This window comes from Ictalurus punctatus, chromosome 26 (genome assembly GCF_001660625.3).
Source record: "Ictalurus punctatus breed USDA103 chromosome 26, Coco_2.0, whole genome shotgun sequence".
NCBI lineage: Eukaryota > Metazoa > Chordata > Actinopteri > Siluriformes > Ictaluridae > Ictalurus > Ictalurus punctatus.
This window is the reverse complement of record NC_030441.2, coordinates 8,127,688-8,271,866: the sequence shown is the minus strand read 5'-3', so window position 1 is coordinate 8,271,866 and position 144,179 is coordinate 8,127,688. Positions and strand designations below refer to the sequence as shown.

General features: G+C 39.8%; 11 protein-coding genes across 18 annotated transcripts in view; 8 read left to right on the top strand and 3 right to left on the bottom strand.

The window, feature by feature from the left end:
* The first annotated feature begins 2,378 nt into the window (after positions 1-2,378).
* On the top strand, positions 2,379-39,705 carry LOC108258596 (prolactin receptor). 2 transcript variants are annotated; one of them, XM_047151171.2, is made up of 10 exons: positions 2,379-2,685; positions 21,557-21,667; positions 26,607-26,736; positions 29,565-29,734; positions 29,827-30,005; positions 30,264-30,417; positions 31,938-32,025; positions 32,588-32,657; positions 34,819-35,450; positions 37,725-39,705. In XM_047151171.2, the coding sequence occupies exons 2-10, from the start codon at positions 21,580-21,582 to the stop codon at positions 37,819-37,821; spliced, it is 1,608 nt and encodes a 535-aa protein (XP_047007127.1). In that variant the 5' UTR covers positions 2,379-2,685; positions 21,557-21,579; the 3' UTR covers positions 37,822-39,705. The 2 variants fall into 2 exon arrangements, with proteins under 2 accessions (XP_047007127.1, XP_047007128.1); XM_047151172.2 differs by lacking the exon at positions 2,379-2,685 and adding an exon at positions 19,532-19,684.
* A 3,916-nt stretch (positions 39,706-43,621) lies between these two features.
* On the top strand, positions 43,622-55,231 carry dusp27 (dual specificity phosphatase 27). 2 transcript variants are annotated; one of them, XM_017457311.3, is made up of 6 exons: positions 43,622-43,780; positions 48,236-48,363; positions 48,816-48,937; positions 49,116-49,347; positions 51,321-51,538; positions 52,016-55,231. In XM_017457311.3, the coding sequence occupies exons 2-6, from the start codon at positions 48,251-48,253 to the stop codon at positions 54,706-54,708; spliced, it is 3,378 nt and encodes a 1,125-aa protein (XP_017312800.1). In that variant the 5' UTR covers positions 43,622-43,780; positions 48,236-48,250; the 3' UTR covers positions 54,709-55,231. The 2 variants fall into 2 exon arrangements, with proteins under 2 accessions (XP_017312800.1, XP_047007126.1); XM_047151170.2 differs by having other exon boundaries at positions 43,629-43,780; positions 48,199-48,363.
* A 1,530-nt stretch (positions 55,232-56,761) lies between these two features.
* pou2f1 (POU class 2 homeobox 1) lies at positions 56,762-78,116 on the top strand. 5 transcript variants are annotated; one of them, XM_017456781.3, is made up of 14 exons: positions 56,762-56,864; positions 68,377-68,442; positions 68,563-68,657; positions 70,380-70,565; positions 70,773-70,875; positions 73,745-73,845; positions 74,014-74,175; positions 74,268-74,409; positions 74,594-74,733; positions 74,982-75,164; positions 75,484-75,565; positions 76,528-76,837; positions 76,947-77,038; positions 77,139-78,116. In XM_017456781.3, exons 1-14 carry the CDS (start codon positions 56,819-56,821, stop codon positions 77,375-77,377), a joined length of 1,947 nt encoding a protein of 648 aa, XP_017312270.1. In that variant the 5' UTR covers positions 56,762-56,818; the 3' UTR covers positions 77,378-78,116.
* Positions 78,117-82,398: 4,282 nt separating this feature from the next.
* On the bottom strand, positions 82,399-99,975 carry cd247 (CD247 molecule). Its single transcript, NM_001200262.1, is given in 8 exon segments — positions 82,399-82,713; positions 84,056-84,082; positions 84,310-84,363; positions 86,021-86,053; positions 86,180-86,251; positions 86,343-86,393; positions 87,290-87,387; positions 99,918-99,975. Coding segments are annotated over 8 exon segments (462 nt in total). The 3' UTR covers positions 82,399-82,644.
* Positions 99,976-100,592: 617 nt separating this feature from the next.
* Positions 100,593-108,103, bottom strand: creg1 (cellular repressor of E1A-stimulated genes 1). The gene is given in 4 exon segments (NM_001200948.1): positions 100,593-101,064; positions 101,944-102,139; positions 105,148-105,267; positions 107,790-108,103. Coding segments are annotated over 3 exon segments (585 nt in total). The 5' UTR covers positions 108,066-108,103; the 3' UTR covers positions 100,593-101,064; positions 101,944-101,950.
* Positions 108,104-109,483: 1,380 nt separating this feature from the next.
* LOC108258592 (late histone H2A.2.2) lies at positions 109,484-110,372 on the top strand. Its single transcript, XM_017457310.3, has 2 exons — positions 109,484-109,738; positions 109,868-110,372. The coding sequence occupies exon 2, from the start codon at positions 109,879-109,881 to the stop codon at positions 110,299-110,301; it is 423 nt and encodes a 140-aa protein (XP_017312799.1). The 5' UTR covers positions 109,484-109,738; positions 109,868-109,878; the 3' UTR covers positions 110,302-110,372.
* A 3,317-nt stretch (positions 110,373-113,689) lies between these two features.
* setdb2 (SET domain bifurcated histone lysine methyltransferase 2) lies at positions 113,690-125,374 on the bottom strand. Of its 2 annotated transcripts, none has more exons than XM_017457301.3 (12): positions 125,213-125,374; positions 124,933-125,001; positions 124,707-124,820; positions 123,285-123,398; positions 122,467-122,563; positions 121,560-122,348; positions 118,417-118,586; positions 118,086-118,327; positions 116,375-116,426; positions 116,107-116,276; positions 115,370-115,458; positions 113,690-114,095 (listed from the first exon to the last, which is right to left on the bottom strand). In XM_017457301.3, the coding sequence occupies exons 2-12, from the start codon at positions 124,949-124,951 to the stop codon at positions 113,978-113,980; spliced, it is 1,974 nt and encodes a 657-aa protein (XP_017312790.1). In that variant the 5' UTR covers positions 124,952-125,001; positions 125,213-125,374; the 3' UTR covers positions 113,690-113,977. The 2 variants fall into 2 exon arrangements, with proteins under 2 accessions (XP_017312790.1, XP_017312792.1); XM_017457303.3 differs by having other exon boundaries at positions 125,309-125,367.
* Positions 125,375-130,208: 4,834 nt separating this feature from the next.
* Positions 130,209-134,187, top strand: f7l (coagulation factor VII, like). The gene is made up of 8 exons (XM_017457307.3): positions 130,209-130,363; positions 131,946-132,115; positions 132,337-132,361; positions 132,463-132,576; positions 132,661-132,807; positions 132,981-133,072; positions 133,169-133,289; positions 133,416-134,187. Exons 1-8 carry the CDS (start codon positions 130,282-130,284, stop codon positions 133,961-133,963), a joined length of 1,299 nt encoding a protein of 432 aa, XP_017312796.1. The 5' UTR covers positions 130,209-130,281; the 3' UTR covers positions 133,964-134,187.
* Positions 134,188-134,252: 65 nt separating this feature from the next.
* f7 (coagulation factor VII) lies at positions 134,253-138,725 on the top strand. The gene is made up of 8 exons (XM_017457306.3): positions 134,253-134,406; positions 134,596-134,759; positions 134,964-134,988; positions 135,100-135,213; positions 135,866-136,006; positions 136,127-136,251; positions 137,641-137,761; positions 137,838-138,725. Exons 1-8 carry the CDS (start codon positions 134,346-134,348, stop codon positions 138,395-138,397), a joined length of 1,311 nt encoding a protein of 436 aa, XP_017312795.1. The 5' UTR covers positions 134,253-134,345; the 3' UTR covers positions 138,398-138,725.
* Positions 138,726-139,090: 365 nt separating this feature from the next.
* f10 (coagulation factor X) overlaps positions 139,091-144,179 on the top strand; it is a 14,825-nt gene continuing 9,736 nt past the window's right edge. The window contains exon 1 of the mRNA XM_017457305.2: positions 139,091-139,149. The gene's annotated coding sequence lies outside the window, so the exon portion shown is untranslated. The remainder of the gene's footprint in view (positions 139,150-144,179) is intronic.
* Positions 140,079-144,179, top strand: part of f7i (coagulation factor VIIi) — a 6,801-nt gene continuing 2,700 nt past the window's right edge. Inside the window, 5 exon segments of the mRNA NM_001200747.1 lie at positions 140,079-140,142; positions 140,241-140,404; positions 142,445-142,469; positions 143,506-143,619; positions 143,751-143,888. Of these exon segments, the coding sequence (NP_001187676.1) occupies positions 140,085-140,142; positions 140,241-140,404; positions 142,445-142,469; positions 143,506-143,619; positions 143,751-143,888 (499 nt within the window). The 5' untranslated portion in view covers positions 140,079-140,084.

Here is a 144,179-nt window from a genome sequence, read left to right as displayed (position 1 = left end):
ACACCTGACCATCACACCTATATGTGACTGTTGTCGCAAACTTGGAAACTGGAACTAAAAGTCCCAAACCTGTTCCAACATGACAATGCCACTGTGCACAAAGCAAGGTCCATAAAGACATAGTTTGCCAAGGTTGGAGTGGAAGAACTTGCACAGAGACCTGACCTCAACCCCAATGAACACCTTTGAGATCATTTGGTGAGCTGACTGCACCCCAGTCCTCCTCACTCTAGGTCAGTACCTGACCTCACTAACTCATCGATTTTTGTGGAGGAATGGGCAGAAATCCCTACAACCTCACTCCAAAATCAAGTGGAAAGCCTTCCCAGAAGATTTGATTTTATTATAGCATCAAACGGGAGGACCAGATCCATATTAATACCTATGGCACATTCAACAAGCACATCTGGTTGTGATGATCATTTTTTCACATACTTTTGGCCATATAGCGTACGTTTGATTGGAGCTTGTGTGTTTTGAGAAAATGAAATGATGTCATTTTAGAACATTTGTTTTCACAGTAATAAAAAAAAAACCTGTAAGAACTAAACAACACACCTGTGTTTACAGCACAGAGACATACACCATGAAATACACCATACTTTCAATGCAAGTAAAATTAATTGATACTGTTTAAACAAATCCAGTGGGAAAGTCTAGTGCCATTCAAATAAAACATACAGCTGCAAACAGAAGCAAAAAAAGTAGTATCTATTTTTAGGCTTTAAAAAAAAACAAAACGATGAATGTCTGAAAATAAGTGTTGCTTATCATGTTAGGTTATGGTGTGGTGCAGTGCAGTGTAGTGCAGTGTAGTGTAGTGCAGTGTAGTATAGTGTAGTGTAGTGTAGTGTAGTGCAGTGCAGTGTAGTGTAGTGCAGTGTAGTGTAGTGCAGTGTAGTGTAGTGTAGTGTAGTGCAGTGTAGTATAGTGTAGTGTAGTGTAGTGTAGTGCAGTGTAGTGTAGTGTAGTGTAGTGCAGTGTAGTGTAGTGTAGTGTAGTGCAGTGTAGTGCAGTGTAGTGTAGTGCAGTGTAGTGCAGTGTAGTGTAGTGCAGTGTAGTGCAGTGTAGTGCAGTGTAGTGTAGTATAGTGTAGTGTAGTGCAGTATAGTGTAATGTATTGTTGTGTAGTGCAGTGTAGTATAGTGTAGTGTAGTATAGTGTAGTGCAGTGTAGTATAGTGTAATGTAGTATAGTGTAGTGCAGTGCAGTGTAGTGTAGTATAGTGTAATGTAGTGTAGTGTAGTGTAGTATAGTGTAGTGCAGTGTAGTATAGTGTAATGTGTAGTGTAGTGCAGTGTAGTATAGTGTAATGTAGTGTAGTGTAGTATAGTGTAGTGTAGTGCAGTGTAGTATAGTGTAATGTAGTGTAGTGCAGTGTAGTATAGTGTAGTGTAGTGTAGTGTAATGTAGTATAGTGTAGTGTAGTGCAGTGTAGTATAGTGTAATGTAGTGTAGTGTAGTGTAGTGTAGTATAGTGTAGTGTAGTGCAGTGTAGTATAGTGTAGTGCAGTGTAATGTAGTGTAGTGTAGTGTAGTATAGTGTAGTGTAGTGCAGTGTAGTATAGTGTAGTGTAGTGTAGTGTAGTGCAGTGTAGAATAGTTTAATGTAGTATAGTGTAGTGTAGTATAGTGTAATGTAGTATAGTGTAGTGCAGTGTAATGTAGTGTAGTGTAGTATAGTGTAGTGTAGTGTAGTGTAATGTAGTATAGTGTAGTGCAGTGTAGAATAGTTTAATGTAGTATAGTGTAGTGCAGTGTAATGTAGTGTAGTGTAGTGTAGTGTAGTGCAGTGTAATGTAGTATAGTGTACTGCAGTGTAGAATAGTTTAATGTAGTATAGTGTAGTGCAGTGTAATGTAGTGTAGTGTAGTGTAGTGTAGTATAGTGTAGTGTAGTATAGTGTAATGTAGTATAGTGTAGTGCAGTGTAGAATAGTTTAATGTAGTATAGTGTAGTGTAGTATAGTGTAATGTAGTATAGTGTAGTGCAGTGTAGAATAGTTTAATGTAGTATAGTGTAGTGTAGTATAGTGTAATGTAGTATAGTGTAGTGCAGTGTAATGTAGTATAGTGTAGTGCAGTGTAGAATAGTTTAATGTAGTATAGTGTAGTGTAGTGTAGTGTAGTGCAGTGTAATGTAGTATAGTGTAGTGCAGTGTAGAATAGTTTAATGTAGTATAGTGTAGTGTAGTATAGTGTAATGTAGTATAGTGAAGTGTAAGCAAGCCCTGTTTGTCGCGCGAGGTCACTACCAAATGGATCCCTACTCCCTATACAAGTGCACTACACAGACTGTACAGTGGTGGCCTCGGTATACCCTACGTAGTGCGCTCTGGGACCAATTAGGGAGCCGTTTGGGATTCGGCTTGAGAGCGCTTTAAAACACATATGACGTGCAGTCAGGTGGAGAGAAAATCCTTCAGACCGAGGGAGCGATGTCGCGGAGCTTTGGCGGACCTTCGTGCTGAGAAAGTAATCCGGTTTTTAAACGGAAACAGTATCCAAAATGACATTATAATAGTCATTTACTACATTAGAGCGCGCGCGACAGTCAGTAGGTAATATCTGTGAGGTGAGGGGGGTGTGTGTTTATTTTTGCTTTTAGAGAGCTTGACATGACCGAGGAGCGTCTTTTGGATAAATGAAGACGTTTTGTGGTTTCCGGAGGCTCAGATTCTGACAGGTGAGGTCCACTTCCGGTCATTTTCACCGGCGTTTTAGTTCAAGTGGCTATTTGTTTGGTGGTGGGAGAAGTTCCTGTGTTTCTGTACAACACGCCATTCATTTTGTGCTTTGAGAAGAACTGTTGGGTTTTATTTAGTTCTATATTTCACTCTTAAAAAACAAAAAGTTTTTTTATTTGTTTTTATTTAACTATTAATGAAATCCTATAGGGTTGCACGTGCAGTTGTGTTTTAGTAGGCTAATCTTTCCCATATGCTGGTGTGTAATTTGCCCTGAGTCGCTCTCTCACACTGAAGGACTGGGGCAGATATTGACCTGATAGGACAAGTTTCCACGCTTGGCCTGTTTGTTAGATTAAAAAACAAATGTTAAACCCAGTAAAGTGATGTGGAGATGCAGTTTCATTAGTGTGTGTGTGTGTGTGTGTGTGTGTGTGTGTGTGTGTGTGTGTGAGTGAGTGAGAGAGAGAGAGAGAGAAAGAGAGAAAGAAAGAAAGAAAATGTATTCTCCTCAGTTCCACTACAAAACATGAAAGGTAGTTTGTATAAAAGTGTATGGGGGTACATACTGATCTCTTGTACGTGTCTAACCCTAACCGTGTATTAGTGTAAGCTTCTGAATAGGTCAGTCAAAACAACACAACACCAGAGGTGAGGGGAAGATGGTGTATAAGTAGCTTCTCAAGAAAACTGTACTTAGTTTGTTACCTTGTATCTCATGTCATACCATAAATATGTATCTGTATTTCACCTGGATATTTAGAAATAAAATACCTTAAAAAAAAAAAAAAGATTTAAGGTAACCTAGGTAATTTGACCTTAATGACCTGACAGAAGACATGAGTATAACACCTCAGGAAGTCATTCCTCCTAATGGAACATATGCCGCAGTTAGTCGACGGATTTGAACCTGGTTTGAGTTACCTTTTGTACCGTGTTAGAAATTTCTAGAAGGGAACAGTGACGTGAAACTTAAGAGGCCCGTTGGTAAAAGTGGAGGTGTGTGTGTGTGTGTGTGTGTGTGTTAAAGAAAGAAGAAGAAGAAGAAGAAGAAGAAGAAAAAACCCCCACAAACGGTTGTTCACCCGAAAATGGCCTGTCATTCTCGTGATAATTATTATCAGTCTGGAAATCCGGCTCGGGCGTTACTCGACTGTAGACACACACAGAAATCACACACTCCTTGATTGTGTTGGAATAGCGTGCATGTGTACTGCACATGTATGTACAGTATACTACTATTCTATTCCCTGTAGTAGTTTACAGGATATGTGAGGATGATCAATAGCTGCAGTATGTTTCCATCCATGTATTTTTATGCAAAGTTTGGGATATCAAATAAATTAAATTTAAAAGCCACTGGATGGGAAACACCATCTGCGAATAAAATCTCCAGAATGCACCTAAAAAAACCTTGTGTGTTCAGTTGAGCTGGATAAAAAAAATATATATATTCGATAAGAAGACCTGCACATAAACTATGATGGAAACACATTTAATGAATAAATTCATCCACGCTTGTCAAAAAAAAAGGTTTGGTGACACACAGTCGTGTGACTGGATAATGGGCTCTGAAAAGTCCTGGACAAATTGGCAGAGAGTGAGAGGTAGAGAGTCCTGGACAAATTGGCAGTCGTTTGAAATCTGCTCCGTTTGTAGATGATTTTCCTTACAGTCTAACGATGTATTTCAAATAATTTGGCAATCTTTTTAAATCCCTTGCCAGACTCATAGGTATCCACAACCTTTTTTTTTTTCTGAAGGCCTTACAGAACTCTTTAGATCTTGGCATGATGACACCACACACCTCGATAACAAAGGGAACACCACACACTAGATATGAGAGGGGTATAAATAAGACCGGTTCCACCTGCACTCCCTGAACAGGTTCTAATCACTGACACCAAATCCTTTATTTTTTTGTTCATTTTAATTGTGAAAATTACTATAAAATGTCAGTTGTGCGTGTCATTTGATAATGTGTCATGTTTATTAATAGGTACTGTTTCAAAGAGGATCAAATGTTCACTTGTCCAAAGAAAACCACAACTATTTCCATGGGGTGTACTTATTTTTTTCACTTGACTGTAAATGAAACCTTATAAGGTTCTAGATTTTCTAAAAGTGCATGAGTTTGACCAGATATCCAGTCCTGCAAATCTGGAGTGGAAAGATGGATGATGTATGATAAATGTATCAAACTCACATTTAACACATCACAGTGTTGTACTAGACCAAATAAGGCTTTATGCATTAGGAGGATTAGCCAAGATGTATCTTGAAGGTGAACTACCAGAGATCTAACAGAACAAACAGAGGATTTAGTTCCTAGGAACATTAAAAAAAAAAAATCACTGTCATCCAATGGGGTGGCGTGGTGGCACAGTGGGTGGCATTGCCACCTGTCAGCTCCATTGTCCTGTTTTTGATCCTGAGCTCGGGTTACTGTCTTTGTGGAGTTTCACATGTTCTCACTGTGTTCGTGCGGCTTTCTTACGGGTTCTCCGGTGTCCTCTCACCATCCAAAACACCTGTGAATGAGTGCGAGTGTGTATGGATGGTGTCCTGGAATGGACTGGCATCCCATTCGGGGTGGATTCCCCACCTCATGGCCATTGTTGTGATTGGCTTTATATCCACCACAGGCACAGTGACCGTAATCATAACCCATTTGCATTCTGGGATAACAAATATTAACTACAAAACACTAACATTCAATTGTACACTTGTATTGTATGTATTTCAGGGGTGTGAGGTAAAAGTTACAGTATAGCATTCTGAGTTAAGCTAATAAGAGAACATCCACATAAAACTAGTGACAAGCTGCCTGGTACAAATACCAGTGACGAGGTAAATTTTATATGTTGGGTGTGACCTAATGTTTGTTCACCTAATGTTCCATTACCATACATAAGCTGTTAATGTGCTTAACTCTGTTTTGAATTTTCTTGTACTTCAGGAAAGCTGTTGCTGTTCAGAAGCTGTTACTCTGACACTTGCAGCATTATGCTCACTTAAATCAGTTGCCAGAGAATTTTTTATTGTGCAAGAGCTATCTTTTTTTTTTTTTCCCACTCCCCCTTTCTTTCTCAGGGTGAAATCTACCCACCTAAAGATTTAATAGAATATGTAAACTTGCTTAGTGGCTTAACACATCTTATTATAGCAGCCAACCGCAAAACACATCATGAGCCCACATTTGTACTATATAGCAGCTGTGAACAAAACTAATGACAGACGTCCACAAAATATGAACCATTAGTGCCCAGTGTTTTAATTAAACACAAAAACTAGTTCGTTCTACAGAAATATCCTATGAGTCACAGTAACAAATTGTGATCATCATAAAAGTCATCATAAAGATGTTTTAGATGATTGCAAAAGAAGTTGTGTTTAGTCAAAATCTGTTTTTAATCCAAAGTATTTTACTTGTCTATCAGCCGGTGTTCGCTATATTGTTGGATGTGCCTTCAGCCCTGCCAGTTGTACCAGAGTGCTTTAAGAAAACCATAGGAAACACTGCCCAGAAAGACCCATGTAACTAGTGTAAAGGAAAAAGGTACTCGCTTAGTCCATACCTTCTGCTTGGGTTAAAATGAGTCAGAAGAATAAAATGATTGGGTGTTTTTCCCCCCAACATGAGACGTTGTATGATTGCCTTAATTTCATAGCAAACATATTTATAATGTGTCCTTTTTGTCCTTTGAAGCAGACTATCAACAGAGTTTGAAACGGTGGAGGAAGTCGTACGTTTATAGGTCAACCCAACATTTTGTCTGTGCTGTATGACTTGTTTTTGTTTCACAATGCACAAACGGAAATCTGTCAGTGGCTGGGAGCTAAGACTCCGGTGCTCTCCGGGTGAGAGGGATGGTATTACTCTATCTAACCTGTCAATCAGAGCGACACTAGCCAATCACAGGTGTCTAGGACGGCTAGCACATTCGTCCCAGTGTGTTATGCTGCCCTGTGATGCTGCATGAGCAGCAGTTGGAAAGGTTGACCTCCTGTATCTCAGAGGAAGCACATGTTTGCCCCTCCTGGTAGATGTCATGTGATAAGGGAGAGTTAGCTAGTGGGTGAGAACTGACAAGACCAAATTGGAGAGGAAAATGGGGAAAATTCCTAAAAGAAAAGAGATCATGAAAATTAACTGAGCATAGAGAACACATTACCAGTGTTTATAACGTATTTAAATAATTTTATAAATGACTACTTTAACTATTTTGTTTACTGTAGCCAGCATTTTCTTTTGTCTAGATCTCCTGAGTTGTATTTTGCTTATTTATTTTCACTTTCGGTCTGTTTGTTGGTAGATTGCATCTCGGAGGTCTGTTTAGCTTCTTGCATCAAAAATGTGACCTGCAACCCAAAAATACAGAGCGCTTTAATTCAGTCGCTGCAGTTGGGTCAGTTTAAAGTCCCACTACTTTCTCTTTATAATCACACCTCATGAACTGAATGAATTTGGTCTGCACGTGAACGTGATTCCTGTGTTCTCACATGCACCACACCAGGGTCGAGTTCCAACGGACTAAATATTGCATATTTTAAAGCACGCAGTACAGAAGAAACAGGGGGGAAATGGAAAATAAAGCAGTAGTAGTGTAATCTTTTAGTGGTGGTCTACTGATCATCCACTTGTGTTTTGTTTGGAAGTCTGCTGCCCCAAGTGCCGAAGCAACCAATTTGTTCACCCCTTCTAGAACTAGGGATGCACCGAAATGAAAATTCTTGTCCGAAGCTGAATATAATGAAAGACGAGGCCGAATACCGAACACGTTTTTTCACGTTTTTTTTTTTCCATTTATTTTGCCTTTTTTTTTTCTCACCACTGCATAAATTAAATAGTCAAAAAGTGCTTTTTACTATTTTGTCTTGCTTTTCAAAGAAAAAAATCAATTACAAAAACTACAATTTTTCAAAATATTTATTTAACACTGAACATTTTTTTTTCATTCCAGCAGGTATAGGCTACCAACAAGGCACAATATAACTTTAAATAAATAAATGAGTAAAATAAAATTATTTTTATGTGGTCATCTTTGAGCCCCCCTCGAATAGCCGATGTTAGGCCTGTAACTGACTGCTGAAAGAATGGAACACTCTGTAGCCTACAACAAAAAAGTGCATTGACGAGTGCAAAAAAGGTGGATGGACCCACAACAAATGAATAATTGTCCTAGACATATGCCTACTTCTTTAACGGCCATTCTTACATCTTTCTCTGACACTTTAAAATGCTTCCACCCTGCCGACACGTTCGCTGCAGTTAAAGGTTCGCGCGTCTCACTCTGGTTGCTAGGCTATTCGGTCGTGTCATCAAACACATCATTATTCGGTCAAATTTGTCCGGCTTTTTCACTTATTTATATAATTTCAGTTGCCGAACATTCGGTGCATCCCTATCTACAACCGAATATTAGATTTTCTCACGGTTAGGCCTAAAAACTGCCAGGTAAAAACTGGCAACAATTTCTGCTCCACATTTATCTACAAAAAAAAAAACACCCCAAGGTTACAGTCTTGGTTCAAGGCTGTAGTGCCTGTACACAGATGATTGTACAGGCAGTCACATCAACAACCAGATCTGAACATTTTGTATTTCATTGACAACAACGAGTGCATTCAGGGGAGAGGTGAAGAATCTTACAAAATTGATACCGTGATAATGGTCTGGAATTAAACGTTAACACGAATAACAACCTCTCTCTGGGCTCGTTTCCAGGAAGTGAATTTGAAAAAACTTAAATTCCGTCTCGAATCCCAGGCTGAATGAGACACGTTCCAGTCCTGCAGATTTGTTGGCTCCAGCTACAGTAATGGATTGCGGATGTTCATGGTGAACTTTAAAAGCACTCTTCAGTCAAGCCCTGAAAATGTGATCAATTATGGCTTGCAGCAAAGAAAAGTCACATGTAGCATTTTGTTTTTCCATCAGGAGAACAAGAGGTTTTGTGACTTTAGTAAGGATACAACCAACACCGTTTTTAAGTAAACAAACAAGTAATTAAATAAATATCACTGCAGTAACATTTTTATTTGTGACTTGCAGTCACAGGTTTTTTAGGATTACAGCGTTCTGGCATATCTAGCACACAATTTGTATTTCTTTTATACAATTTCCAATGGGATGTAACTCCACCTGGGTATGAAACACATAATTTAAACAAATATGCTTCTCATATTGGTCTGTGTTTTCTGCTCAAAAAAGGTTATGACCCCCACATAATAGGGCCCTATTTCCATTTCATTCTACGGTAAGAAATATGAGGTCCCGAAAATATGACAGTGGCTCACCACTACCTGTCACCACTACCAATCACTGATAAAAACGTTATGGCCCAGCCATAAACTGTATGCTATATATCCTATGGATTGTCTATGGGACTGGCCTAAACTGTAAAAACAATACTGTAAGAATACAGTAGCAGCAAAGTTTGCCAGTCAAAAACAAATAGCAGTATAAATGACATTTTGTGTACTTCTGTAAATAACAAATAGTTAAATGATTCTAAAGCCAGCAGTTGTGAATTTCACCTGTAGCTTAAGGACATTTGAAAATTACAAAACTAAGAAATCATGTTAAATTTGAGAACAGGGAGAATCCTGACTCCTTATCCAATTAATCCAGGTAATGTAGGTTCAGCAGTGAACAGAGCCAAGAGTTTCATGGGTCCACTCAACCATGCTAGCAGAGTTTATCCCAGGGGTGTCCAATCTTATCCGCAAAGCACCGGCGTGGGCGCAGGGTTTTTTTTCCCAACCAAGCAAGAGCCACATCTGGTTCCACCTGTTTAATCAGTTGAGCTTGGCTTTCAGTAGACTCAGGTGTGGCGTCAGCTTTGGTGGAATGAAAACTTGCACCTACTCAGGCCCTTTAAAGATAAGACTGGAAACCCCTGGCTTAACCACAAGTCGTCTGGCCGGTTAGACAGCGGATCTAGCTAACTCGGCCGAATCAGCAGTGAAAACCACTCAAACAAGCTAGCGGTATTCAGTGACAAGCCTGCTAGTGGACGAGATGGAATGGGATGTTGAATGCTAGTTGCATACAGAACTGTAGTTCTGTAAGCACCTTATAACTGCCAGGGGATGTGAGAATCACATGGATAACTTTTTGTGGGAATTTGCACACATGCCGAGACAAAGTGACTGTATGACAGAAATCAGATATAAAATTTATATCAAATACTGATTGGTAGGTGTGGTGTTTTATTGGTTGGTGCCTGGTGTCCAGCCTGTCTGTAGTCCAATGTGATGATGTCTACTACGCAATAGTCCACTCCATGTGTCTTTCCCCTGTGACAAATGAACAGCTGTTCTGGTGATCGAATTACCACAGTCTGGTTCAATTGGTACCAAAGGGTGCGTACTGGACATAAGGTCCCCCCTCAGGAACACTGCCAAGTCAATAGATTGGTTAACAAAAGTGTTATATGACTTTGGGCAGAAACCCAGGGTTCAAGGTCACTCTGAAAACGTAGTCTTTAGAGATGCATGTGCTTATAAGAGGAAGCTTTAAGGAACTCCACTACAGGAGTGAGATCCCATGCCATGCTCTTGGAGGAGTATGGTGCACCTAGGCACCTCGCTCCTTTCAGAAAGGCTGTGACAAGTTTATGAGTCTCCGAGTAGTTGTTTACATGCAGTCTAATCTGTCAATAATCTGACTGATCGATCAATTGGTATGAAAAACATTAATGTAAGCAACCCCCAATCAGAATAGAGCAAATGGTCTGAGGCTGATCTGAATGAAATTTCTGTCTGATTGGACAAAATAGAATGATAGCCATCTAAACCTTTGTGCCAGATTACATCCAAAATCACACTCTTTGCAAGACCTGTGCAAGTGCGTTTGTCGTGAAATGTGCTCTGAGCAAGATGAACAATGTAGTCATTAAACGTTGGTCCACAGAGGAAACAAAGTTGAAAAAAGTTCTGAACAGAGATCCGTTCAAAGAAGTATTCGGAGTAATGAACACTAGTTCAGGTCCTCGATATCTGTGGAACAAATTGAAAGCAGTTTCTCAAACTCCTCTATTAAAAGGGAAAAACCCAACTGGGAAAAGTTGTTGTAATCCATCTACTTTTCCATTTTAAGAAAGTATTGATGAATCCATGGGAGAATGACCTCTTGCCAACATGGACAAAAACAGCATGGATGGGGTTTTTTGTTTTGTTTTTTTTGAGAACTTGCCCAGAGATAACATTGTGATGGATAACATTAACGAGGATTAATTAAGCTTTGGTGATTTGGCTAAATAAATAGTTAAGTTGGCGAACATCAATTATTGATTACTTTGTGCTAGTGTCGTTGTGTGTTCTCAGACAGCAAACCGTGAAATACATGGTTTGAAATCATGTGATAGGTGTGTTTAGCATTTAATAAATTACATTTTTTTTTTTTTTTTTTTAGGAAAGTAGTCATGTTTGCACAGTGTTGCGAAATGTGTTTGGGCAAATACGGTTGACTACAATACTGTTGTTTTGGTGGGGCATACGGTGGCTTAGTGGTTAGCATGTTTGCCTCACACCTCCAAGGTTGGGAGTTCGATTCCCGCCGTAGCCCTGTGTGTGCGGAGTTTGCATATTCTCCCCGTGCTGCGGGGGTTTCCTCCCCCAGTCCAAAGACATGCAATTCCACCTTCAAATTGAAAAAAATTGAGGCTGATTGGCATGTCCAAAGTGTCCATAGTGTATGAATGAGTGTGTATGTGATTGTGCCCTGTGATGGATTGGCACCCTGTCCAGGGTGTACCCCACCTTGTGCCCCATGCTCCCTGGGATAGGCTCCAGGTTCCCCGTGACCCTGAAAAGGATTAAGTGATATAGAAGATAAATAGATGGACTGTTGTTTTGGGGGGGTTCTGTTCTGCTGTGTTGTGTTGTGTTCTGTTTTCTTTCAGTGTTCAGCAGCATTATTCACAGTGATTAGATACTTAAGAAGGCTAAGGGTGAACGTGACCCTGAACGAAAGTACAGTGCAAGGTTACGTTCACCTATTTAGACGAGCAGCCAGTGTACAGCTGAAAGAAGAAGGAAATGAACTGGAACATTAGGTTGAACAGAGAAAACATCTATTATATTGAAAAGATAAACAGCTAGTACAAATGACAGTTCAAACCGCAATGCTCAGGTAGGAATACAGCAATCAGCATGAATCATAATGGTAGACCCCCACCCCTCACTTTTTTTATTTTGTGATGATCAACCTATCGCTTTCTTGCTTTATGTCCATATACTTCAGCAACTGTCCTTCAAAGTCAGACCATATTCGAGCACCCATCAACATGCCTAGCCTCCAGCACAAATCTATATACTATTCTCTCACACTTAGCAGTGCTCCTCTTTTCTGTTCTGCTGTATGACTGTACCACATGTTAGCTCTGACCTTTTTCTGACTGCCTGTGGTGTACCAAAGACAACGAGTTCATGGCTACCCCCACTCATTCTCAACTTGTACCATATGCCCTGTGCCTCAATACTCTTCTTGTCAAGTCGCCCTCAGACTTCTTGTCAAGTCGCCCTCTTCAAATCTCCAGGGACTCAACATGACTGTAGACTTCTGGAAAAGAATAAACCCTAAACATCTGCAATCTGGTGTTATTTCCTTTTCAAAACAGTAAAAAAAACAACCCAAAACAATTCTATATCTTACACTGAAACTGGCTTTCATCTAATCTATCTTTTCATGATGGAGGTCATTTCAGTCTTACTGTGACAGTTACTGGTTATGGCTCATTAGATTTAGATTACACTTTAGAAGGAAAATGACTGCACAAACTGCCACAGAAATCACTTCATCTACAGTACAAAGAGCTTGTCATAGTTCATTGAGGTGTGCTCTGATCAAAAATTCCCATTTTCCACTTATCATTTGTGCTGCATGAAGCCATACATGTGATGTTAAACAATAACGGAACACAGAAATATTGTTTCTAGCATAGCATGCATTTTCTTTGTTGATGTTTATGTGCCATCATAAACAATTAAGCAAAACTACAGTTGCTTTCTTTTGCTTGTGATGATAAATGGATTTCGCTTGTGATGGACTGGATTCCCATCCAAGCTTTATTCCTGCCTCATGCCCAGGGGTTCCCGAGATAGGCCCTGGATCCACTGCGAACCTAACGAGGAAAAAGCATTTACAGAAGATGAATGACTGAAATAAATAAATAAACAAATGTGTGGCTTTTAACATGTCAGAAGACCATTTTGAAGAATATTTAGTTGCTAAAAAACCTTTAATCATTTTCACAGGCCAGCTTGACCGCTTGGTACTTAAGTAAGACAGACCTCATTAATCCAGACTGATCATGTCTGTTGGCAGTATTCCATTTTTGTGGCAACGAATTAGAAAGCAAATGCCATACGATCTCCTTACTAGAGACCGTATGGCATTTGCTTTAATTAGTTAGCTGATTAGAGCTCTCGTCCGGTCGACATTTCTGTATTATAAATTCTTTATTCTAATATTGTGAGATACTGGATTGAGATACTGGACATATTTCACTTTATGTGTAATGAATCTAGAACGTATGATAGTTGCACTTTTTGAATAAAATAACTTTTCCGACGATATTAAAATTTTTGGAGATGCACCTGTATATTTGTATAAAATTATATATGGTGTTGCAATTAAAATGAGATGTGCCATAGTATATTGAGAGATTGTGTTTGAGATTTTCTATAATACTGAAATAAATTCATCAAGGATATTATCTGTGCGTGATAATAGAAACAGAACAACCTCTTAATAATATGCAAGCTCACTTATGGCATGTATGTTGTGGGGAAAAATAAAAAAAGTGGGGGGGGGGGGGGGAGTGTTTACACTGTTTTGATCGTTTCCTTGGTAACAAACTATCTCTGATGATGACAGTGGAATACCGTGATTATTATCATATGGCTCTTTCTGGTCCTGTAGCCGGAAAGACTTTTTTTTGGGGCCATTTTCTTGTCATTTTTTTTTCATTTATTTTCGTACATTTCTAGTACATTAAAACTCCAAAAGCATTTTTTTTTTCCTTTGAGATCGTTACACTTCTGGCCCCCATTTTAAAGGCAATTAAGCACAAAGTGGATCAGCGTTTAGATTTGACATTTGGCTTCATGGAGCCTTTATGTGCCTGTCAAGCTTATTTAAAACGAGGAACATTTTAACAGCTGCTGTTCTAAGAGCTACTTTGACATGGTGATTGCATATATGACTGAAAAAAGGATTATGCTCCACCGATTCAACCAATCAGATGCTCTGTGTCTTTGCTGTAACGCATATAAAAAGTGTTGATCTTCAAGTTGGATTCCCATCTCTTTCCATTTTCTCATCTCTTGTTTATCTGGTTCACATAAACAAGAAGAAGAAGCAGGAGAGGAGATGAACGATAACAAGGTGCAAACAGAGATATTGTTTACATTCTTGTCATTTCCATGTGTTCGCTCATCCGTGTAAGTCTGTCTGTAGAGTTTCATTCCGGCTCCTGCATTAGGCTGTTTTTAATGTGGGGTTTTTTTCCATTCATAGGAAATGTGAAAAAAAAAATTGTAATTATTTATTTATTTATTTACTTATTTATTTATTTATTTATTTATTTATTTGTTTATTTAAAGTGAGGGCATATAGAGCCAAGAGTCATCCTCGAATCAACTTCCCTGAACCACAGCTGAATCTACATGGCCACAGAGAAGTCTTCTGTAACTTTGCAGACTTGTTGATGATGCATCATTAGAGGTTTTATAAAGGAGTTACAAAAACATAATCCAGAGATGACTTTTAAAGAAACCATATATTCAGTATTCAAAAAGTGGTCATCCAAATGCAAAAGACAATCTGCTGGTTATTCAAAACACCAAACAGTAGGTCAGTCAGTCCTAGGTCAGAGGAAGGCACGAACACGCACAGATCATTTGGAAGCCGAGAGGACGGATTGGTAAGACTTTACAAGGATTCACTGCGAGCATAAATAGGCTGTTCAAGAACAAGCAACCTCTGAGACTAAATTAGTGGTTACAACCAGACAGAACAGATGAAAACACTGTGTGACAAGATTCCAGTACGGTATACGTCAGCACTGCTGAAGGTTTGAACAGCAGTTTTGACATCATTTCAGTTTGTCAGGCAAATCACAGGTTTGTTATTGACGTACTAGTTCGAATATATTATTGTTCCTATAGTAACTACCCATGTACTTGTGCAGCGCTGACGTTCCACATCATTTCAGTCTAATAATGAATAGATTAAAACAGTGTTATCAAAGAAACAATGAAAAACATGCAGTGTAATTGTTGATATAATGAATCATGAAATCTGTGGAGCGACTCCAGTGTCAGTGCTTTGTAACGGTCAGTAATTTTTCCATCTTCTAGACAGCTTTCCAGGTTCTTTGTAACATGACAAGCTGTAGAATTGTTGTTGTTGTTGTTGTTGTTGTTGTTGTTGTTTTATCTTATTAACTATGTGAGAGAGAAGAAATAGAGGCTGGTGAGGGAACAACATTCCACAGCATTAAATACGATTATACATAGATTTTTTTAGTTTTAAGTGCAACATCTTGTTTTATAATTAATTAAAAAAGGAATCATTGGCAAACTGCTGTGGTGTAAGTGACCACCCTTTCATTGATTGTTTTTCTGTAACAGCACTGCCATGTTTTAGTCTTTACTTATAGTTGTACCCAAAAGTTTGCATACCCCTTAAAATTCTGAGTATTTTGTTTAAAGATCTTTTTTTTTTTTTTTTTTCATGTAGTACTGCGCTTAAGACACTAAATAACATAATTACACGTCTCCCAGAAGACAAAATACTAACAATTTACACCGATCATCCTGTTCAAAAGTTTACATCCCCCTGGCTCTTAATGTATCGGGTTGCCTTCTGGAGCAACAGTGAACGTTTGCACCTTTTGTAATAGTCGTGTACGAGTCACTCAGTCGTCCTCAGTGTGAAAAGATGGATCTGAACATCATATAGCCGCTGTTGGATAGGGCTCAAATATGCAGAAGATGCTGGAAAAGTAAAGAATGTGCAGGACCTGGAGGATTTTTCTGAAGAACAGTGGGCAGTTTAACGGCTCAGGACAAACAAGGGACTCGTGAAGAACTCTCACAAAACTTTAAAACAATCGTGGATCATTCAGCTAACGACACACAGGATTAATAATCAATCGTGTGTAAACTTTTGAACGGGGATTTTTATAAATTCCACTATTATCTTGTCTTGTGGACTATATGTGAACATCCGCTAAGTGAAATATTTTATTCAGGACAGAACTAAATAAATAACAACATGGGATTTTTATCATCCGTCTTATTTTGTTAACAGTATTAAGATTTAGCTGATTCTACAAGGGGTATACAAACTTTTGGGCACAACTGTACATTTTCAAATCTAAGCTAACATTTTCAGTTTTTTTTTTTTTTTTTTTTGGTGTGTATATTATAGGTAGCTAAACTAGCTTGAAAAATGAATGTGTGATGTCTTGTATGTCATGGGGTCCCTCAAGGGTATACCCTTGGGCCCCTACTTTTTTTTTACTGCTATTTTGTTAGCAGTATTAGGATTTTGCAGATTCTGCAAGGGGTATGCAAACTTTTGGGCACAATTTGTTGGCTAGCAGCGTGAAGGTATTTCCAAAGCCTGATTTGTGCCCTGATTAGTATAATGTAGTAATGCATTACTGGTCTTATTCCCCAATATATGGCGGTCCTTAAGATGATTTCCTGAACAGCCCATTCAGGTTGTTAAAATGACTGGGTTGTATTTAATGATTCCTAAGAGGTTAGTAGTGTCTAGACAACCACCTTTGGTGATAGGATTGATCAAACTCTAATCTGGTCTTCCTGTTTTTACAGTTTACCAATGGACTACATCTTGTGGTAATGATTCTTGACTTTGACACACAAAAACACCTGTCTCCTGGAGGGTGTTCTTGGTCAAGCCAGCTTTTGTTAAGAGATTTTTCTGCACCAGGGAAAGAATTTTTCTGTCAACCACCACAGTTGTTTTCTGTGTTCTTGCAGGCTTTTTCAGTGTTACCGAGTTCATTCTTTTTTTTTAAAAAAAAATGTATCAAATTGTTGATTTGGCCACACCTGATGTGTTTGTGATCTCTCTGATGGGTTTGTTTTGATTTCTCAGCCTAATGATCAACTCCATTACTTATAAATGCATTGTTTTAATAAATATCAGGAAACATTTAACATAAGTAACATTTTCTCTTGATCTCCAAGCAATAATGCATGATCCCATGATTATTAGTCCATTATTTGATTTAGGAGAAGATTGGATGCTGATGAAATATAAATGAGTGAATTGCTGATGGAATATCAGGCTATTGATTGGAATTTTTCAACATGGACATAGAGCAGCTTGATTTTTTTTTTATATATAGTGCTTGTTTTTTTAAGTAGTCTACCTGGTACAAGTTATATAAGAATAAGTTCCTTTAAGAAGAGTTGTTCTGGTCCAACTTTCAACCATGTTTGCATTTGCAAAAGCATCCGGTTGTGTCTGGTTTCAGTGAAAGCAAGTATACTAGGTATGTATTTTGGTTTATTTGGCCTTAGAAATATGTCTGCTTCTAAGATGGTCTCATCTTTAGCTGTGCTTAACCCTGTTTTTGCACAGATTAAAAAATATCTTATGAAATATTTGTAATCTTACAAAGAATAAAGGCCTTTTATGATGAACTCAGTGTTCGACTCAAAAGCAATCAAATCCATGTTGATTACAAATTCTCATTTTGAAAATTCCTAGATCTTTACCCATCAGTAGGCCAAAATGAATGCATAATTTACATGTGATGGGTACAGCGTTCAGCAAACAAACACAGCTTCAGTGTATGACAAATCTATGTAATATTTCAGTTCGTTACTAAGCACTGTAAGATCCTGTGGAAATCTTTACTGTAGAAATGTGTATATGCGACTATCTGGGTTGCTCTCTAGGATGCTCAGTGCTGGTGTTTTTAAAGATAGGCTGGCCCTTTGACCAAGTCTAAGTAGCAACTAAATATTTTTGTGTCTTATGCTGACCTTTATTTCCCACCGATGTGGGATACAGAGTGAATAAAAGCTAAACAAACGACATGGTTTAGGAGTTTGTGAAAAATGGAGAGAGGCCTAGGTTGGAAGTCATGTGATGCTAACCCAATTCTGAGTTCACTTCGCTAGGATTAGAAGGACTTCCATTATTGCTTGACGTGTTAGACAAAAAAAAGATTGTCACTCATGTTAGTACAATTTGATGATTATGGCATGGAGCAGAGAAGTGTTAGGGGGCAAAATCTCTTGTTGGTTTTATTATAATTGATCAGCTTTTAAGCCTTACCGCACAATTGATTGGTGGGGTCTTGCAAAGTGGCAACAGTCAGCAGCTTAAATATATATGTGTGTGTGTGTGTGTGTGTGTGTGTGCGCACTGTTTCAGATTGCTGTGAAAAAGTATCTGCCCCATCCTGATTTTCTTCAGTTTTTTGTGTATATCTAATACTAGTAATACAATTTAAAACAAAGGCAACCCGAATAATCACACAATACAGTATTGATTTATTTACCAATGTGGAAAACTAATTGACCGCTTAAACTTATAATCTGGTTGTACCACCTTTAGCAGCAATAACTGTAACGCTTCCGATAACTGAAGATTCATGTTTCCCTCAATTATTGCAAGTTGCTGAGGCCCTGAAGTAGCAAAGCATCCCCACACCATCATACTTCCTCCACCATGCTTGACCGTAGCTATGATGTTCTTTTTGTGGAATTCTGTGTTTGGTTTACGGCAGATGTAACGGGACTCCTGTCTTCCAAACAGTTCCACTTTTGACTCATCAGTCCACAGAACATTCTCCCAAAAGCTTTGAGGATCATCAAGGTGTGTTTTGATAAAATTCAGACGAGTCTTAATGTTCTTCTGGGTTAGCAGTGGTTTTCACCTCACCACTCTTCCATGGATGCCATTTTTTGCCCAGTGTCTTTCTGATAGTGGAGTCATGAAGTTGAACTGAAAGTGGACCTTTCAACAGGATCCTAAGCACACTAGCAAATCCACTAGCAAGGAATGGCTCAAAAAGAAGAAATGGAGGGTTATGGAATGGTGTAGTGTAAGCCCAGATCTGAATCCCATTGAAATGTTGTTGGGGGGGGGGGGTGGATTTGAACCAGGCAGTACATGCAAGAAAACCCTCCAATATCTTGAATATTGCATGGAAGAGTGGTTAAAAAAAAAAAAAATTGAGACAAATACAGCCTGGTGGACAATTACGCAAAACGCCTACAAGAAGTTATTTCTGCCGAAGGGGGTGATACTATCTATTGATATTTCTATTGAATAAACGATTGAAAAAGCTATTTTTCCTTGTGGTATTGTATTAATAGGTACAGTTTCAAAGATGATCAAATGTTTGCTTTTCCAAATATGTCAAACAAAGCCAACAATTTCCATGGGGTGTACTTATTTTTTCATATATACACACACACACATAATATAATATTTGCGAATGCATTAGCCATTTATGAATGCATTAGTATTTTGCTGTGGTTGGATTATCTGGTGCATAAAGTTTTCTCACAGTTTATAAATTCCAGATGTTCTGGAAGACTTTAGAACTCGTCAAATCGAGTACATTAGGCCAATTTTTCACTCAGAATCTTGAACTGCTGTTTACAATAAAAATGGCCTTCAGTATTTCAATGTGGTTCATCTCTCAGTGCTAGCAAATAACTTTCAGGGATCAGGTAATTATAAAGGTTAATCATTACCCTGTGGAGACTTTGTACATGTATGTGCCAAAGGTCAGTGTGAGGCTATAGTGATCAAATGAATATTTGTTGGTGCTGATTAACAGGATAAAATGTCTTTTCCTTGCTGAGACTGCTGCACACGCAGGATTCTATTAATATTTTATAGACCTTCTATAGAGTCTAACCTTTTCTGTACATCATGAAACTGCCCAATACTGCGTTGAGTCACCTTGAGTCGTTTATTAAGTCTCCGGAGTAAGTGGCGAATGTTGATGGTTGTGTATGCTAAAACTCAAACCTGATCTTGGCCGAAGCTTGATTTACTTTCTTTATCCTTGTTCTCTGAATCATTTTGTAAACGCTGAATCATTGTATTCGCGCTATGGCATAATTAACTGTGCGTCCATGTTTGTTAGACTATGTGAATTCAAATCCAGTCAGATTTGTACCATCATACCTACTCATAAACGTGACCCTTCACCTTTATTTATTTATTTATTTATTTATTTATAAGCTCTGCACTTTTGGTCTTGTATCTTTTGCCATAGGCTCAAATGGTTTGAAACAATAAAATGGCAGAATGGTTGTGGCATTATAACTTAGGAATGAGACTGCTTAGGATGCTTAGGGTGTGTCACTTTAGAGCAATTCTTTCTTTTCTTTCTTTCAATCCTCTCTCTCCACTCCTCCGGGCAATCAGTAAAGGTATAGATAAACTCAATGGCCAACATTAAATTTCCACACCACGATGTCCACCTAACAGTTAAGCATAATACTGACCTAATGCTTTATTTAAAATACTACATGTTTACCTCTACAGGAAAACTACTATATATATATATATATATATATATAACACGTTACAGTAAATCAGTGTTACCTTTAAATCAGTTTCATGGTTTCATAAATGTTCAAGAATGTTCTCGTGTGACATTAACTGCCGTGGACATATTTGGACATTAACAGTTCTTTTTAATGTGTGTATATTGGTGTATAAATTAAATACAGTGCTCAAAGGGCAGACTTTCAGCTAGCGCCCCTACCTTTTTATTTTTTTATATATTTGATATTTTTTTAAAAAGGTCCAAAAGTATCTGGAAAGGGCAGGTGTGGGTGCAGGTTTTCATTCCAACCAAGCAGAAGCCACACCTGAGTTTATTGAAAGCTAAGATCAACTGCTTGTTTGGAATGAAAACCTGAACCCACACCAGCCCTTTCCGGATGATAAGATTTAACACCCCTGGACAATTGGCTACTCAGCTGTTCCATGGCCAGTTGTGTGTAATTACCTCATTATTTCTCTTAATAGTAAGCAGATCAAAGGTTTAGAGTTGATTTTCAAGTGTGGCATTTGCATTTGGACTCTCTTGCTGTTAACTCTCAATAGAACTGTCGCTGCCAGTGAAGCAAACCATCATTAGGTTGAAAAAATCGAAACAAACCCATCAGAGAGATAACAAATCAAATATTTGGTACATTCTTAAAATGAATGATTTCCCTGTTGAAGAAACACCCCTTCACGACCGTTGCCTAGATCAAGATAACCCTCCAGGATGTAGGCGTAGCTGTACCAAAGTCAACAATCCAGGGCAGACTTCACCAGAGTAAATACAGAGGGTTTACCACAAGATGTTAACCACTAGTAAGCGTCAAAACCCGAAAGACTAGATTACAGTTTGCCAAAAAAAAAACATCTTTATAAAAAGCTTAACTTGTACCGGAATGATGAGCATGGAGAAGGGAAGGAACTGCTCATGATCTGAAGCGTACCACCTCAACTTATGATGGCTGCTAATGGAACTGTTACCCTTGTAGTTCTTGACAATGGGACTGCTGACAAAAGCGCAAGGATGAATTCTGAGGTGTATATGGCTATATTATCTGCTCAGATTCAGCCAAAAATCTTCAAAGATTATTGGAGTTCTCGTGGACAATAACCTGAAGTATACTTTGAAAGCAACCCAAGCCTTTTTTTATTTTTTTATTTTTATTTTTTTAAGGCAAGTGAGTGAAATGCTCTGCAATAGCCAGGACGGTCACCTGACCAGAATACAATTGAGCATGCATTTCATAGCATAGCAAAGCTAAGCTGTAATTGCTTTTTTTCTTTGTTTCTTTTCCCCCCAGGACTTAGTGCTGTTTGAGGAGTGATGCTGCGGCTCTTGCTCCTTTTACTTTACTGGTGGAGCCATGCTGGAGCTTCCCCAGAGTCCTCACACTCTGCAGCCCATACAGGAGGTGAGTCAGGCCAACGTCAGAGCACAGCTTTTTATAGCGCTCATGCCACACATTGCATACGTTTCGAAGTTAATGAGTTCGACATGTCATGGAGTTGCTTCATATTTATAAGAGAATGAGACTTGCAGATCAGTAAGTACAGATATAATCAGTGGTCATTGAACCAACGTTAAATTTCCACATCACAGTCACTATCGACAAGTTACTCATGATTATGATGATGTGCGTTGATCGTGATATAGTATACTGATTGTTGAGACCTTTCAGCCTACTTCACATTGCTGGAAAGGTTCTATTGAAGTGATGTTCAGATTCAACAGGGCTGGCAGTAATCACGCCTGGGTATTTCTAAGGCAACGTAAACCTAATTCGTAATTTCATTTGGTTAATTGGTCGATTTAGTAACTAAGGCCAGTTGGTGTTGGATAACTTTTTTTTTTTTTTTTCCTTCAATAAATGAAATGATAAAAACTTTAAAAAGTTACGTTTTTAAGATTAAAAACGATATTTTGTGTTTACTGTGGTTGTCTTTGTCATATATAAAATTTTGTTTGAAAATGTCCCCCATAAACACAAATAGCAGAAATCCGCACAGTACTTTGCCATTTGTTTCTGGAACATATTCTCAGATGACCATATCAACATCAAAGAAGCTGTTTAAAATGAAAACTATGAGAAATATACTTTTCCCATTTAATAATAATTTTTTTCAAAATACCATAATTATTACAAATACGAGCTACTCAGTCGATAGTTCACATTACTCTCTGCAGTTCCGGCATCAGTCTTAATACTCAATACTATTATAATTGTGTGTGACTGACTACGTTTACATGGACAGCGGTAATCTAATTACTGGCCTTATTCTGAATAAGACAATATTGTGATTAAGGTGTTTACACGAGTCGCTTTTAGAATACTCCTGTCATGTTCCAGTTTTTACACGTTATAGAAAATAGATCACGTCATTACGTCCCCACGCTACACCGTGCGACGTTCCCGCTACAATTTCACGTATCTGCATACAGTTCGTCTTCGTTTTGGTACCGTATACAGTTTTGGGTGTTTCTTTTTGAATTTTACGGACGCTTCAAGTGCAGTTAATTATTAGTCATGCTATACGTGCAATTAGACGACTGCCTGAAGCCAAGGGCTGCGTCCGAAATCTCATACTTACCTACATGTATTTCAGCTACTATATAGCAGCTACTATATACTATATTCGACTACTATATCCGACTAGTATGATTTTAGTCGGATTAAGTTCATCAATAATCACTGTTTATATGCTAGTTTCTTAATCAGAGTATCGTCTTAATAGGGTTAATATCAGATTATCGTCGTCCATGTAAACGTACTGATTGTGTATTATTTTAGTCCTAAGGTATAAAGTTTTTCTTATTGTCTTTACACAATGTTCCACAGATGGTTTGTTTTATAAATCAATTTTTTATTTAATCTTCTTACTGTCGGTCCAAAATTACTTGAGCCTAAACTATATGACACACATTTATTTTTATGCTTTTAGAATCTGCATAGAAGTAGTGTACGAAGCTTTTATTTATTTATTTATTTATTTATTTTTACATTTCTTGATATTTATTGGTCATTTTGACCTGAACTGAACATAGTGCTCAGAACATAGCTGGATATTTATGGCTCACAATCACACTCACACGGTGACTCTAATTCAATTTCCTGCAGCTGCCATCAGTCTTTAGACATAATCTTATAAGAATGTGTGTCTGCAGTCCTTCAGCCCAGGGAGAATTCTTCCCTTATTCGTGTACATCTGTGTGAGTGTGTGCGTGTGTTCTCTTAAATCAGTTTAATGTCATCATATTTTCCAAGCCAAACCTTTAACTGTGCTTAGGTTAGTAATAACGTGAAGTTACTAAATATATACAGAATTACACTAAAACAAAATTGAAGGAGTCAGTCGTTTTTCGTTAACAATAGCGCTGTTGCTGCCTGTTGGTTCATAGCAATTGGACTGAATACAACACGGGCAATCAATTGGATTAGGTTCTTGAATTAACTTGTTGCAGATGTTGTGACTTTCTTAGAGTTCATGTAATAGCTCTAGACTGATTTTGTAACTAATAGCTCTAGACTGATTTTGAGCTTGGCTAGCACATAAACCACTCAAAGGCGGCCATACAGACATCCTGAATGTATAAATAAGTTGCATAGCTATTATTTTAAATATTTGAAGATATTTTTAATACCACCTTAAACATACAACAATCAGGGTATTGGCTAGTACTAATACAGCTGCAAGTCATCAGTATCGTGGTACACTTAAACAAAGCTGCCATGCAAGTATGTAAGTATTCCATTTTTTAATTCAAATATACACAAAATAATGGATTTTTTAAAAGAAGAGTATTAGTATAGCTCATAGTTGCAATTTTCAACATTTTTGATCAAATAATTGTATAGGTCTGTACTTGCCATCGGGAGCAACTTGGGTTTCAGTGTCTTGCCCAAGGACACTTCGGCATGTGGAGTCATGTGGGCCGGGAATTGAACCGCCAACCCTACAATTAGTGTACAACCCGCTCTACCAGCTGAGCCACAGCCGCCCCATGATTATGGTTGGTGAGGAATTTTTTAATAAAGAAGTTTGAATTAAACCCAACTTGTGGCGTTAGCAGTATTATTAATTTACTCCGCGCAAAGCCGCTGTGTCTACACGAGCAGGTGCAAGTTCAGGTCATTTTGCGGGATCAATAAAAGATGGCGGTTGTGAGATCGGGAAGTTGAGAGAAGCAGATTATGTACAGAGTTACTTGTCATCATAATGGCTTCTCTGCAGTATTTCCACACTTGTTCGGGTGTCTGAGGAGATGAAAAGCAGTGTGAAAGTAACTGTTGCGCGGTCTAGATGCATTTTGGACTTCCTGTAGTTTTTATCCCGATTGTATTATACAACTTCAAACAGGTCACTCGCACCGGTGCAAATAAATATTTATTCAGTCGCACAAAATACTTTTCAGCCACAAATGCAACTGTAATGGTCGCACTGTAGAGCCCTGAGTTTATCTGCAAAGTTTTTTCCCGTTCGGCGTGATGACATTTAATGTTCCCGACAACCTCTGTAGTGCCATTTAGCGTCATGGTGTCATGATTTCTCCTCGCGCAAAGCACTGGAGCTTAATTATTGAGCTAACATGCTAACTCTGTTTCCGGGTTTTGGCACTACAAAATGACGTCATCCCTGTGCCGCTCTATGGTGATTGGCTGTAAGTTTAGGAAGCGCTTCATGTGATCTGCAGCTGAGTTTTATATTACCGGAGGACGAACTTTAAACGTTAATATCGCAGTCGATCATGTTCATTTAATCGTGGGCAGTCGCGATCGATATTCGATTAATTGTGCAGCCCTATGTGATGTGCAGCAAAAGGTTGTTGAGCTTCACAAAATGGGAAGTGGCTATAAGAAAATAGCACAAGCATTGAAAACGCCCATTTCCACCATCAGGGCAATAATTAAGTATGAATCAACCTGGAATTGTGTGTCTATTTCGTCTCAACGCACAGTGAAGAGGATGGTTCGAGTGGCCAAAAAATCTCAGAGGATCACAGCTGGAGAATTGCAGAAGTTAGTTGCATCTTGGGGTCAGAAAGTCTCCAAAACTACAATCTGAAGTCACCTACATCACCACAAGCTGTTCGGAAGGATTTCAAGAAAAAAAAGCCTCTTCTCTCATCCAAAAACATGTTCAGCATGTCAAGCATGTTCAGTTTGCCAGACACTACTGGAACTTCAAATGGGATCGGGTTCTACGGTCAGATGAAACCGAAATAGAGCTTTTTGGTAATAAACACCAGAGGTGGTTTGGTGCACACAGAGAGGTAGCCATATAGAAAAGTACTTCATGCCCACGGTTAAATATGGTGGTGACTCTAATGTTTTGGGGCTGTTTTTCAGCCAGAGGACCTGGACATTTTGTGGCATACATGGCATCATGGACTCATACCAACAGACATGTATTCTCCAACCTCATCAGGCATTATAGGAGAAGACTCAGAGCTGTTATCTTGGTAAAGGGAGGTAGCACAAAGTATTGACTAAAAGGATGCCAATAATTGTTGCACACCTATATTTAACAAAGTTTTTGTTCTTGTTGTTGTTGATAAACCAGTGTTGTGTTTGCAATTGTTTGATATCCATGGGAGCAGAATGTTTTTCTGAATTTTTTCAAACAAAAGATCATAATGTTGAACAAATAAATACAATTTTTCACAGCCTTCTGTGCTCATATTTACCGAGGGTGCCAATATTAATGGAGGCCACTGTGTGTATAAATAGAGTTTTCCATGTATATGTAAGTCACCATCATTATTATTGATGTAGACCCAATATCACATGATCCTAAATGTTGCGTATACAGACATTTTGTTTCTTGTAATAATGGGTTACTATACACCAAACTCGATCATGTTTACTTTGAAGTTTTTATATTTGATAGCACTGGGCTACAAAATGAGGTTAAAACTGTTTTGATGAATTGTTCCAACAGATTAACACTAATGCTAAGATTAACTAGCAAGTCTTAAACAGTAGATTAAGGATATTGGCTTGACAACTCGTGCATTCAGAAACCGACCTAATGATTGGCCATATGCTGAAATCTTACTTTGATTACTTGGATTACAGATGCGCTTTCATATTTTAGGATAATGAGGAGGATAACCAATGAGATCCTGAACGAGTCTACAGATGTCAGTAATGTCATTTATATTCAGCAGTTTCTAAAAATGATCAAATGTTAGTAATAGCACACCCTTTTATCATTTTAATCAGGTTAGATTAGGCTGTCCTGAATGAAATGAAACCGGCTTAAACTCTGTTCCACACTTCAGATCATAGCTTGCATCTGACCTTTTCAGCAGTTCCCATGTCTACAGGCTCACGTGTGTCATCATTTCTGCAGATAACCCAAGGCCATACATATATTACTGCCGTTCTCCGAACATGGAAACCTTTACTTGCTGGTGGCATCCCCTTGACAACAGTCTCCAGGGAGATGACAACATCACCTACAGGCTCATCTACACCCTTGGGTAAGGCTGGGTAAAATGTTTAAACTGGTCATGGCAGCAGTACAGTCTGCTCATTAATCTTGCAGTCACATGACCACATGTAGAGCCGGGTCCGTAAATCGTTGGATATTTGACGGTTTTATTGTTGATATTTTAGCTGTCCGCCACAATGTAAATTAATAATGTATAAGCGCTCAAAGAGCAGACTTTAATTCGAGGGTCTGTACATCCAAATCAGGTGAACGGTGTAGGAAATACAGCGCTTTTTATGGGACAGCACGGTTGACCCCTTTTTAAGGGAGCAAAAGTAGTAGGACACGCTAGGCTAGTAGGCTGCTCAGCTGTTCCATGGCCAGGTGTGTGTTATTCCCTAATTATTTCACTTACAAGTACGCAGATTAAAGGTCTAGCGTTGATTTCAAGTGTGGCATTTGAATTTGGATTCTGTCGCTTTTAACTCTCGATACGAAGTCCAAAGAGCTGTCGCTGCCAGAGAATCATTAGGCTGAAAAATCAATTGTCCAAATGTTCACTGAAACTGCTCTTAACAGGCCTCACATTCAAAGCGCCCCAGAATTCTATGTCATTTTATGTTTTGGCTTCATCAGCTGTGCAGTGAACAGTCCATGACTGCCCGAGAATTGGCTATAAAGATCAATCTGTAGTCCCTGGGCAGGAAGTATATAAATGGGGAAAGAAAACACATTAATGCTTTAATGACACGGTGTGTAATTCAAGTTAATCAGTAAATAACAAACCTGAAAGATAAAACATGAAGCATGAGCCTAAAGTTGAGAGTACATTGCAGGAGAGTTGTACTGTGATATATATACCATTACATTTCTCAAATACATGGTATAAGAAAGACTACTGAATTAAAAAGTGCTCAGTAGTATAATAGAGTACTAGATTGAACAAGGTGTTCAGTGATCACGTATTTGGCTTGTCTTGTTTATTTTCATTTTGTAACTTAAATTGTGCAAAAGTGGGGGTGTTGTTTAATGTTAGTTGGTAGCTTGTTCCAGGTATCGGTTGCTCTTATAGCGAAAGCTGAACAGCCAAACTCTGTAGCTCTATATTTTTTAAATATTTATTAGGTTTTTGTTTTGTTTTGTTTTTTTTGTTGTTGTTTTTTTTCTTCTTCTCAATGAAATATTTGGTAAAGGGAAGGGAGGAGAGAAGAGAAAAGGTCAATGTATCACATGAAAATGAATCACATGAAAATGAATCACATGTGAATGAATCACATGAATATGAATCACATGTAGATGAATCACAGGTAAATGAATCATATGAAAATGAATAAATAAATTAAAACAAACTCTGTAGCTCTATATTGCAGTTCACAATCACCTCTCGAGACTCTTGTTTGTCTTATATTCTCTGAACACAATGTCACAAATGCTTTCAAGGGTGGTGGTGCAAGGTTGTACATTAGACGAGAAGATAAAAATGACCAAAAGTAAAAGAATTGTACTTTTGAATTATATGACAGTGTTGATATCTAGTTTTTGTTTTTTTTTGTCAAATATTTTTAATGCATGTTTATATAAACTATGCAAAGCCCTAAGGTTTTCCTGCTTGTGATGCAGTATGAAAAATGGGAAAGGATCATCGAATGTAAAAACACTGTTGAAACATCTGTTGAAAGTTGATTCCTTATCGATTTAAAAAAAAAAAAAAATTCTGATGTTAAATATAACTGCACCAGATAAAATGATTCCAAGATATTTAGAATCTGCCACGATTTGTAATTTTTCACCATTGAACTAAAATATCAGGTTGGACTTCTTCCTTTTTTTTCTTTTTTTTTTTTTTTGACTGTAAAGAACATGCATGCAGTTTTCTGGACATGTACCGTAAGACAGCACCGAGTAAGATTTTAGTCATTGCAAAAGATCACTTGAACGCCACTTGTTCTCTAGTTTTGGCATGTACATAGATCACCGTGTCATCTGCGTACATTTGGGTATTTTCTGGAAGATTGTTCAAGTACAAACTGAAAAGTAGGGGCCCAAGGGTATACCCTTGTGGGACCCCATGACATACATAAAGACATCACACATTCATATTTCAAGCTAGTTTAGCTACCTATAATATACACACCAAAAAAAAAAAAAAAAAAAACTGAAAATGTTAGCTTAGATTTGAAAATGTACAGTTGTGCCCAAAAGTTTGTATACCCCTTGTAGAATCTGCTAAATCTTAATACTGTTAACAAAATAAGATGGATGATAAAAATCCCATGTTGTTATTTATTTAGTTCTGTCCTGAATAAACTATTTCACTTAGCGGATGTTCACATATAGTCCACAAGACAATATTTTAGCTGAATTTATAAAAATTACCCTGCTCAAAAGTTTACATACCCTTGATTCTTAATACTGTGTGTGTTTACCTGAATGATCAGAGACTGTGTTTATATTTTGTGAGAGTTCTTCACGAGTCCCTTGTTTGTCCTGCGCAGTTAAACTGCCCACTGTTCTTCAGAAAAACCCTCCAGGTCCTGCACATTCTTTGTTTTTCTAGCATATTCTGCATATTTGACCCCTTTCCAACAGCGACTATATGATGTTCAGATCCATCTTTTCACACTGAGGACGACTGAGGGACTCGTACACGACTATTACAAAAGGTGCAAACGTTCACTGATGCTCAAGAAGGCAAGAGCCAGGGGGGTGTAAACTTTTGAACAGGATGATCGGTGTAAATTGTTAGTATTTTGTCTTCAGGGAGATGTGTAACTATCTTATTTAGCGTCTTAAGCGCAGTACTACATGGGGGAGGGAGATCTTTAAACAAAATACTAACAATGACCTGCTGATACGGAATACTATCTTGCGTTTCAGTAACGGGCCTCCCACAGAGTGTCCGGACTATGTGAGTGGCGGGCCGAACAGCTGTTACTTTGACACGGAGCACACAGTGATTTGGGAGGTGTACTGTATGAACGTTACAGCACACACCAGCAGCGGTTCCTTCACCTCTAAGGAGCACTGTTTGGACGTGGCTGAAATTGGTAAGGCCTGAAGGACTTTTATTTTAAGGACAGATTTTTATTTTATTGATTTTTGAATCGTGAACACATGATTTCTTTCTCTCTCTTTACAGTCAAGATTGATCCACCTTTTAACCTCACGTACACTTTAATGAACATGACCAAGTATGAAGCGGGTCAAACCGTACTGGTGTCCTGGCAGTACCCCATCGCCCAACATGTCCAAATCGGTTGGATTACACTCATCTACGAGCTCCGTTACACACTTGCAACTGAGCCCAATAACTGGAAGGTACTGAGATACATGTGGGGGAAAAGATGACTGATTAAAAGAAAACCAGAGGCTCTGTTATGTGGTGGGGGAATTTATTTGTGCATACTCATCCCCTTACAAGAACAAACTAATGAAAAGTTATTCTGATTGATCCGCTGTATCTTATGATGAAACGTTTCTATCCTGGATGGGAGTGGCATCTTTTTATTAATTAAAAATGGCATGAAATTGCAGTGATTTTAACCTTGACGTGTGCGTGTGTGTCTCCCCCTATAGGTCAAGGAGCGGCTGCGTGAACCTCATCTGGAGCTTCTAGGTTTGCCAGTGGGGAGGTATGAGGTCCAAGTGCGCTGCCGCTCAAAAAACAACCACCTGTGGAGCAAGTGGAGCTCCCCAATTACCATCGTCATTCCTTCTGGACACCTGCCTGGTATATATATATATACACACCCACACATACACACACACACAGAGTTTATTTTTAATAAAAGCTGCCGTTTTTAAAAGTCACATAAGCTTTGTATGAACTTCTTATATTTGTTTTGTTTTGTTTTTTTTACTGTTTTTTTTTTATTTATTTTTATATGTGAACACAATAGCAATTAAATCCCAGCACGTTTCTCATGTGCCATTCAATTCAAACATAAATCCAGCACAAACCTCTCAGGATAAACTCCTGGCATCGAATAAGTGACAGCTTGTATTTATGTAGCCGCGATGACTTGCTTTATAACGTTGTTTGGAGAGCTTGTTGTTGCGAGCGTTCCCGAGCCCTCAGGTTTCTCCCACTCATCATCTGTGTCGTGTCATGATGTCACTCCTGCTTGTGCATGTACATGTGATTTTTGCTGCTGTGAAGGCTTGTGTGTTGCCATGGCGATTGTTAGCTATATTTATTCTGGTGCTGCTTCTTTCTCTTTCAAGCGTTTAGGGTTTTAACCTCTGGTCAAGAACACACGATTATAGCGTTGATTAGGCATAGTAATAAATATATTAATGTAGTACAGTGGATATAAAAAGTCTTCACACCCCCCCATTAAAATTTAAATGAAGTAGATAAAATTGACTGATGCTTTGTTACGCACCTTTTTGCTTTTAATATTGCAGCCAGCCTTTTTGGCCATTTTATTTCATTCTTCTTTGCAAAAATGCTTCAGATCTATTAGTGTGAGGGGATCTCCTGTGTGCAGCCCTCTTCAAAAACATATAATGGTATATGGAGCTATCCACGATTCCCCGTATCTTGACTAGAGCCCTAGTTCCTGTTGAAGAGAAGCAGCCCCAAAGCATGATGCTACCACCACCATGATTCACGTGTCAAAACAAATCCTGCAGAAACTGCTGATCTTTATTTGGGGTTAATCAGATTCACGTCGTTGATGACAAGTGGGTGATCATTACTTCTGAACTCGCGTTTGAATGTAATCGGTTAATTCTGAGCGCAGTCACATGCCCCATTATAAAGAGGTATGTACACTTACGCAACCAGGCTAATGCAAGTTTTTACTTTTTTCTTCTTTTTTTTTTCTTTTAATCCTAAAATGTTTTTATTTGTATTTCTCTTGAATTGTCTTGGTTGTTATATGACATCAAAGGTGGGAAAAGCTCCGACATGATTTATCTTGGGGGGGTGGGTTTTGTTGTTCTTTTTTTACATCACAAAAACCTGCAATTTTCTCAGGGGTGTGAAGACGCCCTCTCTAACTGGTTGCTTGTGTATTTGTGACCAGTATCCTATAAAATGTATGAATTATCATGCAGGGGCATTTTAGCTCATGTCATGTGCTACCGCCTTGAAGCTTACACACACATTTAGCTAAATGTGACGTTTATTCAGGATTCAGTCGTACTTGCACTGAACAATAAAAGAACTTTTAGAATTAAAAGCTTCAGTCATGTGTTAGAGTATCCATGGTAACCCCCCCCCCTCTCTCTCTCTCTCTCTTTCAGATCACATGTTGTATGTTCTTATACTAATGGCTATCACTGTAGTCATAATGCTCATAATTGGACTTGGGGTCATTCCACAAAGCAAGAGGTAAGGAGCACACATCTGTCTCTCAGCACTTAGACTAATGGGGGGGAAAAGAGAACTAAAATACAAAGCTATAGTGTGCAATTATATTCAAGGGTTAAAGGTCTCCCATTACCACAACAGCTATACATTTGAAATGAATTCCGACCAGGCATAATTTCAACACAGCCGATCGAAGTACGAGTGTTGTGATCATTTCTTCGGCAATGCTTATACACACGTGAGACACCCCATCCGATAATCCCTCTTGAATCTCATACAGATGACGCAGATCATTAACAGAGGGAAATTTTCTGCGAGCACCCACCAATTAATAAAAAGATTGAATACATTTAATAGTAATGGATCAAGACTCATGCGCTCACACTTGTTAATCTAGAGTGTTTAAACCTACCTCGAAACACAGCCGCTCTGTGCATACGTCTTTGACATTTGCTTGATTGTGCAGCAAGTTCAATTATAGAGCTTGCTATGAAGATAAAGACCCAACAATACCTAAAAGATCTAAATGCCAAATAAGTGTGGGTTCTTCTGAAGGTGCTCTTTGATTCTGTCATCTCTGTAGGATAAAAGCTTTTCTCCTGCCACCTGTCCCCAAACCCTGCATCAGAGGAATCGATCCCATGTTTCTGAAGGTATTTTCCTCCAGCAAGACCACACAATCCTCGCCACAATCACATATAGGAAGTGTTATTAGCATTATAGTACACACACACACACTATACACTACCAGTCAAAAGTTTAGACACACTCATTCTTTATTTTATTTTTTCCACATTTTAGAATAATAATAAAGTCATCAAAACTCTGGAATAACACAAATGGAGCTATGGGAATTATGTTGTGATAAAAAAAATAGATCAAAATAATTTTTATATATTCAATTCAGTTTTTATTTGTACAGCGCTTTTAACAATGGACGTTGTCCCAAAGCAGCTTTACAGAAATATATCAATTTAGGATATAGATTTTTAAGTATATGAATTTGTCCCTAATGAGCGAGCCAGAGGCGACGGTGGTGAGGGGAAAAACTCCCTGAGACGATGAGAGGAAGAAACCTTGAGAGGAACCAGACTCAAAAGGGAAATCCGTCCTCATCCGGGTGACACCGAGTGCGATTATAAATAACTCCCTTCTGTAAACATGCTAATACTACATGCTCAAATAGTGCAGATGTGTGACCAGGAAATTCATTACAGTTTTTACATGAAGTCTGTTTTGTTGGACTTCTCCACTGTTCACTGATGGAGACTTGAGAGCAAAACTGTGGGTAAATGGTCTGCACTTATATACTGCTTTTTTTTTTTTTTTTTTTTAACCTTAGCACTTCTACAACATGCTTTAGAGTGATTCTTAATCACCCATTCACACACTTTCATACACCAATGGTAGCAGAACTGTTTGTGGTAATTGCCGTGCTAAAGCTTTAATAGCAATTGTAGCAGAACTGTTCATATGAGTTGAGGTCCAAAGCCATCTTATGGTTAAGTGGCACCATCATCAGTAATCTCGATGGTCTTTAGGCTGCACCATGTGGGGCCATCCTCAGCAGCATGTGACTTCTAATTGATGAGAACTCCAACCAGAAGTAGGGCAACAGGATGGATCAGGCAGGTCCGGAGAGCAGAAGGGTATCTCAGGCGCATCATGTGTAGCTCGACACTTTAGCATCTTCAAAGTAGACCCCTTTTTGCCTAGAATTTCCAGAACACTTATCGACTGCTTTTCGGAATATTTCGCTCCAAGTCATGCGTTTAATAAAATATATTTTTTGTAAATAAAATGTTACTCGGTATCTAATGAAAGAAATTAATACGTCGGCACGATTATATCTTTGTGAACAATGCCGATTTCAAACATTTAATCGTACACCTTCAGATCAAAAGCTTTTTAAGATCATGAGAAACATTTCAGTCGAGTGTCTCTAAACTTTTGACCGGTAGTGGATATATCCACTCAATGGACAATCTGTATCAAATGAGATTAAAGTCTGTTTCTAAAAAAAAAAAAAGGGGGATTGGTTGAAATTGACCAATCATAGCAGTGGGAAAGGGCATTCTATTTTTGCCCCCCAAAGTCTAAAAATTCAACTCGATTCACTGGGAGTCAAGTGTAGCCGAAAAAAAGACACTCTGCACTCTCGATTCATTGCTGCGCACTTGCAAATAGTTCTAGGAAGCATTCCCCACCCCACCACACCACACCACACCACACCACACCACCACCACCACTACCAGACTGAACTGTTGACGCAAGGTAGGTTGGGTCCATGGTTTCAAGCTGTTGATACCAAATTCCAGTCCCATCATCTGCATGTCACAGCCGCAATAGAGAGTCATTAGCCCAGGTTACATTTTTCCAATCTTCAACTGACTGAATAACAGCCCGAGGGGTTAAAAAGAGCTTGTTTTCATCTCTTGTTTTCCAACTGCCAGTTTGCCCACACAGCTGCTTGCTAGGGCATAGGTCTTCCACAGAGGAGACAGAAAAGACTGATGTTCCACACAATGAAATAAATTAAAACTACTGAGAAGAGAGTTCTCTCTCACTCTCTATCTATCTATCTCTATCTATCTCTCACTCTATCTCTCTCTATCTATCTATCTCTCTCCATCTCTCCCTGTCTCTCTTTATCTATCTATCTCTCTCTATCTATCACTATCTATCTCTCGCTATCTATCTCTCTCTTCATCTATCTATCTAGCTTATTATTATTATTATTATTATTATTATTATTATTATTATTATTATTTGTCCCCATACTGTATATTTCTCTCTCTCTTTGTTTTCCTTTAGAAAGGCAAGATGGATGAAATAAATCGTCACTTTTCCTCCCTGCAAGGCTACAAGGCACCACACTACTGCGGGGAGTCGGTGTACCAGGTCAGCTTGGATGAAGGTGTCTCATTATCTGAGATGAGCTCTATGTCTAGCATCCAGGAGGATCAGGAGCCACAAGGCATACAGAGCCCTGACTGCACTGAAGACCAACAGCTGCTTCACACCCCAGATAGCCCTAATTCTTTCTGCCCGAACCCCTCCTACTGTAGCAACAAGTCTACGGGGGCGACCATGACCCCTGAGAACCCTTTGTGGGCTTGGCCGGCGAAAAGCAACATGCAGCCGGAGCTGGTCTCATTCGTAGGTACCGAGTACAACATGATCGTAAAGCCCACCGTTACAAGTACCAGTGCTCTGCCCACCGCTCAGGAATTCTACACCTGTGTGCATAGAGTAACCACCAATGAGATGGTGCAGCTGGTGCCCTGCATGTCACATTCACACAAAGGCTCCCCCTATTTTGAGCTAAATGTTAAGTCAGAGGAGGACAAAAAGAAGCTCAGACAATTAGCAGCATACTTGGAGAAACGGGTGGAGGTTCAAGCCAATGATGTTGGGTTTTGCCCAGGAGTGGAGGAGCAGATTGAGTATGTTGTGTCTTTATTATCCCAACCGACAGACTAGGCATTGTGTAAAGTAAATACGTGTATGGCGGTCCATGAAAACCCATCAAATGTCGCTGTGGGGGGTTTAGACCAAAATCGAGTTGTTCTGCCATTTATAACATTAATATCTCTAATTTAAGAAAACATAAATATATATTTGACCAAGGTAAACAAATTTTTACTTTCATTTAGGCTACTTTCTAACCCTGCATTGGCTGCCTTCCTACAGCCTTCAGCTGTACAGTAGGTTTTTGCCACTAGGTGGCAGAGACATTCTGTTTTCAGTTGTCCATCCAAGATTCTTGTTAGCGCGATATCTCAAGAACAAGTGCTTGAATGTTTGGAGCTATATGGAATTATCATTGTAACCTACAGATCTCAAGGTCACAGCAAGGGCCAAGGTCTGAAATAATGATAATGAGACTTTATTAGTCACATAGTGAAATTCTAAGCCAGCACTGCCCCCTAGTTTTTCTTCAATAGCTTCTTTCCTGTTTGAAGTACATTTTAAGGGCGTTTCATGCATGCAAATTATCAACCAGAAGGACTAGACTTGTTGGCGGCGGAGGCATCCCAATCGACGCCATTGGCACCGAGTTCCACTTGTTAATGTCTTTTTCTTAGGCCATTGCATCATTGTAAAACGTTGTTCGCCGTCATCGAACAGTGTATAAGTGCTCTGCTCTGTTTTCATCAGGATGTAATGTATTTTGGCACTCAATATCTGATTACAAACTTAAGTAATTATCCTTCTATCTGTTTAGCTTTGGTAAATATCTATTTAAAAACTTGGCCAAAGCATGAGGAAAAACTCACTTCAGATTGACTGCATTTACTGGGGCATTAGTTAAACCAGCTCTTTGCCCACTGTGATCTTTGCAACCCCAAAGCATGGTTAGAAAGTAACTTGAATAAAACGTTTCCACTTCGTTTTCGCAAAAACATATTTCTATTTTCTTAAAGTAGATATGTCAAAATGTGCTCGATTTCACGCAAACCCCCATTTTTCATCCTTTTTTGCACTCCTTTCCATAATTCAGCTTGAGCAAATTCCAGTGGCTTTTTCCAGACCACCTCACGTACGTCAAGGACTTCAGCACACACGCAAAGTGCAAATAGATGTTCACACTTTCTGTACAGCTCCTGAACTGTCAAGTACATAGGATTAGGTACACACACCAAACACCGAGCGAACGATATGCACACACACAAGATTAATATGCTTCATCAGTAACTCAAGGACTATCACTGGGGGTTTTTGTGGATCCGTCTCGTCTGCCCAAACACAGTTAATGTGTGCTAAGTGGCTAATGCAAAAAGCCTAAGAGGACAGGTCATCCTTTCATCACAGCGAGTGCCTCTGTCGGTCTTGTAGGATGTTTCTGAAACATTCTCACAAACTTGGGGAAATTCAGCTGTGAGCTTGAGACCGACCATCATTGGCCAACCAGTTATTGGACTGTTCTTGCGATTAGGGCTGCAACAATTAACCGACAACTACGAGTAAGCCCAGTATGAACATTCATCCATGTAGATTTTTATAGTCAGTGTGTCATTGGCTTAAGAAACAAAGAAGGCATATTAAACTGTGCAGTCTTCTATTTTTGGTTAGATTGTAATACACTACTGAACACTGCTTGTGTGGTGTTGTTTTTTTGTTTTTTTTCTTCTTTGCACCATATTGTGCTGTACACTGCACTGTTCTCAGTTGGTGCACTTATTACAAATATAAATAGATATGTTACTGGGTACATGTAAGATTTTTTTTTTTTCTGTTGGTTTGCTTTTAAAAGACTCGAGAAACAAGGCGGCTGACTAAAGACGCAACACGTACAGTACACTGCTCGCTCAGGATATTACGGTGGATAAAGTTATAAGGTGGATATATATATATATTGGATATATCTGACTGAACATGGTGGGGGGGGGGGGGTGAAATCAGTAATATTCGTCTGTGTGTGCAGGCATGGCGACACTGTCCAAAAAATGGACATATAACAGAATATTTACTAAATAAATTCTATTGCCAACATAGCCATCTTTCCCTGGAATCTTCTGGACAAGTTTCCTCCAGATTGGCGCTGGTTCTAAATAGCAGGGAACTGGCTTTCATAGAATCACAGATACGTACCTGATTTGCATTTGCTTGTTGCAGCCCTGGTGTCAAAAACTCTGACCTCAAGCCTAACTGGGAGAAACCAGAATAGTGTACAGAATTCGTTCATTCATCTTCAATAACCACTTTATCGTGTTCAGGGTCACGGTAGCTCCGGAGACAATCCCAGCAACCCTGTGCGCAAGGTGGGAGAATTCACCCCGGATTGGACACGAGTCTATATCAGGGCACCGCTAAGACACGTTCACACCTAGGAGGAATTCAGGATCAAACCCTGCAGCTGTGAGGCAGCGGTGCTGTTCTCTACCCTGAAGACGATCATAAAAGTTTGGCGTACTTTTTATGTTTAATTCACACTAAAGTACCGCCAGCTCACTGTGACAATCCTCATATTTCCAGTAAACTAACAAAAAAAAATAAATAATTCATCCAGGCAAAGCGCTCATGAACGTGGTTTCAGTTTTGGCTAAATCAAGCCTTCTTTTCTGTTCACCACCACTTTTTTTGATTGTACATGTTGGGAGGCCTAGTTATCATTGGGATTGTTCTTATTGTTGTACAGTATGTAACATCTTCTGTTTCCAATCATCTATTTCTAGTGAAGTATCTGAATAGATTTCCTGTAAAGGGGACAAGTGCAAGGGATTTTCTTAGGCTTTGGAAGGAGCACGGTTGTATCTCAGGGTGCCAAATGAGAATTTTCAAACACTGGAGACACACCAAAGAGCCGAGGAGCATACTCGGAGAGTAGAGAGGCACACGACAGGAAGTGATTCTACATAATAAGATCTCAGTGTCAGGACTAAAGATGCCACTTTTTCTTTTCCGTAACCCAGACTGACAACTTGAGTATCAGTTAAATCCCAATATCCCATCCGACATTGTTTTCTTTAAAAATTACTACTGTTTACGATCTATTTCTCAGTCAATATAATAAAGTATAAAGCGTAAATATAATAAACTCGAGTTGAAGATCAAGTCTCGGCATTTCCAGCTGCAAATTTGTTTTCCAAATCCAGCTGTGGTCTTTATTACTTGTTACAGGATATAAATGCACGATATCCGATATGTTTTCTCTGATATCCAGTCCACTGTTTTAAAAAAAATAAAAATTTTTGCTGGTATCGGCCCTATACCAAATATCAGATCTGTTCCATCTCTAGTGCGAACCAGAAGCTATGATCAAATATCGAGTATACCGAGATCCAAACATGATGAACAACTCTTCATGAAAGTCCTCACATGAACCCATTAACGTCAAATACATTCCTGACAAAGAGAAGCACTTATTTATGTTCACCTGTTTATACTTATGATCATAGTACACGCAGCATTTTATTTATACACACACACACACACATTATATATATATATATATATATATATATACACACGCACACACACACACTACACATCTGCAATTTCTATATGAGATCCAAACTATGCAGCGAATCCTCTAAACCAGCTTGACCGATGTGCTTAGAAACCTAGTACTGATTTGTTTTCTCTTTTTTTTAAATGTTTATTTTTGTATTAAATTAGTAGGCTTATATTTGGGCTCATCAAGCACAAATATTTTATGTATACTATTACGTTAAACAAAGCACTGTGTGATCAATGCAAGCAATCTTTACCGTTTTATCTGTTTGTTTGTTTGTTTGTTTGTCTAACTGCCAATTCTGTCGCTTCACATTGATCATGTAACGTACAAACAATTTCAATTGGATTTCACTTTTATTTATATAGTGCTTTTAACACTGGAGATCATCACAAAGCTGTGTGTTTTGCCGATCTTCATTTTTGTCTTTCGTTCATGATTCTGTCTGTCATCTTTGTATCGTACCAGTCCTCGCTTGTGTTGTCTGCCACGTTGTGATGTCATATGACTCGTCGTGTGTCGTGCTGCTTAGACATCTTTGTGCCTTTTATTGTGACACACACAAATACAAAATGAGAACAATAATTAGGGGACATGGACACGCAGTGAAGATATATATATTATGCGTATACTGTATATTAGATGGATGTGTATATTTTTTAATGTGTTTTAAGATGAGATGAGACCTATTTTTGTTTGAAAGTACTTTAACAGGTAGGGAATAAAGACAACACATGGCCTTTAGATGTTACGGACACATTGTGGTATGCATACACGTAATACTTAAACGTATACACACATACAGGTTTACATGTAAGCTGCGCCTTCAGTCTAAAGTTTTTCACCAGCAGATGGAACCACATGTCACATAATGACCGGGTCTACACGCACTACAAGGCAAATGTATACAGCAAACAAGGATTATTATTTGTCATTTTGCTTTATAATTATAATGGCCTTGTGCAAATAAGGCAATTTGCCAATAATCATTTGTTGAAAGCTAGTATAACTGATTCTATTTTCAACAACTATTCTAAAAACAATACAGTTTGCAGTGAAGTAAACTAATGTACTGGAATATACAACATTCCCTGTCAAAATGTTGATTAAATGTTGACAAGGTAGACGTCCCACAGTAACTCTGACTTTAAGGTGAAACACTAGGGATAGACATTGCGTTTAAATTTTGGCAGCCGATTGCATTTCTCATAAAACTAAGATATTCTTCTGTAGTGTCCTTCTGAATAGGAATAGAAGTGAATGTAGAATATACTTAAACAACATGAACTATATACTGTGTGTGTGTGTGTGTGTGTGTGTGTGTGTGTGTGTGTGTGTGTGTGTGTGTGTGTGTGTGTGTGTGTGTACACACATAAAACATTTACTAGTGTAGAAATCCCACTGCAAATATATATATATATATATATATATATATATATATATATAATATTTATATTATATATATATATATATATATATAATATTTATATTATATTATTTATATATATATATTATATATGTGTATATTTACAAACACACAGTATATAGTTCATGTTTACAGTATATACTAATTAATTTTTTATATATATAAATAAAATATGCAGTGTGATTTTTACACTAGTAAGTAAATGTATATATGATGTGACACGATTGTGCTGAGTATGGCATGACTCGACCATCTTCAGAGTTGTTAAGCACTGCATTTAGATGCCAGTGATCAAACATAATTCAAGTAATTATGAAAGTAATTAGAAAAGAAATATAACAAAATCAGGATTTCTACTTAATGTGTCTCCCTTTATACCACAAGTTAATCATGTCTTTAAGCCAGTGGCTCTCAAAGTGTGGTCCGGGGCCTCCCAGGGACTTATTATTAAGTTACTGTAAAGTGGTTATTGCATTGATTATTGTGTTCTTATAGTTATTAGCCGGTTTGAGTGTTCACATTAATTGAATGGGTCTAAGCTGAACTTCTATAACTCAAAAACATGCAGCCTATGAATAATGTCAGCTTGGATCTAATGTTTTCTGTTGGCAGAAAGATCAGGAATAAAAAAAATGTTAAAAATAAAAATATTTAAATCAGGTGGATTATATTAATATTTTGTGTATGTGTGTGTGTGTGTGTGTGTGTGTGTGTATATATATGTGTGTATATATATATATATATATAATGGGAGAGAGAGAGAGAGAGAGAGATACTATTTATTACAAGAGTACCTTATTGCATAAAGGTTTGAGAACCACTGCTTTAGGATAATCTTCCTTAAACAGGAACCGCAGTCATTAAACTTAGCAAGGCTTTAAGAATCAGTTATTTCTACACAAAATAGAAACCTGTTTAATGTATATATGACATTTAATCAAAAAATCTAGTTTGTGACTAATGTTGGGTTCCGACGTTTGCCTGTAGTGTAAATAACATGAGGACCGAAATGACTCTAGATACAGATATATCGACTGCTAGATATATTTGTGTTCCCCAAATGAAAGACGAACAAGCCATCTTGAACAAAATGTCAATTTTATCTGAATGTTATGTAAATGAATACGATGTTGAGAACTGTATTGTGTATGTAGTGAGTGAAAATAAAAGTGGAAAATGTCGGGTAACAGAATGGACCACAGTGCAGTTTGTTTATCTTCATCTTGATTTGGAAGTTAGTTTACCACACTTAAACGATGAGCAAAATAAATTTGCTTCTATTGCATCTGCAGTTATAAGACTAGCACAATTTATGTTTAATCATGAGGACATTCTGTCTTTTAAGTAAAATCAATTTGGGAATGCATATGTGGCATTTGATAACACATGGTGTCCAAAAAATCTCCATAGATACGGGACCGTGTTTGCCAGCACCACGTCGATTGCCCCTTCGTCCGTGGAAGTTCGTGGACGTCCACTTCTCGGTTGGTCCGCAACCAGTCTTTTTGAATTGGAAACCGTGTGAATTGCTGCCATGTTTCTTTTTTAAATTCCATAGCAACAGCTTCCCGATCCAGCCATGAAAATGATCTTAATTAGAGATGCACTGATACTAAATTTCTCAGCCGATACGAATAACCGATTATTCAGAGTGATATCGGCCGATACCGATAGTTCTGCCTTTTATACCTTCTTATAAATGAATAATAATGAATTCCACACTTCTGAAGGAAATGCAAATAAAAACTTTATTCTCTCCATTTCAGCAAGTTGTTTCACAGTAACTGGTCTCATAAACAAAACACATCACTCACATTAACATGAACACATGAACTACATTCTGAAGATTAAAGTAAGATTATTAAATTATCGAATGTTATTAATTCATATTAACATTGACTGAATTGTAAAAATCCTCCCGTTAGTCTCACATTCACTCTCCACAAACACAAACATTTCTACTTCATCATTAACATCAAACTGGTCCTATATAATATCAACTTTTTTTTATATATATTAACATTAACTAGATATGAAATACTCTACACATATATTTTTCTGTGCAATGTGTACTCTTTTTGTCAACTCCTCTTCATTTAAACCTTTCGGCGGTGTACTGGCCCTTTAATTCAGCGTGAGCAGCTCGGCAAAAAAAAAAAAATTAGACTCGATGCCGAAGCTCCCGCTTCACTGCTGCTCACTTCCGGTGTGAAATTTTATCAGTGCAGCGATTACAGCGCTTACGATCTGCAGTTTTGTCGTCATTCCACACAAGAGACGTCATCTTTACACACGGCACGAAATCCACGTGTTTTCCCGCCCTCTTCTGAATGACAGGATATAACCGCCGCTGATCATCGGATGTTTTTAAACTATCGGCCGATACGTCTGTGGATCTCTAATCTCAATACACTCTTCTTTTGTCAAAGGCTATCTATAAAATGTATATATAATATAAACTAAGTATGAAAAATTTTGCAAGACACATTGCTTTAAAAAAAAAACCAACAATGCTAATATCCCGTACATCTGGAGACTTATGAACAGTTATTAGAAACGAACGAGTTAATAGACTGGCGCATTTTTCTCCCTGCATTCCATCTTATAAATAGCACAACAACACATCTGTCATCCGCAGATAACATTCATGACCTACTGACCTCTCTGACCACGATCGTACACACAATTTCCTACTCGCATAAAACCTCTAAAGCTAGGCGACAGTAACCATTACCACATGGTTACGAGTCAAATTCTAGCACAACAAAGTAATAGAATATTAATACGATAAGATAATAACGTAGTCATTGTTGTCTCGGTTCTCAGTTGTTTGAATTGTATCCTTTGATCATTTTAAGTTGATTTGGGTAAGTAATGTTCATATCCACTTAGGCTGTGTTTATGAAAAGGCCATTAAATAAACCTCCCCCATCTTCAGTTACAGTAGAACCTGACTACAATAAAAGATAAGAAACTCTGAATGGGTTCTATGTTACTTTTACTGTAACAGATCATGTACACTAGGCACTAAGCAAAAAATCTTGGCACAGGATTTGTTTAATATTTGTTTAAGTGAAAGGTTTCATTCTGTTCTTTGGTTGAATTCATATAGTCAAATGCTTTAAATACTTTAGACACACTTGCTGCCAAAGAGCTGTATATCAGAAGTCCCTGTGTTTGTACTGTATGTCCCCTATCTATATTACCCCCTACCCCCCTCTTCAACACACACACACACACACACACCAGGTCTGAGGTAAGCTCTGAGGCAGTGAGTGGCTGTCAGTCTTTATGGTGAGGGGATCTCTAAGTTTAGACTTCCACCATCAGCCTCGCTCACAGTCTCGCAGTCCACCAGCACTACGGCCTCGGAACTTTTACCCTTTGCTCAGGTAAGAGATGAACTTTTCTCCATGATTTTGAAACCAAGGCAGAATTATATGTGAGGGATGTGACCTCTTGAGATTGTAAACATAACATTTGTTGAATGAATTTGTTGAAAAGTATTTGATACTTTTTCACCCCTCTCCCCTCTGTTCCAGAAGGGTCCTATCAGCTGTCATTGTGCTATATATAGACACTAAGACTCATGACAACTGACAGTCTCACAAACAAAACCCAAAGAAAGTAAAGTCTAAACAGAATTTGATCAGACTTTTTAAAAAAATGTTTGGTTGCCAAAAAACAAACAAAAAAAAACACACACACACAAAGAGGAATCAATTCAAATACGTCAATTACAGTAAATATTGTACTGTTTAATTCTAATTAAATATATTCTTTCAAAATAAATGAGTGGTAGGTAAGAACAGCTTTTTTTCCTCAACCAGTACCACCAAAAATACCCCAAAATACTCTTTTCTTTGTTAACAACGTCATTAACGCAAGTGTATACGTTACTTTCTAGTACCTAGTGCCTCCATGTAATACTTCTCTCAATGTAATACGCGCATTTCTTATATCATTGACTCCCTTCCATACAGACAGCAATACACAATGACTTCATAAAATTCTAATCGTTGATGATTCTCGATGAATCCTACCAGTCAGTGGCAGGGCTGTATCGGTCTTTTGCTCTGCGCAGCAAAGATCAAACCGCATGCGTGTCAACACGAACTTCAGGGTGAAGCCCAGCCAGGAGACGCCAGATTGTCGTAGAAATTAGACAACACTCGCAGACTCGTCCTCTGAAGGACAAAAGGTTTATTACAGAAAGACAGTTACTACAGGATAGAATAAAGCAGGATAGAATAAAGCAGGATAGAATAACGAGAGCGCTCTGAAGTGCTTGTGCTGAACCACTACTATATATATGAAATGCAGAGCACGACACACTTCTGTGTACTGATAAGAAGCGGTTTGAGGCAGTTCAAACAGGCTTTGTTTTAGGGGTCTCTAGAAGATGTTTAGACGATCCTTGAACAGAAGAACATGTTTGTGTCTCTGTAAGCAGATAAACATTCTGTACTGATCTCAGTGACATGACATGGCCTTCATAGGCGTTATCCTCAGATGAACATGAACAGGAACAAACTTATTACAAATTAAAAATGAGTCATTTCCCTACCATGAAGAAAATGATCTTGGTTAAAATGAGGCAGAAATTTGCTTTTAAAATGATTCCAGAGTACAAAAATGTTCTGTTTAGTTTTCTTTGTGGAGTATAATATATAATATACACTTGGATATGAGGCAAATATCCTCATATCCAAGTGTCATTTACTTGCTTACAACTGGGTTGGAGTATATTGCTTCACATTTAACAGCAAGTCGGTAGTAACATAAACACTAGCCTCTATATTAACCATATACTGTTAAAAAGAAGAAGGTTTTTGTTTTGTTTTGTTTTCACCATTTTATTCTATTTGTGTTGTGAAGTGAACTATTCCTGGCCATTTTTTGGTTCGTTCCAAACAGAAATGACATCTTGCATGCATTCATTCCTGCTCCACCCGCCTTTTGTAATTGGAAACCAGTTCGAATGAAACTAAAAGAAAGATTAATAACGATTGTCGAGAGCCATTTGGCTGTCAGACGCTCTTTTGGCTTTAATGTTTGACGAGGGTTCATGTCTGTAGTCTTCCACATAAAGTGAAAGGAGGATTATTTTTGAATATGAGGCTGCAGATTATTGCAACATGATTGGCAGCTGTTTCATCAGAACATCCTTCCATTTATTTTAATTTTATTATACATTTATTTTTCATTATTTTACTAGTTAAAGACTTATTATTATTATTATTGTTATTGTTATTGTTATTGTTGTTGTTGTGCCCTGCGATGGATTGGCAACCTGTCCAGGGTGTACCCCGCCTCGTGCCTGATGCTCCCTGGGATAGGCTTCAGGTTTCCCCGTGACCCTGAAAAGGATAAGCGGTATAGAAGATGGATGGATTATGATTATTATTATTATTATTATTTTAAATATTATTAATAATCTACCCTGAACTGCATACAGCTGCTATTTCTACCGCCACTGTCATGTAAATTACAACTGAACCTATCATTTCCGCTTAAGGTGCATTATTTGTATATTGGGTGGAACATTTGTATATTAGGATGGTGATTGTGTTGGGTTGTCTGAAATGTGTGTTGGATGTATCACGCTGTGACCAAACACCAAGAAAAATTCCAAATACATGTGAATGTTCATGGCGAATAAAAGATTCTGATTCCGCATTGCACTGGGATATTTTGCTTGCAGAATCGTAGAAAAAACAACAACTTTATAAACGGATTTTCCTGTCGTTGCTTCCAGCTGCAAAAGACGGGCTATAGCAGTGATTGTGTGTCATATCTACCTGTAGCCAGGTGTACAGGAAGTGAAAATATTCTGGACAGGAGTTTATTAGGAAAATGTTTAAGTTTAGGCAATTTTCTTGAAAGCACACTGGAACAGAACAATAAGGTTATTAACGTGTTAACATTTTGACTCGATTTAGAGTGATTTTGTTCACATTTTTTATTACGTTAAATGAAAAAACAATTGAATTTAAATTTCTAATCCTTGTTTCTGACTTTTTATTCTCTAGGACTGTATTTGTAGAATCACAGCACAAAAAATTTTCATAGCAAAATACAGTATATGTACAAGTCAAATCAACGGTGGAAACAACATGGAAATAACCTACAGTAGTGTTTCCTGGTGCTGAATTACCACCACTTTGGGGTTTTTCCCCCCTGTCTCGACTCAGTTCAGTTTAGACTTGTTTAGACTTGTTTGCTTGTTAGCTGACTAGTTGAAATGGGTGAACTAATAACAGGGGAATAAAAACACAATGTTCAGGGTGGTGTCATAGAGCAGGGACAGTCTGTTAGAACTTGAATATTATAGAAAATATTGCCTAACCACCTGCTTCGTTCTCTATCTGCAGTGCTGTGAGAAAGTATTTGCTCCATCCTGATTTCTCCTGTTTTTGTGTATATCTCGTACTAAATTGTTTCAGAGATTAAAACAAAGTCTAAGATAAAACCAAGGCAACTTGAGTAAACACAAAATACAGTTTTTAAATGATAGTTATTTATTGAAGCAAAAAAAAAGTTATCCAATACCAACTGGGCCTGTGTGAAAATGTACTTCCCCCCATAGTTACTAATTCCCCAAATCTACGACGCTGCATTCACAATGGGGTTCAGCTGGACTAGACACAACCAGACCTGATCACTGCAAACCCTGTTCAATCACACCAACACTTACATACAACTTTATCAACAGCATGAAGTTGGTTAAAAGGTCTTACTCAGTAACACACAGTGCCAGAATGTAAAGAAATTCCAGAAATGATGACGAGGAAGGTGATTGAAATACATCAGACTAAGAAGGGTTACAAAGCTATTTCAAAGGCTCTGGGACTCCAAAGATACACAGAGAGAGACTTTATCTCCAAATGGAAAAACTCGGCACAGTAGTGAACCTTCCCAGAAGTGGCTGATCTTCCAAAATTCCTCCAAGAGCACAGCAACGACTCATCCAGCAAGTCACAAAAGAGAGAACAGCATCAAAGGACCTACAGGCCTCTCTTGCATCAATAAAGGTCACTGTTCATGACTCCACTATCAGAAAGACACTGGGGACAAATGGCATCCATGGAAGAGTGGTGAGGTGAAAACCACTGCTAACCCTGAAGAACATTAAGACTCATCTGAATTTAATCAAAACACACCTTGATGATCCTCAAAGCTTTTGGGAGAATGTTCTGTGGACTGATGAGTCGAAATTGGAAATGTTTGGAAGACAGGAGTCCCGTTACATCTGCCGTTAACCAAACACAGAATTCCACAAAAAGAACATCATAGCTACGGTCAAGCATGGTGGAGGAAGTGTGATGGTGTGGGGATGCTTTGCTGCTTCAGGGACTGGGCAACTTGCAATAATTGAGGGAAACTTGAATTCTGCTCTCTACCAGAAAATCCTAAAGGAGAACGTCCGGTCTTCAGTCTGTAAGTTGAAACTCAAGCGCAACTGGATTATGCAGCAGGACAACGATCCAAAGCACAGGAGTAAGTCCTAGTCCTAGAAGTAAGTGAAAGACTGATCTCCAGTAATCGTAAGCGTTTGGTTGCAGTTATTGCTGCTAAAGGTGGCACAACCAGATTTTAAGTTTAGGGGAGCAATTCGTTTATCACATGGATGATGGGTGTTGGATAACTTTTTTTAGCTGCAATAAAAAACCTGTATTGTGTGTTTACTCGGGCTGCCTTTGTTTAATGTTGTATTTTGTTTGAAGACCTAAAAATTTTTAGTATGAGAGACACAAAAACAGTAGAAATCAAAATACATTTTCACAGCACTGTATGTTTGTTGATGTAGCATATTTGATCCAACAAGTTTTTGATGAACTGCATAGGAGGACTAGATCAGCATGGCCTCGGCTAATGACAACAGCACAGATGGAGACCAAAAGGTTCCAGATGAGGATGAAGCTCCTAAAGTCAAAGATATCCAGTCCCACTACCTCCGCTCTCCTTCACCAAGGTGATCTATCTTCTCAATCTCACACACACACACACACACACACACACACACACACACACACACACACACACACACACACACACACACACACACACACACACACACACACACACACACACACACAACACATTCATCTCCAAATTAGGAAATTCCTCAATATTTCAGTCTGACATACGAAAAAATTTTATACGGATCCAGACATTCCAAGTGGATGAAAATTGATGTCGCAGAAAAGAATGTTCACTTCATTGGTCCTCTTTCAAACATGACCAGTGGTCAACCTTCAGGTGAAGGTAGACCACTGAGTCTTGAGAAAGTGTCCCTCTGGATGACTAAAACCTTCAGACACATTACACAGTTGGCTGTAGTACTAACATGTACAAATAACAGACACTCGTAAAAACCTACCACGACCAGCACATTTGACTGCCTTCATGTTTGACTCCTTTCAGCGTTACAATGTCAGACCGTTTTTCGACCATCTCTGACCGCTTGTCCACGATCTCGGAGAGTATATTTATGGAACCCATTCACCTTTCCTCGGCTGTTGCTGCAAAACAGATCATCAATGAGGGTTAGTCCATTTTGCATCAGATGCCACATAAGTAGGCAGTGTTGTTATGACCGTAATAATAAGCATAAACGCCGTCATCAGTGTCAGAGGCGATTTGAAGCTGTAACAGCGCATGTACATGTTTCTTCACATCCTTCAGAAATGTATGACCATCTAAGATCTCCTTTTTCCTTCATAGAACTGAAACCCAAAGACCTAAAGTTGCCCTCAACCCCAGAGAGCATGCTGGAGAGAGCAGAGCAGCTAATGGTGGAGGACCTTTACAACCGTGTTAAGGACATGATCGATGACCGCAGCCCCTATAACACACCCTGTGTTTTGGACATCCAAAGGGCTCTAATTCAGGATCGCCTGGAAGCTCCGGCGAACCCTGTGGATGAAGTCTGGCCCAATATCTTCATCGGGGAAAAGTGAGAAACTTAGCTTTGCATCAGATACAGAAATATAGATGACTATACAGATTAGACAGATTCGACAGATTATACAGCATTTGCACCACTTACTGTTTAGTCATTAAGTAAGGGAATATATATATAAGGAATAAAACAGCTGTGATGTTGGGATGTGATACCATTACTAATCTGAAGTTGGCTATTTTCCAATAACAGCCCATCCCGAAGTGTTTTATTCCTCTTATAGCGAAGTAATTTGTCAATGTTTACTATTTATTATTAACTAAAGAATGACACGTCGTACATTTTATTTGTTTAGATTTGCATTTATTCATGTGGAACATCTTTGAAACGAGTTATTTCCTCTTATCACTTGGGCAGCTGTGGCTCAGGTGTGTGTGGCCCGGCCCACATGTCTCCACATGCCAAAGTGTCCTTGGGCAAGACACTGAACCCTAAGTTGCTCCTAATGGCAGGGTAGTGCCTTGCATGTGTGTGAGTGTGAGTGTGTGAATGGGTAAATGAGAAACAGTGTAAAGCGCTTTGTAGAACTGCTAAAGTTCAAAAGCGCTATATAAGCGCAGATCATTTACTTATATTATAAAAATAGATGTAAATAGTCGTCCCCTGTTTATTTTCTCACTTGAAACTTTAATAAGGCAGAAGTGCAGCTTGTCATGTTACGGAGAAACTGAAAAGTACAATGTCCTCTTTCCTGCATCTGAAAACCTAAAGTTACAGCTTCACTTCTAACTGTTACATTGCATTGACACTAGAGACTCCGTTAAATATATATATATATATTAAAAAAAAAAAAAAAAAAAGTTATATAATTTGTAATTAAATGTAATATAAATAAATAAACAACCCACACACTAATTTCTCATATTAACCCTCTCTAGTTGAAGAGAAACTTCAGGAGATATAAGTGAGTTGTGGGATACGAGTTTGTTTGTTTTTTCTGTAGACTTAAGCTAGTTTGATATATTGCTTTATTGTTCTATATGTTACAAAGAATCAAGGATTCAATAGCTAGCGAGCTTATATCTTCCTACACAGACTGCAACAGCATATTTTTCAACTATTGTATCTGCCTCAGTGGCGAGTTGATGCAGGTTGTCTGTGGTCTGGTGAGACTTCTATTGAGCCTTTTGATGCCTTTATAGTTTCAGAGCCAATGTGGATATGGCATTATGAAGTTAAATGCAGCCTTGTCTCCTTTCATATAGCCTGAGTCTTCTACCAAGTGAACTGTTTTCATCGAGTCATTCAATAAAAACGAATATAAACATCCTGGGTTTTTTTCTGAATAGTTATGATGCCATTTATTTCGTTCAAATGCTAAAACATAGTATGTGCTACTAAGAAATAAGCATTACTTACTGTCCTCTCCTAATAACCAAAACTTTATTTTTCTACTGACCCAATTAGTGGTCCTCAAGGCATTGTGTGTTTTATTGCCTTTGCCTGTAATAAATATAATTAACCAAACTAGTGGTACATTTTCAAAACAGTACTTGACAGAGGACCGTGGGGGCAGTGGTGGCTTAGTGGTTAAGGCTTTGGGTTACTGATCGGAAGGTCGGGGGTTCAAGCCCCAGCACTGCCAAGCTGCCACTGTTGGGCCCTTGAGCAAGGCCCTTAACCCTCTCTGCTCCAGGGGCACCGTATCACCTCCGTATGACCCTGCGCTTTGACCCCGCACTCTGACCCCAGCTTCCTGACAGGCTGGGGTATGCGAAGAAAACAATTTCACTGTGCTCTACTGTATATGTGACCAATAAAGACTCATTATATATGTGTGGTGTTTCAAGCTCCTTCTAAAACCTATTCATTGTTCAGTTAACCATCATTCAATGTCAGTTTTGAATATGCATTGTGTTGAGAGATTTACTATGAAGCGACTTTATAAAGTTCTCTTTAAATGAGTGGCTGTCACTTCACAGGAAAAATCCAAAGTTGTGCCTAATAAATACGGTTTCATTCTACAGATCGGTTGCAGTCAACAAACCCCGCCTGAAGCGTCTTGGTATCACTCACATATTGAATGCGGGCCACGGTACTGGTGTCTACACAGGCGAAAGCTTCTACCAGGGAATGAACATCACCTATATGGGCATTGAAGTTGATGACTTCCCTGATTCAGACATCTCACCACACTTCCGAACATGTGCAGAGTTCCTGGATGAGGCTTTGCTGACACACAGAGGTATAAGAGTAAAAGGAACTCATTAGGATGTGGAATCCATTAGTACAAAAAAATTGGCATTATCACATTAAAGAAAATATATCACGGATAAAACGAAAATGAAGATGCAGGGACCAGAGTATTCCTGAACCCATTTAATCTGTACGTCTGCTCACGTGCTAGCAGCTAGAAAATGAAATTAAGGAGACAAACAAAGACACGTATGCAAACTATATGTTGAACTCAGTGACCAACTTTAGAGAGCCCACTTTTCAGGAAGGAAAGCTTATTAGTACAGTAAGTTTTAAGCTCATTTAGTGAGAATGGTCAACACTGGAATGTTTTAGCAGAGCTCCTGCAATTGTATAGAATCAACCTGGTTATTTAAAAAAAAAAAACAGTAAAAGGACCAAGATAAGGGCTTAGTTTAGAGACAAGTTTATCCTTTTCATTGCTAACCATACAATTAATTGTGTGATTGTTTTTCCTTGTGCACAGGAAAGGTTCTGGTGGACTCTATGATGGGAATAAGCCGCTCAGCTGTATTAGTTGCTGCTTACTTAATGATCTTTCATAACATGACAATCATGGAGGCATTGATGGAAATCAGAAAGAAGCGTGCAATAACCCCCAATGAGGGCTTCGTGAAGCAGCTCCGTGAGCTTAATGAGACCTTAATGGAGGAACGAGATGAAGACGATGATGATAGTCTAAGCCAATCCTCTGTAATTGACACTAGGGCTCATCTTGATGAGGAGGAAAGCATGTTAGGTGCTAAGGTCAATTCCATCATGGTAGAAGAGGAGGAGGACAGTGTGAGTGTTATGAGTAGTATTGCTTCATCTGCTGCTGCTGCTGCCCTTAAAGCAGGCATTCTTGGAGGCACAGTTGATAAGACAACGAAGGCAATGAATCTTTGTTTGCCTGGGAAAGATGAAGAAGGTGAAGATGATGTAGACAAAATGATTCAGGAGTGGCAGAAGCGAAATGAGAAGTACCAAAGTGATGAGTGGTGGGAGGCCCAGCTAATGTTTGATGAGGATAACGATGGGTCTCTTGCAGGGGAGGGAAATAGGATGGTTCCACGGCCGGAGGATCTAGAAAGTGTGACCAGCGAGGATGTGCAGATGGTGAAGGAGAGGATTAAGCGCCGACCTCGCCGGCCCGCCTCAGACTCGATGTCTACTGCTAGTTGCAGCAGCTATACTGACCTATGGAAGGAACGCCTGAGAGAGATCGAGGAGCAGGCAGCTGCAAGATACCGTCCCAAGGAACAAGATGAGGATGAAAACAGTGAAGCAAGCCAAAAGAAGATAGATGACGATTTAGAGAGTATAATGTCTGACTCGAGCTCTATGTACAACTTCTGCAAGAAGAACAAAGAAAAACTGACTCCTCTTGAGCGGTGGAAGATTAAGAGATTACAGTTTGGTTGGAACAAGAAAGAAAAGAAGGCAGAGGATAACAGTGGTGAAGAAAAGGAAGGTGAAGAAGAAACCCCTACTCCTTCTTTGGAAGATGTCAATTTAACAGCCTATCAGACATGGAAGCTAAAGCAACAGAAGAAACATGGTGGTGAGGAAAAGAAGGATGAGATTCTGGAGATGAGTCGTGGAGAAGATTCAGCCACAGTGAAGAGGAGACAGCGGAGGGAAGAAATACTTGAGCGCTCCAGAAAAACACTAGAGGAGAGCCAAACAGTGTGTGGCTGGGAAACTGAAAGCTCCCTCAGCGCTGGTACGATCCCACTCTCTGCTTTCTGTGCTGGTGCTTTTCCTTCTGCAAGTGTTGTAGGAGATGATAACATGTCCGTATTAAGTGGCAGATCATCTGTTCACTCTGGCCGAAGCACACATTTCCAACCTACAGTCCCACCAGCTCCACCTGAGCCTCCTGTGCCCGTCCTGGGACCCAATGGGGAACCAATGGTTAACATAGCAAACATCCAAAACTGGATTGCAAATGTAGTCAATGAAACACTTTTGCAAAAGCAAGCAGAAATGATGATTGGAGGAAGCCTCCCTCCATCACGAGCAGGGTCAGTTTTCAGTCTGGGTGCAGGCTCCACAGTGGGACCCAGCCGTAGAGCGGACGATGATAAGTCCTCTGTACTGAGTGGATCATCATATTCTAGTTTATCTCGCAATAAGCCAGAATCTGTGCTTTCAGGTGGAGGTAGAGCTGCATCTGTCATTTCTGCTGGAGGTGCATCCAGGCTCTCCTCTGTTTCTGGATTAGGATCCCGTAAGACCAAGATCACCACCACTAGTGTGCCTCTTTATAGCTTATTCCAAGATCAAGTAAACCTGCACAAGCTTGATACAATGGAAAAAGAGATTCAATCAGATATGAGAGATAAGATGGCTTCCTATGAAATAAAGAAGATTACAGAAGACAACAAACGTAGTACATTGTACAAGAAGAAAAAGCCAAAAGATGAGGATGAAGACCAGGAAGATAATAGTGGCTTTGGAAAGACCACTGGTGATTCATCAGCGCCCAGTGAAAAACCTAAAAGAGATTATGGCCGTTCAGGAATTCTCCACCTTCCAGCCAATACAAACAACAACTGTACTATTGATGAATGGCTCAAAAACGTAAGACCACCCTCCAGCAAACCAAGTAGTTATGATGAGACACCTCGCATGTCCAGGCCAACATATGAAGAACCTCCTGAGCTTTCCGAGTTTGATTTTCCAAGTCGAAGAAGCTCAGTTGCAGCACTTGTAGATGACGAGGACTATGGCTTTGCGTCGAGATTTTCCTCACGAGATGAAGTTGACGGTGAATCTGATTTAAGCAGGGGTCCCAGTCCAGAATTCAGCTATCCCTCTAGAAGGAGGCCCCTTGGAGAAGAGGACACTTACAATGGAACATCAGAGTCTAGTCGTACCAGAACTGGAAGGCTGTACACTTCACATGAAATAGAAGAAAAGGACAGTTACCAGGAGTACTCAGCAAAACGGAAATTTACTCATTCTTCACGATTGAATGAAAATGCGATGACTACAGGAAGGACTCGAACACGACAAGAAGATGAAGAAGACGAGGAGGTGTCTGCTTTTATTAATCAGATCAGACAGAGGGCGAGAGCACGTGTGGCAGAGGAGTTAGATGATGGTGATGAGGCTCTTGCTGCATGGAGGAAACAAGAGGGGTCAAAGTCACTTGCTAATAGAAAAGACTCCTAACCACATATTTTGTTCCTTTGCAGAGGGATTTATGGGATGAATTTCACAGAACTGGACTCTAATTAATTACATTATACTGCAAAGCTTCTACTTTACCATGACAATGGCATGGATTAGAAATGTGTACTTTAAAAAGCAAACCAAGGAACACTGAAGCTTCATTAATCTCTCTAAACACTCACTGCCCACTTTAATAGGACCATCTATACCCCTGCTCATTTGTACAGACATCCAATGAGCAGTGGCAGCAGAACAATGCATGGACTCATGCAGATAAAGGTCAAGAGCTTCAGTTCATTTTCACATCAAACAGAATGGGGAATTTTTTCTCTCTCAGTGATCAGCTGTTTTTGGCCATTACAAACAGCCAGTAGGCAGTAGGTATACAAGTGTTCCTAATAAGGTTGACAGTGAGTGTACATTCGTTCATGAAAATAATTCCTTTAAAATGTCTACAGTGGTGTTCACTTTGCTTTTCCCTCCACTGTTTACAAAACATGATATAATAAAGCAAGAAATCTGAGCTTCTAAGCGGTTTATTTAATTTGCATCTTGAGCAATGAAAATAATGAAACATGGTAAGTGCTTGCCTACCCAGCCCATTAGAGAACACCCTCCTACTTTTTTGAAGACATTAACACAAATTAACACAACACGATTGAGCATTCAAAATGGCCACCTCATGTACCTACACCTTCAAACTGAGATGGTATCTCTTCAATCCAATACAGCTTTTGACACTCCCTTTTAAGCATTTCCCTGATACTGTTTATGAAACAAGATGCCTTGTTTAAAATTATTATTATTATTATTATTATTATTATTATTATTATCATCATCCTATTGCTTTAGTTGTTTGTGCTATTATTTATGATGATGTAAAGATAATCTGCTAAATTATAGCCTACATTTTCAATAAGAATTTTCCAAAATTTTCACCATTTCACTTCTTAGCAGTAGTGATCTGTACCATTCATTTCTAGCTACTTTATGCATTAGCCAGAGAGAATTTGTGACAAATTAAAAAATTAAATAAAATCAAGTAGAAAGTCTCTGGACAATGAAAGTAGTCAGAATGGGGCATTATGTCCATCAACTTTAATTAAACTGATTAAATATTTAGATGAGTGCTTTTCTGATAAATGAGTTGTAGGATGTTTGCCTTTAGTGTCCCCCGTTACATTCAAAGAAATTTGAGCTATCTGGGAGTGAATTTGGCCTTAGCACTGCTTCGCCTCACTGCATAGTAAAATGTAGCATCTATCAGATGAGTTGAGCTAATTCTTGTATTTTGAATTTACAGAATTTCCTCATAATAGTTCTGTATGGGCTACCACACCACCAAATGGTGTTGGAGTGAGAAGAAATAATAGACTGTATTCATTCAGTAGCCACTCTATTAGGTATATCTGGGTTTGGGTGCCATTTAGCCTTTGTACCTCATTAAAATGAAACTTTACTCTGTTTTTTTTTTTTTTAAACAAACAAAAAATTTCAACTGGGAAAACACGCACCTCAGGCAACATAAAATTTTCACATGGGTTTATTTATTTATTTATTCATTCATTCAGTGGTTGCATTTTGCTCTTAAATGAGTAACGAGGTCGAAACAGGGAATCTTCTTGAATCTTTTTAGCATATAATTAGAAAATACACAAAACATGGTTAAGTAGCACAAGTGCTAATGGCATGAAGACAATATTACAATACCATTGACGATAAAGAAACGTTGTAAATGTATTTATGAAGTATTTCAAACATTTCATAAGGGTGAAGGTGTTCAGCTTGAGTGAATGTTGTGGGACAACTAAAATATAAATGATATATTCTGTGAGGGTTTCTGTTGTTTGTTTGTTTTCAGCAGGGAAGGTACACATGCTGTTTTCTTAGTGCTGAAGCTAAGCTATTGATGCTTGGAAGTTGTTTATCTGTTTAAAATGGCTATTATAAAATAGGAGATTCATTACTGAAATGCTGTTCTTATTCTCATTCAAATCCTTTAAGTGTGTCCCGGGTTAGTGAGGAGGAACTTTTCTTAACTGGGGGTTTGGCTTATGCATTTTCTCCCTGTTTACCGGGGATGGGTTGTGACTTGTACTAAATATTCAAAATGGCGGACAGAGGCTCAGCGAGTCAAGATGAGCGCTTGAGAGCAGGTAATCATTACATTTTACATATTCATATTCATTTTCCCTTTCCTAGCATCTACTTGTACGAGCAAGCAATAGTACACATGTACGCTTTTTAAAACATCATTTGGCCGTCGCGCAGGCTTTTTTTGCGCCCTAGCAACGATATCATTGCTCAGCTACTTTAGCTAGCGAGTTAGATTAGCGCAGTTAGCTACAAACAAAAAAACTCTTGGCCGTGTAATTGCTGTAACACCGCGTGAATTAACCTACTTATTTACATAAGTTCTTCGGGGCATATCTGTGATAAATGTGGCGCGTTTGGGAGCGTGAGTAAGTAATAGTCGGGTTTAAGTGAGAGTAAAAGTAGTCCAAGGAGCTTCTAGATAGCTAGCACGCTGCTTTGTGGAGCCGTTTATGAAGCTGTAAGGGATGGAATAGCCAAGTTGCTAACAAGCTAATGTTAATGATGCCTCCTGCTCCGACATGAGTTTACCCCAGGGCACAGTGCCAAACAAAACGAGTTATTCAAGCGTCGACTTTACATATTCATATCGAGACAATTCATCACTTTTCAGCTACTCGTAAGATGTCATGTCGCTGCAGTTATAAAGCATCGTAGCGCTTATTAATTTTGTTTGTTTTACTCTGGGCGGCATTTTGTTTCGCACAGTGTTAGCCAGGTAGTTAATGAGTTACTGTAACTTGTGTAATATTAACCTTTTTATCTGGAGTTTTGCATTTACATAAAACTCAAATATTCGATAAAAAAAAAACATGTCAGTACTCTGTTGTTTATTAGCTAATAAGCTGAGCGCTGGAAAAAATAAATAAGCACTCAAATATTATCTAAACGCTTGGTTGGTCGTGTGTAACCCCAGAAAGGTTATACACGCCGTTGTTTTGTCAGCACCGATGAGAGTGGAGCCCAGCTCATGAATATTCATGAGTACACGCGCCGTGTTCATGAATGATTCATCTCCTGAGGAAGTGCGCGCGCGTGGTTTTATGTATTAGTGAGGACCAGACGTCCCTACCAGGAGAGGAATATCAACAACTGCTGATTTTTAATTTATAACAAAAAGCTCAAAGAGATTAAACGGTGTGCTTTTGGTTACTGGGGTTAGGTGTAGGTACAGCGTTATTTGGGTGCGTTAATATTTATGTCATAAGGATAATAGTGGGACTTTTCCACGGTACGGTTTGGCTCGGCTTTTTAGGGTTTTCCACCGTGGATAGTACCTGGAACCCTTTTTAGTACCATCTCGGTTGAGGTTCCAAGCGAGCAGAGCCAATACCAAATGTGAGCCAGGCACTGATGGAGTAAGGGTTCTCCTTAACGAGTGATTCTGTATTGTGCCTGAATAAATGTCTTTAATACATACTTTGTGTACGGTAATATTCATTGAAAATTATGTAATCATTATCTAATTATAGATAAAATTACACCAAAGGTTTCCGTCTTAGATTTTCGCATCTCGCTTGTTACCGATGTCCGAACGGGCGTCTATCGAAGTCGGTCCTGACACGGCTGAATCTAACTTGGTCACATCGAGCACTACGTGGGTTTGTAGAGCGCCGTTATTTTACATCCTTAATAGGGTCCGTGTTCAGTGAACAGGAAAGGCGTTTGGAATATGGCCTGAGCATGTGTTTGTACAGGGCTTTGATAATACAACGCTATTCCTGCGTGAAGGCGAGTGGAAGACGGCACCCACGTCGAGGCGGCACAAAACCGCAGTGAGAAAGTAAAGCGAGTCGAGCCGTACCGTGGAAAAGTGGCTTATGAAGTGTTTGTGTCGAAAGAATAAATAGGTTTTGACAGACGTTTGATTCACTCTGGTCTCAAATATCTAAATTCAAGTTTTCACTTGAAAGGTTGTAAAAGTGTCTTTGAGGATAGTTGTCTTTTTTTTTGGTGAACAGGTTATGTCGGCTGGGTGGAGCGGACGGGCTGAGAAATTGTGCAAATTATGATCACTTCATGCAAATGCGTCTCGGTGTTGCGAAGTGGAAAATACAAATGCATACGGCTTTGGGGGTTTAATAATAGTAGTTCAGGTGGCTTTATTGTCGTTTCATCCTTATACAGAAACGAAACAACGTTCCTTCAGGACTGTGATGCTACCTAAAACAATCCAGAGCTACTCGAGACCGCACGGAACTAACTAAGATTACACAGGACTACATAAAGTGCTCATGTGCAATCAGCGTAAGATGGCATAACAATTATTAAACAGGAGAATAGGCACTGGAAAGGACCGTGCAGAAGGGCTGGGGTCATATGACACAAATAATACATCATGATACATGAGGACGTTTCGACAAAAATATAATTTATCTAACCAAGTGTCTGCAAAACAGTAGTAACATAAACAAAAAAAACATTAAACAGAGTTTGACGCACAAGTTTAAGCTTTTTAAGAAAATGGCTTCAAATCAATCGCATCCGTTCAGTGCCATTTAATTTGTGTTTATTAAAAACATTCTTAAAAATACGTCATACCAACGATATCTCAAAGTGCATTGCGTAATCATTTATCATGATATCCATGTTATATTGATATATCGCCCAGCCCTGCCGACAAGTACACACTTCTCGTGTGTGTGTGTGGGGGGGGGTGCGCAAAGAGATCCTACACTATAATAATACATGTAGTATGAGTAGTGTCCTGTTTTGAGCACAGCTCTGTAATTAAACAGAGCCTTTCCCACTACGTGGCCGAAAGAAATGGTTCATTAGGTATGAGCTCAAACAAAAAAGGCTCCAATCTCATATGTAGATTATTAGGAGGTTTAAAGCATAAACTTGGCTACACTACCTGCATGCTATGCAAAGAATCTAGTTAATGCAGGTAATTTCCTGATGACGGCATTGTGACAGGTTTGTCTACGTGTTGCATACTTGCTGAAAACGTGACTGCGCAAATAAGGGATCCAGTCCCACGGCACCCGCCAAAACAGTCACGGGAGTAGGCGTTTTCTACTTGACTATCTGGAGGGATATTCAGATATGGCGCTTGTGGGAGAAAGAAAGGCCTCATTCATGAGGGAGCATGTGGTAATCATCTGGCACTGTGTGATGCGTTTATTGCTTTCATTCATCATTGCTTTCATCAGTCTTCTGTTACTGTTTTATCCTGGCGATTCAAATGTGTTTGTATTTTGAGAAAGATAGATATTTGTTAGAGATTATTCAAACAGTGAATATTTGTTCCCACCCGACACACACACGAGGCTGGATACACACCTGCACATAGCACTCTACAGGTGCATGTCTAGTTGTTTATTCTCCCCCTCCCTTTTTTATTTATTTATTTATTTATTTATTTATTTTTATAAACTGTCTTAACGTGAGAAGGCGTCAGATGGCAGAGGCATTAACTCTGCACCATGGACTCATTTCTACGAGCGGAAACGTCCAGTATCTTTACACTGTAGCGCACAGTTAACAGTAGAGGTCGACCGATTTGTGGATTTTACCGGTAACTGTGTAGGGCGGTACCTGCTGAAAACCAATTTATCAACCCTTAGTGTTTAGAATTGATACTGAACGAAAACATATCACTCAAAGTAAAATATCGCTGAACTTTATTACAAAACTAAACAGTGCTGGCGGTACCATGAAAATGTACTGTACTTTTAAAACAAAATCAATAGCAATCCTGTGCGGCCATGCCATCTTACCTTCGCTTTCGAATTCGCTTCAGTTCGTGGGTAGCGATTGCTTGAATGGTGGGTTTGTTATTATTCTTAAACAAAACAGTACCGTGACAAACCCACTGATATTAAACATAGAACTTTTGAGACCAAATCTCCCGCCGTCGTCTGGTCAGTCAGCTCGCCTCACTCTCTCCACGTGATGAATGAAGTCTGATTTGTGCTGCGACTCCGACTCGTTCAGACCCGGTCCGTTTTTAATCATAGCGTTCGTTCTCTAACTGAACTAAATGATTTTTATTACTATAAAAAAAACCAAACGACATTGGGGGCGGTACCGCGGTGGGCAAGTAATGTAATCGGTGTGCGGCCGAACACCGTGTAACACCGGTAACACAGACGATCACAGCAAACCTAGTTAACTATTAATAAATAAGATCCAGACTGAACAGAAAAGTACCACTCCAAATAACAATCGAGACCTCCAAAGTGAACTCAAAAACACTTCAAATAACACAACAGAATTAGTCAGTGATCGGCTTGTACTGTACAACGACAGCGGTCCCTTCTCAGTCGCTCCCGCGATGGAGATGACAGAGTTCATTTTGCCGATGACAGAGTTCCAGCAGTCTGTAATGGATTATCGGCCGACCTCTAGTTAACGGCGCACGTCACGCACAGGCGTTCACGTTCCTGAGCAACAGTACTCACACGCATGACGTGAGCGTGTACTCTAGGCCCATGTACAAAACACTAAGCAGGAACGCTGGTGTTTCGCTGTAGTACAGAGAATGTATGTGAAACAAAGAGATGTGGTCGATTTACATTAGGAGCATAGAATGCCGATGTCGTGTTTACATTTCTCGCTCTTGCCTTTCCAAAGTCTCCTGCATGTTTCTCAGATCCCCAAAGGGTTCTCTCTGGCCCCTAAAAAGTCCTTGGCCTCATTGTTTTTGCAGTGTTCTGGCGGTGGGACCTTCATCCAAGCTCCATTTTGCTTTCGTGCTAGATGAGATTTTGGTTGCGGATCGTTTTGGGTTTACCTCAAAGCCCCTCCTCTGCATGTCGACACGCATACGTTTTCGTACATCTTCACAGAATCATACATCAGCCCTAGGTATCAGTTATGGTGAAAATTCATTCAGAGCGACACGCACACAACAGGAAGGCATCCAATTTGCACATCATGCATATTCATTGCAGTTTATTGGCGTGTAAATGTGTAGAGATGTTCCAAGGCCGTTTTTAGTCGTTTCTATTAAATTGCAATTTATTATTCAACATGTATTATTTTTTTTTAATGGTTGAGAGTGATCCATTTGCTGCGACTTCAGATGTGATCAGCAAGATGTGTATTCCTGCTTAAATATACTTGTGTCGCAGCTTTTTGTTTCCAATGAAATCAAAATTAGCAGTGGTTTAAAAAAAATAAAATAAAAAAAGTTGTTACTCAGCTTTGTAACGCACGACGTAAGAGGATTCTAGGTTAAATCGTTATGCGTATTCCTCGCACCATCGAACCTACTGTCTTGGGGAGGTCTGTTAAATGTTATACGTCTTGCTGGTTTCAGGTCTTTTGCATTATTTTCGAGTGTGTGAAAGTGGTTTTTGTTCTGAAAGTCGTGTCTGTGCATGACTAATGGGCTGTTATAGAGTGTCTCTTCTGCCTCTCCAACTCTGTTTTCATAGAGCTCATTCTCTGCTCATGAATATTCATAAGCAGACCCAAACTGTTTATTCATATTCATTACTTGACTCACTCAAGTTCGATTAGCTGAAACTCCTCAAAGTAATTTTTTTTTTGTTAGTAATTTGACTTCCTGTTTCCAGTCAATGTGTATGTTCGTGATGTGGCTACGAAATGTAACTAAAATAACTGGAAATTCTTATCAGCTTTAAATTCTGGTCCATGTAATGTAACTGACCAATTAACAGCTTTAAATTAACACATCTGCATAAGACTTTATAGGTCCTGAGGGTTTTGCAGGGATTTCAGGGATTCGCTGTCCGATTGATTGATTGGAATTGGCGGGAAATCTCCCAGCATGTGTGTGTTGTGTGCCGGCTCAGACACGCCCTACGTCATTGTGCCCAAACCTCCTGCTTTTATATCTCTTAACAAAGAGCCTCAGGTATTACAGTGGAGAACACGGTCCTACCAGTCAGGGATTCGCAGTAAAAGCTCTGCCGTGTCACAAACACGAAACTGTCAGCGTTGGGAAAACCGAGCTAGAATTAGCGTGAAGTCCGAACGCTTTTATCATCCAGTAAAGTGTTTCCCACTTAAGATTTCTAACCACGTCACTGTACTGCAGGATAAAAAATAATTAATAGCCTATAATCTCATGTAATGTTTCATATCTCCTTTTCCACACCCAGCTAGCGTAGGGCGAAAAGGTGACCTGCTCAAAACCATCCGTTCTTGGTTTTGGACTCACCAGCTCTGTTCTATCCATCTAATAAAAACTTTGATGGTGTTTTTTTTTTTTTTTGTTTTGTTTTTGTTTACCACAGCGTTAAGTTTTCGTTCTTCTAAATATGGCTATATTGTGATGTACATGAGTCTAGATCTTACTCCTTGGTTTTTCTTCGCTGGAACGCCCACTTCTCATAGGCCGATCGAACTCCGATGAATAAAAGCAAAGTCCTGTTTTAATATGCCATCCATCACATTGTCTTTAAATAAGTCCAGGCAGTTGAGTCTGTCCGGGTCATTTTCCTAATTAAGAATTATATTTGGAGCTGAAGGCTATTTAAAGTCGATGACTGAATACACTAGTCACAGGAAGTTCACAGGAAGGTTGCAGGTTCTCTAGCAAATCACTGTTAACAAATTTCTCACTAGGCCTATGTTTAACCATGAATGGTAATTCATCTACATCCTCAGTCTGTGAATGTGATGAAAACCCACTCATTCTCCAGATCCTTATTCAGAGCTCTACTGTGCTTTTTAAGGAGCTTATTAAAGCATTCATTTTTCAAAGGGAGCACCGAGGGGAAAATGCACATTATTCAGGCCTCCAGCAGATAATAAACACGCTTTGCTGATGGGGGTGTGATGGTCGATGTGAACATTTATTGATTAGGCTTGTGCGATGGAACGTTGGAAATTCCCCTACAGTTTAATCGGTCACAGTAATCAATGACGAGTCCAAAAAACAAACTAGCTGACAGTTTAAGTTCAGTAAAATGTATTTTATTTTGTTAATATTGCATCTGTTAGAAGGGTTTTTTTTTACAGTTGTAATTAAAATGATTCAACCCCCACTGCAAATCAGGTTTATTGTCAAAATGTACAGACTTTCAGCTGTTTGTAATGAACAGATCGAACAAAAGCGAATGAAATAGTTCAACACAACGAACGCTTCAAGTGGTTTCCCCCGAATTCAACTGAAAATGCAACTTGTAATAATTTCTCCAGTTTCAAAATGATTCAACCCCATCATGACAAGCAACTTTAGTACTTAGTAGCGCACCCATTCGCTGTTATGACCTGCTGCAAATGAGATGCAGAGCTTCTAGCAGCGTTCCTGAGGAATCTCGGCCTCCAGTTCAGTAATATTCTTGGGTTTGCGTTCAAATCCCACCAGAGATTTTCGATGGGGTTCAACTCAGCTGACTGTGATGACCCTGTAGAATCTTCCAGGATGACTTCTGCAACCAAGCCTTGGTGGAATTTGAGGTATGTTTGGGATCCTGTGGGGGTTCTGTTGGAAGGTCCAGTGAAACCCAAGCTTCAGCTTCCTCACAGACGGCATGATGTTTTCTCCGAGGATTTCCTGATACTTCAATGAATGCATCTCGCCTTCCACACGCTGCAGGTTTCCAGTGCCAGAGGATTCAGAGCAGCCATCGCTCCACTGAACAGAATCCCAAAACTTCTGTGGCTTATTTATATGATTTTGATCCGACTTTTCTTGTGCTTTTGGGTCAGTAGTGTTGTACGTCTTGGAGTTCTGGCTTGGAAACCTTCTGCATTTAGTACACACCTTACTGTGCTCACTGAAACCTCAGTGTCAGTTACCACCAAGTCTCGCTGCAGGTCTTCTGCAGTCACTCGAGGGTTTTTCACAACCTGCCTTCTCAGAATTCTGCTTGCAGCCGTTGATGGCGTCCTTTTTCTGCCCCGTCCAGGTATTTCATACATTTTCTACCCCTGGCCATTTCAGGTATTTCATGTGTTCCAGCTCAAGCACACCTGCTTCAACTAATGAAGCCCTTGATTAGTTGCATCAGGTGTGCTCGAGACGACACCTGTTTTGCATATCCGTGCCGTTGTGGGGGATTCTATTCAGGGGGTTGAATCATTTTGAAACTGGAGAAATTATTACAAGTTGCATTTTCAGTTGAATTCGGGGGAAACCGCTTGAAGCATTCGTCGTGTCGAACTATTTCAATCGCTTTTGTTCGATTTGTTCATCGCAAACAGCTGAAAGTCTTTAAATTTTGACAATAAACCTGATTTGCAGTGGGGGGTTGAATCATTTTGATTGCAACTGTAAATGTCGAACCACAAAAAATGTCATAGACGGTGAAAAAATCAACTACTTTGATGGGAGCATGCAGGAAAAAAACCCCCAGCTTTCCTCAAGGCAAAACTGCCTGCGTGTGCGTGTTCACCCGAGCCGGCTCGCTACAGGCGTACGTTCGTGTCGTGTGAGTGGTTCAGCGAGTGTAAGCACCCTTACAACAAGTAACAAGAAGAGAGATGAACAGCAAGCAGTGACCGTCTCAGAGGAAACTATTGATAATGCTTCTGTAGCAAAGTATTTGGCATGTCGTACCCAAATGTACAGCAAAAAAAAAAAAAAAGTTTCCTGGTGACACCGGTATAGCGAGAGAGATGTTTCTTCACACTGTACCTCCAGTTCTCTTTGCAGAACAGACAATATTCACTGCCCGAGTCTCCCCATCCAATTCATTTTTTAAAATCTTGGTTTTCTGTACAAAATGGTGCAGAAAGAACCACCACAGCCAGTTGATTTATTCTTGACTAACGCTCTTTACAATGGGGTCCGATGTGTCTCGAAGACGCATTATGATCCGATCGCTCGAACCACGTTCGGAGGTGGTCAAGACTACATCACATTCAAATTCATTTGAACGCAAGCATACGTTGATGCATCCTGGACAGCAGCGAAGGACCACCTGATCAACTGCGTCGTTGCCCTATCCGAAAATATGTCATCATTGCAAGACTGTTGTGAGATCTGAAAGACCGAATGAGAAACGTAGTCGTTTTTCGTCGTGTCATTTGCCCCCTCAGAAGTTTTGTTAGCAGACAGTGCGATTAAAACCTCTGCAGCTGTCTGTACAGGTACACGAGAGAGGACTCACGGGACATTTCTGCCAGAAATTAAATGCGTTGGTCATAAATATGCGACGCGACAGCGTTGACGGGAAGCGATATATGAAATCCCGTCACAAACGGTCACCGGAGACACGTTCATAATGCCAGTTGTGAACAGCTACGCGTCTCAGCTGTCCACTTGTGATCCGATCACACAGGATGCGTTTTAATACCTGGTGTGAACGTATCCAAAGCCACATAATGGAATACGCTTGGGAATATTCTCCTGAGAAAGTGGGATTTGGAGATCTTGGGCACAAAAAGGACACTTCTGACTGTGGACGTGTAGTGTATAAGCCCCAAGAGCGTTTGTGTTGAGTATGAACTCCAGACCTGTCGCTCGAAGAGGTGTCTGGAGTACATATAAATAGCATTTAGGCAGCGATGCTCAGCAGCGCCTCTCAGTGGACATTTTTGTTTGGTAAATTATCAGGGGAAATCATCAGAATTGAATGATCACGTCTGTCTCTTTTTTTTTTTTTAAAGCTGCAGGTGGGGCTGGGCGATATGGAGACACAACTATATCCCGATATTTTGTGGTGTTTATTGCGATACCGATATCCGTGACGATATGAATACAGAACCGTTCGCCACTGTTTTTATCTACAAGTGATGGTTGTGATCTTGAGATCCTCAGAAACACAAACACTGATCTAAAAGTAAAACTGATTTTCTGAAAGCAAACCAGATCCAGATTGTTGAGGTGCAGTAGCTCCTCGTTTAGTGATGAACTCCTCCTCGGTTTCACGTCCGCCTTCCGCCGTACTCGTTTTCGCTCTGCACGTGAGCTGAGAATGGGTCGCACACAAATACATCATCGACTAGGCTTCATCGTTATCACGGGAAGACCCATTCTTACTGTGGGGAGAATTTCTACCGGTGTATCGCAAACGAGAAGATATCGCCCATCCCTAGCTGCAGGTTTCTAGAACAGGTAGACAAACACTGTTTTTCTTACAAGTTTAAAAAGCTAAGAGTAATATTTTTCCGAATTAACAGTTTAATACGTATATGCACCACTTCTGCGTTGTTGTACGTCACTTCATGTCGTGTGTAAGCAGGTATAGTGATGTCCTAAATTTTTCACACAGTCTTACTTCCTAATTTACGTGTGTGAAATGTTACACCTCCTGGAAATCTACGGCTTAACGGAACACGGCGGTCGGCTGTACACGATCGGTTCAGTACAGTTATAAATAAACAAAACCCCATCTCTTTAAAATCCGAACGGTGTTGTTCTGATGGACGCGTCCCGACTTTTAAACCTTTCCATGGCACGTTTCAGAGTGTGCAAATTGGCTAATTCTGTTTATCTCTGTGTTGTTCTGAGGCTTGCCACAGTGGTGTAGCTGACAGATACGTTTCAGTGTTGTGATGGCTGAGATTGCATCGTGGGGGGTGTTTCTCACTTTCTCCTTAATTAAAACAGTCACACGCTGGCAGTAATTGGGCTTTTACTTCTCCCTAGCTGCCATGCCTGCCATACCCAAGAAGCTATCCAATTAATATGCTAATGAACTGATAAATATTTATGAGGGCTTTTGAATTATGCAGAAAGCTTTCTGAGGTCTCTCTCTCTCTCTCTCTCTCTCTGTGAAATGAATTGCTTGCAGGACTTCAAAGCTGCTCTTGGCTAACGAGGAACAGGGCGCGCTATTTGCATATGGCTTTAATCAGCTGAATACTGATTACGCTTCATTATGGATGCTAGTGTTCCAGTTGCAGTCTTTGTTTCGCTCTGGTGAGGGCGAGAGAACTCTTCCTTCATGCTCCTAGCTGTAACTGTCAGTATTGCATCTGTGCACATAACAGGAGCCAGTAGCGCTTCGCAGGCTTTTAATATCGGATCGTAGACGACTTTGTAGTTTTGCCTTGCGTTACCTGCGGCTCCTGTCCTCTCGAAGCTTGCGCGTGGGAGAAAATGTTTCATGCTAGAGATCACGGACTCGAGTGTTTCTGGTGAGTGTCCTTTTACTTGTGTGTTTTTCTTGCGCCTTATTTTGTACTGGCGGACGTCCTGAGGAACCCACGCTCACACCGACCGCGTGAGGACTCGGACGGTTGCGGAAATGACTTACTTGGGTCACTATCTTTTCACCTTTTTAATTTCTTCTGGGTTTGAGTTTTGTCCAGTTGTTTTGCAGATAAGGCTGAGGCTCAATCCCTGTGAGGAAAGGCATGGAAGTGTGTTGCATTTTAAGTAGAAAAACGCAGATGTCGGTTTAAAAGTTAGCGCTGGTTGCGCATGCTTGCTTTTGTTAACCTTGGCGCATATATTATTTTCATGAGTTTTGTACACTTGTGTTGGAAGTCTTCAAGTATTGCACGTGGGATTGGGAGCGCTACGAGTCTTGCAGCACAAAGGCTGGATGCAGTTTTAGAGGTCGTTAAGCTTTAATGGACAGTCCAAGGCCGCAGGACTTGGAGATGAGTCTGGGGTCACTTTTAGGTTAATTTGACCAAGACCTAATCACTAATATATAAAAATATATAATTGTGTTCCTTTTGTTTTGTGGTCCTGCTTTGCAGATTCGACAAGCGCAGCAAGAGAATCCAGTAAATCTGCCATGGAGAATGGAATACATGGAGTCCAAGGTAAATCCTCTCAAGCATTTGTGTTTGTATGCAACTCCTTTTATTTGTGTGTGTGTGTGTGTGTGTGTGTGTGTGTGTGTGTGTGTGTGTGTGTGTAACTGTTTCTCCTTTCCATTCTAGCTGCTCAAACAAACGGGCTGGACTCGCAGCAGAAACCAAACGGACAAGCAACAAGTGCAATCAGCAACATACAGGCACAAGCCTTGCTCCAGCAGGTAAATAAAAAAAAAAAATTTCCAGTGAACATACCTTTTAACATTTCTCTCTCTCTCTCTCTCTCTCTCTCTCTCTCTCTCTCTCTCTCTCTCTCTCTCTCTCTCTCTCACTCAAATAAAATGTGGTTGCTGTCGATTTCTACGTGCTCTCTGTATTGTATTGGTGTGGAACGAAGACGCAGACTCGGGGGATATTCACCACTGGCTCTTTTAGTTTCCGTAGTAAAAATTCCTTCTCCATGGAGACAAGTCTGTAATTTATTAAGAAAGTGCCTTGGCACTCATTATCTCTTAGAAACGAGCTTGAGCGACCAGAGTGGTATGCTAATTAAACAGTGCTGCAGTCGTTCCAAAACAGGTGGAGGGGAATATGCAAATCTATGCAGAATTTATTTACACCGCATAATGCCCTCATTTACATAATGCGAGTACGACTACAGGCAATTTGATCCCCCCCCCAATGAGTTTTTGCTTTCCGAACTTCCGTACTAGATTTATTCTCGACCAATTCTGGCATCGCAATCATCACATCAGGGTTTGTTTTTTGTTTTTTTTTAATGCTCATTGGAAGCTTTACGTTATTGTGGTGATTTGAATGGCTTCTGCCTTTCATCAAAGGCTAAGTTGATTTTTTTTTTTTTTTTTTTTTTTTTTTTTTTTTTCCTTCCGTCATTAACTTTTGTAAATGTTCAAAAATAAACCTGCAAAGGTCATTGATGAAAGAGTCCCAAAATAATACTGCTTTGTGAAGGATGAATGCTTCATAGAGTTGAATTTGTTGGTGGATTGAAAGGTTATTAAATAAAAAAAAAAAAAGCCATGTCTCTCTGGTTTGTCTCTTTTCTTTACTCATCTTCTTGCAAAGCTTTTCATTCAATTCTATGATGAACTTTTACGAAATATTCTGTACATATCTGTACATAGATGCTGTACATATAAGGAAATCTTCCCTGGAGTGCCGAGTGGCCCGTGAGCCTCTGCTCCAGGAGCTCTGTATCATCCAACGATTTTCACCTGTTCCAATGGCGATAACCAATTCTTTTTAAAGCAGGGGTGTCTGATCTTATCCGGTGTGGGTGCAGGTTTTCATCAAGCAGGATCTGTGTCTGATTCCACCTGATTAGTCGGTTGATCTTGGCTTTCAATAAACTCGGGTGTGGCTTCTGCTTGTTTGGAATGAAAACCTGCACCCACTTTGCAGATACGTTTGGACACCCCTGTTTTAAATAAAGACACAAGAACTTTGAAGATTCACGTTATTAGATTGTAGAATCTTTTCTCCTGTTTTAGACCTTCAGAAATGAGGTGCAGACAGGCCTAAGACTGAAAATGTCCGCGTGGTAGCACTGGGCAGAACATAGCATGTACGTGATGATTGACATGGGTTGCACATGGTTGTTTTTAATTACTTTCTATAAAGGTTAACCCTCCATAGTGACCGAGCAACAACATTCCTCAGTCTTTCTCACACCTGCATTTACCCAAAATAATGTACTTACTTACCGAGGCCCAATTTGAGGTACGAACATTCAAGGATTCAGAGAGATAAGTTCTTTTTTTTTTTTTTTTTTTTAGAAAGAAGAAAGCGTAGCTTTGCCCTCATGTTTTCTATCTTCCATAGCATGATTCAGTAGCGATGCCCGATTCAGTAGTGATGCTTGTCTAAGCACTCATCGTACATGTTTGCCAGGAATGCTGAGTGTTCCCTCTGTGTGTGTGTAGTTGAGTCTGAGTTCAGCGCAGCAGCAGCAGTTGTTTCTGCAGCAGGCTCAGCAGATCCTGGCAGCCGCTGTGCAGCAGCAGCAGACAGCAAACCAGCAGAGCAGCACCACTGGAGCCAACATCTCTGCATCTGCTGCTACACCCATCACCCAGATCCCCCTCTCTCAGCCTATCCAGATCGCACACGTAAGAACTGCAAATGATTACACGCATATTAGCGCTCTAAATATTTTATAAATGCTGATGAGTTTGTTTGTGTTTTCTAGTCAGGTTCTACTGAGTAGTGTGTGTGTGTGTTGCAACACAAGGCAATATTTTTATCGTCAAACCCCTAACCCCCCCCACCCCCTTGTCGTTCCTAATTTGGGTGCATTTTCGGTTTCCCTTCAGCAGCTGCAGCCGACGGGTCTTAACCTGCAGCAGTTCGTGTTGGTGCAGCCGGGACAGCTTCAGCCTGCTCAGTTTATCATCTCCCCTTCACCTCAAGGCCAGACTGGTATGAGCTCTCACAGACCAACGTACACCGCACAGTGCATTTCAAAACTCTGTCGAGTCCGGCATGTTCCATATCGGACAGAATTTCAGCCTGTCTCTTAAAATTCCGTGAAAACGTGACCGAATATGTAAACAAACGACGTGATTCACCTCTCACTTAAACTGATGACACTCCCCCCCCCCACAGCCCCCTCTCTAATTTAGTCTTATTAATTCCCACCCACCAGCCAGCTCTCTCTTTCATATGACAGCTACCAGCCAGGAAGGGTGAAGGCTATCATGTGCTTCCTCCAAGACACATGGCAGCTGTGGCTCAGGCTGTGGCTGCAGCTGTGTCTCAGGTGGTAGAGCGGGTTGTACACTAATCGTAGGGTCGGCGGTTCGATTCCCGGCCCGCGTGACTCCACATCCCGAAGTGTCCTCGGGCAAGACACTGAACCCCAAGTTGCTCCCGATTGCAAGCTAGCGTCTTGCAGCTCTGCTACATTAGAGTGTGTGTGTGAATGGGTGAATGAGACACAGTGTAAAGCGCTTTGGATAAAAGCGCTATATAAGTGCGCCATTTACATGAAGCCAACCAATCACGCCTTTTCGAACTGCTGCTCATGTAGCATAACACACGGAGGAAAGCACTATCTGCCCTTCGTCCACACACACGAGCTCCCAGATGCCCTCCATTCGCTAGTGTCTGTGATCGACAGGGAAGAGAGTATTTGCCATTCCTTCCACCCACAGCCGTTTTTGCTCTCTTGGACTCCCGGACCCTGATGGCTGTGGCATTTGAATTCGCATTTTCTGGACAACAGGGTGAAAGGTTTTCCATTGTTCCACTTGAGAGCTCCTCTAATACGTGCTGAACTATCTGTTAAAGATTGTAAGACAAGTTATGTGACTTTAACTAAGTTTTGTTAGACACTTCAGTGTGTGTAGTAAAAGACTGTTTGCTCAGTGCTTGGTTGGACATACAGGTGCATCTAAAAAAAAAAAAAAAAAAGTAGAATATCGTGGAATTTTTTTTTTTGCTGTAATTTAATTAAAAAAGTGGAACTTTCACATATTGTAGATTCATTACACAGAGTATATTTCAAGCCGTTTTTTGTTTTAATCTTGATTACAGCTCATGGAAATCAGAATTCCAGTATCGCAAAATATTAGAAAAAAGAATTTATAATACAGAAATATCGACCTGAGAAGAGCTCTAATCAGCTAATTAACTCAAAACACCTGCAAAGGTTTCCTGAGGCTTTAATCTCTCAGTCTGGTTCAGAACACACAACCACAATCACGGGGAAGATGGAAGTAAATTTTGCATTTCATTTGGAAATCAAGATTCCAGAGTCTGGAGGAAGAGTGGAGAGGAACAGAATCCAAGCTGCTTGAAGTCCAGTGTGAAGTTTCCACAGTCAGTGATGATTTGGGTTGCCAGGTCATCTGCTGGTGTTGGTCCACTGTGTTTTCTCAAGTCGAGAGTCGATGCAGCGTCTACCAGGAGATTTTAGAGCACTTCATGCTTCCATCTGCTGACGAGCTTTATAGAGATGCTGATTTCCTTTTCAGCAGGACTCTACACCTCCCACGGTGCCAAAACTACTAGTAACTGGTTTGCTGACCGCAGTGTTACTGTGCTTGATCGTCCAGCCGACTCGTCTGACCCGAACCCCATAGAGAGTCTACGAGAGACACCAGACCCGACAATACAGACGAGCTGAAGGCCGCTATCAAAGCGACCTGGGCTTCCAGAACACCTCAGCAGTGCCACAGACTGATCGCCTCCATGCCACGCCGCACTGATGCAGTAATTCATACAAAAGGATTAAAACCCTGACCGAGTATCAGTGCATAAATTAACATACTTTTCAGAACGTCAACATTTCTGTATTATAAATTCTTTATTCTAATATTTTGAGATACTGGATTTTTGATTTCCGTGAGCCGTAATCATAAAGATTAACACAAAATAAGGCTTGAAATATTTCACTTTGTGTAATGAATCTACAACATATGAAAGTTCCACTTTTTAAATTAAATTACGAATAAAAAAAAAAAGTTTTGAGACGCACCTGTGCATTACCTAGTTTGAGATGTAATGAATTTTATGCAGTCCTAGAAGCTCCAACTCTGGTTGTAGAGCTACCCAAACTAGTGATGTAGTGCTTTTAACCCAAATAGGGTTATAATAGTTTTTAAAAAATATGGGTAATGTTTATTTTATTTCCTTGAGTGTTTTGAATTTTAATTTCAGTTTCCTTCAGTTAGTTTTAATGGTGAAGAAATAGTTTTGATTTCATTTTTATCTTCCGAATGTCATTCATTACTTTGTATTTAGTTTTAGTATCATTTTAGTTTTTAATATCATGGTAAGAAGAAAAAAAAAATCACAAATTGGGCTCTCTTCTCCTACCTATTTCATTATCAGCGCTCCAGCTGCTACTAAAACGCTGCTGTGCCGAGGAGTTACACGTTACTCTGCCATCTACTGGTCATTTATGATTCTGCAACATTTGATTCTGCAACACTACATTCAAATCCATTTTTAAGTCCGACCACCCAAAATTTAAAACACGAAAGTGTAAATGTTATTTATTTTCCGTTCTTATTGCAGGTGGACGTTGCAGTTTAGTTCTCGTTTATTTGGAAACTCGTTTTTATTTCTATTTCGGCTAACGAAAATGTTTTTTCACTGATAGTTTTCGAGATGGTTTTCGTTAACGCTAATAACCTTGCTGAATAGTGGAGCAAGACTTTTAGGTTATGGTTCATCAGAAAGCATTGTCTCATTTAAACTGTCCATATCGATACAGTTTCGAGATGTATTATACAGTAGCTTTTTCTTTTCATTTAATTCTGCTAATTTTGTTTCCGTTTTGTAGGCCTTCTTCAAGGCCTTCAAGCCCAGAATCTTCTGACACAACTACCTCAAAGTCAAGCCCACATCCTGCAGCCTCAGTCCAGCATTGCTCTGACTACACAGGTCAGAACTACAAATTCCACTGCCTCTACTATGCAGTCTCGATATATGCTTAACAAGCCTCTCTGATAGTGATATCAGAACCGACTTCTTTATCTTGGTTATAATTTAGGCATTGAGGCATTTCTTCTTTTCGATGCATTTCAGAGACATATTTTTCATTGTCCATAGGCAGCGACACCTACACGAAAGATAGCTGCCATGCCATCTGCTGCTCCAACCACAACGAAGCGGGTGGATGTTCCTCTAGTGGAGGAGGCCAGTGAACTGGAGGAGCTAGAGCAGTTTGCCAAGGCCTTTAAACAGAGAAGGATTAAACTGGGCTTTACTCAGGTACGCCAAGTGTACAGTGTAGGTTGTGATGAAGTTTGATAGCATCATCAGTCCATCATAACTTCAATATTTTCTTTACATTTATCTACCAGGGAGACGTTGGCTTGGCCATGGGAAAGCTGTACGGGAACGACTTTAGCCAGACCACCATCTCCCGTTTTGAGGCTTTGAACTTGAGCTTCAAGAACATGTGCAAGCTCAAACCTCTGCTGGAGAAGTGGCTCAATGACGCAGGTCCGTCTTACCTCTCTTTCATCAAACTTTGGTTGTTGGGGTTTCAGTAACCATTATTAAATCTGTTGTTTTCCTTCTTGTTATTCTCTTTGAGCTTATATATAGGCCTTTTAAATCCCTTTTATTTCCTTCTTTTCTACTTAAATAGTTTAAATGATTACCAATTTTCTTCTGTTTTTATTAGAAAACATGACTTCAGAATCTGCAGTTTCCAGCCCCAGCGACATGTCCCCAGGCATTTGTGAGGGTCTAAATCGACGCCGTAAGAAAAGAACCAGCATTGATACCAACATTCGCATTGCCTTGGAGAAAAGCTTTCTGGAGGTTGGAGAACATATTTATAAACACTAGGGGTCAGAGTTACCAAGAATGGCAACAATCCTTTTTTTATTTATTTTATTTTTACCAATTACGACACACACATTTTTGTGAATTTTGTTTTAAAGTCTGTCGTCTTATATTGGGTATTAGGGCTGATTTAATGACTATGATGTTTATCCAGGGTAGATGAGCTGAAACTGCTACCTTGTTTGTCACCATTATTAAAGTGGGAATTGAAATCCCTTTTCCAGCAGAGCCAAAAGCCTACCTCTGAGGAGATAACAATGATCGCAGATCAGCTCAACATGGAAAAGGAGGTGGTGAGAGTGTGGTTCTGTAACCGCCGGCAGAAGGAGAAGAGGATCAACCCCCCGAGCAGCAGCACATCCAACACCCCCATCAAAACCGTCTTTACCAACTCCTCCCCGTCAGTGGTAGGTTATTTGGAATTTTGTTAAATCTATAGTCACATAAAAGCTATTTGTGAATCTAGATGAGGGGTGTCCAATCTTATCCGGAAAGGGCCGGTGTGGGTGCAGGTTTTCATTCCAATCATGCAGGAGCCATGTCTGATTCCACCTGTTTAATCAGTTGATCTTGGCTTTCAATAGACTCAGGTGTGGCTTCTACATGGTTGGAATGAAAACCTGCACCCACACCGGTCCTTTCCGGATAAGATTGGACACCCCTGATCTAGACATTTTACCATCATGTACTGCTAATTGTCCACTGTGTTGTCATGAATGTTGACAGATATCCAGTTCATCAAACACACTGAATGCCAGTTCAGCACTCTCTCTCAGCACTGCCTCTGTTCCAAACTTCACACTTGCTGGTATGTTGGGTTTTTTTTTTCTGTTAATAAATACAATCCTAGTTTAGAGTGCTTTATTATTATTATTATTATTATTATTATTATTATTATTATTTTCGTTTACCATCTTGAGTCACTGGCTGGAAGCGGAACATCAGTCCGTACAGGATTTTGCAGGATTTTTTTGTTGTTGTTGATTCTTGCAGCCAAAAATGCTTGATTTTGCTGCGACTTTTAAAAAAAAAAAACATTTGCAGGGTTTTTTTTGTGCTTTTATTGTGCTGAAAACTACTTGATTTGGCGAAATTGCAATTGTACAAAATTGTTTTCGCCGTGATGTTTGTTGGTAAACGAGACCTTTTTAGCTGTATTCATGTTCTGTGCACACGAATCGAAGAGGACTTTGGCTGAATGTTGTTGTGATGTCACATGACACGTCTTGACCCTAATCTGTGGTAACTTTGAAAAAAATTTGCAAGCTTCTCCGAATAATGCGGAGTTTGCTTGATTTTGCGTTAATTTCTGCGATCGCAAAATCCTGGAGGGACTGACTTTATGGACCATTATATCTGGTCTTGGTTTTGAATGTCTATTAGGTTACAGTTAGATGTACGGTTTTTCAGATTTACAGTTAGGCCGTCATGGATGCATCGGAAAAATGTGAAATTCGGTGCAAATCCAGGAAAACGAGGCATTACACATCTGTAGATTTATTCTAATGCAAAGCCTGGATCAAAGCAGTTCTCCAAAAATAAGGAATGTGAAGTCTACCCAAGAATCATTTGTCGAAAGCACACAAAATGGGACTTGCACTCGTAAGTGAAAAAGGAGATCCTTTCTGAATAATTGAAGTTGGCCCAGCACTAAGCTCTGGGGTTATTCCCATTGGAGCCTCTATAGAAAAGACATGGTTTCGTATAACAAGTAGAACCGAAACTTTTTGAGTATTTCTCCCTATACCCGAGTTTTTCTGTTGACTTCAGGTACAACTCTAGGACCAGTCACCTCAAACACTGCAACAGTCATCTCTTTGGCACCCGCTGTCGCCACTCCAGCTCCGACTATGACGTCCCCGTCGCTTACTCCCTCTGCTACAGTAGCAACTCTGACCGCTACAAAACAGGAAGTGGTCAGGACAACAGAGACTGGTTCCACCATTGCAACATCAGCTGCACAGGGGCCTGGGCAGTTTGTCATGTCTCCGGCAGGGCTAGGTGGAGCAAATCTGGCAGCCATGGCGGCTGCAGCAGGACTTAACCCAGGGATTATTTCACCCTCCCAGCTAACACAGGGGTATGCACTGAATGTGGTCATAAGCATGTAAAGTGCTTTGTCAATGACTTGTTGGGTTTGCAGTTTGTCCGTGTGAGTGCTTGGTTAATAGTTAAATGTGTGCTTTCAGGGGAGCATTGTTAAGCTTAGCTCCAGCATCTCTTGGCAATGCTCTGACTCCTACAGCACTGATGAACAACACCACACTGGCCACTATTCAGGGTTAATGAACTTCCTTATTTCTGTGTACATTTGGCTACATTTTAATGACCTCATTTGATATCAGTTAATGCTTACTATTTGTGTTTTGTTTTTTCCCCAGCTCTTGCATCTGGGGGGGCGTTACCCATAACCTCTTTTGATGGAAACGGCAACGTGCTCTTTGCCAACACCAGCGCAGGAGGTCCCATTCTGTTCAACTCACCCCTGTCTCTGCTTCCCACCGGTGTGCTTTCAGCGGGCGGAGCTGGGGGCGGGGCTCTCAACCTACAGGTTACTGGTGATGCGCACCAGAGCGCTATGCCAGTCAAAAGCATCACTGTGGCCTCCAAGGCGCAATGAACACGTTTTGCTTCTTCCCTCGCTCTTTAGACTTTATTTAATCCCTTTGCTACTACCAAATATTGAGACGTTTTATTATAACTACGAATTTTTATCCTTGCGCCAGGAGACTTTGTTACTTTTTTTTGGACAAACCAACTGTCTGTCTTCTCAGTCGTTTTAAAGCCTTCATGGAAACTATTTGATGATATAGTTGTACTGATTTTGGAGCATGCTGAGGAAGCAGTTGGAATCCTTCTTGACTTTATTTTTGCATGGGTTGTGGGATTTATTATTTTTTTTTCTTCTTCCTGAATTCAAACTTTTTTAAAAAAAAAAAAAAAAAGAAAGAAAGAAAAGGAAAAAAAAAACACAAAAAAAGAAATTTTTGACTGAACCAAAAATGTGAGCTTTTGATATCACGTTAATCGTCCTTTAAATGAGATTACTGAGCACAAAGGAGTTTCTGTTCACTTCGTGCACGGTTCATTTTATTTCTGGGTCTGTTGTGCAGGTCCGTATTTCAGATTTATAACCAAGATCATTGCATATATTTTATGGTTTTAAGTTAGATATGTTTACTACAAGTTGTGTCTCAGTAGATGTTTTTAGGAGGCTTTAAAAAAAAAAAAACAACAACAACAAAAAAACATATTGTTCTAACTAATGTATCACTTTATGAACACGGTTAGAAGGCTTTAAAACTAGTAATAAATCTGAGGCTCTGATTTAAAGATGGGTCTCGTTACGAGCAGTGCAAGGAGTCTTTGTTCTGTCCAACTCTTGTCTGCAAACACTGATCTTACTTTTAGCGGCTCCTTCAATGCAGCAGTCACTTGTGGGCAGAAGATGTCTACAAACAGCACTGAGTCTAAGTTTCATGTAGGAGGGAGAAGTAAATTCGATACAGGTCATGAAGAGAGACTGCTTCGAGCTTGAATGACACATGACGCATCCCATCGTACGTGATAACTTATCAGATTAAGCTGAACTCCAGTTTGTCAGTTTGGGGGGGGGGGGGGGTGTGTGATAATGATGCCTGCCTTGTCTTTTATTTGGAATTTTTATAACGGCTAAACCAAATGTCTGATCACATTTTATCGAGAAATGTCAACAATGTAGCTTTGCACACTGTTAACAGGTAGTGTATTTGCATGGAGCAACTGCTCAACTAATATACATGGCTTTATTCTCTCAGACATAACCTTTGTGGACTGAGGCGTTGAGGGGTGTAGATCTGATAGGAAAAGCTTCGACCAAAGTGGATGTAGATATACACAACTACACGTGCAAGACCAGCAAGTCACTGAATTAGGGTGAGCAGATCCACTTTGTATGTGTTCTCCATTCACCATCATGTCTTGAACATCTGTTTATGACACATGCTGGACATTTTGCTTTTGTAGCAAACAGTCATAGTAGTAATAGTAGTTGTAGTAATACCTCAGCATTAGATATTAAAGTATAATACTGACTGAGACACGCTGGGGTGGGGTGGGGGGGTACCTTAAAATGCAGTTCTCATTATTTGTAGTTGAATAATGAGGTTTTATGTTAAAATGGCATCCAAACTACTTACTGTTTAACCGTCTCTGAGCTTATAAAGAATTAAGTACTCATTTATCATCACTGGATGTTTAGGGATTTCATCAAACTTGGCACCAAAGTTATCCAACACTATGCAGTTCGATTAAATGCTCAAAACGCTGCAAAATAATCAGGTTTTCATGTAATGATTTTTTTTTTAAATATTTTTTTGCCATTAAGCAGAATTTTCATATTGCTAATTTTGGTAATAGATACATTTTTAAATACTACTGCACTGTAAGTACTACTATCTATAATAGTTTTTCTTGTCTGACTTGCCAAAGCAAATGTGTTCCTTTTGATTTCCACTGTGGATGATGTTATCCAGGGGCTAGCACATGGATCTCTTTCTTCTTCCGTCAGGTGTCACGTTAGTTACTATACACGGCTTAATGCGCTTGCTGTGCTGTAGACTAGAGGTTTAACTGTATAAAGACTCGACGCATATCCTGCTTTTAGTGATCACATGGCATCTGCTGACAACGTAACATCGACACGATACTGCAGAGGAAGAGGAGGTTTGGAAGTAATTTATTAGAGAAACTCATTATTTAAGTAAGCTAGCTTATGGGGCATTTCTAAGCAAGTACCGCAGGACGAAACGACGACTTCTGTAGAGTATTACGTCGACAGTACAACTTCTTTATTACGGCATACATCGTCGTCGTCGTACCAATCTACTGTAAACATCAGTTTATAACAGGAACGCTGTCCTGTTCGGGTCCGATTTTGGGCGATTTGTTAAACTAAAACTAGGACGCGATATTTCTCACAAAGGAGGAGTTTGCCTTATTCGCAATTTCTTGTGTTTACTCATGCTTCAGGTTCACTTCAGTCCTGTCCAGGTAATGTGTTCACATGTCATCTTGAGGGGAGAGGGGGGAAAGTCCCACCATAAAAATACCAAAGACTTCCTCATAGTTAGTGTGTGATGTAGCACAGCCAGCTCTGGTTTCTCCTTAGCATCAACAATACACTGTGTTCTATCCCTTCATAATACATAGGAGTGATCTCATACTGACACTTGGCATTATTCTTAACACTGATTCTCATGAGCTTTTTTCCAAAGTGAATATTTTCAATAGTGTTTTTAATGTGTTGTGGATACAAAACCAAAGATTCCTCTTTTCTTTAATGCTTTGCTTACAAGTCCTGTTTTTTAAAACTCTTTGATCAGCAGGGTTTTTTTTTTTTTTTTTAATTAATATAAATCTTTTCCTATACTTTTTCTACAGCAACGATTTCTGTGGAGGGTTGAAACATTTCACTATACTAGGATACGATTTATGTTCACTTTTACTGTACAGAATGGGCTGATTTAAAAAAATAATAATAATAAAAAGGAAAGAAAAAAGGGGTGTGTTCACAAAATAAATCATTTACTGTTTAACTTGTGTGGATGGGGGGGGTAATTTTACCATACACTTAGGTCATTAGGCATTAATGTTGTAGTCTACTGTGTGTGTCTATTGTGTAGTTTTTTGTTTCTGTCAATATGGGAAATATTGTAGTTGTGTATATATATCATTAAAAGGTTTTTTTTTTTAATGTGTTAACACAATGTCATGTCTCAGTGTATGGGTTGAAAAAGTAAACACTGCTAAAGCAAGATACAGACACAGGAATTCTTTTTTTATATATATATATAAAGAAAAGAAAAAAACACAATTTCACAGAAAATACATATTCTCAGTATCACTTAAATCTGAAATCTACAAAAGCTGACTGACTTCAGCTTTGGGTGGTTGGAAACTTTGTTTATCTTTTTCTTCCGTTCTCGTTGCGTTCGCCTCGACATCGAAGTCATATGGAAAACCATACACCACATAAAACACGTCACTTTACGTAGTGCCACTTGAAATGTTCAGAAATAAACTGCTGCTCAACAGGTTTATTAATAAGTCCCTGTTTAGGTGCTTTATATATATATATATACAGTACACACTACTGGTCAAAAGTATGGGGACACGCGACTGAAATGTTTCTCGTGATCTTAAAAAGCTTTTGATCTGAATGTGTGGGGTTAAATGTGTGAAATCGGTGTCGTAGACAAAAATATAAGCATGCCGACGTACTCATTTCTTTCATTAGAAGACATTTTATTTACAAGAAAAATATATTTTTTAGACGGGCGAGAGAAATATTCCAAAAAGCAGCCGATGAGAGTCCGGCGTCGGCGTGAACTCCTTTAATACTGTTTAAAAAGCATCTCGGGGGGGAAACTCCTCAAGAAATCGGGTGAGAAAACGCCAAGAACACATTTCTGGAAATTCTAGGCAAAAAGGGCGTCGACTTTGAAGATGCTCAAATATTAAATTATTTTGGATTTTTTTTTTTTTTTTTTTTTATCACAACACAATTCTCATAGTTCCATTTGTGTTACCCCAGAGTTTTAAGGACTTTACTATTATTCTAAAATGTGTGTGTGTGTGGGGGGGGGGTTTTGGGGGGGGGTAAAGAACGAGTGTGTCTAAACTTTTGACCGGTAGTGTATATTAGAAAACAAATCATATACTGCTTACTTCACTAGGCTTCTATGTACATTTAAGCTGAAAAAGGTTTTCATCTATCTGAAAAAACTTCATCTTCCTGTATTATTATTATTATTATTATTATTATTATTATTATTATTATTTTTTATTTTTTTTTTTTAAGCAGATTTTCAACCTGGAATCCATCTTCTCCATTGATTGTCCACTGCTCAGTGAATATCCAAATCTACCGCTCTAATTTGACCTTAGTCGCATTTTTATAAGATACAATAAATGTATAAGAAGTAGATGAAGTTTCTGTGGCAGTGATGCAGAAAAAAGAATCTGATGTGGATGTACAGGGATGTCACAAATGACAGTTACTTTAGTCTTTTTAAAAAAAAAAAAAAAAAAAACATATCTTAACCTTTACTTACTAAAGTCTACAACTATAGTACTCCAGAGAAATGCAGTAATGTAGAAAGTGAAGTCATAAAGTGGTATTTTAGCATCACTAAGGCGTTTCCTATCAAATCTTAACTTTAACAGACACGAGAGCGAGAATGAAAGCCAAGCCCCATCACTGTAATGTATCAGTTGCTCTGTACATTTCGGATTGAGTCTGCAGTTTGTATGTGAGAGTCAGTTCAGCTAGTTTGAATCATCACTGATTAATCTGGTATTAACAATAGAACAATCATGACTGAGTCTCCAAATAGGGTGAAGTTACAGTAGAAAACTAGTTTGGTGTGTTTGTTTTTTTGTTTTTTTTTTAGCACTTTTCCCCCAATAATGACTAAAGCTGTTATTCAGACCCTAATGACTAATAAGGAGAGAGAAAAGAAAAACGTAATGAAACAAAAATGAACATTGAGTGCAAAACAAGTTGAGCTGAAGATAAACAGTCAGTTAGTAGCTCATTGACAGACTGAACAAGAAACAGTTTGAAACAGGAAAATGAAAGATGTCAAATTTCTGATGTCATGATGATTAATATGATCAATTTATAACAAAAGATGAGCTATTCAAATTAAGAACAATGTACACAGTAACGAAAGCTGTCGACTTTTTCCCCTAAAGTGAGAAACACATTTGAGCGAATGTTTTCAAGACACACGCGCGCACAAAAAACAAAAAGCCAAAAGGGTCTATACTGGAGTTGAATCAAGTCACGTTGTTGTGTGGAATACAGTTATTAACGTATGGATTAATATTGATTCGGCGTTGCTTTTAGCGACGAGGAGGCAGAGGTTGCATGTGCAGGGAGTCGTAGGTGTCCTTAGTTGCAGTACTCAGACCCTGATACACACAGAGATAAAGTTAGATGAACTAGAAGTTGCATCTTGATCTGATATGATGACACTCAGTCATCAGTTCTGGATATTTTGTAGGATGTGTTGTAACGTTCATGATAAAGTTCAGTCATTTTTAATTAGAGAGGTTTTTTTTTTTAATTATTATTTAATAAACTGACTTGTAAACATCACAGCGTTCAGTAGTATACACCGATCGGCCGTAACATTAAAACCACCTGCCTAATATTGTGCCAGCAAAACGGATCTAATCCGTCGAGGCATGGACTCCACAAGACCTCTGAAGGTGTGCTGTGGGATCTGGCACCAAGACGTTAGCAGCAGATCCTTTAAGACCTGTAAGTTGTGAGGTGGGGTCTCCATGGATCAGACTTGTCTGTCCAGCACATCCCACAGATCCTCATTCGGGAATACTGCTGCCATGAAGGGGTGTAATGGATCTGCAGCAATGTTTAGGTACGTGTCAAAGTGACATCCACATGAAGGCCAGGACCCAAAGTTTCCCAGCAGAACATTACCCAGAGCATCACACTTCCTTCACCGGCTTGCCTTCTTCCCATAGTGCATCCTGGTGCCATTCCTTCCTCAGGTAAGCGACACATACGCACCCGGCCGTCCACATGACGTAAAAGAAAATGGCCACCTTCTTCCTTTGCTCCATGGTCTAGTTTTGATGCTCACGTGACTCTTTTCGTGATGGACACGGATCAGCATGGGCACTCTGACCGCCCTTCTGTGGGATCGGACCAGACGGGCTAACCTTCACTCCCTTTGCACATCAGTGAGCCTCGAGTGCCCATGACCCTGTCTCCAGGTCATCAGTTGTCCTTCCTTGGAACACTTTTGGTAGGTACTAACCGCTGCTTACCAGGAACACCCCACAAGACCTGCTGTTTTGGACATGCTCTGACCCAGTCGTCTAGCCATCACAATTTGGGTCTCGTCAAATCCACTCGGATCCTGTTCACTTGCCCATTTTTCCTGCTTCCAACACATCAACTTCGAGAACTGACTCTTCATATCCACTGTATATATCCCACCCTGTCAGGTGCCATCGTAATGAGATAATCAATCTTATTCACTTCACCTGTCAGTGGTCTTAATGTTACGGCTGATCGGTATATCTTATAGCTTCAAATATTGTCAGTAGCGTAACATAATGTTACAGATGCAACTATCTACATTCTCCTGTTATACCCAAAAATGATCAGTTATTGTGATTAGGTTTTATTATATGTGATTAGTATTTACTAGTCATTTTAAACTACAGTAAAAATGTGTGTTAGTATGTATTCCATGGAAAAACAAGCTGTGTGCCATTTGCCCACCTGGTAAACCTGATCATTGGGCCGGCGCTGTGGGGGAAAAAGAGAGGGAATAAAAAACACAAAATGGCTGTGAGACTAAACCACTTTTGTTTTTTCTGCAATCGACATCACGTCTTGATTTTTCTGCCTCGTGTCGACAAACACTTGCGGCTAATTTTAAATCATACGTGCTGAATATATATATACACAAGTGTCTATCTGCTAAGAACTCGAATACAGACCAAAAGTGAAAACATCAAACCAACTACACTTACATCTTTCTTCACTTGGATCTCTTTGTAAGTGTCTTCAGTCTTATCCCTCAGACGCTGCGAATAAAACAGAGTCCGTTAAAAAACACACTCGCTAGCAAAGTTAATTTAGTCTGTTTTTATGTCTGTTTTGACTCTTAGACTTAAAAAGAAAAAAAAACCTGCATGTGTTTGTTTTATTATTATTTATTTGTTAATTATTGGGTGTGTGAAAGCGCAGACATATTACCCCAGTTTTAACTTCTCTTCACTGGCTTTCCATCTGTTCTAGGATTGATTTTAAGATCCTTTTTATTTGTTTTTAAACAGATTGCCACCAGCCTATATATCTAGTCTTTTACCTACGCGCGATCCGCCAAGGTCTCTTAAATCTACAGAACAGAGGCTGTTGACTGTTCCTCGGTCAAGACTTAAACTGAGAGGCGATTATATCTTTTCAGTAGCTGCCCCGAAACTGAAACTGGGGCACAGTCTACCTATTCACATCAGAAATGCTTCAACATGGCACGATTATAAATCTAAGGTAAAAAGCGTATTTCTTTTCTCGGGCTTTTCATGTAACGAGAGTAATTTGATCTCGGTGTATCGTATTGTTGTAGTGTGTTTGTTCTTTTTCCTAGTTTATCATTTATGAATGGCACTTTGGCCAACTCGATGATGTTTTAAATTGTGCTATATAAATACATTGACATTATTATTATTATTATTATTATTATTATTATTACTATTAAGTAATGTAGAAAGTAGCATCAGACACCTAGGAGGAGTGTTTTCACTGTAATCTGTTGCTGTGTATACTTTGGATTTATAACGCAGTTAGTATCGTGAGAGCCAGTTCAGCTAGAGTATATTGTGTTCGAAATTATCATCATGCTTGCCCCAGAATTTTATTCATATAAAGCCGTTGTTCGTTATCCTTAGCTAATGGATAAGATAAGAGAAAACTTTATTGATCCCACACTGGGGAAATTCCCACGTTACAGCAGCTCAGTTACACAAAATACAGATAAGAACGAATACACATTAAATAGGAATAGAATAGAAAGAATTGTCTATATATAGGAATAGAAAAATAAGAATAATAGTATGAAAAAAACTCAGTTATAATAACGGTAATACGTACACTGAACACCGTACAACAGTGTATGTACAGATGAGTAACACCTCGTTTATATGCATATATAAGTGACGAATGGAATATTGCACAGTTCATAGTAAAGGCTGAGCAACAAATAGTAATTAATGAATAAATGTTCATATTGCAGAATATTGTGAACGTATCGGCTGAACATGACCTTTGTGAGAGGAGGCACTAATTCACCATCAGCAACTAAATCTTTATTGTACGTTTACTTTCATGCTCGTGTTTTTTTTTTTTTTTCCCCCCCTACTATATAATGTCCATGAAGGCACTGAAGCTGTACTTCACCTTTTACCCGGAGGTTTATTTTGTACGAGTAACTGTGTGCTTTTAAACGTTTTACACCTGCACACTGCAACCACCTCCGTTCATAGTAAACATCACATCTCAAACAGATCTTTAGCCCTGGATTTAACACGAACGCACTTTACTGGCGTCTAATATCAAGAAATGTCTCTCTCTTTTCTTTCTTTTTCTTTTTTCTTTTTCCACCCTCGTTGTTATTCTGGTATCACAATCATCTCCCACTTGAAAGAATTACGGGTAATGTGCTGTTGCTGAGAGAGGCCTTACCGTATATGTGTCGTCATCCCCCTGCCTGCGACCCTGCACACAGCGCACCAGCAGAACAGCATTTCATTAAGGCTAATAATTTCATTTCACAGTCGCGCGTCTCAGCACGGCGTATTTGGAAAACTGGGTCGAAGGTAAAAAAGCGAGTGTTTGACTCACCCCTCGGGCACGTCCGGTTTCCGCATCTCTCATTCTCAAACCGTCGTAAGCGGACTGACCGCCGCTTAAAGACTGTTTCAGGGTACGTCACATGATAAACACATGATCAATTGACCTCGATAGTATAAAGATGATCATATCAACGGCATTAAATAATACTCACAGCGTAGGTCGAGTCTTTCTGCGTCATGTCTTTAACTTTAGGCTTGAAGAACTGGGTAAGAAAAAAATCATTTAAAAAAAGTGAACTATTAATGAATCCCTTTTTTTTTTTTAAATGAATCGAATAAACAGAATGAAATAAACAGACTTTAAAACGTTTTATGTTTTAGAACTGGTGAAGTTTCGGGGTGTTTTGTGACGTGACCTCTAGTTTGCACTTTTTGGGAGGAGTCTCTAGCGTCAGCGGTTTGTAACAATAGCTGTGATTGGAAGTTTCCTGACACGTCTTCATCACACGTCTTCGCGTGTCGGGTTTTAACGTGACAAGCTGAGCTTTTGCGCCTGGGGCAGTGGTGGCTTGGAGGTTAAGGCTGTCTGGCTGTCTGGGTTACTGTTTGGATGGTCGAGGATTCACGCCCTGGTGCTTCCAGGCTCTTGACCTGTATCTTAGCTGACCCTGTGCTCTGACCCCAGCTTCCTGGGATATGCGAAGAAAATAATTTCACTGTGCTATAATGTATACGTGCTAAATAAAGACTCCTTATCAATAATGTAGGAGAAAAAAAACAAGAGCCTTCTGAGGTAATAAAGCAGTTTAAATATAAGTGATAACAGGGCGTTGTTTTCATGGCCATTTAAGCATTAAATGTAAAAGGGGGATAAAATTTGTAATCGTTGAGAATTTGTTGTGGTATAAGAAGGATAAAAACGAACCTTTGGGGGAGGGGGACGGGATTAACAGTACTTCTGCAACCCCACTGTGGATTAATTCCCTATTACCGCACACCCCGGGGTGTTAGCCTGCTGTTGTGAAGTGTTGCTGTTGTATATTTATGAGCCTGAGATCTTGTCCTTATCTCCTTATCTAAGAAAGCGTCTTGGTTTTCCGGATCTGTTCTATGTAGCTTGTGTAACGAGTGAAGCCGAGCGAGTGAAACACATTCTTACTCTCTCCCGCAGATACAGTGTGGTGATCACGATGCCGTAGACCAACAGGATCACGTCCAGGGCGTAGCAGAATTTGGGATCGTTCAGCATGGACGCCTCTGTTTGAGTGAGAGGAAATATTCAGTCTTACATTTATATACCGAATATGTGTGGCTTTGTCAGTGGCAGCTCAGGTTCTGCGTTATAACAACGGAGGGAAAAAAAAAAACCCCTTCAAAACTAAACCTCACGTCCTGTAGGTAAACTCGGCTCTCGGCTACAACCTAATGCAGGTCTTTCGCCCTGATTTCCCCTCTCAGCTGCATGAAAACATCTGTAATCGCAACCAGAATATTATAGACTTATATTTAGTGAAGATATGAAGACAACTATGAAGAATTGTTTATTGCAAATTGTCTGAATTTATTACAAGTGTAGCAAAAGGGTGTCTAAACTTTTACACACACATTTGCATTTAAATAAATAAATAAATAAATAAATAAATAAGCGTCCGGCGTGGAATGGAACTGATCACAACGGTGAACAAAATATAAATAAAACTTTAAAAAAAAATTTTAAAAAAAGATATCAGTTCTAAAGTTTCCATACTTTGTGGTTTCTGGGTGAAAAAAGAAAATATATGTCTATTTTACCATTTATCTTGAAATCACCCCGCATGTCGGTGCCATAGTGCTCGTGAAGCACACACAGGTGTACCCAGTGTATATATATATATATATTCAAATTTTATAATATTATAATCTGCCACTTAGATTATCAAGTAACCTAATGGCTATTCCAGTGAACCTTAACACTTGACACACATGCAGACTCAGACCCATAAAACACACCACAGATAGATACGCACGCACACGCACACGCACAGGCACACACACACATATTCAGGCAAGGTGCAAGCACAGTATGTGAGATTCACCGAGCCTTCTGTGGTCTGTGTGACAGGCACAGTTTCGAGTTTCTAGTTCAGTGGTTTCCTCAGCTGCAGCTGTCTCCGAGCCCAGGAGCTAAGGTGGTGTAACTGACTGTCTCTGTGTGTGTGTGTGTGTGTGTGTGTGTTTGAGAGAGTGTGAATGTGAGTGTAGGAGGTTGATGTGGGACATATTTACAACATACACCTACTCAGAAACATACTGACTGATTTTTGAAGTGATAAAACACCAGATAGTAGTTGGTAAAGTGTGTGTGTGTGCCGGTTTTTTTTTTTTTTTTTTTTTTAAACCGCGCTTCTACAGATAAAGATTTTTGCATTCGCCATAATATATTATTAATGAAGTGACTATACCGCCCTCCTCAAGTGCTCGTCTTTTACTCATCATCATTCATTTATTCCTTGTATTCTTTGCTACTATGAAATTACGTATGGACATACGATTACATAGCACGTTCGCATCACACTTCCAGGATTGGGTTCGATTCCTGCCGTAGCCCTGTGTGTGTGTGTGTGTGTGTGTGTGTGTGTGTGTGTGTGTGTGTGTGTGTGTGTGTGTGTGTGTGTGTGCGCGCGTTCTCCACATGCTGCGGGGGTTTTCTCCGGGTACTCCGGTTTCCTCCCCCAGTCCAAAGACATGCATGGTAGGCTGACTGGCATGTCCAAAGTATCCGTAGTGTATAAGTGTGTGTGTGTGATTGTGCCCCGAGACAGGTTGGCACCCCGTCCAGGGTGTACCCCGCCTTGTCCCCCAGGTTCCCCGTGACTCAGTAGGATAAGCGGTATAGAAAATGGATGTTTTCCATTCAAATAATTTGCTAACTTTGAAACAAATTTCGGGGGGCGGGGGATCTAAAGAAAATGTGAAACGTTATGTACTTTATGCAAATATTCTGACCAAATACACATTCCTGTCACGTTTCCTTGTATTTATTCCAAAACTATGTTTTATAATTCATCCCAACGTGATGGTGGCGTGAAGCATAGTCTTCCTGGTGTGGTCGATTAGTTTAGAAATTATGGGTGTGACCTTATGTCTCACACACACACACACACACACACACACGAAAATACCCTGAAATACTGTAACTGTCTGTGAGGTCATCAAAACTAGGTTATTAAAGCAGCGTGGTCTGGGTTTTAGAAAACCTTACCAAAGTAAAACGCAGATAAAATGCAGAAGACTCCATTTGCAAATGAACCAATATGGTTCGTTTCGGATTGAAGTTCTACGTAATTACGACGGTCTAAAAAAATATTCCGTTAGGTTTATGATTATTAATTGTTAGAAACAAAACCCCAGTGTACGATCACGGTATGATATCCCTGTAATAATATTAATAATAATCTGCAATCACACCTGTAGGTCACTACAATAAGGACGAGTGAGAAAGCCTTCACTCGGCAGTTACGAGATTTACAAGTCGCATTTTATGATGCAATAAAAAATAAAAATAGTTGCCACATAGTCAACACAATACCAATGAGAAATCTTAAGCCTTGAGTGTCACATGGCCTGAATTCTGCAATGAACTTCCCTCTTCAGTGTCTGAAATACTCGTCCATGCCACGATCAAAATCAGAGATCACATTTTCCTCCATTCTGATGTTTGATGTGAACATTACCTGAAGCTGCATGATTTTATGCGTTGCACTTCTGCCACACGATTGCACACTTGCGTGTATGTAGAGGTGTACAGGTGTTCCTAATAAAGTGGACAGTCAGTGTACGAGAAAACGTCTAGCGTTTTAAAGTACTTTTAATGTCGTGAAGAAGAAGTGAATTGATGAATAGTGAATATATAATGAATGAAGATATACAGTTTGGGAAGTGCTGATTAATTCTGTTCTGGTGGCCATATCTTTTAAAAACGTTATTTTCTGCAGTCATCAGAGCAGAAGGTGTAAGTGCGTCTCTCTGCTCTAAATCGCGTGATGGCGCAGGTTCATCGCGGACGTTTTGACAGCCGGGTTTTGATCACAAACGGAAACGGCTGTAGGCTTACGTCTGTTTCGATACAACCTGTAGCTATTTTCGACCTTTTTCCAAACTCTGACATACATGTGTGAGGAAATGACACTTCACCTGCAAAGAGTCGGACATCTTTAGGCAGATCGAACGTTTTTAGAAGTTCGTTTGGTAATCTGGATCCTTACCCGACATGATCTTTGCAGAAAGCCTAGGCACGTTTATAAAGTAAATAAAAACACACGAAATGACCAAAAGTATGTGAACACCTGACCATTGAACATCCCATTCCAAAACCATGGCCATTAATATGGTGCTGGATCCCACTTTGCTGTTATAATAACCTCCACTCTTCTGAGAAGGCTTAACACTAGGTTTTTAGAGCGTGGCTGTGGGGATTCGTGTTCATTCAGCCACATGAGCATTAGTGTTGGGTGAGGAGGTCTGGAGTGCGGTCAGTTCAGTCATTTCAGTTCATCCCAAAGGTGTTCAGAGGGGTTGAGGTCAGGGCTCTGTACAGGACACTTGAGTTCTTCCACTCCAAACCTTGGCAAACCGTGTCTTCATGGAGCTCGCTTTGTGAACAGGGGCATAAATGCTGGAATAGGTTTGAGCCCCTTGGTTCCAGTGAAGGGAAATTGTGATGCTACAGCATACAGAGATAATCTAGACAATTGTGTGCTTCCACTTCCACTTTGGTAACAGTTTGGGAACGCACATATGGGGGTGATGGTCAGGTGTCCAAAACCCATCAGGTAGAACAATAAAACCACTGACAGGTGAAGTTAGTAACATGGACTATCTTGTTACAGTGGCACCAGACATGAGGTGGGATATATGTGTGTATATTAGGCAGCAAGTGAACGGTCAGTTCTCAAAGTTGATGTGTTGGAAGCAGGAAAAATGGGCGAGTGTAAGGATCTGAGAGACTTTGACAAGGGCCGAATTGTGACGGCTAGACGACTGAGTTAGAGCACGTCCAAAACAGCAGGTCTTGTGGAGTGTTACCAGTATGCAGCGGTTAGTACCTACCAGAAGTTATCCAAGAAGGACGACCGGTGAACCGGCGACAGGGTCATGGGCACTCAAGGCTCACTGATGTGCGTGGGGAGCGAAGGTTAGCCCGTCTGGTCCGATCCCACAGAAGAGCTACTGTAGCACAAACTACTGAAAAAGTTAATGCTGGCTGTGATAGAAAAGAGTCCGAACACACAGAGCATCACAGCTTGCTGTTTATGTGGCTGCATCACAGATTGGTCCGAGTGCCCATGCTGACCCCTGTCCACCACCGAAAGCACCTACAATGAGCATGTGAGCCTCAGAACTGGACCATGGAGCAATGGAAGAAGGTGACCTGGTCTGATGATCACATTTTCTTTTACGTCATGTGGACGGCCGGGGGTGTGTGCGCTTACCTGAGGAAGAAATGGCACCAGGATGCACTATGAGAAGAAGGCAAGCCGGTGAAGGAAGTGTGATGCTCTGGGTAATGTTCTGCTGGGAAACTTTGGGTCCTGGCATTCATGTGGATGTTACTTTGACACGTACCACCTACCTAAACATTGCTGCAGACCAAGTACACCTCTTCATGGCATTGATATTCCCTAATGTCAGTGGCCTCGTTCAGCAGGATAATGCTCCCTGACACACTGCAAAAACTGTTCAGGAATGGGTTTGAGGAACATGACACGTGTGCAAGGTGTTGACTCGGGGTCCAAATTCCCCAGATCTCAATCCGATCAAGCGTCTGTGGGATGTGCTGGACAAACAAATATGATCCATGGAGACCCCACCTCACAACTTACAGGTCTTAAAGGATCTGCAGCTAACATCTTGGTGCCAGATCCCACCGCACACCTCCAGAGGTCTTGTGGAGTCCGTGCCTCAACGGGACAGAGCTGTTTTGGTGGTACAAGGGGGACCTACACAATATTAGGCAGGAGGTTTTGTTTTCTTAAAGTTTAGCTATATTATTGACATGAAAAATAATTCATATTTGTCATATACTGTTCGTTCTGACACAATGACCTCCAGGCTTTCCATTTTACAACTAATCTATAAACTTAATAACACATACAGTGGGGCCGAAAAGTCTGAGACCACATAGAAAATCTGGGATTTATTTATTTAAAACTTGAAATAAACAGAAAGAATTTTTGAAAATTCGAAAACAAACCAAAAAAAAAAAAAATCAATATTCTAATCTATTCAATATTCAAAACGTTGCACTGTTTATGTCCCTGTTTAAATGTAAGTAAACGTGTGACATTGAGCATGTTTACTGCTACGTCCAAAAGGTCAGATTTTCCTCAGGTCTAATCTCTTCTACCGGACGTGTTCATGTGTTCCGACGACAGTCTGATGAATTCGATCTCAAATGGATCATAAGGTTTCGCATAAACCCGTGGCGTCCGTGCCGGCTCGAGTGCACGCGGTCGTTAACGCAAAAAGGGGACGTACCAAATATTAAGAAACTCTGAACTTCATGTAAATATTTCTACGATTTTACTTTTCGCCCACGTTATTGCCGATAATATACCTTGTAATGAAAACCTTCCCAATGCCAAACAGACGCACTAAGACTATTGAACCCCACTGATATAAGATTTCCAGTATAAAAATATCATTTATTTAACATTACTAATTAAATAAGTGATGCCAGCTCAGTCCATACGTGATAGCCACAATCACACACACTCTGGTCTCCAGTCTATCTGCTGTGTTGTGTCCCGAGCTGATTCAGTCTCGGATTTCTCAGGTTTTGTCCACATTGCAGTGAAAAAGATTATTTTAATCATATATATTTTTTAAAAAGCACACTTGTAGGAAAATAAGGCAGCATAAGTAACCACTTTGATGTATTTTTTTAGCTCTGCAACACCCCGGAAACAATCACCTTCTGATCATTGTATCTAGAATCAGCTCAGCGTTGTGAGTTCAGGTTTGTCAGGTAGTCTGTGGTCAAGTCTTAACTTCCCTTTCAGCGCACCGCAGAGGTGTCATGGTGTGGTTAAGCTTCGCCTCCTACAGACAGCTTGAGACAGAGAAATGACCCGTAAAACGCGTCGAAAATACTGCCGTGTTTTTAGTTTAGCTCAGTTGTATTTTTGCATGGTACTGTACGTTCTAATAAATCCGCTAAACGTTTAAGATTATTTCTCGGGTTGTGTGTAAAAGCATCATGGCTGGTTTATGATTTAACTAATAATTTAGACAGATCTTTAGGAAGACAAGTACCACAGCGATGTAGCTGATAAACAAGCCGATAACACATTAGGCTTGCCGTTACACTGAAATAATCAGCGACGGGATGGTGTGATGCGGCCTGACAGGAAGTGGATTTACTCTCTGAGGTTATCAGCTTTACCACTGACTGTTATAAAGCACCGACACTGACCACCCTGTCAGAAGATCCTAGATGTCCCGTCACACTATCATAATCCGACGACGCACAGTTTTGAAATCCGTTTGTGGGGCGTATCCACTATGTACGTCCAGGTGTAAGGCGTTACTATAGAAACAACAATAATGCAGTGGAACAAGCGCAATAAAATAACCCTTGTAGTAAGAACTACTACCGATCTCCTGCTGTATAAAATTCATCAACCTCTTCTGAGCAATTCAACAGCACTGCAGCGTCATACGCTCTTGTTTTTAGACCTTTATCTCTCCTATAGCTAGATTTTGTTATTTAAAAGACGTGTTTTTCAAGCGCGAGTGATGGCCCGTGTGCTTTAATACGTCCATCCGTATATCATGTTATTCTGATGGTATATTAACCATGCTGACTGTGTGTACAACCGTTTCGGTTAGTTCACAGCTTGTCGGTGTTAAAATGCGTCATGTCAGTGGTCTTGAGTGGGCCTGTTGAGGTTTAATTAGAGGTTTAATAAGAAATTTCATCCCTGCTGTTCTATGGTTCACTTTAATCCAGTCTCATAAATATATTGAATCAGATGGACGTTAAAACAGTCCTACCACCAGCCCGTCCCATCGATGTTAATTTGACTTTTTTTTTCTTTTTCTTCTTCAGTACTATGAGCAGAGAAGACCGTTCTCATTGGCCACAAGGATGTCGCTGATAAATCTAGAGATTTTTCCCAGTTGAACAAAATGGCCCGTGTAAAGTGATTCGGTGAGCTACACCGTTAACCAGCTTCTGTTCTTCTTATCTCGAGGAGGTGCAGAAGCGAAGGGGTGGGAGGTGGTGTACGTATGAAGAAACCGCCATCGATTTATAGACGGCCCTCTTTAAGTGAAACTCTATCAGCTAGCTCGTATATCAGACACAGGAAGCGCAGACACTTTCTTGCTGATGTTCATGTAAGTAGCCAAACCACACAGATAAATGTCATGTACAATTCAGTTACCGTGACACATGACACACAAAGTTTATTTCTAAAGAACGTGACTTCATGTTGAGTAAAATTGGAGACTCCAGAATCCTGCCTTGACCGAAGGCACGCAATTTTGAAATAATACATAATATGAAGTATTTTGGAAATCTTTCCAAGATGTTGTAGAACATTTTTTTCCCTTTCAGTTATCTGATATAGAGAGAGGTCTTGTTTATCATTCTGCTAAATTACGTCATACCCTGGAGGTGTTTTTGGTTCAAATAAAAAAAAAAAATTCAAGTGATATCATTGACTGTAACCTGACTCTACACCTACAGTTTGAAAATGACATTTTCCAAAACATCAGTAGATCAGCAAAGCTTATTAATAGAAAAGCACATATGTAGTGCAGTGCTTTGATAGTTTTTTTTTTGTACGTTAACAGCCATATGTTTTTTACAGAGCAGATTTTGCAACCAAGGATGTTTCACCACTTGCGCTAAAGAAAACCTGCAACTTCTACATTTTGCACGTTTTTATATTATGAATATATAGTAACAGAATACTCTGGGAGAATTTCACAACATGGTTTAAACAGTATACACGCGATACTTCCTCATATCTCAGCTTAAAAAAGAAATAAAAAATCCGTTTAAATTTGCGACGTTAGCATTTTAGAAAACTTTTGTTCCTGTGAATGTCAGATTTCTGGGGATTTTATGCAACACAAATCAACTTTCCTTTAATCCTTCTGCAACATTTTTAATTGTACGAAAGTTAACACTGCTGTGGGAACACTGGCTGAGCAATGTTCCGATAACACTGAAGCAAACCGTTAATAAAGTATGTTCTTAAAGCGTTGTTTCTAGAACGTTAAAAAGTCTAACCTTCTTAGGATTTGTCGGAATTAGGGATTATACACAACTACTTTTATTCTTTAAAGCTGCTTTGTAAAAATCTGTTATGCAAATCGTATTAGAACTTTGACTCCTTCTCAAAAATATCACAATCACACTTGGCAGGTGGAAGAAGCAGGCAGAAACGGCTAAAACCTATATTCACATCCTTAAAAGAAAAAAAAAAGAAAACGCCTCCAGGTGTTACATATAAAAGTCATACTTACTTTTATCTACTGATTTGTTTTCATGACGTTTATCTGGTTTGTATAATTGGTTATATTTACTGTCGGCTTATTTATAGCAACCAGATCGATATCTGCTTTACGGTCCAAGATTAAATGTAGTATTGGTCAACAGAGTTTAAATACGACCCTTCGGCTATTTTTAAAAGTTTCAGTTTTTAGTTCCATTTTTCTGTCCCCCTTTTGTGTTTTCTTCAGATTACCGCAACACATTTGCAGCCAGGGGCTAAACAGTGAGGAAGATCTGAGCTCCGACATTTAGCTTAGGTGAACAGCGAGTGGAGGTGAGTTCTGTAGTATAATTTAATGGAAATTACAGCTGAGAACGACACGTCCCCCACTGCTTTATATAGAAAATCTTGCTGAAAATCACCCGTCCATGTGTATTTGAACATTTAAAGCAAAATCTGTTCATTTTTCTAGTACAGAGCCGTCACATATCCTTGCCGGAGAAAAATAAAGTAACCTTTAACACAGGTGTAAATACGTAAAAGTACTAATCACATTTCCACTAGATCAACTACATATAATAACCGCGCATACAGCTGAAAATAAAGCGCACTATAAATAAAATTGAATCAAATTGCTATTCCTACGTCGTCACCTTTTATGAAGGAATTACTGGGCGAACCTGCCACTGGATCCTATTTTCTGATGCTCCCGGAACTAGTAAAGCTAGTATGTAAAAATAACGTGGACTGGCATCCCATGCGGAGTGAATTCTCCTGCCTTGAGCCCATGATGCTGTCATTTTTGCTTTGTCTGCCAGAAAATACTACCTCCAGCAAAACAAACACTATTATTAAAAAAAATAATAAAAAAACTACTGGAACAAATCACCAAAACCTTTGACGTATTGGCTTCTCTAGTCTCAAATCAAAAAGAAAGCCTCTAAGTGACAGAAAAACAATAACAATAATCTAATTCTCTTTGTAAGAAGGCAAAACATTTCATTCTCAGGACATACGCGTGTGAAGAGAATATAAATTCCCACCGCTATGTACACTGCATCAGCACGACTCCTTTGGTCGTGGTTTTATTTAGTCGCAGACTGTTGGTTAGATAGAATATAATACATGTTTTTGAACTCTAGTCTGTTCAGGTTCACATGAAGCTGGGTGACCAAAATGAAAGCCTGAACCCAGTTTCCCCCAAATGCAAATGTTCATCGACACTGTAGGAGAGTCTTCCAGAAAACAGAAACACTGCATGGAAATATAACATTTCAGAGATTCTCGAAGTCACACGTCAAACTGGGAGAGGTGCAGACCTTCTTGAAACTCAGCGTGTTTACCCCTAAGTAAGATTCATTCCTTTTAGTTGAGTAATAGTGTCAGTTCAAAGGCCTGCTTTATTCACGCTTATAGACGGAAAGTGCCCTCCTACACAGAGGTTCCTCTCTGAGCAATTACAGCCGAGGCTATGCAGATGTTCTCAAGTGAAGGCTGATCCGGGAACAGCTTTTTTTCCATGAAAACAAACCTTAACTCTTAAGAAACGGCAAGACTGATCTGAGATCAGCATTTTTACAAAAAAAAAAAAAAGAGAGAGAGAGCGATATATATTGTTTTTAATGTGCTCCTCAGCACATTTTCTGCTGCGCTTGCAATTCTGAAATACTCCTTGACACACAACACTGCATCATCATTATTGGGAATCTGTTTTGATTGGAGAAAAATAAAAAGGTCTCCAGATCAGTCACTTGTTATTGTGCTGAAACAAACAGCTGAGGAATCAGCACTGGGGAAAGCACGTGAACGTGATTATGGAGTTACGTAGTCCTGGTTCATTCAGTCGTGGAAAAAGTAGCAAAAATGCCTATTTATTGAATATATAGGTACTGTGTCGTAATTATACCAGAGTGAACTGTACTCCAAGAGTTTAAATGTAGATTAAATGTAATAAATTCAAACGTAGAAGTTAGGACTTTATGTTTCCTCTCACAGTATTGTCTAACGCAGTGTTTCCCCCCCATGAAACGTTACGAATAGAAGAATAACGTTAAGATTAGGGACGGGGGTTAGTGTTTGGACATTTTATTACGACGTACGAGATTAAACAATGCTGGAACAATGCGTCATCCGAGTTCGCCGTTTAATTTGCGCGAGTTCTTTTTTTTAAGATACTCAGACAAGTAACAGAGTAATAGTGAATTCTTGTACAAAGATGATTGGATATCAATCATATCCATACAGAGTGCTAAGGATCTGATTGGATATTTTAAATAGAGCTAATAACACAAGTTTTTTTTTTTTTTTTTTTTAATAAAAGTAGCTGAAATGAAAGGAGTAAAAAGTCTGCTTTTGAAAAGAAATCTAACCGAACAAGAATACAAGTATTCGCTCTCGACTAATAAGATGACTAGCCGCTTTGTGACTATTTTCTCGCTCCTTGGACTTTACCAAGCGTCCAAACGTGTATTTATTTGCGAGTCTGTTCCCTCTACATCGTTCTTGTAGCTGTGTCCGGTATATCACTGGGCACTCTGTTTTATAGCAGAGTAAATCTGTTCTCATTTAACAGCTTCTGTTTCACTTGTACGTCACTTTGGATAAAAGCTACCACATGAAAATGTAAACGTTTCACAGAAACACTATTCCGTTCCCGTCAGTGTATGAACCCACTGGAACAAACTTTTTGTTCCAACATGTAAACATTAATAACGTGTTAAGGTAAATGTTTCTGAAGAAATTTCTGATTCCGACTTTCTAGTCAGATTCACGTAAAGCTGAACAAAACTCTACAAACAAACAAATAAATAAATACATTTTTAAAAAATCCCCCAAAAACATATAAACACAATACACTTTTAAGTGGGGTTAGACAGCTGGGGATATTTTTACTGTCTGTTTTGCCCAATTCTAAAAAAAAATAAATAAAATAAAAATACTTCTAAAATATTCAACTGTATCCTGATATTTAAGAAATTTACATTATAATAATCTTGAAGCAGTCGACACTTCAAACGAGACGATCCCTTCACAAATTCTACGTCTTCATTCCCACGAATTACATTTTTGAATATCGAACACGTCTCACACTGGATTTTTTATCTTCTTCTGTTCAGGAAGTGCTTTTAGTGTTAATGTCATGTGAGAGCGAGCGATTATACTTCGTTATAAGTAGCATTCAAGACCTCTTCAATAAATGATATCCAATGAAACCTGACATACAATCCACCATTTTTAAACACTGAGACTTATCATAGCACGATATAGAACGGTGTGTACTGTTTGTTGAAGTACGAGGACGTTAAGTGTTAAGAATCGTATTTAAACACGGGGATCTGTGGGTCACTGGGTAATTAAATTCAGAGTTAAAAACGATTAGTTAATGTAAATAACGTATTGTAATAAAGAAAAAAATTTAAAAATCAGCGTTCAGGCACTATTCCAATTAAACTATTGAAACTGTTAGCACACTAACCCGATGAATAATTGTTAATAAAGATAAAAAACATTCAAAACTATAGCTGAGTAAGTAATTTAACACACAGTATTGTTTTAACTGTCAAATTCTAGGTAAGGAAAGAAATATTTAAACACAAGGTCAAACCAGTCAAGGCCTTGAATTATAAAAATAACATGCGAGTCTAATTTGAGGATGGTGAAGCCTAGAAATTTGAAAGCAGGTACAATTCTCCATGTTTTCAGATAGATTTCCACTGAAAGCTTTTGATGTAAAACTTCTAGAAAAATGTTATTTATGTACGATTACTGAATATATAAACGAACGTCCACCAAAGCTATCGAGTAGAACTTTATAACTACAGGATGCCTGGGATATTTAACACAGACATCACAGCAATTTAGGGCCCTCACATAGAACTTGAAAAATACCTAATGCTCCGACACACACACACACACACACACACACACACACACACACACAATCAAACAAAAACACGCAAAAAACCTCAAAGTGTGCACTTGTCAACGCTGTACTAGTTACCAACATTAAAAGTGAATTCACAACCATTTGTAGACCTTCATGACAGGAATGCATGCTGTTGCACAAACACACATCAGAATGCAATTTGATTACAACAAAGATGGCCGACTCGAGTTATGCAACCCAGGCCCTGGTTTTTCAGCGGATGTTCTGTTCTCTGCTCCTGTATCTCGTGTTCCTGACTCATCTGAACCCCGTTCTTTCTCACCGTGATCATCAACAATCCCAACGTTCTTCAAGTTGAAAACTAATTAAAACACACATCAGGTTTTAAAGAAAGCACAGAAAAGATGAAGTTTCACCTGCAGGAGAGATGATCCAGACCAGGAGCACCAAAGCAGCAGTCTTCTGAATCCCCATACTTCCTCAGGTGATCTCAGAGTCCAAGCTATTCTTCACTGGCTACTGGATTTCCCTCACTGTTTGTAACCACAAACGCCGCTAGGTCAATTCCAAGATCAGGGGTTTCGGTGCTTGAGCACAGGGTGTTGCTGAAAGACCTCTATACACAGCTGTGCGGTAGACACCACTTCTTCTTTGAAGCTCCAGGCTCAGTCTGGTAACAGGAAGTGGCTCCTCCGAGCTCCACCTGGTGATGCAGACGTCCCACCTCCCCTTTGACGCGGCTGTTGCAGAAGACTGATGCTGTGTGGCCTACTTTCTGAGACTTCCTCTGCTGTTATATGAAGTTCTGCGGGGAGGTGAGGATCAGAAGGATGGGTGCTGTTTTCAGGAGGGGGAACGAGGGTCACGAGACTTTAAGGAGCGAACGACGCAGGGGTCTCCCTTCAGAGCTCGCTCCTTTGTTCTTGACTTTGCTTTTGTAGAGTTTTTACGAAGCACCTTGGCACATGAGTAACGCGAAACAGAGACAGACAAAATGGCATCTCATTGACTAAAAGCACCATAATGGAGGCAAAGAAAAGGGGACGGGGGGTGGGGGGTGCGTGTTGTGTTAAATAAGCAACACCCTGTGGCTTGTTGGAAGCAGTTAAGCTTTATTTCATTGCATGGGCTTTTTCACACGTCACGCTTTCACACTTTTACAAAATTACACAACATTAGCGTCAGCAAGAAGACCTGCTACTGAATGAAACCTTATTCTTTACCCCGTGTAATGTACACACTGACAATTGTGCAAAGTGCAACAAAAAGTGATCATAAATCATTTCAGACGAAAGATCACCCACCTCGATGAGGATTAAATCATCACAATTATAGCCCTTCTTCGTTAAAAAGCCTTTCGCAATCGTTTCTGAAGCAGGACTGCACCGCACAGCATGATTTACAATGAAAAGCATAGATCAAAAATGATCTCATCAAAAATACTATCTTTGCAAAGTGCCACAAAATCAACTAGGTATACTGCGTACAAGTGAAACTGGGATTTCTGAAAAAAATCCATTCGTTTGATGGAATCCTCATCATCCAGGCCGCTGTCAACACCTCCTGCGACAATTTAGGACAGAAAAATGTTTTTTTGGTTAAAAAAAAAAGAAAAATCTCAAATAATAACAAATGTCGATTTGTTAAACTGTTTTGTTTACGAAGACTTTGACATACTTTAAGTTGATGGAGAGATTTATATAAATAAATATATGTATGTGTGTGTGTGTATATATATATATATATATATATATATATATATATATATATATATATATATATATATATATATATATATATATATATATATATATATCTCACACACACTACAATTGCAGTGTGACGAAAACTATGTAACAGTACGTTAATTTGTCATATTGTACAAAAACGTAATTTGACATACGGTGTCAAGAAACCTTTAGTAGTCTTCTAACTGATATAATCACACTACTTTTACAAAATCTTGTTTTTACCCCTTCGTTTAAGTGTGAGCCCCTAAGATAAGCAGTGACTATAAATAAATATAAAGCGGTACCAGCTACGGTTTCTAATGTTAGACTAATTTAAAGGGGCGCTGAATGTGGTGTTCTCATAGATAGCTTTTCACAGGACGGGGGGTCTCTGAAAGTTTTGGGTTGAAACGCCGTGAACACGACGTACATACTTTGCATAGAACACTGTTAGTGTATTGTAAATTCCACAGGGTATTAATTATCAAAGAAATTACAATTGAATTTAATATTGAAACGTTTTTGTTACGCAAGACGCATTGGTTATTAAAAAAAAAAAAAAAAAAAAAAAAAAGGTTTTTAATGATTCCCTTAGTACTCGAAAACTCTAAACTTGTTAAAGTATAAAAATCATGGTTCTGTCAACCCTTCAAGTCTGCAGCGATTCAGCTTTTCGCTGGTCTGAAAGCAGAAAATTACACGCATCACTCACAGAGGCTTCAAAATGGTGTAGCTTTGTAGTAGTCGTCAGGCGACACCATCTTCACCCCTCCGAAGTAGTCCAACACCCAAACCTGGCTCACTGCCATCTTAGCAAAGAACCAGTTGTGGTCAACAGGCCAGTCGATCATCTCAGGATGCCTGCTGAACAGCACCTTCTTCGCAAATTCAGCTTCTGTACCATTCACCTAAAATGTAGGATTCATTCACAGATTTCACTGCCATGATTTCAGCAGCTTTAACGAACATTGTTCATACAGTGTCAACTGTACACGTAATCACGGTGTACAGTGGCGCTGCAGTGATGCTGACGCCATCTAAGACCACATGACAACGTGTCTCCTAATACTCTACTGCCAACAAGTCTAGTCCTTCTTGTTATACTTCACACAGGAAGGAATGTATTGAAGCAAAGCTATTTCAGACATTTACCCTTGCTGTGACCTTGATCACATATACCGAGTGGTGGAAGCATGAAAACATACGAAAGAAGACAATCATGTAAAAAGTGCAAGGCGATAAGAAGTGCAGCTGTGTACAGACAGGGACTATGTTTACGATGTTTATATGCGTACAGGCATGGGAATATTCCTGTATACATGGTTGTTGTAAGTATGCCTGAATTACCATTCCGAAATACGTAGTCTACAGCTCGGCATCTGTTAGCACCCACAATTCCTTGCGAACTGAGCATGCACGTATATCTCCTTTCAGTGGATTTTCTGAATAAGGTGTTTACATGCAACAAATTACCAATCAGAATATTGTCTTAATCGGAATAAGGAACTCTGATTGCGGCATTTACGCGACTCGGTACTAATTAGAATATCGCCAAATTCAGATTAATACTGAAATATTGATGTGCATGTAAAGCGTGTAGCCAGTGTATGTAGCATGTAGCCAAAGAGGTTACGAGTACAGAACACTTGGCACCCTCGTAACATCTGAACGTATCTGTGCACGGATTTGCACAGAAACCAACGTGGCCTCTTTCAGATCCTCAAAACGTACACATTCAGTTTTACAGATTAAGTGATGTGTGTGAGATTCCTAATAAAATGGAAATAAGTTTAATTGCCACACACCCAGGGGTCTCAATAATCAAAGCATGCATAGAAGAACTTCTATAAACAAATAAATAACCACCATAGCTGAATGGATAATGAAGAACAAGATGTTGGAATGGCCAGGTCGGGCAGTGGTGGCTCAGTGGTTAAAGGCTCTGGGTTACTGATCAGAAGGTCAGGAGTTCAAGACCCAGCACTGCCAAACTACCACTGTTGGGCCCTTGGGCAAGGCCCTCAGTTGCTCAGTTGTATAAATGAGATAAATGTAAGTCGCTCTGGATAAGGGTTAGGGTTAGGATAAGGGCGTCTGCCAAATGCTGTTAATGTAAATGTAATGTAAAGTCCAAGTCCAGACCTCAACCCCAATGAGATGCTGTGGATGGATCTTAAGAGAGCTGTGGATAAATTAATGCCATCAAACACCAATGACCTGAAGCTCTTTAATGTTGTAAATACATTTTCACACAGGCCCAGTTGGTATTGGGTAACTTCTTTGCTTCAATATATAACATTATAATTTATACACTGTGTTTTTTTTGTTTACTCAAGTCGCCTTTGTTTTAATTTCCCAAACAATTTTGTATGAGATGTACACAAAAACAGAAGATCTTATCACTAGGAGTTCTTGAATACACATGGTCAGGAGTGTGCGGAAATACACGCACGTCCTTACGCATAAGCAGAACTTGATCAGTCATATTTTATGCGTAGAGATGCGCGTATGCTTGGTTTGTGCACAAAAATATGCGTACACACAGTTGATAAATGAGACCCCTGGCTCCTAAACACATGCAGTGTTTTACATACACATGCGGTCATACCATCTATACCACTACACCACTGTTACCATTTCAGTGTTAGTATTTGATGTCGGCTGCACTGCAGTTTGGTTTCCTGTACTGCATGAGGGAGTGCTGCTCCAGTGCAGGATATTCACATGGAAATTCCTAGGTGGTGTCTATTAGATTTGACCCCATTTTTTCCTCCCAAAATTTGGTCACATGCCAATTCCCATCTACCAGCCAGCCCTTGGCTATCACGGGGCAGCTACCAAACAGGAAAGGTGAAAGCCAACACATGCTGTGAGACACCAAATTCAGTCATCTGCCCTCTTCCACATTCATGAGCTCACAGATGGCCGTGATTGGCTAGTATAGCATGGCTGTGACTGACAGGGGTGAGAGAGTACGCCATCCCTCCCAGCCAGAGACTATGGCCAATTTTGCTTTGGTGGCTGTAGCATGGTCGGGATTCGAACTTGTGATCTCAGGACATAGGTGCTGTCTTGTTTTATTAGGTTATAACATAAATGTCATCGTTTATACACTATATGGCCAAAAGTTTGTGAACACCTGACCATCACACTCATGCGTGGTTTTTGAACTTCCTATTCCATATTTATTCCCCATTCGCTGTTATAATAACCTCCACTCTTCTGGGAAGGCTTTGCACTAGATCTTGGCTGTGGGGATGTGTGCTCATCCAGCCACAAGAGTTTTATTGATGTCTGGGGTGCAGACGGTGTTCCAGTTCATCCCAAAGGTGTTCAGTGGGGTCGAGGTCAGGGCTCTGTGCAGGACACTCGAGTTCTTCTACACCAACTTTGGCAACCCATGTCTTCATTGAGCTCACTTTGTGCACAGTGAAATTGTAATGCTACAGCATTACACCTGTGTGCTTCAAACTTTATGGCAACGGATTGTGGAGAACCACATCTGTGTGATGGTCAGGTCTCCACATACTTCTAATAATATCGTGTGTGTCTAGCTATGAAATAAGCCAGCGGTTAAACAAACCAAGGAAGCCTACTACAAGAGGTATGGCTGTCAGTGATGTATTAATGCAGCAAATGCACCAAACTGGTGTATGCAATAACCGCTTAAAGAAAATAAGAACTTAAATATCTGCATAAACAGTGCTAGTACAGGCAATACATATAAAATATACAATGACTATTTGAAATCAATATGGTATGCAAGAATGATTTTAAATTTGGAAGTGTGGAAGTGTGTCACATCAGACTGTATAACCTAACCTAACCTGACCAGTCAGGGCGAGGCTGTGCCTGAATACTGAGCTTATGGTCAGGGTTGTTTCCTAACTGTGCATGTGTGCTTGTGTTTTCTTACCTCCTGTACAGAGCCAGACAGGATAATGTGGGCACACAGGGGGCTCTGGGGGTCGTAACCTTTGTGCTTGCAGAAACGTGTCTGAGCGAGAGATACAGACAAGGAGGCCTGTGGATTCACCTGTGGAACAAACACCGTAACAGCTGATCATCACAGCCATGTCCAGTTTTCATGTCACTGTGTCATTCACACTCACTCTCTCTCTCTTATATATATATATATATATATATATATATATATATATATATGACAGTTGTGCCCAAAAGTTTGTATACCCCTTGCAGAATCTGTTAACTCTGAATACTGTTAACAAAATAAGATGGATGATAAAAATCCCATATTTTTTTATTTAGTTCTGTCCTGAATAAACTATTTCACATAACAGATGTTCACATATAGTCCACAAGACAAGATAATAACTGAATTTATAAAAAAAAATAAAATTACCCCGTTCAAAAGTTAACATAAAAACATTTTCTTAATTATAAAACTTGAAAATAAAAACTTGATTATTAACAGTGTGTGTCGTTACCTGGATGATCAGAGACTGTGTTTATGTTTTGTGAGAGTTCTTCACGAGTCCCTTGTTTGTCCTGAGCAGTTAAACTGCCCACTGTTCTTCAGAAAAACCCTCCAGGTCCTGCACATTCTTTACTTTTCCAGCATCTTCTGCATATTTGACCGGTTTCCAACAGCGGCTATATGATGTTCAGATCCATCTTTTCACACTGAGGACTGAGTGACTCGTACACGACTATTACAAAAGGTGCAAACATTCACTGATGCTCCAGAAGGCAACACGGTACATTAAGAGTCAGGGGGGTGTAAACTTTTGAACAGGCTGATCGGTGTAAATTCTTTATTTTGTCTTCTGGGAGACGTGCAACTATCTTACTTAGCGTCTTGATGTGCAGTACTACATGAAAAAACAGATCTTTAAACAAAATACAAACAATTTACACTGATCGTCCTGTTCAAAAGTTTACACCCCCCTGGCTCTTAATGTACCAGTACTAAATAAAAAACAACATGGGATTTTTATCATCCGTCTTATTTTGTTAATAGTATTAAGATTTTGCAGATTCCGCAAGGGGTATGCAAACTTTTGGGCACAACTGTGTTTTTTATATACATATAAAATTTTAATTAAAGCATTTTAACCACCAAATTAAATATATGATGACATGTCTATGATAACTGCAATACATAAGTTAACATTATTTGACACACTTCAAGGGAAGTTATCACATGCTGGCAGCATTCTGGGTTTTGGGCAGTGCAGATAATAAAAATCACTAACGAGCAGCGGGTCGGTGAGAAACTGCTGTGTCACCGCCTTCAGCTGACTCGCGTACTTAAGTGACTGGAATTTTCATGGCGTTAAATGGGTGCGATTATTTTTGCTGAGTAAATGTTGTCACATCCTCCATTACAGACCAGTTCCCCATCAGCTAAAGAGACCGCTGCAAAACAAAACCCATCTGTACTGCTGACAGATCGAAATATACGGTCACGGGGAAAAAGAAAGTACGCCCTCCTAATATTCCATGTTTTTATCTATCAGGGCCTAGGTAACAATTGTGTGGTTCTCACCAGCTTCTATAAACGAACAACCTCAGGTGACAACGACAACAACAACAACAAAAGTCATTTTCCCCCGGAAAATAGTAAACCAACATTTAGAAACCAAGTAGAATAAAATAAGTACACCCTTCTTACTTTCACAGTCATTAAGAGAGGGATTAGCAGCCAGGTGTTACTAATGAAATACACAAAATTAATTCGTCAAGTGTGTCTACCTCTCTAAAAGCAGAATTTTGGCAGTTTGGTGTTTTGGAGCACTTAGGTGTGTTTCTACATCATGCCTAGAAGAAAGGACATCAGCCATGTCCTCAGAGAAACAACTAGGAAGGGTTATAAGGCCACCTCCAAACAATTTGAAACTCACCGTTGTACAGTGAGAACGATTGTTTACAAATAGAGAGCCTTCAAGACAGTTCCCAGGAGTGGGTGTCCCAGAAATTCAGCCCACTGTCAGACCGTTCCATGCTCAGAGATATAAAGAAAACGCCAAGAGACGTTAAAAGGTTTATGTTCATGACAGCACAATCAGAAAAAGGCCGTATGGCTTTCATAGAAGGGTCGCTAGGAAACAGCCATTTCTCTCCAAAAAAGAAAATGGCAGCACGACTTAGGTTTGCAAACCAAAAAAAAGTTGTGCTATGATATCCTTTGGACCGATGAGACCCAGCTGGAGATGTCCGGTCATCATGCACAGCACCGTGTGTGGTGAAAACCACAAACACCTCCTACCAAATTCTGATATACACCTGTGTACCTGTTATATGGTGTCCAGTTCCCTTTGGAGTCTGGATCCTCTCAGTGTTTCTTCCTCATGTCTCCTCTCAGGGAGATTATCCATGTCACGATCACCTCTGGATTTCTCATCAGTAATCTAAATCCACCTCTGGATTTCTCATCAGTAATCTAAACCCACCTCTGGATTTCTCATCAGTAATCTAAACCCACCTCTGGATTTCTCTGAGACATTGGAACTGGTTTGAACTAGTATCTTCACACTGAACCTTGACCTACTGAACATTTCTTACAGCTGAAAAGGTGTGTGCGGTGTGTTTTCTCACCTGCAGATCCTGCACGGAGATCTCCAGGTGTGTGAGGTACATGTAGGGGGTGCCGGTGCCGTTGCCCAGCGCTCCGTCGCTGATGGAGAAGGTGTTGGAGAACGGCTGCCCCTTCACGGGCTCGTGCGTGGAGATGGTGGCCATGGAGGCCCAGTCGCACTTGTTAACGACGAACCGCGCCATTCGCGCTACTTCCTCATGCGGAGGGATTTTCACCTCATTCCCCGATACGGCCATGAAGGCCAAGGAAAGCACCAACACCACCGCGGCGGTCATGTTAACGTCCTTCTAGTCATGTCAACAAACTCCAGCGTGAGCCACAGAGTGGTCATGTGACCACTCAAGCGGTCATGTGACTTAAAAGGCGAGGAAGTTCGAGGTGCGGTAGAGCGCATGCGCGACTACACTCGCCCTTCTGAATCATCATAGGAGTCATCAGTGTTACCTGTGCAACAGTTTGATCTCGAAATGTGTCTTCTGTGATGAAAACAAGCAATCATATCATCCTTTGCGAATATTGGCTATATGAATGATGTCATGAAAGATACAGGGTCAAAATGTATTAATGTAAATATAGAAGACGTGTCTTCTATATAACTAACTAGTCTAGATGCTTAGAGTGCCCTCCAAAAGTATTGGAACAGTAAGGCGAATTCCTTTGCTTTTGCGCATACACAAGACATTTAGGAACAGATAAGTCAGTAAAGTAAAGTAAACACTTATATTTGGTTGCATATCCCCTGCCTGCGATAACGGCATCCAGCCAGTGACAAACTGACATCACCAAACTGTTGCAGTGTTCTTTTGTGATGCTTTTCCATGTTTTTTCTCTTGTTTGCTGGTTTGTTTATTTGTTTGTTTGTGGGGGGGGGGGGGGGGGTTTCTTTCAGTCTCCTCTTCAGGAGGTGAAATGCATACTCGATACTTACGAATCCCCTCGCCCGATAAAGTTCAGTACGTTTACATGGACAACAATAATCCGATATGAACCCGATCAAGACGATACTCTGATTAAGAAACTACCATGTAAACAGCGATTATTGATGACCTTAATCCGACTAAAGCCATACTCGAAGTAATGACGTGTGCCGTTAATCGCTCTATGTTCTATAACACGTAAAACAGGAACATGAATGGAATATTCTAAAAGCAACTCACGTAAACACCTTAATCAGAATGTTGTCTTATTCAGAATACGGTCAACAATTATATTACTGCGGTCCGTGTAAACATAGTCACTGTCTTGCTGCATGGTGAACTTCCTTTCCTCCCAATAAGATTGCAGTTCATCACACCCATATGTGGTTCTTCCCCAAACGGTCACCACACAGTTGTAAACACGCGTTTGTATCGGATGTCATCGTATGCTTTAGCCCTTGCTCCAAAGCGAGCTCCATGGTGTGCCAAGAACTCAAGAGTCCTGCACACAGCCCTGACCTCAACCCCACTGAACACCTTTGGGATGAACTGACTCACCTGACATCAGTGTTTGGCCTCACTGATGCTCTTGTGGATGAATGGGCAAATCTCCACAGCCACACTCACGCTCGAGTGTCCACATACATTTAGCCGTATAGTGTATATACACACCCTACACACTATATGGTTTTACCTGTATGTTTTTTTTTTTTTTTAAATTATTATGAAGGAATCTGCTCTGCTGTTCACTTCATGAAATACAACTGTTGTGAATAATTGTGGATTCATTTTAAATCACTTCTCCCGAGTATGAAAAGATGAGGTTTACGCATCAAATATAGCAATGCATTTCCGGGGGAAATGCTTTGCAGGTCAGCTGTGTTACTAGGGAGGGTTGCATCTTAATTGCACCTGTTATCCTATTGGCTGTTGCGCTCCAGACCAGGTGAAGCTCGTTACACGCTGGCTGTATAAGCAGGTCAGCTCTGCTGGGTGCTGATACACTGTTGGTCCATTGTGGTGTCAGAAGGGTGAGTGTCTCTGAAACGGTTACAGCACTTAATGCAACTTTTTTTTTTTCCTTTCCTTTCTTTCATGTGGTCTCTTATGATGCATTCACTGGTTCTCTGGAAATAAAGTTTGCTCCATTGTCTTGGCAGCTCTAAACATCATGTCTGGTCGTGGGAAGAAAGTGGTGGCTGCTGCTAAGACGAAGTCCTCGATGTCCCGCTCTGCACGTGCTGGGCTTCAGTTTCCGGTTGGTCGCATCGCGCGCCTCCTGAGGAAAGGCAACTATGCAAAGAGGATCGGTTCCGGCGCCGCTGTTTACCTGTCTGCGGTACTGGAGTACCTGTGCGCGGAGGTGCTGGAGCTGTCCGGAAACGCCAGCAGAGACAACAAGAAGCAGCGCATCGCTCCACGCCACATTCAGCTGGCTGTGAGGAACGATGAGGAGCTGAACACGCTGCTGGGCGGAGTCACGATCAGTGAAGGAGGAGTGCTGCCCAACATCCAGGCCCAACTCCTGCCCAAGAAGACCAAAGCACCCCGGGAGGACCACAGCAGCAAGGACGTTCAGTCACAGGAGTTTTAAAAATGTCTCATGTGCACTTGTAATTCTTTTAAAATGTTTCTTTTGATCAATAAACCTGGTTTTAATTTCAATTCTCATTGAATTGTATCCCATACTTGTACCCTAACCCCACCTCCCCCAATGAGTCGGCCGCAGGTTCCTAACCCTGGTCCTGGACTACCACCAGTCCTGCACATTTTAGTATGGTCCCTGCTCAACACCTGCTCCACATCTGCATGCGATGTTGATTAGTTGAACTGTGTGTCGCACTAGCCATTAAAATATGCCAGTGTTGGGAAGCTCCGGTTAAGGCCAGTGACTATCTGTTCTTGATTCAGGAACTATGTTTGAGCGTCAGGACCCAAAAGCAGGTCTGAGTTTTAACTTGGACAAGATTGACCTGTGTGAATTGGCTCCCAGTAAAATTTCGCATTAATTATAAAATACTCTTATTAACCTATAAAGCACTAAATGGTCTCGCGCCACAATATCTAAGCGACCTTTGGGTTTTCTATGATCCGCCACGCCTACTTAGATCAAAAGATACAGGCTATCTGACGGTACCTCGAATAGTGAAGGCTACAGCAGGGGGAAGAGCTTTCTCTTATAGAGCCCCACAGCTATGGAACAGTCTTCCTATTAGTGTTCGGGACTCAGACACAGTCTCAGTGTTTAAGTCTAAGCTTAAAACGTATTTGTTCACTCAAGCCTACCCTGACTAGATTCTGTTCTACTTTCTCCCTCTCTCCTTTCGCCGAGCCCCACACGAATTTATGGAGATACTAGAGATCCAGATCCTTTCTGCCTCTGGATGGAGCTCAAATCTTCTCTAATTCCAGACTGCTGGGACTACGGCTGCTCCTAACGCCATACAGACTTCATATAAATCCATAATGAACTTTTTCACACTATCTGTTGTGACCCAGATGAGGACGGGTTCCCTTCTGAGTCGGGTTCCTCTCAAGGTTTCTTCCTCTTAAAACATCTTAGGGAGTTTTTCCTCGCCACCGTCGCCACTCAGTGGCTTGCTCAGTTGGGATAAATTCACACCTTTAATATCTGTATACCATGTTGATATTTCTGTAAAGCTGCTTTGAGACAATGTCTATTGTAAAAAACGCTATACAAATAAAACTGAATTGAATTGAATTGAATTGAATTGAATGGACCAATGTTTCATGCTCTGAAGCTGACTTCAGAGCATGAAACATTGGTCCATTCACACAGTTCAATTTTGTCCAAGTTAAAACTCGGACCTGCTTTTGGGTCCTGACTCTCATTCAGATTAAATCTAATCCCAAAATGTTCCTAATCTTCAGCAGGAGGCTTGACATGATTCTTCCAAACTGAATAAGCAACTTTAAGTAATGGATAAAATATACAAAGCAATGAGTCTTTATTAATCACATATACATTACAGCACTGTGAAATTTTTTTTATATATATACAATATTCAGAGATGCTTGCAACTTTTCAAAGTCCCTGCAGATTCAAGCCATTCAGCAAAAGCTGCGTTTATTTCTTGTGCTTGAATTCAGTTGAACAATTCAGTGCAATTTCACCAACTCGAGTAGTTTTCGACTAAAACCCTCTCCAAATTGGCTTACAAATTCTGATAAAAGCTGCAGCAAAATAGAACTCCATGAAATCCTGTACAGACTGCTAAACTTTCAGTTGACCTTCGATGGGGATTACATCTGTGGCACACTTTCACACAGGTCTTCACCTGCAGGATGAGAAGCACCGGTGTAGCCTACTTTTTGTGCTTTCTTTTTCATTCCTCACACAAAACACTGTTTTCTAGTAGCAAAGTGTTGCTAAATCTAGTCGCTTTTATGTGTAGATTAAATCATTTTACAGTCATAATTTAAGCCAATAAACACAAATCAGTACCACTGTTTCCAAGAGTGCACCGTAGCAAATTAATTCAATTCAATTCAGTTTTATTTGTATAGCGCTTTTTACAATAGACATTGTCTCAAAGCAGCTTTACAGAAATATCAACACGGTATACAGATATTAAAGGTGCGAATTTATCCCAACTGAGCAAGCCACTGAGTGGCGACGGTGGCGAGGAAAAACTCCCTAAGATGTTTTAAGAGGAAGAAACCTTGAGAGGAACCCGACTCAGAAGGGAACCCATCCTCATCTGGGTAACAACAGATATTGTGAAAGAGTTCATTATGGATTTATATGAAGTCTGTATGGCGTTAGGAGCAGCCGTAGTCCCAGCAGTCTGGAATTAGAGAAGATTTGAGCTCCATCCAGAGGCAGAAAGGATCTGGATCTCTAGTATCTCCATAAATTCGTGTGGGGCTCGGCACACATCGTTCTGACATTTTTCCCTTACTTGTGTGCACAAGTTTAAACATGTTTGTGTCGGATAAACCGGCACAGTGACGCATTTTTGACGGCTAGGCCCGTCGTGATAATTACTTCATCGACTCATTGTACGATACGTGGACATGACCTGGGTATTGTCCATCGTGTTTACGTAAGAATGAATGTCACCATGTCATGTACGGCAGGTAGAGATGGATGCAAATGCAGTTTAAACGTTTTATTTGAGAGGCAGGCGAACAAATCCAACCTCATCCTGTACACACACACACAAGATTAATCAGACGTTTACACACAACATAAACATAATATTACAACTCGCTGCCGCACAAAATAACACAAACGCACATGTGACCCGGAACTTGAGTAAAGTGCTAGGTAGAACGGTGTCACTACGTTCTTTCTGTAACGACGCACTAAAACACGACGAATTCACGATATTGTATCACAGTAGTGTCTCACTGTAATATTTATATCTCAGAAAGTCATGCAGGTCAATCACAACAAGGGCAGTTTTCACATGTTTTAAGTTAATATATAAAATGTGTTATTTGGTTTAATTTTTGCATTTTCTCATCAACTAGAATGTCGATTAATATTCCATGCCAGTAAAACTGACTAAAATGAATAACTATGACGACATTTAAAGGAAGACAAAAACCATGCTATTATATTATCACTATATCGGCGACAATAATATCGCTTATCGCTATTAATTACTTCTGGGACAACATATCGTCCAATAAAAGTAGCTATCGTGACAGGACTAGTACCGGCAGTGAGACATCACTCTGTCTTGGAGTACGACAGGAAAGCGTATCGCTTTTGTCTAAACCCAAACACGAGGAAAATATGATCATAAAAATCATTTCTTCAGTAGCAGACACCACAGCAGAAACCAATCAAACCCAGGATCATAATTTAGAGATCTTTCCTACGGCTTTAATCCATAAATGACATTAAATGACAATGCAATTACAGGACATGAGTTCAGGATCAGTAAACCTGCATTCACATTTCCACCCAACAGCACAAAACATGTCAAAGCTGTGAAAGATGCAGGAAATGATGTGTTTTCAAATGTTTTTATTTCAAAGGTTATACAAAAGCAAACAAACAAAGAACATTGCCGTTATTAACCATTAAAGAAGGTCTGTTTTTAGTAGAACTGTGCAGAAACACCATCAAACACCAACTGTCTTCACCAATTAGCTTTTACTGCTGAAAGCAACTTTCAGGAATACTGAATAACCATGTGGCACAGATTTCACATTCACAGTTCTGCCTGGTTTCTGCGCCTTAGATCTTATGCTTACCCTTGCTGATGACCCAACTTTTCACATATGTGGTCATATGATCAGATGATAATCGTTTGGCAGTCATTCGAACCACACAGACATTGGACCTCGTGCTCGGGATCACTTCCTGTTTTATAGGAATAATTCCAGGTCAGCTCAGTCCCTGCCCTGATTGGCCTGTAAAACAATTAAACAAGGTCACGTCACTGGTCTGTGAGGGGTGGGGTATCTTAGAAAGCTTGTTTAGCTACTAAACTGAGACAGATGAGCAGAGGTGGAAAATCAAGCAGGTAAATCCAATGGTCTAGATGTGCTGCACAGAAAAGCAAGTTAACCAACTGCATAGGGCGAGTCTGAATATGTACAGCTTTGTTGACTGATCGTATGAGCTTAACTGATCGACTTGAGTCACTGTATCGTATTTCAGCACTCAATGAGGAAGAGGGTTAAAACTTCGCTGCAAGAACTAATCGATAAAATCGATAATAACTGATTATGAAAATCGTTGTCAATGAATCTCATTATGGATTAGTTGGATCTGCGCGCGGTACGGTTACTCATTACGTTACTTCTGTTCCGAAAACACGCTTTGGAGAGTAAATACTAAAGCTGTGTCCCAAATTAAGTACTGTACACTTACACTATGCACCATATACTCTACCACCTAGTGCCGTGTTTCCGCGGAGCCCTAGTGGTCATTGGTGTAATTGCAGGGGGTCTGTAGGAAAGTTTTTAAAATGTATCAAAATATATTCAAATGAGATGTTTTTGCAAAAACCTATGAGTGGTAGACAAGTTCAAGTGTCGCACTGATGGATAAAATAAACAAAAGATCATTCAAAGAGTCAAATTAAATGTCACACCAACAATAAAATGTAATTGAACCAAGTATTTGAAACAACCCTTGGGGAATGACAGGTTCTACCAACCAACCAGGGATTACTAGGACTGTAGAATTCAGTGCTTTTGTGCATCTATAAAAAGTAATGTGTGTGTGTGTGTGTATATATTATATATATACACACACACACACACAGTAATAAGTATATATGTATTACTTTTTATAGATGCAGAAAAAGTAATATAATAATATAAAATATTCTGTATATATTATAATATTAATAATATATATTCTATATGTATTAATAATATATATTCTGGTGTGTTTGCATTAGGTTCTTTTCAGTCTTAGATAATTGGATAAACAGTTTTAGTGTTAACTTTATATTTGTAACACTCAGTTTGTGGATTTTATTTTAAATAAGGGGGGAAAAAATGGTACTGAAAGTTTGCCCCGCCCCCCACCAGATTAATCGAAAAAATAATCGGTCAACTAATCGATTATGAAAATAATCGTTAGTTGCAGCCCTAGTTAAAACTGCCAAAGCAATCCTTAATTATTGCATCCATCGCCATGTACACATTGAGTACCACACGCTTGAGGAACTTACTTGCACGTAAAGAAAGCAATTACTGGGAATTTGGGATCGTGGGTATCAACAAAGACATTCTGGACAAAGAGGTTGGGATTGCAGCTGTGCTGTGGTGTCAAAAATAGAAATAATGTTAGAACAACACAAACACCCATCCATTTAAACTGATAATTAAAGGGGTAGTTCACCCAAAAAGGAACATTCATCAGTTATTCGCCCTCATGTCGTTCCGAACACGTAAGACTTTTGCTCATCTTTTGAACACAAACGAAGACGTTTTTAATGAAACCTGGGAGATTTCTGTCCCTCTGTTTAAAGTCCAGTCACCAAAACTTTAAGCTCCAAAAAGTTCATAAAGGCATCTCACAAGTAATCCATGTGACTCCAACAGTGTAATCCCAATAATATGAAGTGACACGAATGCATCAGAGATCTATGCGGAAGTGAAGATATTGTGCGACTTAATTTGAGGTTTTTTCGCACACACACAGCATTCGTATCGCTTCGTAAACATTGGGATTAAACCACTGGAGTCAAATGGATTACTTTTACGATCTTAAAGTTTTGGTGACTGGACTGTAAACGGAGGGACAGAAATCTCCCAGGTTTCGTTAAAAACTTCTTCATTTGTGTTCTGAGAGATGAAGAAAGTCTCACGTGTTCGGAACGACATGAGCGTGAGTAACCGATGACAGAATTTTCATTTTTGGGTGAACTACCCCTTTAAGTTCTGTGGAAAATGCAGTTATACTTACATTAATAAACCTTCCCACATTTCCTTCTTTTGAAGCATCAAGATAATACATTTTTTCCTGACAGTCGGGTTTAGGCACCATCTGATCTCGACGTACGTCGCCACCGTTTTCCTCGCCATCCAACCGAAGCCTCTTCCTCACCACCTCTTCCTTGTGCTGGTGTTTGATTTCTATACATATAAATATACAGAAATATAAAAACACTCCTCATTTATGAACAAACCGTTTATCACTCTTCATGAGTATGAATGAGGCACATTAGTATTACCTGTATGACTGGGATTAGGCGATGAACAGGTGTTCATTTCCTCCTGGTTATCCTGCAAAATCAATATGGGACATTGATTTTGAAAGAAAAAAGAAATAAAAAATAGCCTGCGATTTAATAATCTGTTCTGGGTTTTTCTTACCCTGAATTTTATTAAACATTTTTTATGATGATGTCCTTTCAGAAGAAGGCATTGGAGTGAGCAGTTTGCCACTGCAGTGAATTTGTTGCGTTGTATATAGACTCTCACCTGAAGAATCTTACTGAATGTGACGAGCAAGGGTTACTGCATCATAAAAACAAAAAACCTGCAACACTAGTTTACTGGCGAAGGGGATTTAAATATGGCTTAAAGGAATTTCAGATTTGCATGCTCATAAAATCTACAATTTATTGATATACAGGTTCTTGTGTGTCATTTTCCTTAATTTTATGGTAGGATTACTTAAGCAATATCGCACCTGCAAGAGTATCGGCACGGCTGTGATTACCTTCGGCCTTGTGCTGATATTCAGTACAACAGCAACACTGTGAGCGTGATACTGCTTTTTTATAACAGTTATATAAACAAGAAACGAATATAGAGTAACCGACGTTTTAGACACAATACGGCCAAATATTTAGTTAATTGTTGCTCAGTCAACGGAAATAGTTCCCAGCGAGGCCACAGCTGGATAGAGTGTTGTGTGTTGCCATGCTGACTGACAGCACGTAGTAAATTGACTGTTTAAGATTAGTTGATTGGAACTAACTGTTGTATAATACAGAATTAAAATTCCTTTATATATATATATATATATATATATATATATATATATATATATATATATATATATATATATATATATATATATATACACACACACACACACACACTAGACCTGTAACAACTAATCGATAAAATCGCTAATTATGGATTATGAAAATCGTTGTCATTATGTTACTTCTGTTCTGAAAACACGCTTCGGAGAGTAAATACTAAAGTTGTGTCCCAAATGAAGTACTGTACACTATGCACTCTGCATACCGGAAGTATAAACCGCTTCCTAGTCGACGGTGTATGACGTCATACGCACGCTAGCATTAGCAGGTCACCCAAGTCACCGATAATGACTTTCTTCAGTTTACTTTCTGTCAGCGTTACTTTTATTCCCAACATGAGCTCAGTCTGAATCAGACGGAGGAGAAATCGTCACGTGACTGAGGAAGAAAGTCAGAGAAGCAGGGGGGCATTTTATATTAAACACCGCGGAGATCAGACAGTGCTGCACGAGCACAAACTTATGTTTATATCCAAAATGCTCCACTGTGTGTAAGGGGCAGGGAAACTGGTGCGAGCTGCTTAAAAGGTTTAGTTTAATTTAAGTTTATTGTGATTATATGCTGTATTCGCGCGCGTGCAGTGTAACTTCTGTCGTGTATTATAACCGGACGTGATGTGTTATTCTTTTATGTTTTGGACAAACAGTTTAAAAACAAACAAAAACAAAAAGTTTATATTTGTAACACCCACAGTTTGTGGATTTTATTTTAAAAAAACAAAAAAAAGTTTACTGAAATTTCGCCCCGCCTCATCCGACTAATCGAATAATAATAATAATCAGCCAACTAATTGATTATGAAAATAATCATTAGTTGCAGCCCTAATACACACACACACACACACACACACACACACACACACGAAAATGGTAACTACATGGTAACTAACCGAATTCTCCAGCTGTTCCCTCTGGCCATCCAGCGGTGCAGAGGGCTGGTCTGCAGGCCTCTGGATCACAAGAACATAAGGACGTGGAGAGGTGTCCAGGGTCTCAGTGACTGTTTTCTTCTGCCCTGAGGGAAGCGTCCACTCCTCCACTACCTCCACCTCATCATCCGACAACTGCTCCTCCTTCTGGATTTTCGAGAGAAGCGGCTCCTCTAAGTTCCGCCCGAGTCTCAGGACAACACCTAGGACATGATACGAAAATATGTTTTGCAATACAATATTCAAAAGGTCATACACGCCGAAATACGCACACGCTACATGCTATAGTTACCTGCGTAAGTACAGACGAACGTGCCCTTGTCGAGGTCGTCACGGCAGCGCACGCCCCATCCCTTGTCATTGGTGCGAAACACCTGCAGGCGGACACGGAGTCCATGCTGGACCACACGATTCTGACAACTGCTTTTCGGGCACCCACACCATGGACCACATTCATACAGCCTGTGAAAATGTTATTTGGACATTGCACAAAGCAAAGTGGGTCGATTTTCGTCATGTTTCCATCAACTACTCTGATATGACTATTCTATAGGGGGAAAACAATTATACTATATAATCAATACACCAAATACTACTATAATTAAATATACAGTACAGCACATCGAAAGAGTATGCCATCATAGTGTATCCAAGGTAGTGTACTAGACTATCACATTATTTATTACACTATTTAGTATATTATTCAGTTTTGGGGATAGGCTTGAGCGGACCCTGCTTATATTACTTAAGCACTCTTTTATTTTCTGTCATATCCAGTCAGCTTTTCTTAAAAGGTATAGTTACAAGGAGAGGGCTGTTGAAACTTCAAACAAATACAGTCCCTCCCTTTCATGTTCCCTCCCAAGAGATACTCCCAAAACACCTGGTGCAAAAGGGGAAGCACTTGAGGGAACCACTGAGTTTCAAAACATCTACATTTAGTCAAGGGTGGCACCATATCATATTCATGTTGGTTCTACCCACTACTTCTGTCACCAGTCAACGAGTTATTAGTAGCGTTGCTAATATTAGTAGCACTTGAGCTAGTAGCTTAACGATCCATCCATCCATTTTCTATACCGTTTATCCTACAGGGTCACGGGGAACCTGGAGCTTATCCCAGGGAGCATGGGGCACATCACATACACATTCACATTCACACACTACGGACACTTTGGACATGCCAATCAGCCTACCATGCATGTCTTTGGAATGGGGAGGAAACCAGAGTACCCGGAGGAAACATGCAAACTCCACACACACAGAGCCATGGCGAGAATCAAACCCCCAACCCTGCAGGTGTGAGGCGAACGTGCTAACCTCTAAGCCACCATGCACCCTGCTTAAGGATAAGTCTCGAAAGTACAATTTAAACACAAAGTAAAGGAGAAATCACATGTACAATCTGCTGATACATGATATATGCTGGTACAGTGCTGTGAAAAAGTATTTGATTTCTTCTGTTTTTGTGTACATCTCATACTAAATAGGTTTAGATCGTCAAAAGGCAACCTGAGTAAACACACAATACAGTTTTTTATTTATTTATTTACTTTATTGAAGGGGGGAAAAGTTATCTTGCACCAATCACCCATGTGAAATACTAATTGCCCCCTTAAACTTTAAACCTGGTTGTGCCACTTTTAGCAGCAATAACTGCAACCAAAAGCTTCAGATTACTGAAGATCAGTCTTTCACTTACTTCTAGGACTAGGACTTACTCCTATGCTTTGGATCGTTGTCTTGCTGCATAATCCAGTTGTGGTAGAGTTTCACCTTACAGACTGAAGACCGGACGTTCTCCTTTAGGATTTTCTGAGCAGAATTCATGTTTTCCTCAATTATTGCAAGTTGCCCAGTCCCTGAAGCAGCAAAGCATCCCCACACCATCACACTTCCTCCACCATGCTTGACCGTAGCTATGATGTTCTTTTTGTGGAATTCTGTGTTTGGTTTGTGGCAGATGTAACGGGACTCCAGTCTTCCAAACAGTTCCACTTTCGACTCATCAGTCCACAGAACATTCTCCCAAAAGCTTTGAGGATCATCAAGGTGTGTTTTGATAAAATTCAGATGAGCCTTAGTGTTCTTCTGAGTTAGCAGTGATTTTCACCTCACCACTCTTCCATGGATGCCATTTGTCCCCAGTGTCTTTCTGATAGTGGAGTCATGAACAGTGACCTTTATTGATGCAAGAGAGGCCTGTAGGTCCTTTGATGTTGTCCTTGGCTCTTTTGTGACTTGCTGGATGAGTCGTTGCTGTGCTCTTGGAGGAATTTTGGAAGATCAGCAACTTCTGGGAAGGTTCATTACTGTGCCGAGTTTTTCCATTTGGAGATAAAGTCTCTCTCTGGGGTCCTTTGGAGTCCCAGAGCCTTTGAAATAGCTTTGTAACTCTTCCCAGACTGATGCATTTCAATCACCTTCTTCATCATCATTTCTGGAATTTCTATTAGCTTTGGCAGAGTGTGTTACTGACTAAGACCTTTTAACCAACTTCATGCTGTTGATAAAGGTGTTGATGTGATTGAACAGGGTTTGCAGTGATCAGGTCTGGTTGTGTCGAGTCTACCTGAATCCCATCATGAATGCAGTTTCATAGGATTTAGGGGATTAGTAACTATGGGGGCAAATACATTTTCACACAGGCCCAGTTGGTATTGGGTAACTTTTTTTGCTTCAATATATAACATTATCATTTAAAAACTGTATTTTGTGTTCACTCAAGTTGCCTTGGTTTTTATCTTCATTTCTGAAATAATTTATTATGAGACATACAAAAAAAAAAAACAGAAAAAATCAGGACGGGGCAAATACTTTTTCACAGCACCGTATGTGTCTTTGGAAACCTTTTCACAGACTCTGTGTGAAAGATGATGGCAATGGAAGTTCTGGTGGCAAAAATGAAACCTCTTATATAATGCTCATACCTGCAGTGATATCGGGTCCAAGTTTGTAAAGCCAGGTGAGGAAAAAGCTCGTCTTGTAAATCACGATTACGGTCAATATCACTTGTCCTTGTACTTTCTCCTGGCTTTACCAGAACCCTTTTTTTTTTTTTTAAACACAGCATTTTTTTCATGCTGTACCTAGTACAAAGCTCTGTTTGGAGTAACTCAGATGGAAATACATCTTACTGCATATTAAATATTTATTTCTCATTGGCAAAGCCAGTTGTTGGCTAGTGGGAACATGGAGAGTTGATCACACGGTGATGCTGCTAAATTAGCCATAACCCTGCAGCTGCACTAAAGAATATAATCCTGTTTTAATTGTCGTCCGACGTCAAAGTGATTTCTGGTTAGTCTAATCCTTTTTCAATGATTAAACATACAGCTGCTGCATGCTCTATGTTGCCACTTTTGGTCACAGTAAACTACAACGAATCAGTAGGCACTGTTTGTTTTCTAAAAGATCGACTGTTCATGTTCTTACCCGGTGGACACAGGCTCATTTAGCCGGTGGTGGCTGTAAAGCCGGTCTGGCTTTGCGCCAGCCTTTAGAGACAGCTGAAGACACAAACAGCTGGAACTGTCCGTGCATCCATCTGTGCAGTCACAGCAGCTCAGGAAAAATGGCGCCGTGCTTAAGAAGCAGCCATGGGGCCAGCGATCCTTGCGATAGCGAAACTCTTTTGGCCGTACACCGTCCAAGTCATTACACAGAGTAACCGGGACAGATTCAATCCCACGGCTTATGTCTCTCTCAGAAATACTGGTTGTGGGAAGAGGTGAAGCAGGGGCTAGCGGCCTTGGCTGGGCCTGCCGCTCTGGCAGTACCTGCGAATTGAAGCTGAAGTTGGTCTGGTGCAGGACCCCGAGGCTTTTAGTCTGCTGTAAGAACTGATACACGTCATCCATGCGGCGCAAGCTCCGCCCACACGGGGCTTTGTAGAGCACGTTCGAGTCCAGTTCCTCGTGTGGTGAAAGCATCAGTGGCTTGGCACAATGCCGCTGGAAGTGGCAGAGAAGAGGAACTTGCAAGGGGTTGTGGCCAAGAAAAGTGTCCGAGTGAGACGGGAGGTGAGGGAGACAGGCTGGGCTGCAGTCGTGCTGTTGATAGGAAAGCTGGACAGGTGACACAGGGGCCAACTGGTCATCAGATAAAACATTAGCTGGCGACAGCAGCATCATATAGTCATACGTGTCTAACTTCCCTAATAACATAGCATCATTTCGACCTGATGAAGACATCTGACTGTTGTCTGAACCGGACTCCAGGTTCCTTTAAAAATACAAAAAAAAAACACACAAAGAAGCAGTCTGGTCAAATTAGGGAAATTTTCTAGGAAAGCAAAAGACAAGAAAACTGAATAATGCAAGAAAGAAAAAAAAAAAAAAACCTTGAGACATCGTCATGTAAGGCGTCTTCTGGCACAGGTAGATCCTTCATTTTCAGTATAGTGCAGTGCGAGTCTGAGACAGACACTGTCAGTATGTCTGTAAAAAACATGGCAGTGTAGTAGGAGAGATGTCAAATGTACCCACTTATGCAGAAAGACATTTAGTGTAAGAATGAAAATCCGGATCAGCAGAAGGCTGTTACGATGACGACCAACCAATGATCATCACAATTCTTTTCCTCAATAGTTCCTTTATCATTTTAAATCAGGAAGAAAAAAAAAAAACTTTCAATTTGATAACTAAAAGCCTATATTTCCTAAATATGAAAATGAATTAATATCAAAAGTGGACAAGGTGGGAAGCTTATGATGAAAACAATACAGTTCACACTGAGTGTTAATCTCTAAACGCAAAACAGTAACGTAAGTAGTAGGTAAATAAAAATAAATACGCATCAATTTTGCAACAGAGCAAAATGCATGAATGTGGAGCTCATGTTTATTACAGCAAGGTCAATAAAAGCTAACTTCTCACCAATTAATGATGTTAATTGTCACAGTTTATTATGTTAACCTTCTGAGGAAGCGATAAACATTCTGGACTGAGTCTCAAGAATGGAAGAGAAAGTGAAACAATAAAAGGAAGAGGAAAAAAAGGATGCAGGAGCGATACAGTTTTCTGCATGCACATTATCTGGGCATATAGGTTTTTCTTTTTAAAATCCTAAGCATTATTAGTTAAAATCATTTAAAGTGCGTTTCTCAAGATCAAGACGTATATAATAAGTATATAATCATAATTTCACCAATTATAATACCTTCACCAACTATAACACCTTCACCGATCAGCACCTCCTCAAAGGAATCAGACCTCAAAGCTGCAGTCAGCGACACCTCCGACTCCATGATAATGTTCATGCCCTGGACGTAGCCTGAGAAGAAACACACACAGGAAGTCAATAACATGCAGGAGTGTAAATGACTGTTACTGTTGTAGCTTCACTGGAATGTTTGGGTGATAACTGCAATTTTAATCATTACAATGCCTGATACAAACCTCACCCATTACACAGTTTTCTTTAAGTCACAATACAGCTTAGTTTAAATTAAACATTAAGATTAATTTTAAAAATGCCAAATTGTTTTGTCACCAAAATTCATTTACACACTATATGTCCAAAGGTTTGTGGACACCTGACCAATACACTCGTATGTGTGTATTCCCCAAAATAATGCCACAAAGTTTGAAGCACACAATTGTATAGGATGTCTTTGTGAGCTGTGGCTTTACAATTTCCCTTCACTGGAACTGAATCCTGAACAGAACAAAGTGCTTACAAAGAGTAAGTCAGCGAGTCAGTCAGTCTGTCAGCGAGTCAGTGAGCAAGTCAGTCTGTCTGTCGGCGAGTCAGCGAGCAAGTCAGGCAGTCTGTCGGCGAGACAGTGAGCAAGTCAGTCAGTCTGTCGGCGAGTCAGTGAGCAAGTCAGTCAGTCTGTCGGCGAGTCAGTGAGCAAGTCAGTCAGTCTGTCAGCGAGTCAGTGAGCAAGTCTGTCAGCGAGTCAGTGAGCAAGTCAGTCAGCGAGTCAGTGAGCAAGTCAGTCAGCGAGTCAGTGAGCAAGTCAGTCAGCGAGTCAGTGAGCAAGTCAGTCATCGAGTCAATGAGCAAGTCAGTCAGCGAGTCAGAGAGCAAGTCAGTCATCGAGTCAATGAGCAAGTCAGTCAGCGAGTCAGAGAGCAAGTCAGTCAGTCAGTTAGCCAGCGAGTCAGTCAGTCTGTCAGCGAGTAAGTCAGTCATCGAGTCAATGAGCGAGTCAGTCAGCGAGCCAGCAAGTCAGTCAGTCTGTCAACGAGTCAGTGAGCAAGTCAGTCAGCAAGTCAGTCAGTCTGTCAACGAGTCAGTGAGCAAGTCAGTCAGCAAGTCAGTCAGTCTGTCAACGAGTCAGTGAGCCAGTAAGTTAGCCAGCGAGTCAGTCAGTCAGCCAGCAAGTCAGTGAGCGAGCGAGTCAGTCAGTCAGCCAGCCAGCCAGTGAGTGAGCGAGTCAGTCAGTCAGCCAGCCAGCCAGTCACTGAATGAATGAATGAGTGAGTGTTTGACCCTAAGCACGCTTTAGTTTTGCTCGTAGCTTACAAACTCGTCAACACAAGGCAAATGTGCTGTAGACGACATATAACTGATGTATAGACGGCTGATGATGCAGTGAGATTTCTAACATGAGCGGGTGTCTGGTGTGATGTTCACCTTTATCCGAGGCAGCTTTGTTTTTAATAGCTTCTCTCAGACACATCAGGAATCCCAACAGCTCCTCAAAAGCCAAGTCCACATCCACCTGAGACCAAAATGTCTTCGCTCTCTCTGTAAAGCAATTCAGGGCAACATTTACCAGTGTTCAGCAGCGTTAAAATACATCACGCAGACTGGAAGAGTTTAAAAACAAAAAAACAAACCAAAAAAAAAAGGACTTTACCAACAGCCGACAGCTCCATTTTGAGAGATGCAGTGCTGTCACTGAAACCCTGCTCCTGTAGCTACCGAGCTAAACATAAACACAGGAGCTAGTACTGCGTCACACTCCGTCCGAGAGGAACTATATATCAAGATTAATAGCAGTTAAATAAGGTCAAATTAAATTAAATTCAAACCACTAGCCGATGCTAACTAGCTGTGAAGTAACAACAGACTAAACGCGGGAATATTACATAAATCTGTGTGGTGCCTTTAAAACATTAAAAATAAACATTTCTAACCCGCAGCTGCGGCTTTTTATTGTTTATCCAGTTACTATGAATAAAACCCCAATTCTTTTATATCAGTTTTCTCATTTTCTGCAGCAAGCAACACACATTTTTGCAAAAACTCCCACAATGCTGCTCTTTGAATTGTGGTCAGGTGTGACGTCAGACCAAAGCAATCGAGCACCGAGCAATGGATGCAGGAACCCTGCACTGGATCTGAGAGCAGAGCAAAGGAAATACTGTTAAACAACAACAACAACAACAACAACATTCAAATAAGACATTATATCAGCAAATGATCCTTTAGTACCTGGAATGTTTTATTGGTTTAGAAATATACATTATATGGCCAAAACTTTGTGGACCCCTGACCATCACACCCATATGCGGTTCTTCCCCAAAACGGTTGTTCCTATAAAAGTGGAAGCAAACAATTGTATAGGATGTGGGGTTTTTTTTTCTCCTTTCACTGGAACTAAGAGACACAAACTTGTTCGTGCATAACGCTTGTGTGCACAAAGCGAGCTCTATGGAGACATGGTTTGTCAAGGTTGGAAGAAAGTGGAAGAACTTGAGTGTCCTGCACAGAGCTGTGACCTCAACCCCACTGAACACCTTTAGGATGAACTGGAACACCGAGTGCACCCCAGACCTCCTCGCCCGACACCACTGCCCAGAGTTGGGTGTAACGTGTCACAAAGTGACGTTACAAAGTTACAAAGTAACGCGTTACTGTAGTATAATGACTTATTCTGATAACGCAGGAGTGTAACGCATTACATTTTAAATTGATGTAATTTGATTACAGTTACTGATGTCAATAAAATTATGTTACTTACGTTACAAATTTATCATTAAGAATACAATGTTAAGCAAAATTCATTTTTAAAATAAATCTCGTTTTGGCAATGACACCAAATTTAACACACCTGCTCCCCATTCACACCTGAGACCTTGTAACACTAACAAGTCACATGACACCGGGGAGGGAAAATGGCTAATTGGGCCCAATTTGGACATTTTCACTTAGGGGTGTACTCACTTTTGTTGCCAGCGGTTTAGACATTAATGGCTGTGTGTTGAGTTATTTTGAGGGGGCAGCAAATTTCCACTGTTCCACAAGCTGTACACTCACTACTTTACATTGTAGCAAAGTGTCATTTCTTCAGTGTTGTCACATGAACAGATAGAACCAAATATTTACAAAAATGTGAGGGGTGTACTCACTTTTGTCAGATACTTTTTTTTTTTTTTTTTAAACCATTAAGGTGAAACTAAAACACTAACATCCTTTGATGCTGAGCAGGAAAACATGGAGTGTAAATGTCTATATGACTTCCAGTTTACTTGAACATGATATGAGAGGAGCATAAGGAAAGATAATGTACTTTGCATGGCATTGTAGCATACAATACATTGTAGCATACATACAGGCATTGTAACCCATACAATGATAGCTTAGCTCTGCCTCCCCTTGGCTAGTGACACCAAACTAGCCTAGTTAGAAAAGTTTTATATTTTATCAGTCTGCTAGTCCTACAAACAGTGACAACATCTGAGGCAAGTTTTATGATAAATCCAACTTTTTCTGATCATGTCATACATTTAAACGCGCTAAAAGTTCTGAAATAACTAAGAGTTTCACTTTGTAGTGTATTTTTGTAGGTTTGCTAGGTTTTGAAAGTAGCATGAAAGTAATTAGTAATCTGATTACGTTTTACATGCAGTAATCAGTAATGTAATCAGATTACAATTTTAAAGTAGTAATTAGTCATCTGTAGTGGATTACTTTTTTGAGTAACTTACCCAACATTGTCAGTGCCTGACCTCACTAATGCTCTTGTAGCTGAACGAATACAAATCCCCACAGCCATGCTCCAAGATCTAGTGCAAAGCCTCCCTAGAAGACTGGAGGTTATTATAACAGCAAAGGAGGAATAAATATGGAATGGGATGTTTAACAAGCACATATCAGAGTGATGGACAGGTGTCCACAATCTTCTGGCCATAGAATATAGGTGGTCTTTTGTACTAATTTATACACTATGGACAATTTGGAAATGCCAATTAGCCTACAGTGTATGTCTTTGGAATGGGGGAGGAAACCGGAGTATCCGGAGGAAACACCCAAGGCACGTGTAGAATTTACAAGCTCCACACACACAGGGCAGAGGCAGGAATCGAACCCCCAACCCTGGACGTGTGAGGCAAACGTGTGAACCACTAAACCATCATCATCATCATCATCATCATCATAATTATTATTATTATTAATATTATATTAGTATATTAGTATAGTCATTTATAATAGGACTTCAAAGGTTTCATTAGCAGTAAAATATGTTCTAATTATACTTATAATAATTGTGTATTCACGCTGCAACCAGAGACTTTTTATAGGATTAATCATATAATGACAAAGTGGTAAGAAATCTGTTTTAAAAAAAAAAATTAAAAAAAAAAAAACAATCCTTGCAGACTGTTTAGCTCTTTGATTTTCTGAGTTCTCACATGCCCTCGTATGTTTGATGAGCGCTTGGGAAGACAAGTGATCCTCTCTTGTGGTTTTAAGACTAGAGGTACTAAAAAAAAAAAAAAAAGTAAGAAAGCAACAAAGCGTGCACAAATCTGTTCTAATGTTGCAATGTAGAAAGGATAGGTTTCTGTCTACTCCTTTCTAACATTTTTTTTAATAAAAATAAAAAAATCAAATAAGCAGTTCTTTAGATTTAAACACAGATATTATGAATAATAATCTTAATAATTAACATTCCTTATTTGTGCCCTGTAGGTGCTCTTTAGAAGTCGTTTCTATAAGGTCCAGACCTCTCACAGTGATGTGAACAGGGGAATTCTGTCCAGACACATGATGAAATGAGTGTGCTTGTGTCTTTCGGTTTGTCTTGTACAGACATCAGTGAGCTTGTTCGGGTATGCCACATGTCATGTTTTTACTCCATACTGTATGCATGAAGTCTAACAGGATGCCTATGTCAACGAACTCTCTCCTCTTGAATAGAAAGATGAATAAATTTCTAATATTCTGGAAATGTCGAAGGCCAGGTTCCTTCTTCTGCACACATTCACACTTTTGTCTGGGTTTTATTTATTTATTTTTTGTTTTACCTGTCTGAGCATGCGCTCTTACATACTTATACACCTTCATACTGAATACGCAGGAAACTGTGGTCACAAAGATATGTGGTTTGCACCCTCCCGGGTGGCACTTTCCTTTCACAGCAACTTGGTTCATATAAATATATGAACCTGTTCTAGGTGCATTTTTTAAAACATGTCTACTTTTGAGAGGTGATTAATGAATAACCTAATATACTGACTGGAGGACACATAGTAGTGAATATATTCTAAAGCATTCTTGTGTGCAAGAAATGCTGTTCATATTAGGATTAGGATTAGGATTATGCGTTCGTTCAGTGTTTATTACAGGAGATACTGCTGTTAGCATGACTTTCAAATGCATAGTACCTAAAGCATGTATTACAGGCAGGCTCTTGTATACTGTAGTGCGGTATTTTAATTGAATCATATTTCAGCTGACTGAAGGAGCATAAATAGTGTCATATAACACATGTGTTATTAGACACATTACAATAGATAAGAGCATATATTTTGAACATATGGCAACATACTGTCTGGTCCAAAAGTCTGAGACCACTTGTTTTCTTCAAAACTGGAAGGGTGTAACAAAGAAAGGAAATTATTACAACATTCAGGAGTCTGCACTATTTTTAAATCACTATTTAAATTCTTTTCCTTCAGTCTTAATCGTCCATTGAAGCACAGGTTCAGACGACATGCGGATGGATTTGATCTAACCATCTTGGATCGTCAGATTTTATACAAACTTGCCAACTCGAGTGCAGGCTGTCATTAAAGCACAAGGGGAACATATCGAATACTGCCCTGTATGTAAATACCAAATAAACTCTGAAATGCCTGTAACTATTTCTACGAATCTACTTTTCAGTCAAGTTATTGCCCTAATATGTAATAAAAAATCCATCCATTTCCCATACCGCTTATTCGACACAGGGTGGGAGGGGGAACCAGGAGCCTATCCCAGGGAACTTGGGGCATAAGGCAGGGGACACCATGGATGGAGTGCCAACCCATCGCAGGACCCAAACGCACACACTTTCACACTCACTGACACTAGGGACAATTTGGAAACGCCAATCAGCCTACAGCGCATGTCTTTGGACTGTGGAAGGAAACCGGAGTACCCGGAGGAAAGCCCTGAAGCACGGGGAGAACTGCAAACTCCACGCACACAGAGCAGAGGAGGCATTCAAACCCCCAACCTGTTAGAAGCCTACTGTATATATTAAATTAAATATGAGTTTTACTGTATATCACAATATAGTTCTCTTGCTTAACAGAAATCAGCAGACGTGGGATATTAAGTACAATGAGACAAATATCATTTCCAATGTAGTTCCCTTCAAATTTTCACTGCCAATGATGAAGTACAAGCCAGAAATGTCGTGACTAGTGTGCTTGACTTGAATACATTCAAGTAGACACATTCAAAAATAGGGTTGAAGCTCAAGAGCACAGTAACTGATGTTTCAGAGTTAAATATATGAAAATATTATAGCTATTATAGAGGGCAGTGGTTAAGGCTCTGGGTTACTGATCGGAAGGTCGGGGGTTCAAGCCCCAGCACTGCCAAGCTGCCACTGATGGGCCCTTGAGCAAGGACCTTAACCCTGTCGCCTCCAGGGGCGATGTATCATGGCTGACCCTGTGCTCTGACCCCTACTTTATAACATGCATGGGTATGCGAAGAAAAGAATTTCACTGTGCTGTAAAATATATGTGACCAATAAAGACTCATTAACGTATCATCCTGTGTTATACCTTAAATCCAACTGATCCAGGTTTTGCAGTGTTGAGAAACACAACACGTTATGCTACCGCTTCACAGCAGCTCTCAGTGGCACCACCTGCTGCTGAGTCAAAAGGTTATTATTTCATCCTAAAGTCAAACCCTTTTTTTTGTTTTTCAGACCCGATTGCACGCAAAGGACTGGACTTTGATCAAAACTGTTAGACCTGAAATGGAGTCGAGTTCATGCAGAATGAATCTCCTTCTCTTCACCTCACTGCTGTGTATCCAAGCCTGCTTTGGGGATCCAGCAGGTAAGGTGTCGCTTGTTCCATTGTTACTTCTCCAGACAAAGGTAGGAGGTGTACACAAGTTAAGGTCATATTTGGTCTCTGCTCACTTAAAAATGCTATCAGGCTGATGTCTTACTGACATTCCAAAAGTATTGGAACGGCAAGGCCAGTTCTTTTATTTTTTAGTATCTTTAGTTTTTGCTGTACACTGAAGACAATTGGGTTTGAGATCAACAGAGGAATATGAGACAGTAAATCAGAATTTCAGCTTACATTTCTTCATATTGACATCTAGATGTGTTAAACAACCTAGAACATGGAAGCTTTGGTGGCAGACCACCCAATATTTAGGTGAGCAAAATTAAAGGAACAGATAGGTTTAAAGTAAACAACACTTAATATTTGGTTGCTTATCCCTTGCTTACTATCTGCATCCGCTGCATTCTTCTTTTGTGATGCTTTTCAGTTGTTGTTTGTTTCGGGGGGGGGGGGGGGGGGGGGGGGTTCTCCCTTCAGTCTCCTCTTCAGAAGGTGAAATGCTGCTCAACTGGGTTAAAGTCTGGTGTCAGTCTAAAACCTTCCACTTTTCCCTCTGATGAAGTCCTATGTTGAGTTGGCAGTGTGTTTTGGATCATTGTCTTGCTGTGTGATGAAGTGGTGGATGCATTTCTCTGTAAACCGGCAGACAGAATGTTTCTGTGGACTTCTACGATCATGAGTTACATCATCAATAAAGATTAGCGATCCCGTTCCAGAAGCAGCCGTGCAACCCAAGCTATGACACTACCTCCACCATGCTTGACCAATGAGCATGTACATTCTGGATCATGAGCAGATCCTTTCATTCTTCACACTTTGGTCTTTCCATCACTTTGGTAGAGGTTGATCTCGGTTCCAAAACTTTTGTAGATCGTCTCTGTATTTCTTTGCGAATTCCAATCTGGCTTTCTGATTCTTACTGCTGATGAGTGGTTTCGTATCTTGTGGTATGGCCTCAATATTTCTGCTCTCGAAGTCTTCTCCGTACGGTGGATTGTGATACCTTCACCCCTGTCCTGTCGAGGTCGTTAGTGATGTCACAGACTGTTGTTTTTTAGTTTTTCATCCCAGCTCTTACAACATTTCTGTCATCAACTGCTGTTGATTATCTTAATAACCATAAATATGTATAAATATGGATAAATGTTGGTTTATCCTTTTTAACAACAAATGCAGTCTTCACAGGCAAAACCCAGAGCTCAAATCAAGAGTAGACATTCAGAGCTATTAATTGTAATAAACATTCAGTCTAACAGGACACACCTGGGCAACAAGAAACACCTGTCAGTCATATGTTCCAATATTTTTTTTATCCTTTTAAAAATCTATTTATATCATTCATGGGCTTTCATTTGGTCAAGTTGATAGTTTAGGTATTACCAGACCGGGCCTGCATGTATCATAAAACTAAGACTGGAGCAAACTTATGTAGAATGGACTTTATCTCATTTCTAGACAAAACCTCTGTTAAAAATCATCAACATCAAGGTGAAATTATTTCTCCCAGCAATGAACTGAACCAAAGTCTCTTTTTTCATTTTCTCCTGCCCAATGGCCTTTTCAGCACCAGTGTTCCTGAGTAGGTCAGAAGCTAAGCAGATGCTTCTGCATCGCTATCCACGTGCCAACTCATTCCTGGAGGAGCTGAAACAAGGAAATCTGGAGCGGGAGTGTTTAGAGGAGATATGCTCATACGAAGAGGCCAAGGAGATCTTTTCTCGGCCTGAACAGTTGGTAGGCTAAACTTATATAAGCAACCCTGCTGAAAAATGCAGCTTGGCTTGACCAGCTCACAGCTTGACCGGCTCAGCCTGTGTTATCGCAGCTGTTAGCTAGCCAGACCAAGCTAAGGAATTTAAGAGGCCATGTCATGTGTAGCATAGCAGCATTAATTCCAGTGGAACTAAGAAATACATTTGCTGTATTTTTTTAAAATACATTTTTCTGTTTTTCAGGATGAGTTCTGGAAGAAGTACACAGGTATCATATTACCTGTTGGGGAAAGTAAATAAAATGAAATCTACGTATGTTTCTGTTTGGTTTGAGTCGGACTGGTTCTGTTTTTGCGGTTATTTCTGCAGAAGTGGACCAATGTCAACCTGGCCCATGTGCAAACGGGTCCACTTGTGTCAGTCAGGGCAACACTTATATCTGTCTATGTCCACCTAAATTCCAGGGACGGAACTGCGACAAAGGTAACACAAGCAATTACATGTTTGGTTGTACAGACCAGGTACTTTACACCAAAACTCTTAACAGTACCATTGGTGACCCGACAGAAACACTTCCGCACACTTTTTATGGCTGTCTGTATAAGAACGGAGGATGTGAGCACTTCTGCACAGAGGATGCAGATTTGGCCCATCGATGTCACTGTGCTACTGGCTACAGCCTGGCGGCTGACAACAGAAGCTGTGTGTCACAAGGTAGGTTTTGGCATTACAGTATAAAAATATGATGGATATGATGATATGACGTATAAGTCCCCTATACCCTCTGACCCCATGCTTCCAGATTTAAAAAAATACTTCATGTATAAATCTGAATTTCCTTCAGTGATTTTATATTCTAAAAATAACCAGATTTTCTTTTTCCTTAGTACCTTTTGCTTGTGGTAAACCGGTGGTGAACCAAATAGGCCCTAGGATTGTTAAAGGACAAGTGTGCCCTAAAGGACAATGTCCTTGGCAGGTAGAAGAAGACAAAAAGCAGCTAGATTTTGGATACATTATGACAAAATGCTTCTCTAGACTGAGCTCTTGAGTTCTTTTATGTATTTTCCTTAAGGCATTACTTAGGCTTGCGGGTGTGTATAAATGTGGAGGAGTTATTCTAAACTCGGAGTGGATTCTCACAGCAGCTCACTGTGTCTGGCACGCAGAAAAATCCCAGTTACAAGTGACAGTCGGTAAGAAGTTTCAGGAAAATAAATAAACTAATCCTCCATAGATTTCATCTCCTTTCCTTACAAGAACCTCACACTGGCCTTTGCTCTTACTTCCCTTTGATTTTCCTGCTGTCCTATTCCTTTCAGGTGAACACATCATTTCTGTAAAAGAGGACACGGAGCAGTTTAGAGGGGTGTCTGAAATATTAATCCATCCTCTTTACAACTACACATCCAATGATGCTGACATAGCACTTCTACATCTGCGCAGGAACATATCACTAGGCCCCTACGTCGTGCCCATCTGCCTTCCTCCAGCACAGGGCACATTCGGTCGCACGCTAGGTTCGGTGCGCACCTCTGTCGTGAGCGGATGGGGCCGGCTTTCTCAGCACGGACCTCAGTCCACCGTGCTCCAGCGGCTAGAAGTGCCCCGGGTGCCGCTCGAGAAGTGCCGAGCCCACTCAGGTCTGAGCCTGACCAGCAACATGCTGTGTGCTGGTTTTAAGGAAGGAGGACGTGACGCCTGTCAAGGGGACAGTGGTGGGCCACTGGTCACCCACTACAACAACATATGGTTTTTGACAGGCATAGTGAGTTGGGGAAAAGGCTGTGCTCGCTCAGATATGTACGGCATCTACACCCGTGTAGCAGTATTTGTAGAGTGGATTATGAACACAGTCGCTGCAGAGTAAATTAAGTTTTAAAATCTTAAAACTTAACATCAGATGATTTGGTGCTGTAAAGATGATATACAAACTGTACTGATACTTAGCTTCACTATAAAACACTATCGTTCCCTGAATATGTGTGTGTATATATATTATATATTATATATAATATATATCAACAATGATTTATTGTACTGTTCTATTTGCACAACCACTAATAAAATGAATGTTGCTATTAGATATAAGAGTGGTTAAATTGTGGTTATTTTGATCAATTCTGCTCGTGAGCTTCAAAGTTTCACTATTGGAGGCAGGCTTTTAGGCTTTCGGGTGGACAGTCTCCAGACTTTGGACTCTTCAACTGTAGGGAACGGAAAGTCTTACAGAACGTCAGCCATTATCCAAAATGCGGCTCATATTTCTGCTCTCTCTGGTAACGAGTTTATGTTGCTGCCACCCTGCTTCAGGTAAAATGCTTGCATGTATGGTGATAAACTTACGCACAGACAGATTAGACGAGTTTATCTGGTTTACATGTATCTAGATCTAAGTGAGACCTTCGTCGTATTCATAAATGTACGTAGGTCAGCGTGCTTGTGGTTATATACGGTGTATACATACGCATATATGTACATGGGGTCCTATTTGCGTTGTAGTGTTTATCAGGAGGAAGGCGGCTCATGGAGTCCTCGCCCGCATTAAGCGGGCAAACTCGGGGTGGTTTGAGGAGCTGAAGAGGGGCGACCTGGAGAGAGAGTGCATAGAGGAGAAATGCTCTTACGAGGAGGCCAGGGAGGTGTTTGAACACACAGAAGTAACGGTCGGTATTGTAAACACACACGAAATGACTTAGCAGGAGGGAGCAGTTTTTCTAACGACTTCTTTTGAAATCCAGTGAAATTCCCTGCCATTCTTAGTTATTTACATCTTATATAATAGAAATGTTACTGTGACACTGTAATCAGGCTGTAAAACGTGAACATTCGTAGTAAATGCACATGCTCCTTACTTTCTGTCACCACAGAATGAATTCTGGAACAACTACCATGGTAAGATGTTCAATGACTAGAATGACATTATTTTAAAATGAATGCATTTTGTCGTTTGATTTTGAGGTCATTGTTGTGTTTTGTGTTTTTGTTTGTTTGTTTGTTTTTAAGTTAAAGATCTCTGTCTGCCGAACCCATGCAAGAACAATGGTAGCTGCACACAGATGAAACAATCTTACACATGCCTGTGTCCAGCAGGTTTTCACGGGCGTGAGTGTGAACATGGTACGATCATCAACTTACCCATGTTTTATACGTGCTCATTTTTTAAAATGGCAAAAATACCTTTGCCAGCCTGTTGTGCAACAAATAAATGTGAATAAGAATGATGCCATATATTTCACATTAACCTATTTTCACCGTGTTCTTCCACGGTAAGACGTAAGGGTAGTTTTATTTGTTCAAAACGTCGTTTTCATTTCAATGTATGGGAATGCGCACGGTGGTTTAGTGGTTAGCACGTTCACCTCACACCTCCAGGGTCCGGGGGTTCGAGTCCCACCGCGGCTGTGTGTGCGGAGTTTCCATGTTCATCCCCGTGCTGCGGGGTTTCATCTGGGTACTCCGGTTTCCTCCCCCAGTCCAAAGACGTGCATGGTAGGCTGATTGGCATGTCCAAAGTGTCCGTAGTATGTGTATGTGATTGTGTGCCCTGCGATGGATTGGCACCCTGTCCAGGGTGTTCCGTGCCTTGTGCCCGATGCTCCCTGGGATAGGCTCCAGGTTCTCCGTGACCCTGAAAAGGAGTAAGCGGTAGAAGATGGATGGATGGATGGATGGGAATGTATTCGAGATTAAATCAGTGAGGTTTGAGCTTAGGTAGCCTTTATTACCCATTAAGCTCTTTAATGTTTTTTTTAACAAATCTTTCCTCTAGTGATTAAAAATATTCCTGAATCTTGCCTCGATAAGAATGGGGGATGTGAACATTTTTGTGAGGAGCAAGTGGGGAGACGCAACTGTTCCTGTGCGGACGGGTACTTCCTTGGGACGGACGGACAAAGCTGTCTGACCCATGGTAAGAATACTAAAAATGTGCAGTTGATCAAGATTTTTTTCTAACTGGATTAACATGAGAATTTGTTTCTCTCTATAGCTTTTTGACCATGATTTCAATGAATTCCTTTTTATCCCCCAGAGATGTTTCCTTGTGGCAAGGTGCCACTTCTCCATGCCAACATCAGTAGAAAAAATGTGGAGCATGACCAAAGGGCTCGAATAGTAGGAGGGACAGAATGCCCTAAAGGATACTGTCCGTGGCAGGTAAGTTAAAGTTTCTTAATGTAGAACATATACATGTACTGTATGTATATAAGATAAGTGACGATTTAAAGGAAAACCTGACAATAAAGAGTGCAGATGCGTCCAGAGAAGTGTACAGCATCCAGTGTCCTGTGCTGGCCATGTGCTGGTGTTGTTTTCCCGTCACGTGACTTTAAATGTGAAAGTAGGAGGAGTTAATTGGCACAAGACGTGAAATACTGATTACCGAACAAGTTGAAATGAAAGAATTTCTCGCTTAAGTGAACTGGAAGGCAATAGTATGTGACTTGGGATTTACGCTATGAAAGAGCAGACTTTACTTGCTGCTTGAAACTGGGATAGAGTCACTACTAGCCATCTCCTGAGGATTTTTACGTAGGTAGAGAAGTGAAGGTCATTAATCAGGACATCTATTCCATTGTGTTTGATCGATGGATAGTTTGCAAGGACCTCCAGTCCTCTGTTCTGCCATGTTACCTGGGCAAGAAAGGTAACTTATTAAGTCTGGTAAATCTGGCATGTTGTGGTGTTACGTATTCTGCTGACATGTTAAGGGTCCAGCTTCGTCTTAGAGGGTAGAGTACAAATCAGTGCAGCGTTATTCTGACCGATCACCGTTATGCGATGATTCTATCCTGCTCACAGTAACACGAGGTCACTGGATGGTTTGATGAGCATGAAAATGATGTAAATCATATTCCGCGGCCTTTGCAGTCACCAGATCTCAACCTATTTAAAACCTATGGGAGATTTTGGACCCACATCTTAGACAGTGCTCTCCACCACCATTATCATAACACCAATTGAAAGAAAATACTTTTTGTCTTTCCAGTACAGTTCCAGAGACATGTATGATCTATGCCTAGGAGCATTTGCAACACCTTACCAAGCCAATGTATATTGGTTTTTCCTTTAATTGTCACCCACCTGGTAAAATCCTTTATGTCACATGAGTAATCCTTCCCTGAATTACTGTTCACTATACAAACGTTACGTGGCCACATGCATGCCTGACCACCTCCAAAGTGGATTAATTAATCAATCAGTTATGGATTACGATGAGCATCTGAGACACAGTTGACCCTGTTCACACCTGTACTCAATGCTGTGATTGGATTCCCCAAGACATATGCCAATATGCCAGTGTTATCGACGCTCATGCGTCTATTTCCATATGAATTGCGATCATTCGTTAATTCAATCATTCATCTTATGTAAACACTTACCTGTTCAGGGCATGGTGAATCCAGAGCCTGTTCCAGGAACATGAGAATCTACCTGAATGGGATGCCAGTCCATCGCTATGGTCCATGAAGCATTCATTGTTAAGACTGCAGAGAATATGAGAGTTTAATGTCACACTGATTTTCAAACAAGTGTCTTCATCAGGTCTTGTTAAAGTACGGTGAAAAGGCGTTCTGTGGTGGTGTGATCTATAAGCCTACATGGATCCTCACAGCCTCTCATTGTTTAGAAAAGCTTGCAGTCAAGTTTCTCAAAATAGTTGCAGGTGAGTTCTGTACATGATAGCGTGTATGTGCATCTGTAGTCAAGACACCAATTAACAGCCTTTTTTTTAAATCCAGGTGAGCATGACATTAACGTCAACGAAGGTTCGGAACAAACTATAGAAGTGGACGAGATGATTTTGCACCCCAATTACGTCTCGGCAACAGCAGATAATGACATCGCCCTCCTCCGTCTCCGCCGTCCCATCGTCTACAGTACGTACGCGGTACCCGTGTGCCTCCCTCGCAAAATAATGGCTGAACGAGAGCTGTGGAGAGTCCGCTTACACACCGTGAGCGGATGGGGACGACGAGGCGAGGATGGACCGACGTCACGATTGCTCCGGAAGCTCAAAGTGCCCCGTATCCACACTCAGGACTGTGTTAGGGAAAGCAAAGTCTCGCTAACCTTGAACATGTTCTGTGCTGGCTACTTCGAGGGTAAGGAGGACTCGTGTAAGGGGGACAGCGGTGGACCTCTCGTCACCTCTTACGGGAACACCACATTTCTCCTGGGCATTGTGAGCTGGGGCAAAGGATGCGCCCGCCCAGGTCACTACGGCATATACACACGTGTATCCAATTACCTGGAGTGGATCCACAAGCACACCTCAGCTACCAATTCAACAAATGAATGAGTGGTAGTGGGGTCAGTGGAAAAGATTGTCTAACCAAATGTGTGTTTTTGTCAATTTTAATTCACCAATCTTACTGTTAATATATAATAAAACCTTGTTACAGTAACTGTTGGTAGGTTGGCAACATGGACTATAAACAAGGCGCACTTAGAAAACATGAATTCTTACACTATCTAGTGCTGCTCGGTGCCTGACAGATCTTACGTCACATGGCCTTGATTTATTTTTGTTTGCAATAAGCTTGAGAGAGTGGAGTTAAGCATGAGCAGATGTGCAAAGTAGGTCACTCACAGCAAAAATGGCAAATTACACAATGACTTTTATCTTGTCACGTATTCCAACTTCGATACTTCATTTTCTTCTTTCCTTTTTTCTGTTATAATATATGATTCACTTTTTCCCCCCCAAACTGTTTCACCTTCATCTCCGCCTGTGTGTCAGCTTTAAAATCTTTAGAAATAGAAATAAAAGGGAGCTAATCTAACTAAAGTGCCAAACAAAGCTGATCTTTTCCCCCCCACATATGTAGATGTAGATCTTGTGAAGTTGGTGCAAGGTTGCTGATGTTCGGAGAACGTTATCAGTTTTTCAGATTCCTTTCGGGATCCAGTGACTAACGTTCAGGGGAGGGTTTTCTAAGGCGTTCTATGCTGTACAGGAACGAACAGATATTTCGGATTTGCTCACTGTAAAACATACCAAGCGTTACTCTTCAACGCCATACAGTTTGTTCCCCTGACTGCCTCAAACAGGTAGGTTTGTATGGGATTTATATCGCCTGATTGCTCATAGCAATGTTTAATTCAGTCTTATAGGGTTAAATAAACACCTAGTGCTTTGAGTAAACCATAAACTAGCTTTGCTTTAAACTGTTTCCAGTTGGGCTTAGAGACACAGTGGGTTAATTCCACATCGGGGACTTTGCAGTGTGTGAGATTTGTAATACTGTAGCTGATCCATATAGTGGGTGACGACATTATGAAAGAATATTGATTTTTGTGATCAATCACATCACATGAGTTTTAAAATTGATATTTGTACTAAATATTTTTTTCCCTCTTCTCTTCAGTTTTTATAATATAGTTTGTTCATATAATATACAGTATGTGTATATATGTATATATATATATATGTATGTATGTGTATATATATATACACACACATACATATATATATACACATATACATACATCTATATACATATACAGACATATATATATATATATATATATATATATATATATATATATATATATACACACACACACACACATACACACACACACACACACACACATATATATATATATATATATATATATATATATATATATATATATATATATATATATATATATATATAAAAATATATATATATAATGGCACTACTATTCTGTACATATGGTATACTTGTTAGCAAACCTATAAATATTGTGTGATCTGTATGTAATATTGTGTATCGTGACTATATCTCAAAGTATCGTGATGTCTGCTCCATATCGCCCACCCCTACACCTCTAACACACAGGCTTGTAGACTGCTAGTGTAGTCAGTCTGTGTACTTTATGCAAAGCAAAAAAAAGAAAAAAGAAAAGAAAAAAAAGCTCTTTTGACCCGCGGATCGACCGCTGAGACGTTGTGTTTATCTCTGGATGACCGTCAGTGTGGAGTCTCTGAGAGAAGCAGCATGAAGAGTGAAACTTTTCTCGTGTTGTGTCTTTTTTGTCACGCAGTATCTGGGGCAGGTAAGTCTCTCAAGGAACAAATTATTACACTTTTTCAAACCGGCTCATTGACAGTTTTTGTTCCTTTTCACCGGGTCTCCACCCCCTTTTCCTCTCAGTGTTCCTGAGGAGAAATGATGCTAACTCTGTGTTGAGGCGCTTCAGGCGCGCGAACTCGGGCTTACTGGAGGAGCTGAAGAAGGGAAACCTGGAGCGCGAGTGCGTCGAGGAGATCTGTGACTATGAGGAAGCGCGCGAGGTGTTCGAGGACGAGGCTATAACGGTCAGCTAAAGCTGTTGGCAACGTGCTAGAACACCATGCATGAAGTATTTACTTGCTCCATACACGCAATACTATATATATATATATATATATATATATATATATATATATATATATATATATATATATATATATATTTATTTATTTATTATCATCCTGTTGTTCAGTAGTAGGGAGGTGCTGTAACTAGAATGATCAATACATTGAATCACGTGACTACTGCCAGTCCCGTTCCCTTGGAGATGCAGTTGGGGGGGTTTTTTGTGTTGAAATTTTTCACAAACGCAAGCTTGGTTTTGTTTAAATGAATTTTTACTGAAGAGTAAACACAATGATAACAATATAGCATTATTATTATTATTATTATTATTATTATTATTATTATTATTATTATTGTTTGCTTCTTTAAAAAAAAAAAATGATATTATTATAAGATGTGATCACATTGTAGCAACAGTGAAGTAGTTCATTTAGGGTACAGCCTGGAAAATGTGTTTCAATAATAAGCTTTTTTTTTATTTTATTTTTTTATAAAAAATAAAATTATTATTATTTTTTAAAATTATTATTACACACCATTTTAGAAAAGAGCAAATAAGAAAACGTCCAAAAGAAAAGTTTGGATTTCATGGTGATTTTATTTTATTATTATTTTTCCTAGTTTTTGTTTATTTTTGGTATTTTCCCAAAATGTTGAAAAATTAAAAATAAGTTACAGAACATATGCTAGTGATGTATTTTCCTTTATAACAGAATAACAGATTACATTCCCTGTGAGAAAAATTTAAAGGAGGCCAGTCTCATTTTAATTTCACTTTTTCATACACAAAAGTATACAAGTCCTATACAAAGTCCTCCGCAGTGTGTTTACAACCGTACATCCGAAAACAGAAAACACGTGAATCATTTCCATCTTTATATTTAGAGAGTTTAAATCGACAGGGATAAATATTATGAAGTATTTTCCATAGGCATTTCCTTTGCATTTACATTAGTCGTCACACTTTTGATCAACTAAAGACATATCTTCTAATTTGGTAGATTGATCATTCTTTTCCCAAAACAAAGGAGGCTTTTAATCAGCTGGTAAATTCCTGTTAGAAATACTTTTATCCATCCATCCATTTTCTATACCGCTTATCCTTCAGGGTCGCGGTGAACCTGGAGCCTGTCCCAGGGAGCATGGGGTACAAGGCGGGGTACACCCTGGACAGGGTGCCAATCCATCACAGGGCACACTCTCATACACATTCACATAAGCATTCGTATACTAAGTTAACTGTGGACACGCCAATCAGCCTACCATGCATGTCTGTGGACTGGGGGAGGAAACCGGAGTACCCGGAGGAAACCCCCGTAGCACTGGGAGAACATGCACACACAGGGCAGCGGCAGGAATCGAACCCCCGACCCTGGAGGTGTGAGACGAACGTACTTATATTTATAACATTAAGTTAGAATAGCTAATTTATTGTCAAATAGGTCCATGGCATGCATAATCCCCCTCTCACGACGATTAAGAAAATAAAGAGACTTACCCTTGATAGTAATATCTGCATTACTCCATCTGATACATCGGAACAGTGAGAAGTTTAGTGTGCAGTGAAGCTTCCATGCACGGAAGGCTTGTTCATGAAATGCTACAGACAATTTTATGGACTGTGACGAGTGACATGAAGTCGTCAAAGCCAGTTAAGAAATGCTTAGCTTTTAAAGGAAATAGTAATTGTAAATAATCTGTTAATATAAATATTGTCAAGAAAAACGCAAAAAAAAATTTTTTTTTAAAAAGCCCTCACAGACTAATTAGCACTACATCGTTCACAAATTAATTTCAACTTTTTTTTTTTTTTTTTTTTTTTGCACAGACACTAATACACCTACTAAATTTCCACCTAAATGCCCTCTCACCTCCCCCTAATATTCCAAAGTACATAAAACACAAAACATACTGTATATCAGGTGAAAATCACACAAGAATCTCATCTGACAATGACTGACTCAACTTCTTTTTTTCTTCTTCTTTGATTTGTTTTACAGAAACAATTTTGGATATCATACCATGGTAAGTTTACCAAGGGGAACTATATTAATCAACCTAATTTCATTTAGAGTTGTACATTTAGGCTAGTTGCATGTAGCCTGAACTATATCATTTTCTATAATGGCATGTACGACCCTGTTCCTGTGAGTGATTAGCTGGATGTAAAACAGAGAGAAACTCTCCCTATGGGAGCTGCATGCTAAATGACATTATATGGGCAGAGTGGTTTTTACACTTTTTTTTTTTTTTTTTACTTTTCTGCGTCAACCAAAGAAGCAGGGTAAAATAATGTATGTAGTGCACATTCTCCGTAATAGATTTATTAAAGTAGAGATGTCACGATAACACGTCTTTTCCCGATACTGATACCCATTAGTATCATCCGGTACCGATACCTACACTTATACCATTGTTCTCTTTAAGAAATACAAATCTTTAGGGGGGGAAACATTAACCGAAGCACTTTCATTTTTCCACACAGAAAACCACTTACTTATAATAAACATAAAGTATAATTCTAATATTTAACAAGAGGAAAAACTAGTCAAGTCTGTTTATTAGCATTGCTAATTCAAAAAAGCATTTTTTTTGGTCAAAATCCAGTTCCAATCGTTGCTATTTGTTACACGATCCGATATACTGTAGGGTCAACTATTTTTTCCGGTATAGGCCTGAAGCAGATACTGGGTATTGGATTGGTGCGGTCTCTAGTTTAAAGGCAACTGGAACTCAGACTACAACATAACTGAAGCTGAAGTGAAATTCTTTTATTCTTTTGATCTGTTAGTGTCTCTCTAAACAAATTTATGCTGTGTTCACTGGCGCAGATTTGGGAATGTGGTTAAAACGTTCCACAGTCAAAGGAGGCCAATATCACACCCCTGTCAGTTCACTCTTTTGCTGCAAAGCAGATATTTACTGTATATAGATATCTATCCAATACAACTATGTTACCCTACTTCTTAACCGATATGTTTATGCATCTGTAATATCAAATGTACAGTCTTGTCAAGGCATACCTATTTGAGCTTGTACATGTTTGCATTTTGTCCACCAGCTCGTGAGCCCTGCTTGACCAATCCTTGCAAAAACAATGGGACTTGCATATATTTGGGACACTCCTACATCTGCCAATGCTCTGAAGGCTTTGAGGGCAAATATTGCCAAGAAGGTACAATGCATCTTGGGTGAAACATATTCCCAGCTACATTAATATTATTTAAGATTTTCCTACGCTTTGTCCTAGGCATCATATTTAACAATGGAATAAAGGAAACAATTAACAAAGATTCTCTTGTCCAGCATTTGAGGATACTCTGAAGTGTCTGTATCTGAACGGTGGCTGTGAGCAATTCTGTGACGGTTCAGCGTGGAAGAGAAAGTGCGCATGTGCCCCGGGTTATGCCCTTGGAGAGGACAAGAAGTCCTGCATTGCTCAAGGTGTGGAAATCCCCAATTTAAATATTCATGGGATGTGAATAATCAGGATTGTGGGAATACACATACTCCTTATAAAAACATTAGGACTTCTTTATCAATCGTTTAGTAAAGCGCTGTGTAAATGTTTGCGTAAGTCAAACCGAGCGAAAAAAGGTTCTCACCAAATTTACAAGTTTCAGTGATGCCCACAAAACTCCATAAAAGGTCAAAGGTCACAGACAGCTGGGAGCACAAAATGAACGATGACGGTAAAGGCTGAAAAACCGAAGTGGAAGTTTTGTTTTTTCTTAC

Coding starts and splice junctions, on each gene's coding strand:
- LOC108258596 (XM_047151171.2), top strand. CDS start 21,580: ATGCTGCGGCTCTTGCTCCTTTTACTTTACTGGTGGAGCCATGCTGGA. Junction 21,668..26,606: donor CTCTGCAGCCCATACAGGAG/GTGAGTCAGGCC, acceptor TCATTTCTGCAG/ATAACCCAAGGCCATACATA. Junction 32,658..34,818: donor TCGATCCCATGTTTCTGAAG/GTATTTTCCTCC, acceptor GTTTTCCTTTAG/AAAGGCAAGATGGATGAAAT.
- dusp27 (XM_017457311.3), top strand. CDS start 48,251: ATGGCCTCGGCTAATGACAACAGCACAGATGGAGACCAAAAGGTTCCA. Junction 48,364..48,815: donor CTCCGCTCTCCTTCACCAAG/GTGATCTATCTT, acceptor GACTCCTTTCAG/CGTTACAATGTCAGACCGTT. Junction 51,539..52,015: donor GGCTTTGCTGACACACAGAG/GTATAAGAGTAA, acceptor CCTTGTGCACAG/GAAAGGTTCTGGTGGACTCT.
- pou2f1 (XM_017456780.3), top strand. CDS start 56,819: ATGGCGGACAGAGGCTCAGCGAGTCAAGATGAGCGCTTGAGAGCAG. Junction 68,658..70,379: donor CACAAGCCTTGCTCCAGCAG/GTAAATAAAAAA, acceptor GTGTGTGTGTAG/TTGAGTCTGAGTTCAGCGCA. Junction 75,165..75,483: donor CCAACTCCTCCCCGTCAGTG/GTAGGTTATTTG, acceptor GAATGTTGACAG/ATATCCAGTTCATCAAACAC.
- LOC108258592 (XM_017457310.3), top strand. CDS start 109,879: ATGTCTGGTCGTGGGAAGAAAGTGGTGGCTGCTGCTAAGACGAAGTCC.
- setdb2 (XM_017457301.3), bottom strand. Junction 118,587..121,559: donor AATGAGCCTGTGTCCACCGG/GTAAGAACATGA, acceptor ACATTTTCACAG/GCTGTATGAATGTGGTCCAT. Junction 114,096..115,369: donor ATTGCTTTCTTTACGTGCAA/GTAAGTTCCTCA, acceptor ATTGTTTTACAG/GCCAATCAGGGCAGGGACTG.
- f7l (XM_017457307.3), top strand. CDS start 130,282: ATGGAGTCGAGTTCATGCAGAATGAATCTCCTTCTCTTCACCTCACTG. Junction 132,116..132,336: donor TTTCTCGGCCTGAACAGTTG/GTAGGCTAAACT, acceptor TCTGTTTTTCAG/GATGAGTTCTGGAAGAAGTA. Junction 132,577..132,660: donor GGGACGGAACTGCGACAAAG/GTAACACAAGCA, acceptor GTGACCCGACAG/AAACACTTCCGCACACTTTT.
- f7 (XM_017457306.3), top strand. CDS start 134,346: ATGCGGCTCATATTTCTGCTCTCTCTGGTAACGAGTTTATGTTGCTGC. Junction 134,760..134,963: donor TTGAACACACAGAAGTAACG/GTCGGTATTGTA, acceptor CTGTCACCACAG/AATGAATTCTGGAACAACTA. Junction 137,762..137,837: donor GTTTCTCAAAATAGTTGCAG/GTGAGTTCTGTA, acceptor TTTTAAATCCAG/GTGAGCATGACATTAACGTC.